Consider the following 107,153-nt stretch of genomic DNA (forward strand, 5'->3'; position numbering starts at 1 on the left):
AGATTTTCAATGGGATTCAGGTCAGGGCTTTGTGCTGGCCAGTCTATTACCCTCACATTACTTCTGGTCATCCACTCCTTGACTCTCTTGGCACGGTGGCAGGGTGCATTGTTATCCTGGTAGTACCAGGGTTAGTCGTTGCTGGTGAACAGGCTCCGAGCACTTGGAAGCATGACATCTTCCATGGTCTTGATGTATTTGTCTTCATTCATCATGCCTTCACAAATGGAGAGTCTTCCCACACCAAAAGCTGTCATGCAACCCCATACCATGACTCCAGTAGGGTGCTTGATGGTTGGTAGCATACAAGCCGGGCTGTACTCCTCTCCAGGTCGTCTCTTCACATAACAATTTCCAGAGTGGTTTTGGATGGTAAATGTTGACTCATCACTGAACAAGACCCTTTGCCATTGGGCTGTTGTCCAGAACCGTTTATCTTTAGCCCACTCTAGACGACGCTTTTGCTGTTTCTCAGAAACTAAGGGCTTGCGCCTTGCCTTGCAGCCTTTCAAACCATTTGCAAGCAGTCTTCTTCGCACTGTACTGGGGTGAATCTCAATATCTCTGTTGTCCTTGATCTCCTTACAAAGTTGAGTACTGTTCAGATGTCTGTCAGCGAGGGATCTTCGTACCAGGTACCGATCTTCATGGATAGTCATCTTCTTGGGTCGTCCAGCAGAGTAGGTGGGTTTAAGACTGCCATTGGAGGTCCAAGTCTTGATTGCTGTGTAGACTGTCTTCTGAGAACAACCAACTTCCGCAGCTATCTGTCTTTGGGTCTTTTGCTGTTTGTGAAGGTGCAGAATGATGGCTCTTCTCTCTGTAGATAACACTTTAGGCATGGTAAAGTTCAAAGTCAAACTGAGTTCAAAGTTAAACTGAGAATGAATAAGACTTCAAGTGTCCTGCTTTAAATATGCAACAGTCAGCAAATTGCATAACTGAAATGCCATCATGATGGGATTTCGGATATTTCACTTTCTTTGAAATTTGACAAGCAGTAAACTTTCTCAGCTGGGAAGGTTTGTGCTAACCTGTTATAACCAGATTACGTACAAGACCAGATAAAATTGCTAATCTGTTTAATAGGATTAATATAAATCACTCAGAAATGATTGTGTTAAATTAATCAATGCATTGTTTGAAAGCACATCTTTTGCTGATCAGATTGATATATAATATCTGGCATGGCATCATAATTGGCGAGAAAATAGAAAGCAAATGGAAGATCCATTCGATATAGAGTGAACAAAACAATGTGATTCCAAGTTTATGCACACCACTGTATGTACGTACGTATGTATGTACGTATGTAGGTATGTACGTACGTATGTATTTACGTATGTACGTACGTATGTATGTGCGTACGTATGTATGTACGTACGTATGTACGTACGTATATACGTACGTATGTACATATGTACGTACGTATGTACGTACGTATGTACGTACGTATGTACGTACGTATGTACGTACGTATGTACGTACGTATGTACGTACGTATGTACGTACGTATGTACGTACGTATGTACGTACGTATGTACGTATGTATGTATGTATGTATGTATGTATGTATGTATGTACGTATGTCCATATGTATGTATAACGTTTTATTTTTTTGATCAAACACTGTCTAACATTGGTCCAAGGAAATTTGCTACATTGGTTAACCCTCCAAGACGCGATCAAATCTTTGACACATACACTATGTTTCCATGGTGCGCAGTACTGCGAAGCAGCCCCTTCCGAAGTCGAGGGGATTGTACGTTTCCATGCTGCGCAGTGGTTTTCAGCAAATTAACAGAGAATAGAAATTGTATTATTCGAATCGCCTGATGGAGAAATTTAATCGATCATGGATACCGAACGTCAGAAATGGTCTTTTTATGCTTCTGTCATCATTACACTTTTATTTACAATACACATTCACAAGGTTTTACAAACCTTAACACACTTTTTTATAAAGTAATATATTTTTAATAAGTATTTTTAAGTAATATATTATTTAAACGTTAATTTAGGACTTGCCACCTATTTTTCGAAAAGTGTTGGCATCGATAACAAAGTCTAGGAAAGTAATCACCTCATCATCCTCGTGGGTGCAGACCATAATTAAATATAGGTGAAAGAAGATCGGAAGAATAGAAAAAAACAATATTAGCGGGATAACATTTGTACTAGTTCACGACCCTCGAAGAATCCGTCTCCACAACAAGAGAGCCACTGCGCAGCCACTGCGTAGCAGCTGTTTCCTTGCTGCGAATTTGCACTGGCTTCGCACTGATCAGTGCGCAGTGATTTCAGTGCGAAGCCGCCGTTTCCATGGTTCGGAGAGGGCGCCACTCCAAAGCACTGTGCATCATGGAAACATAGTGATACATAGCCTGAGGTGAACTTGGAAATTGCGTTCATGACATGGGAAGCACCTAATGAAAATCTAATATGGCCAATCCCTCGCTCAGGTCAAAATGTGTGCTAAGAAGGGCTTACTGTGTGAACAAGGGTCGAATACTCAACTGGTTGTTAGTAGTGACGGGAGAATAAAGCCAAATTGCAAACTGTCACTGTGTTTTATTGTGAAAATGATGTGGATTTGGAGTTGTGCCCACATTGAATTACTGTACTGTGAATCAATGGACATTCGGATGTTGCGGGTTGATGCGGGCTCTTTGTTAAAAAAGATATAAAATTCTAGCTCAGAGGTCATAACAGCGCACTCCTGTTTCGCTTAACAGCACACTTTCGAAATAGGAATGACCGGAATACAGAAAATTTTTAAAATGGAATAACTTGTGCAGCATTTTCTTAAGCATTATCCGCAAGTGTCGTGTCAATCTTTTACAAGCATGAAACATTTGATAAAAACTTACGAATAACAAAACTCGTTGGGTTTGCTGGTTTTTGCTGTCTCCATCTTGAGGAGAATGCAAACTTTTGGATTAACCGTGTCATTAAAACATAGTGATTCCTTTGTGGCAGCATCTTGCTTCATCTGGCATCAGTCTAGTGTATGCTGACAAAGTCAGCTGGGTTATATTAAGTTATTAACCGATGATCTCTGTGACACACTTATAAAACTCCTAGTTCCAGTCTTCAAGTCCCACAATACTCCATTGATTGGCTGCGACAACAATGCTCACACTACCACAAACCCATCAGGGAAATGTATACAGCATAGCGCTCTCATTATAAAATGCGGTCATGCAAAATACGAGTCATATAAAATGACAAAATACGAGTCCTAAAGCAACTGTCTGTCATAAAAGAAAATATGGATCGTTCAATTCACGCCAGCCAATCACTATCACTAAAGTGGTACACGTTGCACAGACTGTCATCGATGCTCGTGGAACTATCAGGAAAGTTTGACTGTTCCAAACTTTCTCAAAGTATCTGCATTGTCTCGATGATGACTTCGATATATGATGCCCATAGTCGCCAAATAATCGTCGATAGGACAACTCCGGTGTACGGCGACACAGTGCGAACCAGTCATAAGGCTCTTAAAGCCTGGTTTCCATAAGATAGCGCAACGATCGTGCGTGGCCCAGTGATCGTGCGCAATGCATTTCTTGGGCTGCGGCGCAGTGTTTCCATAGCGCGCGTAGGCGCCATGTTTGCATTGGACAGGGTGAGTAATTTTCTTACTTTTTTGTACGAGAGACCAATTTCTTCGAAAACCAGTCCTCCGTTGCAATCTTGCGCTGTCATAGGAAAGCCAGGCTTACTCTTTCGTACGGGAGACCGATTTTTTTTAAAAACAGCTCTCCGTTTAAATTGTGGGATAGGTTGAAAAAGTCGAGCGGTGTATTGTGGGATACATCCTCGCGCGCACCCGTCGCAAGGATCCATTCTTTTGGATCCTTGCGATCAACTACGCACGCCGCGTGATCGACGTGCGTTGACGTTTCCACATCACAGCTGGCCTACGTACGACCTCGTGCCCCTTGTTGCGCGCCTTGCGCTTTCATATGGAAACCAGGCTTTAGCCACCTGTGAAAATCACTCTACTGATGTTTGGAGTATGACCTTTCATTTCCAACGTAATATCAAGTCTATAATATTATTAACATAAATAAAATATACCAACTGTAAGGCATGCATATAAAATATATAAAAATAATGTTTTCTACGAATGCATTTGCAAAATGCGTAAACTTTACCAATGTCGCATTTTTCTTTTAAAAACTATTAAATTGTATCTAGCCGAGCTCATTATGTCTAATACAACTTCAAGATTTTGTCATTCACACTATTAATTGCAGTTGTGCAAATATAAAAATTGGTAGCCAGTGTTATTTGATAAAAACCGAACAAAAGGAATTGTTTAACAAATAATAATTGTTAGCTCATGATACCATCTATCTCCTAGAAATTGACCCCCCCAGTAAAATGGACCACACAGTAAGATGGACCGCACAGTAAGATGGACCACACAGTAAGATGGACCACAAAGTAAGATGGACCACACAGTAAGATGGACCACACAGTAAGATGGACCATGCAGTAAGATGGACCTCGCAGTAAGATGGACCGCACAGTAAGATGGACCATGCAGTAAGATGGACCATGCAGTAAGATGGACCATGCAGTAAGATGGACCATGCAGTAAGATGGACCACAAAGTAAGATGGGCCGCGCAGTAAGATGGACCATGCAGTAAAATGGACCCCGCAGTAAGATGGACCACGCAGTAAGATGGACCACACAGTAAGATGGACCACGCAGTAAGATGGACCACGCAGTAAAATGGACCACACAGTAAGGTGGACCACACGGTAAGATGGACCACACAGTAAGGTGGACCACGCAGTAAGATGGACCACGCAGTAAGATGGACCACACAGTAAGATGGACCACACAGTAAGATAGACCACGCAGTAAGATGGACCACACAGTAAGATGGACCACACAGTAAGATGGACCACACAGTAAGATGGACCACACAGTAAGGTGGACCACGCAGTAAGATGGACTCAAGTTGGTCTAGTTTAAAGGTTTAAAGTTGAAAGAGAAATAAAGAGATTCCAATCTACGGCGGCTTTTCGTTTTTGAGCTTTTAAGAGCTTGTAATCACATTTCCACATATTTTGTACCTACAACACAACAGAGTGAATCTTGATATCAAATAATAGAACATGGTGAATCTTTTCATATCAAATAACTGTAATGCGAATTTTGTTGCAAGTCAACCTTTAAAGACCCAACGTGGCGTGTTTAGGCTGAGTATGTCAGCTCTTTACTTCATGCATTCAGCTCCTGTTTGCGTAAGCTGCCTTCTATGACCTATTCTGTAGGCTGGCATGCAGACGGTAAGCCAAAACAAATCAATTAAAAATTCGAAGGTCAAATTACTTCAGCCAAAAGTTGACCGTTGCACAAGCCACCTTCACAAGCCATTCCAGCTGCCAGTTTCCCCGTCAAGCTAGTAATTAGGAACATCTTGAAAAAGAGACTTGTGAACGGCAGAGCTAATCTGACTGTAGATACTAGGCATTGTGGGTAATAATGTATGGCCACTATATTTATTGTCTCCTTCGACAACCATAATTTAGTCATTGAATTGCAGTCATGAACAAAAGCTGCATTTGGTCATCGCACTAAGTACCCCTAGACCATCGGCAAACTTCGCACTTCTTACTTCTCCTATGGAGCAGGTCACTATGGTGCTCTGATTCGGGCAAAATCCAGAATGTTTTCAAAAATTGATTTTATCATTAATCGGTTGGTCGCTAGCTCCAATCTGGTTTGTTTCTGAATGTGCCATGTAACCATAGCAACTACTACTCTGTTTTAAAATGAGAACTTGGATAAGCAAGCTAATGTTAACAGAGCTATACAATAACCGTTAAGGCTTAAAATTAGGAGTCGTCCAACCCTTATTCGTGTATTCATCTCATTTCTGTTTTATAGCCTAACATGACTCCTGGTAGAGTGTGATAATATTTATGTAACATGAAAGTATGACTAATTCCAATCCATTAACCATATAAGCCCTGGTCTGAAAAAGACATTTTTACTTGTCCACCCATTGTCAATGTTATTTGCATGTTCGATTGAAAAAAAACCTGATTGAGTAACATTTGGACAAAGGCTTCTGGGAATCAGAAGCGAAGTGCGCGTGTAGTTTCCGGCTAGCTGCAGTTTATAGTCAAATATTCATGATGTCTATAAACAAAGGCCAACACTTGATAACCTACAGTATCTCTGTTGAGAATAACAAGGAGTACGGGAACTTACAGGCACAAGATTTTACTTAATTTGCCTTTCTCACTTTTTTTGTATAAAAATGAATTTGGGCAAAATTTTAGTAGAATTTATCCGAAAGTATCGGTATTTTTCTATCATTTGTGATTGTTTTTGATGTTTGAGGTGCTCTGAATGTTTCAGGATGTTTAAAACACTCAGATCAAGCGAAAGTGTGATTAGGATGGCTATAGTTGTAAAGAGACTGACAGAATAGAAACACGTAACCTTGCAACTATGCTGCAATAACCGATATCAACTATATGAGCGAGAGATAACAACTAGTGATGTCAGTTTGCATTTATTTTTCTTCTGAGCATTTTAATCGTGATCAAGTTATGTCGGTTTTAATCTTGAAACATCCTGAAATAAAAAAAACTCGCAAATGATAGAAAAATTTCATTATTCTTTTTATAAAATCTACTAAAACTTTATGTAAGGTCATCTTTGAAAACGTCACATTTCTGGGTTAGTACTTAAAGTGTCTAAGCTGGTACTATGTTACTATGGGCTGCTGAAGTTGTTTCCTACCCACATCAAGGAACCACTCCCACTAGAGACTTTATACAGACAAAAGAATAGGGAGCAGGGGGGGGGGGGTGGAGGGGATAGGGTAAAGAAAAATAATATCACAATCTTAACATGTACTTACACTTACAGCATCATCACATGGAGAGCATGCAGTTAACAAAGCGTGCAGTTATTGAGGAAAGATTTTTGTATTACTCATGATAAATGCAAGAATGGATCAGCTGAGAGTACCTCATCTAATGTAGAAAAGATAAAATTGTGTTCCACATTGTTTTTGCTCATAATTGAGATCGAAATATCAAATTTTCAATCACTAAAAGAGATATAAAAGTAACAACACTCTTTTATTATGGTGTATTGACCCGATATATCTCTTTTGTCAAGCTTGGCTATGTACTTGACATGGCCCACTTAAAATTTACTAGTGGCTAACATCACATAAAGTTTTTCTACCGAGTGGTTGGACCTGAGGCCTATTTGTTGTAGCACCTCAGAGTCTTGCATGTCCCAGCGGTATAAAGCTCAGTCGTGAAACATTTGGGTATGCCGACTAAAGCTTTGGCTGGGGTTATGCTGCCAATTGATTTCTTTTTTTAATCTCTAGTCTTGCGAACTGAAAGGCCTGGAATACACAGGGTTTTCAACGAATGATTTTTCCAAATCTTTGCAATCTTCCTACTTTACATAATTATGCTAAAGGTATATTTTATGTCAATTAAAGGTTTCAAGATTTTTTAAGGTTTGTGTTCTCATTTTTCATAAGACAGTTACAGGTTTCAACTCGCTTCAACTTAAATGATATGAACAAATTGCATACAATCACTAACAATTATTTTGAAAATATTATTACAAGCTGCTTTAACAATCTTCCACGTAATATCCGTTCTCTTAGCAGAGAAAGGCATTTTAAACACTATTTGTTAAACTGTTTATTAGATTTTAGTGACTAACTATAGCCATTTTTTTCTTTTTGTTGTTTTATGATTTTTGTAGGTCATACTTTGAAAAAAAATTTCAATTTGAAATGAAATGATTATCAATGAAGAAATAAAGTAAATATAGGATTTTGTCTGATATACAGAGAAGATTGGCTCCCTTATACGCAATACCACTGGTATAGCTGATGCGGACTCACAGAGTATGTGAGCAACATCAGCTATATAGGCCTATCGCACACGTGACAGTCAGGAACAGTTAAAAGAAGCACTTGAAAATAATTGATTTTTCACTCATTTAATCACAATGACAGCTGTCACTTAGTAATCACCTTAATAGACCCTGCAGTTATTATCATAAACTTACTAACTTGCACATTTCCTTATTATTTAACTTTGAACAATTTAAAAAGGTGCTTATTTGTGATTAGTCTCTTGGCATATGATCATAAATGACAAATAAACAGTAGGAGAAGATAACTAACAAATCTTACTGGCTATTTTATGTAATGCATAGTAACACATGTTATATTATTTCATGTTATTTCACGCTAGTACACTCGCAATTCTGTGTGCGGTGAAAGATCAACATGAGTAATAGCTATTATTGTTATTACTCCTGCAACAAGGTGCTGGTTGGTGCAGGTGTTAAGGTGTTGGCATAGGATGCTGAAGGTTGTGAGTTTGAACCCTGTACGATGCAACATTTCTTTTCTAAAGATCCATGCGTGACTTCGGACAGAGGGATGTACAAACTAATTATAGTAATTATGGTACTGTATATTACAGTACAAATTAGTTATAATAAAGACCAATACCATGACAGTCCCGTGTGCCGTGAGAGATCATCAGGTGCCATAACCATGTGCACAATTATTCTTAGCTGCAGCAGGTGGTCGAGTGGTGCAGATAGTAATGTGCTTGGCTGGGAATCTGAATTACTAGCTCTGATTCTCGGGAGGCGTGATCCATTATCCTACTGCTCTTAGTGTAACGTCAAACAGACGAGAGACAAATCCGGGTCTTATTATAGTAAATAATATGATTGAAGGACTGAACTTCTGTTTGCTACCAAAGAAAGTGCAGCAAAGACCTGGAATCATTTCATCAGAACACAAACTTAATCAAGTCACCCTGAAATGCCAGAACTTTACGATAGATACGAACATGTCTGCTATTGGAATGGCACAGTTGCAAGTTTTAGTTTAGAACAGTGAATGTTTTCCCCCTGCCAGATTTTAGTAACATTGTTGGATTCAAAATACTGATTAGTTTAACTCCTTTGCACACCACTGATAGGTCTCAATTCTCAAGTACCGGATATCCACGATGTGATGAATGTATTTTGCACTTATCATAACATTTTTTTATAAAAATTATTATGGACTAGTACGGACAATGAAAAAATATATATAAATATATATAAATTAACAGTAGTTCTTGTCATGTACAATATTTCCAACGAATAGAATGGCCAGAGATACACTAGTTGGCACTCCCTCGAGCAACCCTCATAAAATTGTAAACATGAGGGTATTCAAACTAAACTCAATTATTTTCTGTACCTCTTTATGTATTGGTAGGTGTGTGCTGTCTACCAGCAATTTGATCTGTTATTATAATCATCAGCCTATTGAGTATCGTCAACATACGTCTACAAAACACATTTTTGTCACTTGGACTGACTGAAAGTCAGAATCGATGTGAAGCCTGAATTGGCTGATTCATCCTAAAGATTGCATCAGTAGGTTCAGACCCTACTTTGTGTGGGCTGCTGTCACTGTGATGCTTCTCATGCTGAGTTCTAAGACTTAATCGTGTCAAGCGGTGCATATCCGGCTGCCTCAGATTCAAAGCTCATGTTCGTTGCCTGGAACTAAGGCTATAATGAATTGGGCTGCCAACAAGTTTCCCCAAGTCTGAGCGTTGTCTGGTTGGATAGTGCACTGTTTAGGAGATGTGGGATTGCTATGAGCGACTGCTTGCAGGAAGCTTACATGTAATTCAGCTATGCAAACAGCTTCCGTGCTGCTGTGCTACCGTGCTACATTAAAAAGGTTATCTTCTCTTGTCATAACAGTTAGTTTTGATAGGACAACTCCTACTAAGCATGCAAGATTGTATTAAAGGTTGACCTTCACATTACAGTTATTTGGTATCAAAAGATTCACCATGTCTTACTCTGCTGTGTTGTAGATGCAAGATATGTGGAAATGTGATTACAAGCTCTTAAAAGCTCAAAAACGAACAGTTAATCGCGGCCATCACAAAACTGCCGTAGATCGGAATCAGTTTATTTCTTTGACGTAGTCATCCCATTTGGTTATTGTTTTGACACGTGATGTTCTCACAGAAATTGAAAGGCTAATAATAAAATATAAATCTTATCAGAAAGATCAGTATTTTTATCATTTGCAATTGTTTTTGATCTTTGAAGTGATCTAGTTGTCAGGACCTTTAAAAATTAAAATCAATAAAATTTGATTCCGATTAAAACACACAGGTCAAACGAAAGTGCACTATAATTGCGAAGATACTGACAAAATAGTGACACGTAACCTTTCTGCTTGAATGCAACAGCCGATATCTACTATCGCAGCAATAGTAACTAGTGACATAATTTCGCACGCATTGTTCTTCTAAGCGTTTTAATTGCCATAAATTTTATCAGTTTTAACATTGAAACGTCTTGGCAATCAAATAGCCTCAAACATTGAAACATTGATAAAAATGCCGATACTTTTTGATGAAATCCACAAAGATTTGTTGTAGGTTCATCTTTAAAGGTTGACTCGCAACAAAATTCACATTACAGCTATTTGATATGATAAGATTTACCATGTCTTACTCTGTTGTATTGTGGGTGCCAATTATGTGGAAATGTGATTACAAGCTCTTAAAAGCTCAAAAACGAACAGTTAATCGCAGCCACACGAGACCGTCGTAGTTTGGATTTTCTTTCCAAAACGGCTCAAATGGGCAGTAGTTGTGAGAGGTGGTTTCTGTGTACACTTTCTTGCAACCTTATTTGTCGAAATATTTTCACAAATATACTTCACGCATTCAATAAAACTATGTCTATTGTTTTTACGCGTCTGTTTTATCGTCATCGTAATGCTGTCACTTTTAGCAGTGATATCCTATAATTTACCGTAAAAATTCATTTAATTTTTTAGCCTTATCTTGAAAGAGTACATATCATTGTCTGATAATCATGATGAGTCTGTTGGTCACTTGTGATAATCGAAAAGTGCTGCAGAAATTATTTGCGAAGTATTGGGTCACATGATCAGATTACAACTTGCCGATTTGACCAGGCCGAAACAAAACTGTAAAGTAGGTAGCATCTATATTTGATACGGGGTCTTCAGTAAAACCCGAAGTGTTTGTCATAAACTATTACTACGATAAGTTTTATATCGAGCTTTGTATTGGCCTTTCAATTCACGTGAGAACATACGTGACAAGACGATAACCAAATTTCGTGGTTACGTCATCGAAATAAAGAGATTCCAATCTATGGCGGCTTTTCGCTTTTGAGCTTTTAAGAGCTTGTAATCACGTTTTTACATATTTGGCACTTACAACACAACAGAGTAAGACATGGTGAATCTTTTGATACCAAATAACTGTAATGTGAATTTTGTTGCAAATCAACCTTTAATAGGATTTAAGTCTTTTGCATGGCTAAAGGCAGCTGTGAGGGATGAAGAGAAATCTACAAAGTTCATGCTGAAGAAGCTCAGTTTATTGTGTGGCAAAGCACAAAATGTACAGCTCCATTTCTCTTGTTTGATGGTGCAGACAACCCTGTTTTGAGGAATGCTACATTAAACAGCCAATGGTGGCTCTATCTAAAATCGGATGTCAACCTCCCAAGTAGCAGTAATAAAACTACCCAAGAAAGTTTTATGATTTGTATACCTGTGTGCCTGTCTACACTGCCACTGTCTATGAGTTGATCAGCTTATAAGATTACTCTTCTAGGTGCAGATAAAATTGTATTATTTTACCTTTTTTATTGCTGCATTTTACAAAAAATTGGAGTTCTTGTCAAACCATTTCACATCTATTTACAAGTAGCCATTTTTTCAGTTGCTAGGAAAGATCATCTCCATTTTTTTGCCGCCTAACGTTTTGTTTTCTGTTTTTATTAAATAATTTTGTTTTCTTTTGGCTTTTATGTTTTGCTTTATTGTTTTAGTTTTCTATTGTTCATAATTTTATTACTATTATTATTAGCATCATCGTTACCGTTAAGGGTATCATTATTGTTATTATTATTATTATTAGTATAATTATTAATACTATTTTTACTGCTATTATGATTATTATTACTATTGTTATTACTATTATTATCATTGCAATTTTTTTATTTTAATACTTTGTGATAACTAAAAACACATTTAAAAAAAGAATATAGCCAGACTTTTAATCGCCTTTTTAAATATGATATCAACCATTTGTGACGAAATGCCATAACATTTTATTTTTATATATGACAAAAAGAACATACAAAACCGACAATCACACTTATATTAAAACCATTGCTCAGGCAGCTACACGCATGTCGAGCACCATAAAATACCAAATGGAGATGTCACCAAACATGGTATACAGAAGCACATCTTATGAGAGGAGGAAGGGAAATACATAAATCAAAACCTTTGCGTACCAGTGAACACCTGCTTGTGGCATCTTAGCACTAAAACCTGTTACATTAAAGTGCTTATAGAGAAACCTAAGTGGAGCTAACGCAGTATGTGCCAACCAGTGATTATTAATAGAAGCATAACAAGAGGAGACAACTCCATTTACAACAATGTTGCCCGAGAGAGTTACTGGTGCATAAAACCCTTTGACAGCGACTTGTTTCTTAAGCAAAACTTGTTGCAAAATCAAAGAATTCTTAACATTGACAAATACGTAACTTCCTTCAGTAATGTCCTTGGCATACGTTGGAGCTGAGGCTAGGAAGGAACTGTCATTCCGATTGGACGCGTAAACCAAATGGTGATTGGTTAAAGTCAATTTTTCGTGATTATAACTTAGTTCTGTGAACTCTTGAACAGAAGATGGTGCTCTGTCTAAAAACATGAACACTGTATCGGTAGTTATCTCTCCTGATTCGGGTGATGCCACCAAAACTTGATCATTTATAGCAAGGTCTTCTATGAGCTTTGTTGTACCATCAGCCATAGCGACCCGAGTTCCAGAGGCGAAGCATCCGCTGTCGAAGCCTGAGCCCATAGAGTTATACTCATCATCATCTATAACATATGCTGAATGTCAGAGCAAGTATTGTTTAAAACCAAATGAGTACTAAATAGTTGATAAAACGATGGTGTGTAAAGTACATGTTACCGGAGCACTTGTTTTGATTGTCACACGTTTTGACAAAGCTGATTTGCTTGGCTCACAAGAAGAGTCATCAAGCGCATTGCACAAGAATAGTTAAGCTAATCTACAGGGTGAATCTTGAAGATTTAAAAGTTGTAACAATTGCCAAAATAGTTTCTTTTCCAAATTTAGTTAAATCAAATAATAAAACTCTCTTGAATGTTACTATTAGTTAAGACTGCCAAGCTAAATTACAAAATCATCATAATAACTTTTTTGTTTAATGGATCAAATGGCTTTGAAGGGCATTGACCCATGGTAATAAAACGTATATCTATCCATCTATCGTCCAAATGTTTTATTTCAATTTTAAAATGATTTTAAACAAAGTGAAAAGGGAAGTTGAGAAAACGGCTAAATGCTTCCTTCAGTTTACAAACTAAATACCGTATGGTATATCATGAGTAAATCAAGGAACTGAAATTTGTCCTAATCGATTCAGTTAGATCTGGTATATAACAAAATTGTTGCAATAGGCAAAAGTTGTTAGGAAATGGAAAACAAGGTATTTTAAAAACATAGCAATTTGTCTTAATTAATACAAGCATAGAGTTTTGACTTATCATTTCTAATTAGTTTTATTGTGGTTCTTGGATGATGTGGCACAGCATCAGAAAGGTAACTATTGGTTTTGATACAACTGGTTGAAAACAATCAAAAATTGCATAAGTAAAAATAATATAAATGTTAACATAATAATAATCTTTACTATAATAAGAGCTGTATTTGACTGTTTGTCCAAAGCCATGGTTAGAATGTTAGAAAAAAGATTGCTTCACAGGAGAATCAAACCCAGGCTGTCAGATTCATAGGCAAGAGTGTTACTACTACACCTGTCGGTCACCTTACCACTTCATGAGATAATCATACTGATTACTCATGACGATCTCTCACAGTGCACGAGACTGCCAAACATACTAGAATTATTAAAATTTTAAATGCAAGTTATCCAATAATCTTGTCTATTAAAAGAGATCAAAAGCTAGGTACAGTTGTTTAAGGCAGGAAGGACAACTCCTACAGATAAACATCTTCATAATATTAGAAGGCCATTTTCATGAGTAGCAAATGCTACTCACAGTAAAACTTAATGACTAAACTAATTATTAAATTAATGATTATAAATTAAAGCATTAAATATATGCTACATATACCATATAATTGAACCTAATTTTTGGCTGATATAAAGGAGGACAACTCCAAGATATTTATTGTGTCAATATTTTATTAGAAATTTTTTAGCCCCAAGATGAAGCCTTTTTAAGCGGTAAGCAGCATAGTACGGCATCAGATGTAATGCACTACTTTCAAACAAATACTGCATTACATAGTTTGTTACTAAACTCTGATTAATTAATGCATTACTTTGCACTATAATGCCAAAGCTTTCAAAGTACACTGCTAGTACAGGGTAGCAGTACATGAATAAGCGTACCTGATCTCACAGAACAGTGAATGTGATGTTTGCTCTCATAAAACACAAAGTCGAAACCGGCATCATAGGCTAGTCTTGCTAGAAGTGGCAGCTTTTCTCTATCCTTATCGCTCGTCGTGATATCGACAGCGCGACCTTCGTAGTGCAGAGAATCGACAGCGTGCGCTCCCTCTTCATCCCATCCCTCGATGACTCTCAGCCTCACATCTTGCCACTGGTTCATGACCATTATAGCCAAGCTGTTCAGTTTGTCCTTGCACCTCTACAAGATCAGACACCTCTTGATAAATATTAAATAGCAGAGGTACGGTTTATGAAGGAAACACGAGTAGATGAAACTGGTCGATACAGTTATGGATTTCAGAATATAAATTGATCAGTTTCTGAGAATGGCTGTTTAATTGGTTTATTGTGTGGAAAATATAACATCTAGCCTGACCAACTCCTATCAGCAGATATTGGCAACCTACAGCTATGATGCGTAATGATGAGTGAACAACATTTTGTTTGTGCTAATCAGTGAGAGTTGTTGACACCTGCTGATGTGAGTTTTATAGGTGAAAGTCATATTTTGCACCCAGTATACTAGCCTAACAGCCAATCAATGCACATATTCTTAAAATAAATGATAGTATGTTTCATGATTTGGAAAACATTCCAGTTTGCAATTTCAAATGTATGCATATTTATATAAATAAATCTCTAAGTCTAGCTATAGCTATTAAAATCTACAAATAAAAGATCTGCTCCATTCCAGATTTGATGTTGTAACCTTCCATTCACCAGGCAATCATCTAACCAATTAAGATAAGCGAGATGCAATGAATTCATTAGGCTATATGAGTCAAATTGTTGGTTAACATACACATAGCACAGCATTCTGTACTCTGCGGACTGACAGCGTCACTAAAGCTTGCTCTCACGGCTCTTATTAGTAAGTTTAGCAAGACGCATACTAGCTTACTCAAATTAGTCATTGGCAATGTGCCAGGCTAATGGCTAGTGACAAGCAATTACATTACCAGCCACTGTTTATAAGCTATTTTTCAATACCCGTGCAACTCCGGACATTCGGCTAGTATATTCATATATATAAGCAGTATACATCTATTATATGTATATTGTATGTATATGTATATAATCAATGTATAAGTGGAAGAGTATAAAAATATATATGCGCTTCATATAAATGTATACAAATATATATATATATAATATATAATATATATGTATACATATAGATATATAAATAATGATCATTCCATTTATCACGCTGTTATAAATATTTTATTTTTTTCTGGCTGTCTGTCGCTCTCGACAATGACTTGCATCTTAGTGATGCATGTTTGGGTCAGGCAGTATGGTAGAGAAAAGGTGACCCTGTTCTCAGTATCTAACATTTCTGGAACTGTCAGATTAACCTGAAGGGATGCATTTTGCAACACATCCAGTCTGACAGAGCCAAATAGCCATTTCACTTGCCCAATGTGTGAAGGACAGAGATAGATCTTTAACGTGCCCACGATGTCTGTGTGGTACACGGAACCTCCAAGTTATGGTCTAGATTTGAAAGACCCAGCAATTTGGGGTTGAACTCTTGCTGAGAGCTTTTTGTCAGATCGGCATTAAGCGGGCTCAAACCACCAACCTTATGGTTGAAAGTCAAATATGCTACTACTAGGCCACCCTGACACTTTGGCCATCCTAATGTCAGGGGGTCAGGGTGTCAGGGTGGCCACCCTGTTGTTATGAATATAATATGATAATTATTAACAATAACACCTGACTTTGAAGTAAAAGGTAAGTTATTAATATTCATAAAAAATGTCTTAGTAATCAATCAGCTGTGTCTAGACATGTTGAGCTTACTGAGAATGATGACATAACCTTACTAATAAAGGTTGTCAGTTATGCTTAATTAATGGCAAAAAAACAATATAATAAATGCAGTGTTCTTATTTATAGAAATTCTAATATTTCAGCACTACTGGGCTAGGTTTAGAAACAACACAGTGTGAAGGGGCAGGCGAAATCTCTTGAATTAATTTTGTGCCATGAACTGCAAGTTTGTCTGATGTTCAGTTGGCATTTAGCCAACATATTACTTTTATCTGAAATACTTAAAGATGAACTCACATAATTTTTTTATAGATTTTATTAGAAAGTATTAATATTTTTATAACTTCAAAGAATTTTTGATCGAAGAATTATTGGCCAATAATCTAATTGTGAAGCGCTGTGAATTAAATTGACAAAGAAAAAGCAGTTCGTTTTATTGCTAGATATAATTGACCAATCAATGGTTTCTAATTGGGAAACTAAAAACCAGATGGGTAAAATTAGAGTTATGTAGCTGAGCTAACAAAACTGTGGTAGAGGCGTCACGAAATTCTACCCCTGCTATCAACCAATCAAAAGGCTGCAAACAATGTGGCTTCATGTTATTACACAGCGCTGATGTCAAAGTTTCTAAAAATGTTTAATTGATTCTACTTTTAGACTAAATTAACCAACTACTCATACACACTTAGATTGTTGTTACTTCGTATAATGAATCCTCTATTGAACATCCAACTGGTACTTATGACACGCAAGTACCTGCAAGTACATGTTGACAACATTCATTTAGCTCGGCGAACATCTTTTATTGCTTGTCCTTTGTCTCACCTTATCTACAGCTTAACAATGATAGAAACTTGACGTTGTAAATAAACACACACTCTGATTTCATTTCATTTCGGTCATGCTTGAAACTGTAAAAGCAAACAACCTTCTAGTGTTGTTACTTTCAAATTAATTTAATTTGTTTACATAACGATTGACGATATCATTAAAACAATCGAGAGGTTAATATTATAATCCGGTTAAGTCGTGATAGGTCACAACTTGAGGGAGATGCATTCACAGGTGTGAACAGATACTTTTCAAAATGTCACGTTTGATCATAAAGTAACTTTAGACTGTGTACTTAACAGTATGGAAAGCTTGTGTTTCTTTTTTTATTTGACTAAACCAAGTGCTAATTTAAACATTTACTGAATGACGCAAGGCTAGTGGTTACACTAATGCTAGAAACGTTAATAATACATAAAAATTTTTTAACTGAAATATAATTCAATTGTTCTTTTATTTAATAGTACTTCATAGCAATGTTTCTTTTAGAAATATTTGTGTACATGTTTTACAATTTCTATATTTTATTTTCAACAATCATGGTACCATCCGCGTGTAGATGTTTTTTATACGAAAAGGTACTGAATCTAGTTTGAAATTTGAGTGAATGTGCTGAGAGAAAAATGATAAAATCAAAAATATTGATCAAAAATCTTATAATAGATATTCATATATCATATCTTCTTCAACTTATGTATACCAAACGATAAATACGCTGAAAGTACTTTTTAACCCTTTCACTGCCGTCCATGCAAAAATTTAGCTATCGGCCTACTGCCAGCCATTTTACCAAAAACTGCCGCTATTGGTTCATGATATGTATAGGCCTACAATATTTTTTAAAATTCAAATTTTATCTAGAACATTTTTGTTACATGTTTTGTTTTGCCAACATTTTAACCAACAATGCTATGCAAAAAATTCAATGTATCTACACTTTGTGCGATGATAAAGGAATGTGAAGCTACGATCGCAATGAAGCTCAATGTTCCTTACTCTTAATAAAAACTATTACTTTCACTACTATCAGAGTCAGTGTTGCTACTTTAATTATCTGTATAATTATGAAAATCTGAATCTGAATTGGTTATAATGTCATCAACATAAGTAATTATCTGTTTTCTGACTCATGCGGTACTTAACAAAACTTACATAAAAAATGTTCGCTTTTAGGTTGAAAATTCTCAAACAAAATTTTTAAACCGCTTCGTTACGTTAGGCTAATTTTATAGGGAAATCTTCGAACAACACTGTCAATTTCATAAAAGTCCCAAAGACCGTGGCTTATGATGTCAACGGACAATAAAATTAGGTTACTACGCAATTGCTGGGAAAGTCACAAAAATGCGTCTACGTCTATGCGTCTACGTCTGGCGTCTACGTCGACCCTAGAAAACGCATGAATGCGTCTTTGGCAATGAAAAGGTTAAGATACGAGATTTGAAGTTTTTCAAAATACTCTAGTTTGTGAGCGAAATGGCAGAGACAAAACAAATGAAATATAAAATTTAAGAATAGTAAAGATATATAAGGTAAGTTATTTATATATATATATATATATTTAAACTTGACTTAATCTAAATACGAGTAAGTTATATATATATATATATATATATATATTTAAACTTGACTTAATCTAAATACGAGTAAGTTATATATATATATATATGTATATATATATTTAAACTTGACTTAGTCTAAATACGAGTAAGTTAAACTTTACATTTTTATCATTTACTTTACTTTCAAGCCTGCGTATTACTGAGGATTCAATGCTGTTCACAGTCCCTAAGATGACAATAAATACGTCTATTATTAATACCTCTTGATACTTATTTTCACTGTAGTAATATATAATCTTTCTACATGTAATTTGGTTTTTTAATTTTAAGTTTCACATAGTTTTCTACAAAGCAATTGTTTTAAATTTATATGCATCTGCTTACAACTTAAAATTATCAAAGTTTTATCTTCATGTATGGTATAATTAATTTGATAGTTGTAAACTATATGGTAGGCTTGAAAGAGAACACAAAGGGGCTATAAATATCGCAGATATAAAACTCATAGCAAACCAGAAGCTAGTATCAACATAATCCTTTTGGGAGGAGAAAATGTCAAAACATGTTCTATTACAGATAACTTCAGCCTTGTCATTCGCTGGTCAGCGGTTGCATCATACCCAGTGGATGGTAATAAATTTCCACATATGCTAGTGGTCTGGGAAACAAACTTGTTGTTTGTCATAGAGCAGGGCATAGCTGCTGACTTGCTGACTCGAAAGTGTTCTCTTACACATTACACCAAACATACCGCAACTGGTAATTATAGACAGAAATAGAGGACCCATTAAGTGATCATCAACTGCTTGCCATCATTGTAATTTTACGTTTTTATTATAACAAGATCATTTAGTTCTTGTGTTTTTGCCACTTACTTTAGTTTCCTAAATAAAATACATCATTACATAATGTCCATACATGTGATTTTTTATCCCAATTAACTTGCTAATCGATTCTTTTTAAATTTATGACAATTAAACTCTGAAATGCTTTCTTCTGCAATCTGAAAGTGTTGAAAATATGAAGATTTTCAGCTGCTAAGGATGGGGAAACCGGTAGGTGTAGTCTGTGACAGTGGGAAATAGAGATGAAATAGTTAAACCCACTGCCATAAACTGCCATAAAGGCACTTGTTGTCCATCTACATGTGCACTGGTGTGTTTGGCACCTGCTAGAGATGTCATTAATGCTAGGCTTGACAAAATGACATTTGTTCAGAGAGATTCTGGAAAGTTGCCAAAAATTTTAAACCTTATATTGTAAAAATATCTTTTGGTTCTGCTAAAAATAAAAAAATATTATTGGAAAACATTGAAAAATATGCTTAAAAAAAATGGAACATTTAGTGTAATAGTCATTGAAATAAACACCAGCCTGTGTTCCTGCTAACATATTCGGGCGATTCCATTGGTCGAACAACAAAAATTTAGCTTGTCTAGATGCTGTACACTGAGACTAATATTGCCGGAACAACAAACACTACCAGATATGCCGGAGATGCCGTGGTGACAAAATTGATTTTTCGAATGTGCTTAAATGTCACATTTACTATAGCAGACAGTTTACACGCCACGTTGGAACATTGAAATACAAGTAATAACACCATTAGGAGGCAAATTGTAAGATGAACATTTCATATGCTTAGTGTGCTGTCTAACTTGTTTACATCCTGACAGGAAAAACCCTTAGAGACCAGCCAGCTTGTATACATATAAACAGCAAGCAGATATTTGATTAAAACTAAAAATATCATATATCCAGAGCCCTTATTTTGACCGCTCATGCCGTTGTGCCAAGAGTAATGTTTCAAAACAAGACCTATTTTAGCCTCTAAAAAACTAAAATATGTCATATTTAAAACTAATTTTACAAATGTTTGTAAGCTAAATAAATTGACCACATAATTAAGTTTAATAGTTAACATCGACGTAATCTCGAAATATTTCCAAACGTAGATGTTTATATTTAAAACTACAGAAAAAATAGTAATTGTCTCCCTTGCTTAAGACTAGAATTTTTAATGTGGACCAAATTCTTAGGCAATCTTATGTTTTCGTTTTTCATGAATAGTAAATACAGTCATACCCTGACATAAGAGTTTAATGTGTTCTGGAACTGAGTCTGTATGAGATCCCTGATGACTACTTGATGCAATTACATGAAATATTATAAGACAGTATATAAAGGGATATAGTTGTAAAAGCATAAATTACATAATAATATAATAATTATGTACTGAATTAATAAAAGGCTAATCAGTAGAAATACGCATTTATTGTTACTTCAAGTGTGTAGAAGTGTAAGTAAGTGGAATGTGTAAGTCTGGGGTGAAGTGAGTGATAGAAATACACATCATAACTTAGTCTAATCTGAACCAACTGTAGTATAAACTAACTCCATATATGTAATTTTGCAATCACTTCAAAACTATTAAAAGAATATGCTTAGAAAGACATTCTAAACTTAGAAAGACATTCTTCCTGCGCTGCTGTATTACGGCAGCATCAGCAGAACTAATTACTCTGTTGTTTTGCTTCTAGAGATGCAGTAACTGTGCATAGAGAAGAAAGCCCTATTTGAAGAACATGTTTAAAAAGACATTTTAAAAATAAATATTGTAAAAGTTTCAAACTGAACTATTTACAGTAAAATAAGTACCTACTGTTTATTCTATGATAGATTAGTGTAAAAGTGCGACTATTTGTGGACAAACATATTTTTCTATTCAAATATTTTGGATAAATAAAATTTGTTGGTGATACTAAATATATTATATTATACTAAGTTGTGTATGATTGTAATCTATGAGTCTTTAGGTGTCCATGACACAAGAATAAGTAGTTATTATTTATGTGTGGTGAACCCAGTGAACTCTCAGTTTAGAGGTATTTATGTGTGCTGGAGGTGCTGTCAGTGGACAAATTAGCAGTGTCCAATTTTGATGCAAAATTTAAAATGTTATTCAGATTAAATAATGTTACGTAACGCTGCAACTTGAACACAATAGCTGATATCAATAATGAGAGAGAGACAGGCTGCCAGGCAACTAGTGACGTCATTTTAGCGTCTCTCTATTTTAACCAGCGACCATGTTTTGTCGATTTTAATATAAACATTTTTGCAGCTAATCACCTCAAACATCAACAGCAACCGCAAATGACGAAAAAATACTGATATTTTCTGATGAAATCTAATAAAATGTTGTGTAAGCTCATCTCTTTGTTCCTTACAGTATGTTCTACCTTGTTTTGATACCTGTTGGGCTGCGTCATACGCACTCATAAAACTAGCCCTTGCAAAAGAAACTTATATGAGAGAAGATTTATGATTTGTAGACAGATATCTAGACTGTCAACCACCAAACCAAACCACAAAGTACTCTTGCATAATAAGAACCCAGCGGTGTCTCACTGACTAGTACAGAACCTTGTGGCTTTCAATACCGCTATATATAAAAACAGTTGCATATCTATTATCTTTTTGTTTTATAAGTTTTAACTTGGAATATTTAAAGGCATGCTATCATATAGTCCTTGACCTTAACTTTGTGATTTTTGTTTTCGTGGATGCCGTACATCTTATCAACACCGTTTGAGCCAAATTCAGTTTCTGCAAAATTTTAAATTTGTTGTTGCGATGAAATGCAAGTATCTCTTTATTCTATCCTTTCATTATCGTTTATAATAAAACGAACCATTACATTGATCTCTAACTAGATGAACTCTAAACACTTACATTGGTCATCATCCTGTCTGCACCGGTTCCTTCCTCGTCTTTAAAAATGATGTCAAGGTTATTATTCTCCACAAGCTTTGAGAAGTCGGGGCTTTCTCTTGTTATTCTTCCGTTGGCGGGTCCAGACGCCGAAATAGACATTTCAGAGCGATTAGGAACGTACTGTTTGTAAATAAGAGGCTCACGGTTGCTCATCCTTCCTGGTCGACCTCGCAGAGATGTTCGCCCACCGGAGAGGCAAGCATACGCATAAAATACTTGCAGAAATAATGAAATAAAATAATTTAAAACCTTCGCCATCTTTCAATATCTCTTAGCGCATTCTTCAAAAGCAAGCAAAAAAGTTCGACTAGCAGAGTAAGAGATGAGTGTTCGAAACAACCTCCAGCAGATAAGACTCGAAATTTTGGTTAAACGCGAAAGCACTGGCTGATAAGAAGCGGGTCCAAGAGCTGGTGAATATGCGTGGCTAGACGAGGCCTTTCTGAATGCAAGGCCGTGCGTACCCATGTTTTATATGCTCAGCTGTGGAGTGCAGGGGTATTGGTTGCCCTCACATTGATTGATATGAACAATAGAAAATGGGATTGCCTCACCGCCTGCAGATGAGCCCAACAGCGAGTAAACAAGAACAAACCTCCAGGAAGAGTGCAAATACATTCTGTATCAGGCAATATTACAGCTGTAAAAATATATAGTTTGAAACCATTTTCGGTTAATCACTGCATTGATACTTTGAAAAGGTCAATGAATATTAAAAATCTTCTGGAGCATGAGAATTTAGGTTATAGTGACCGTTAATCCATACTTATCCATAGTTAATCCATACTTCATGTGTATTCTATGGAACATTGATATATAATACAGAGAAGAGGTTACCGGGCGTTTTGTTACGGACGATTATGTTTCGCCTCACTGACCATCTAGGCAACAATATGATTCGACGATTAGCCGCCTCACTAAACTGATCACCTTTCATCCTTTTGTTTTCTTAATTGTTTTCCAATATCCACCTGCATAACCTGTCATCGGAAAGGACTCTGTGAGGTATGTGAAGCATCTGCCTGACCACCCATACACTATCCAGCTGTAACTCAACCACTGACCGGCTCATAGAAGAATAGCCTTGCGTGTCCTAGACCAAGAGGGCTGCCCTGGTATGTCTATGCGAGGAATGTGCATTTTCCCAGAATCAACATTGTCACCGGCAGCAATTATTGATTATTAATTATCAAAAGTTATTTAGTTCAATTTCTTATGCTGACTTTCTTTCTACATTGTCACGAAATAATAGCCTAGGGTTCAAGTACTCTCGGACAGAACGGCGCGTCAAAAGGTCGTGCCGCCCTTTAGTCTTAGTTTAGGCCAAAAGCTACCACGCTGATGAAAGCGTGGGAATGAGTATGTCACAGCAAGGGGTATGTGGGCATAAAGGCAAACTGCTGCCAATTGGTGGTTTGAGGAGGGTAGGCAGACCTCCAGAGGGATGAATCAGATAATTATTCATCAAATTCATCACATTTAATGGCAGCACAACAGCAGTTGGCTTAAGCTTGGTTCCCATATACTGATATATTGTGGAATAATATAAAATAAATTAGTTTATATTACTATGAAATAACTTTTACTGCTACTCCATACGTTATGAAATTGTTTTCCGATTTCGTGAAGCCTCGGCGACAGCACCGCAGGCTATTGCCATGAAATGTGAGCCTACACGCCGGGTACCACCGAATATCGCCGGTAGTTGCCAGCAGTCAACGCAAGAGTTTAGCGCTGTTCAAATTTCGCAAAAAGCCGCAGGCAAAACCTTCCCGAAATGCACAGTACAGGTGAAGGTCACCATTATCGAAACGACGTAGCGAGCGAATATTTTATTTGATTATGCGATTATGTTTAGCGATGCAGCTTTATATTTGAACAGAAGCCGCAGAGCCTAGCGTCGCAAGCGTTTTGCTGCGCAAGTTACCGCCGGAGTCTCGCAATTGATATGAGAGCCAGGCTTTAGGGATGACGCTCAAGCAAAAATCTTACAAAAGATTATCAAAAATCTCTATAGATCGTCTGCATCGATTTTGCCAAAACCTTCTAATTCATATTGAGTTTGCCTCATCGCTTTAAAATAGATGAAAGCAGTGCAAAGATTGTCTTTATGGGCTACTTGCTCTCCATTTATATACCTGAAAAAAAGGCCTATTCCGTGCGTAGCTAATCATGCCATAGTCTTGCCAAGCTACCATAGTAAGTTAGAGATTAGCAAAGCTACAGCCTGATTGGCTAAAAATTGTGATGTCATAGAATTATACTACCATTTTTCAGACCTGTAAACAACAAATATCACAATGTATTATAAAACTTTTAAATCTAGAATTTCTTTCTTTTTCCGATGTTTTATATGACAGTTACGGAATCGAAATTTAATTTTTAAAATAATTATATATTGAACAGGCTCTGTTTATTGCAAGGCTAGTAGGCAAGTGCCTGAGCATACAATAGACTATTATATCTATGATTGAGTTGAATACGAGTGACAACACATTGCAGGAGGACCTAGTATCCCTGGTTTGACTTTATGTGTCCCTCTCTTAGACATTACATATGGTCTGAGAAATTAGCCTAATCTTTTTGTTCCCCTTATGCTATGAAGGGACGCGTTCAGCGAGCCTATAATATAAACAAGCTTTAAATTTGAAAAATGTCTATAAACACTAACTCACCTTGATAAAATTCTCTTTGCAACTAATCAATGCAATGAATTTTGCCTTAGTTGAAGCAATTGCCTGCAATTACAATGACTCGATGGAAGCAAACCGAATTTGCGTTATCGGCTAGCTGAAGCTCATATATTCGTTATACAAACACTTTATCACGGATATTCATACTGGATATGTCAGGTAGAACTGTACTGAAAAACTTTGCTAGAATATGCTGGAGTACATAAAGCTTTTACGTAGAATAAATGACGACTGCTTTTAAAAATGTTTTGCATGTTATTAGCAGCATTCAACTAGACATGTCTACATGTACTGTATATTCTAGCCAAATGCCTGGCATTGCAGCGGAAAAAAATAATTACTCTATGAATTTCAGTAACTTACCTCGTAAGCTAGTAGTCCAAATATTTACTAAAAATAGGGATGTTTTAATCCAGCTTAATAAATTGTTACGTAACGATAAACTGTGCTAGTTAATAAGTATGATTATTTTAACCAATGTAATTCATGCAATCACAATCCTTCATCGCTGCAGTGAGTTGAATGATTGTAGTGTAGTGGTTTAGACTGCTGGGCTTGCTTTAAACTTGGAGGTACTGAGATCAAATCCTCTTTGAAACGGATTTTTCATTTCTAGTTTTTAATCGCCATAACTGGATACAGGAATGACCAACAAATGACACACACTGAGATTTATATATATCTAAAATAGATATATATATATAATACATTAATATATAATTATGTATATAAATAAATACATATATATAGCCTATATGTTACATACATGAAATAAGTATTTCGTATTTCTGAATTTTAGTCACTTTTGTGAGCTGACTGTACTGACAGCAATGTTAAATAATGTATTAAACGTTTTACAAAAAAATAATTATCTCAAATTGAACATTGCTCAAAATTGAAAAACTTAAGAATTATTTTTAACCCTTTGGGTGCTACTTTTCCATTTCGGCGCAAATGCTTAAATGACCCGTGTACCAATTTCGCATTTCTGCAAATTTGCAAAGGCTCAGAATAAATGAAGCTTAACTACGGGTGAATGAACATAATATTTTTACAAAATATTTACAAATCTGATCTATTTGCAGTAAAAAATATTTATATTGCCCTTCAAGCAGTTTAGACAATTAGGATGAGTACTTAAATGATAGTGCTAAAAGAAATGGATAACGGCAAAATAGCACCAATGAGTTGCGATGCTGTAAATGCTTCTATAAAATTTATAAACATTCAACACTGTGTGACAGCCTTCTTAGCTCAAGTTTCAACATGTAGTTTAAACCTCTGTACATCTATGAAATATTAAAAGGAAATGCTACTTTGCTTGGTAATTTCTTTCTCAGCAATAGAAAAAATGATCTTCTGCAAAAGTCAATGATCTGAAAATGTTCGTTTCTGTAAAATAGACTTACCTTTCTGTAGAGTGTTTTATGTCTAACACTGTTTCATGTCTTTTAGATTACATTTGAAACCTTTTTTTGTTGGAGAACTCATTGTTTTTAGTTTTAGGAAGTTTCTGCTATCGATAATCATATTTTGAAGGAGACAAATTTATGTCTTAGCCGATCGTACGTTTTTCGTGCTCCATTTCCTGTTTGTATTACATTCATATTACGTTATATAACTCTGCTTTAATTTATTCTAGCTTGTCCCAACTGTTTTCACATCATCATAACACTTGTAGGAGCAAAATAAAAAAGCTAGTATTTATTAAATATAAAATAGAGCCCTGAAAGTTTTATTCTTATTCCAAAAACAAGAAGCATTTTTGTTTTTGTATTCAGCATCATCTGGTTGGCTATAAGGTCACCCAAGACAAGTACTATTGCTTATATTCTGTTGCTAAAAAGTTATAATAATGTATGGCTAATTTGGGCTAAATAGACCAAGTAATAAGACAGCAAAAACAAAAACAAATGCTAGGACTTTAAACAAAAAATGATGCGTCGTAGCACGTTGCACAACAAATAATGCTGCAGTCAGTGTTACAAAACAATTGGATATTTTAGAAGCTAGTTAAATATTTTATAGAGTTATCGACTTGGCGCTCCTGTTTATTGTTTATTTACTAGTTAAGCACTTGAGGTCATACCAACGACCTCCTCTGTTGAGCAGAGACAATACCAATTGTAAGTATAAAAACTGTCTTGTCATATGAGTGCAGACAAAGTGTTTATTTGTTATACTGATAGGTTGGTTGCATTCCAGCTGGTTAACATATAATTGTGCAATTCTAGGTCATAGACTAGTACTGCTGTTCTCTTAGATATATAGTTTTTACTACATAGAATAACTACATTGAAGTGTTCTATAAATAGTCTATAGTATAAGTATATTGAAATGTTCTATAAATAGTCTGTAGTATAACTATATTGAATTGTTCTATAAATAGTCTATAGAATAACTATATTGAATTGTTCTATAAATAGTCTATAGAATAACTATATTGAAATGTTCTATAAATAGTCTATAGTATAGCTATAGTAAAGTGTTCTATAAATAGTCTACATTATAGCTATAGTAAAGTGTTCTATAAATAGTCTACATTATAGCTATATTGAACTGTTCTATAAATAGTCTATAATATAGCTATATTAAAGTGTTCTATAAATAGTCTATAGTATAGTTATATTGAAGTGTTTTATAAATAGTCTATAATATAGCTATATTAAAGTGTTCTATAAATAGTCTATAGTATAGCTATAATGAAGTGTTCTATAAATAGTCTATAGTACAACTATATTGAAGTGTTTTATAAATAGTCTAGAGTATGACTATATTGAAGGCTGATATTTCATTGCGTCTTTTGTTGGCTTGGCTACGGTTACTTTCACAAGACAGTTAAAGTGCTTCGCTTATAACTTAGATTTTAGATTTTCTTCGGTAGATTTTCATTCTTTTGTAATAATTTTTTGTCATCTTAAAAAAGAAATCTTTTCTATTTTTCTATTTTCAAACCCATTTAAAAATATGCATCACAAACAATATGAGAATTTATAATAACACTTAGCCAGTGAACTTCACAGGTTAAGCCAACTTCTACATTGAGGGAACAACTCTTGACTGCTTCAACAGTAGATTTCAACTTACCTGAATCCGTTTAAATAAAACAACAGAGCTTAGCTTAAATTGATGTACATGTAGGTGTTTAAAAATAAACAAGATTTATAGTCTCGGAAGACACGGTCTGGTTTGGAGTTATCATCTTCTTTGTTGGGGCCTAATTTAACAAAGCTAACTGCTATACAGTGTCACATGCTTCAAGCATGTGATTCAACAGACGCCCATAATGATTAGGCTGGAACAACATGACTGATTAATAAATTAGGGTTGGCATAAATAAATTAATCTAGCCGAAGTTGTCTATTTATATGTGAAGACAACCTCCCATTCTATATAAAGATATTATTATACAATGCGGCTGCGGAAACAATGAACTACTTGTCCTTAGCAACTACCATAAAGGAAAATATGGACTAAACGAGCCACAACAGCCAATCAACACCGCCAAGATGGTGCACAGACTCTCATGGATGCTTGGCGAAATATTGGGAAAGTTTGACAGGTGAAATCTTTCCCGAGATATCTGCGTTGCCTCGATGATGTCATCAGTGCATGATGCACAAAGTTGACAAATAATTGCTGAGGGAACAACCAGGACATACGGCGATATGGTGGGAACCAGCCTTTAGGTTTTGTGCAGTTGTTTACTCACATACTTAACTCTGTCTAGTTGAGGAAATCAGCAGTCTGTTGAGGAACTCAGGACAATATGTTTTATGTTAAGATGAAGATAGGGAATAAACTGTTGAACTTTAATTTGGTAATTGTGATGAGCCTTTGAATCTACAGTCTTAAGGTAGGGCCACACTGTATCGTGTAATTTCAACTAATCTGGGAAATTCCATTCGTACGAAATTTCTGACCTGCCACACAGAGTTTCCCCACCACGGATTCGTACGAAACTAACTTTCAACTAGCCAATCAGAACGCGGTGATAAATTGAAGCCGATTCCGTTTCAATCATTTGCTTCAGACGTAGAAGAAAACGACCTTCAACATTCAACTAACCTTTTCAACCGACCAATCAAACAACGATTCGTAGGAATTTCTGACGTTTCGTCCAATTCAGGATTCGTTCATAGTGCGCAATCAACGATGGACGAATTCGTCCAAATGTCAATTCGTCCGAATCGTTTCGTCCAAATTTCGCCGATTTCGTGAGAATTTTGTTTTGTGTGGCCCTACCTTTACACTAAATTTAATAGATAGATTTCAGTTTTGTATAATCTGCTCTAGTTTGGTGTCCCATTCAGATGGATCTTGTGAAAGCTTATAAGCCAACTCGAGTTGATGTTTCTGTTTTTTTTCTCTGGCTAAACTCTTTTCAATGTTGTCACAACAGTGCTTAACTGAAACAGGGAGTATTTTGAAGTTAAATTTTAAACACCAACCTTTATTTCCCAAAACAAGCACTTCAAGCCACCCATCCATAATTATAGCTGCTGACAGACCGCACATATGTTCCTAAGCAAATCCCAGTTTTCTCATTTCCACGCGTTCAATCATAAAGAGCTGTGTATATCAGCGCATGTACACATCTATTATATTCTAGTAACTAGTGACTCTATGTTTGTATACTGTTGCTGGGACAATGAATAGTTAACAAAGCTTATTGTCTTTGCTGTGAGTTACTCTTTATTGAACATTTGATTAGTAGCTGGCATGTGCAGAGCTATTCAACTCACAGATACAACTGACAGCTACACGCACATTTATCTACTGACAGCTATATTGCAGGTCATCTCTTGAGGTACTGTGGGAGGATCGCAGATATGTCAACAAAAAAGGTTTGTCATTTACAAATTTTTATATATCATTAACAAATAGGAATAAAAATTAGGTTGCTGTTTATTTAATTTTAGAGTTTTGTTGTATCTTCCGCAAATTGGGTGTAAGAGGAGGAGATTATGTTTTGGTTTTACTAGTGCTGTAGTGGTAAAGATGAACACTTCGATGACAAATGCATATATGTGTTGTCATATATCATATCCGTTCGTTTAATATCACTCAAAAGCTATAAAAGTTGTGTCAGAGAAGAGAAAAAACGCAAACAGAGAAAGCCACATAGGAGTAAATGTGATGCTGGTGGGAAGACAAGCGCCAAGACTCATGACTAGTTCTATGAAGGGTTTTAAAAATGAACATACACAAAGTTTTAGTAGATTTTATCAGAAGATATCAACATTTTTTTATCATTTGCTGTTGTTGTTTTTTTTTGGAGATGATCTGACTGCCAAAATATTTTAGGATTAAAATCGACAAAACTTGATTGCGCATGAGATGGTCAGAAAAAAATATGTGCCAAAATGACTTCACTAGTTGCGCGGCTGCCTGTCTCTCGTAATTGATATCTGCTATTGCTTATAAGCTCCGTGTCTCTATTCTGTTTGTCTCATTGCAACTGTAATCGCACTTTCGCTTGTTCTGAGCCTTTTGATCACAATCCAGTTTTGCTGATTTTAATCTTAAGACATCCTGGCAGTCAGATCACCTCAAACATCAAAAAATCACAAATGATAAAAAATACCAATAATTTCCGACAAACGCGTCTAAAAAGGTGGAGAAAGTTAATATTTAAAGTCATTCAGGGAACTAGTAATCTCTGATAACTCTCTAAAAAGTGTACGACATGTGATGAGATCTCGGTATTTCATGTTGGCACATCATAGGATAACACAGAAATAATCTTAACTTTATAGAACTCTATGATCAATAAGTTTAGTAAATGGCAATCCACATCATGGCAGCTTCAACAGCGAAAGTAGTTCAGTAAGAATGCCAACCTTTTCTAAAACCTGATCCCTAAAGGATAGACAGCAACCAGCGATCAGTCCGAACAATTTTTTCGATTTCACATGTAAGATACAATGGTTTCCAAAGTATTAGAACAAATTTAAGAGAAGACATCGTTTACTCTATGTATTAGTCTATGGATCAGCATAGACAATTAACTGAATCTGCCAAAAAGCTTTTTGCTGAATTCAAGTGAGATAATATTAATCTTTTGAAAATTACTCTTAAGTGAGTTTGAAGATTGCAAAATTAAAATATATATTTTTTAATAGAAATAGAAAGACTTTGTTTTGTAGTTTTAGTGATAAGGAAAGACAACTCTAATGAATTTTTGGCATTTGTTTAATGGGTATTATTGTGTACCCTGGGAGTCTCTTGTGGTGTTAAGTATTGGCAGGTGTAGTAGCTATACATACAATTATTCTGAAATGCTGAGGGGAGGTTGGTTAGAGCAGTTGCTAGAGTGTTGGTTGCCCAAGATGAATGTCAAAAGTTTGAATCCTGTTTAAAGCTGTAAAAGGCGCTGTCCGGTCTTTCACGAAACACAAGCTAATTCCTTTTTTTCAGACTCAGAAATAATAAGGCATGAGACTAGAGTGCTTTAGTGCTTTATACTTTCATTTAACAGGCAGAGTTACACCCAAAGACTACTTTGTCATCTTAGAAAAATTGCCAGCCTTTTTTATGGTTTGCCTATGACAGCAATGTTACATAAGATAGCATGGTCAAACACGCCCGATGGCAATTACATAAGTTGTGGTAAGACATTCAAAACACAAAGAAAAGGATATAATAAGTTGCTAAATAAAGATATGCATATGTGACAGATACTGCATTCAAATATAGTTTAGGTTTTAAAATGTAGCCGATGATGTCTGTGTGCTACGGCCACCACAAAGCTATATTTTACCCCGAGGGTGGACATATATAGACACAGATCTTATTATAGTAAAGATGAAGTAAAGGATAATTTTTTTTCAAACAAATTTATACAAAATTTAAATATTTAGATACTTTTAAAGAACTAAAACAAGAATTGATCAATCAGCCTGTTTTAGAACAAAATAGGCATTGCCATGGTTGACATGCTCAACAAGTGGTTTTCTGCACATTGTGACACTTGGTGACAAGTGACATCTGGTTTTGACTCTACTCTATGAAAGTTGAAATGCCATGAATAGATAAGAACACAAAAACCTTTGTTATAAAAGTATAAAAACAGACATTGCTGTCACATTATGTTAAAGGTCAGAGAGGCAGTCCAGCTGAGGTCAGCATGCTGGAGCAGTATGGAGAACTGTGAGCTATAATCTGACAGCCCTACAAGACTGCAGTCCGGGAGCATAAAGCATGGCTCGACCAACAATGTCAAGGACAATCGCAGGTGACACCTTGAGATACGTTTATTTCCATGGAGGTATTGCAACTAGAAGGCTTGGCATAGCTCAACTCTATTCTAAACAGACTCTTTGTTACTCTAGCTTGAGTGACAAGATAAAAGAAGTGGATATGAACTTTATGGATAGCTCGAGGACTGCGTTTAGGAAGAAAAGCTTTGGAGAGCTATTGAGGGCCTTGACTGTTCTTAGCCTCTGCTCTTCTAATAGCCTGGTGACCCACAACCAGCAGGTATTTATGTTTATCACCTGCTGTCTGCTTCGGTAAAACAATTATACGGTAGCCTGTGATTCTACACGAAAGTTGCTGGCCTGTGAGGTTGTTACATAGGAGCGCTTCTACTGTACATATTCTACTGCGCTGGTTCAGAGAATAGACTGACGATGTGCAAATGCTGGATCAATGCCAGCTTTCCTATGAATCATTCTAGCCAACATTATAGTATAGAAAAGACCACCTTTGTGTTCTTTTCTATATTTGTGAATAGGTATGTACATATATATTGAAAATGTTTTTCAAATTTTTGAGCAAAGGCACCCGACTAGCGACACTGTAAAACAGATTTGTTGCGCCGAAAAATTTGACTTTCTAGGGAAGTTTTAGTCCATACATGAAAAAACCTGTTTCCTCACTCTGGTCTGCTCAAGTGGATGGTAACGTCTACTCAAACTCAGGCATCCTACCAGAGACCTCGGAGTTTGAGCACTCGCCTCAAGATCTTGACCATCCCCAATAATGTGCTTTTCTGCAACTCACCTGTGCTGGCTGTTGCCGGCCATTTGGCAAAGCCACATTTGATGTGCAGGTGTTATTGCATCCATTGCACCAATGATTACTGGGATAATAGTTGCTCTTACATGCCAGCACTTTTGTATTTTGTATATTTTATTTACAAAGTATATATTATAAAGTATATTTATTTATTTTATAAAGTATAAAATTTAAGTACATACAAAAAGATATTTTGAATTATTCAAATTCAATAGATTGATTTAGCCATTCAGTAGTTTGTCAGAGTTTCTAAATACAATTTGTTGTTTATCATTTTTATTTAAATTGCTTCTGTTTGATAATTTTAACTGGTGCTGAATAGAGTTAACAGAATGTATTGTATAAAAATTAAAAGAATATCTCATATCTATGCTTTTGAAATACGTTAAAACTTCTATTTGAACGCCATGATGCTCTATTTATCAACCCTTTCCCTATAGTAGTGCCTTATTAGAGGTGACGTTCACACAGAGACTGGCGTTGTATTTTTCAAACGGCTCGTCGGAGTTTTGGGAAGATAAATTTAATCATTTTACAGGTGAAGTAAATGTCGTCTATATTTTGCACGCTCCTTTGGGCGGAGTGACATTATCCCTTTTAGATGGGAGAAACCTGCTAACTTACCTCCAACTTGTCCTAGATCTCTAAATAAATGTGCATTGGGAAGCCGATAAATATCAAATGAAAGTTGGTTTTATTTGAGGTTTAACAGTACTTAATATTCTTTAAAATAATTTTCAACTCCACCTATGTGGAAGGTCATAAGAGACCTTTCTCTCAAAATGCCAAAGAATTATGATGTGAATATGAAATGTCTGTGTTATGCTCCCTTTAAAGACAGCGAGTTCAATCATATGTTATGATTAACTCTTCACACCAAGCAGGCATTGTAAAGGAGCTGGTCTATATACATCCCTAATACTACATGTATTATTGTACAATTCGTGTAGTACTCTTCATATGCATTCCTCAACCAGCTTACTCAACTCAACAAAACACTCACATCCGTGTTTCAACAACCCTAGTTGAAACTAAAAGTGCACTTGCTTCAAGGCAATTTATTGGAGTTGTCTTCACACTGACAAAGCGTATTTGGTATAAAACGAAAAACGGTAGTAAAAATGGCCTTGTCTCAGTTACTGACACAAAATTGGTGAAACGCTGCACATTATGTATGTCCATTTTTTATGGCTGTCATTGACGGAGTACAGGATGGAATTGACCAATCATATCTCGCAATGTTAATAGTGCCGAAAACAAAGCAAATGAAATGTATATCGATGTTGTATTTATCGGCTGGAAATGTTGAGACATTCTGTATAGTTGGAAATGGTTTGGTGTAGAGTCTTTTTAAAAATGTATTTCAAATCATAAACAGATTAGAAGACATTTAAACTCTATCACTCTGTGAAAAGACAACTCCAACAAGTTATCCTGGTGCGCCTTTGAAATGGAACTAGTAGCTTTATACAAGCACCCATGGCCTAGTAGTCTGAGTCACACGATCTGCACGCAACATGTTAGGGTTTAAGTATAAAAAAAGGCTGGTAGTGGTGATAGGAATGACATTCAATCTTAAATCACTCTCACCAGTTGTCGAGGTTCCCTTGTAACTGGACTCAGACATGTCCAGCCGAGATCACAGAGCAATTGTTTGTACAACAATTCTCTCATAAAACATGCACGGCCTCTGCTTGCAGTAAGCTAATCAGACATGTTATTCAATCTTCGATGGGCTACTCACACTAATTCATAAACAGTTCAATAGAATCAAATGGAGAAGTTTCCTTGCTGTTTAAACAACTAGTAATAGCAACTAAATCTTCAAGATATTAACAGATGAGCCTTGATTTCTTTTATAGTTAATGACAACCTTCCGAAAGATTCTCGGACGATCGCTTTACGAAAGGTTTATGCAACTGACGTTTTATGGCCAGTTTGTAATTGGGAAAGAAGAAAAGACTGTCAGACCAATCATAGAGCGATACCTGAAAGATGGAGTTGGACCAATACTCTATTACGCTTTGGAGGAAGATAAATCTGAAACGAATCGGTTAGTTTCCTAACGATGATGTTTCCTTGTTATCAATTTTCTATGCTTTTGTTATCAAAGTTTCACAGTGTTGCTATTTCTACTGACAGCACCTCCAGCACACATAAATACCTCTAAAGCGAGAGTTCACTGAGTTCATCATACATAAGGAATAACAGCTACTTATTCCTGTACCATGGACACCTGAAGACTCGTAGATTATAATCATACACAACTTAATATAATATACTATATTTAGTACCACCAATAATTTTTATTTAACCAAAATATTTGAATAGAAAAGTCTGTTTGAGCACAAATAGTCACACTTTTACACACTAATCTATTACAGAATAAACAGTAGGTACTTGTTTTACTGTAAATAGTTCAGTTTAAAGCTTTTACAATATTTATTTTTAAAATGTCTTTTTAAACATGTTCTTCAAATATCGCTTTCTTCTCTATGCACAGTTACTGCATCTCTAGAAGCAAAACAACAGAGTAATTAGTTCTGCTGACACTGTTGTAATACAGCAGCGCAGGAAGAGCTTGTAAGTCTTCATATCGATAGTAGTTCTAATGTTGGCACTGCTTCAGTTTTATCCTAAGTGTACCAGCAATTGGTTTGATATACCATTACAGATATCACAGTGAATGCATTCTTAGCTTATATAATTTTGGTTAGGGGCAAAATAAAACCAAAAAAATAGCCTAAGATTTTGTGGTTTTGGCTGACAGAAAGCTTCAAGACTAATGAAGATTAATACAGTGTTTGAGTAGATATTTATTGTGCAATGGAATGAGACAACTCCAAACCACGAATGACCTTTTAAAAATTTAACACAAGTCTATGTAAATACTATGCTCCAGTTCAATATAGCTAAACTACAGCAGCATGATGCTGATTTCATGATGCTGATGACAATTTAATTGATTCTGATCTAGTAATACCATCTTCTCTTTATGCCTAAAACTTGAGAATTTTTCTCTAAAAATAAGCTTGAATGTTGTCATTTGTATAAGTAACATAGATTCACAGGCTAAAAAGGTGCAGATTGTCAGGTAAAAGTAACCAATGGTCAATAGCCTTACATGTTCATCCTTAGGCATTGATTACTCATGAAGGACTGCTAACTCCATTGATCTGTTTAGGCCCTACATAAAATTATTTATATTTCTCTTGATATTTTATCATTTATTTTTGTTAAAGAAATTACATTGATATTCGTTGTAGCTTAAGCAATGACCCGTTTTATGCCCGAAATGTTGCTTCATTCAAAGAAGCGATTGATATAACAGCAAGGGCAGCAAAGACAAATGGATACATAGCGGTCAAACCCACAGCCCTTTGCTCTCCCTACCTTTGGGTAAAGTAAAGCACTTGTTAACATTCTTGCAGTCTATACAGAATACTTTATACTTTATCACACTTGCAAATATATATACGTATATATATATACGTATATATATACGTATATATATACGTATATATATACGTATATATACGTATATATATACGTATATATATATATATATATATATATATATATATATATATACGTATATACTTTATACTTTATCGCACTTGCAAATAAATATATGTATAATTAATATGTATCCTACTGCTTTAGCCTTCATCACATCTAAATCATCCTCTTGTTGCCAGTTGGAGTTATCTGTCTAGGCATGCATAGTTGATGCTATGCTTAAAACTCTGGTATATAGCGCTTCCAACTATTTTCTTTCTACTCATCTGTACCCTAATGTCATATACTTGCAGGTAAAACTGACAGAAGTTATACAACAGCGAACACAGCAGGTAGAGTCTGACTCCTACCACAGACATACAGAGTTTCTGTGTGGCTCCCAACCAGAGGGACTGACTAAGGTTGAAGTTCAGGAGCTCAACAAACTGGGTCAAAGGGCTGAAGACATCATAACGGTAGTGCTTTTTATGTTCATAGAGTGATCATACTGGCTGCAGTTTTCATAAAGACATTATAGCTATTCATATTGTTGGGCTAAATCTCTTGCTTCATATTTCATAGAGTGGTTGTTGCTACCTTTGATAAAATTGTTGTAGTCACTATGATTAATAAGTTAAATTTTTGTGGTAAAATCCATAGAGTGACCGTAACTGCCCAAATGATTGCACTGAATCATCTGTTGTATATCTAATAGAGTAAGAGCACAACTCTTCTCATGAAGGTGTCAAATTTTGCCTGGCAATGGCCAGGCAAAATTTGACACCTTGTTGAAAAAATTTGACACCTGCCTGGCCGCTAAACTATAATAAATTAAATTTTATTGAACTAAAAAGTATTTAAAGCACTCAGAAATAAATGCATTGTTAATTCTGTATAAAAAAATTTTTTTCACAAAAAAATATTTTCCTTTGTTAATGAAGTTTACGGAGCAAACATTTTCTCTAGGACTACTATTTTGTATCAAAAACTAGAGTGAAATAAAATACAGCTTTAGGTATTTTTTACCGTTTCTGTCAAAAGTATTCAGTGCACCCTTTGGCAAAAGTTATTTACTATTTGTATGCCTGTCAGTCCTGTGCACCATGAGAGATCGTCATGAGATATCAGTATGAGCATAATTATCCTATGTTGCAGTGAGGCGACAGAGAAGTGTAGTGGTTATTGTGCTGGTGTGTAAAATGAAGTGCCTGAGTTCAATTTTCATAAGAGGCTGTTTTTTCCTTCTCGCGGTTAGCGTGGCTTCGAATAGAAAAATGAATGAACACAGCTCTTATTGCAGCAAATATATCCAGACTGGAGTTGTTGGTACTTAGTAATAAGAGGACAACTCCTAGTTTCAGATGCAAATTATTTAGGGTGTGGCTAGTTTAACTTGTGCAATCCATAAGATACATTTCCACAGTCTATAGCTTTTGCTCAATCTTTTAAAAAGTTAAGTACTATCACTTTAGTTTAAAACAGGAGACTTCAAAATAATCTAATAACTAAAAGGCTAAACCTAACAAACTATCCTCTGCTTTATCATTAGAAACAACTATGGAAGAAATCTCAACATGCAAATCCGATTTGCAGTAGAGTATTTAGTCTTGCACAGTTTTCAAATGTGCTTCTGGGTATAATTTTAGCATCTAACAATGTATACATGTACATGTGGAAACGTTCTTCTAGTACATACTCTCAATTAAAAAAACAGTTTTACCCGAGTGTATGCAAGCCATCAAAAACATAACGTAACGTGAAGTTGACCTTTCTTGCTTCTCTAAGGTGCTTTAGAATCCTTTCTAGGATATAAATGCCAAAATATTGGAAAAATATTTATTGTTGGACTTACATGCATTTCATCCAATGCATATCCATAGACTTGGAGTTATCCACTCCATGCTATTATCAGTGATATATGGACAGCATAGCAATCATTTTGTCGCTGATCCTCAAATGAATCTAACAAACACTTTTATTACACACTAAATGCTTTAGTTGGTCATAGCCCGAGGTTGACAGGGAGTGAAACATTTAAATATGAAGATACTGGGCAACTTCTTTTGTTAATGCATGACCATGTGCGTTAAATACTACTAGTGGAATGCCCGGCTTGCACGGGTATAACAAAACAAAACAATTCAGCTTATAAAACAGTGACTGGTAATGTAGTCGCCTGCCGCTTGCCACTAGCCTGGCACAATGCCAATTGCTAAATTGAGTAAGCTAGTTAGTTATCCACGGTCGTTACTAATAAGAGCCGTGAGAACAAGCATGAAATTACGTTGTTCCGTAATGGAGATGGAGAGCGGTAGCGTATTTTCACCCACATAGCAACATATTTTGCCCAATGTATCCAATAATCTCGTGTAGCTGAATTGGTAAGATATTTTCCTGGCGAATGTGAGGCTCCGCGACCAAATCTTCTGCAATAATGATTCGTCATTCAAATATTTTAATAGCTATTGCTGGACAAACCGAAGCACACCTAAACTTTGATATTGATATAGATTGCTGGGCCTTAGTCAACTTTGATTTTATTAAGTATACCTTACCATAATATAACCGAAAAACTGCCGTAGCATGCGCTACCTTGGTTCAGCAACAATTGTGAAGGGATGTGCCCCATATCCGGAAGGAATTTGAAAGCACCCTATAATTAGCAGCCATGAATGAAACCTTTGTATATTTGAATCGCTGCCACTATCATTTCAATATCTACCTATACTTTTTAGCATGCAGCTCACTCTGGTGTGAGGGTGATGATAGACGCTGAACAGACCTACATGCAACCAGCAATACAGAGAGTGCTGGGAGTCGAGATGATGAACAAATTTAATAAGAAATCAGTGGTGGTGTTTGTCACCTACCAAACATATTTAAAGGTTGGTTCACAGGCTATTCAACCTCAACTCGGTCTCTTGAAATCCTGAAACAGAATTTTGGGATCTGGACTGTCGTTAGTGTAAACAATCTTACTCTAATCTTGTTATTTAAAACGAATAGGTACTGTATACCCGTGTATGCGCTAATCTCGTGTGAATCAATAGATATTTTTAACACAAAAAATTGCATTATTATAGGCATTACCCATGCAAAAGTCGATCTGTTATTCCAGAATATTTTGAAATATTCCAGAATATTTTGAAATATTTCAGAATATTCTGGAGTGTTTCAGAATATTCCAGAATATTTTGAAATATTCCAGAATATTTTGAAATATTTCAGAACATCCTGGAATATTCTGAAATACTCTGAAATAATTATATCAAACCTGAAACAAAGTTTTCTGCGTAAGAGCACAAAACATATCATTCAAAACTTGAAGTTCTTTACTTAATACAGCAAATAGAGTTCTTTGAGATGTTTAGATGAGGTCTGAGATGACCAGTCTATGGTGGCACACTAGAATGCGATTTAAGCGCTGCCTGTTCTCAATTGCGTGTTTGCTACTGCGTGGCTGGTACACAAACAAAAAAGCTAACAAAGATTGATGGTCTATCTGAATGTTCGTGCATTAGACTTTATTCAAAATTTACAGTCATAAAATTCGGCCTAAAATTTTCCCAAAAATATTATGTGTTGAATTCAAAACTGACCTATGGCAGTACAGCACAACAATCGCGGCTACCATGTTACACCTGATCGTACGGTTGTAAGCTTGTTTACTGTTAATATGTATAATTTTTGCAGGCATTTGATACTGATGATCACCATTTTTATGACTGTTTGTTAAGGCTTCATACTGATGTCTTTATATTGAATGTATTAGGACAAAGTTTTTTTTATATTCACATTCTAATCGATTCAGCAGCAACTTGTCCCCAAATATTGCTCCTGCATAAGTCGACCCAAAAATTTCACTCTAAAATCGTCTTCCAGCAATTCAACTTACACGGTAAATAGCAACTTTTGATGAACCTTGTTCAGGGAGCATTACAGAACATAGCAAGAGACCTTCAATACTGTCAGAGAGAAAACATCAAATTTGGAGGTCGAATTGTAAGAGGAGCTTATCTTAACCAGGAGAGAAATCTAGCTGAAGAGCATGGTAACTAGCTAAATATGTTCTATCATTTTATATGCATCTAGCCTCAGGACTTACCTGTAAAAGATGTATGATGGCATATGGAAGCCAATAACAGATCTGCTAACGCCACAAGCCGCTCATCAGCCAGCAGGCCGTATTACAGAATTGAAAAGTTGATAGGTATAACTAAAAAAAGAGGTTAACTTTCATATTGCATTGAGGCATGGGGCAATGCACCGCCCATCCATCTTACGAATTTAATAACATTTCAAAAGCGCATAAGGACCATTCACAAAAGACCCACCTCATCAAATCATCATCCATACTACCTATCAGTTCACTATATTCATACCGCATTATACTTTTAGCTCATCAAGAATTAAATTGTAATCACATCCCTCACACAATATATCAAACCCGACTCTCAAATTCCTGTCTAAATCTCCCACATTCTTCTCCCTGTGCAGGCCATTGCAGTGTGAATTACCAACAGGCCATTTTTTGGAACCAACTTTCTAATATTATAACAAGCATAGAGATGATGGTCAGTTTCAAGAAAAAACTCAAATTACATCTTTTAACAAGTGAATAAAACCTAATTACCCATAAACATTGACATAGATTACGAGTACAGGATGACGACAAGTCCAACACCACAACTACTGTAGCTATGCTATTGCGAATTGTGGGCTTCATCTCTCTTCCAGCTTTTTTCTTTTGTTTAACTACTTTTATTGATGAAAATAAATCACACAAAACAATTGACAAAATCATGTCAATGTTTTATTAAAAACATGAATTGTCTGGCTATTCTTGTCAAATTTATTAAAGGCCTTTCTCAGACATTGTAAGTGCATTTCGAGTTTTGTAGGATCAACATAAGATATCTATATCTACATACATGCCTATCAAACTCTGATCATCTGATCATCATGCTTGACACGTTAAACTGAAGAAATAAAATGTTCAGTAATAAAAGCCATTCATAAAACACTGCTATTCATGAAAAGCAAACTCCAAACATACAGCTTATGATACCGGCACCCTACCAACTGTGCCAATCTGACTACCAGCTGGTTCTGTAATATAATCATTACTATAATAAGAGTCGTGCTCTGAGACATTAAATAAATTCTCATGTGAGGGAAGAGGTATAATAGCAGATAGCCTGAGCTCCATGAGTTATTAATTGTTTATTTGATGTGCAAAAGCTGGCCCTTGTCCAAGCAATGCCGGGCTCAATCAGCAATCTTAGAACTAGAGTTTTTCATACAAGAAGTTGCTATCCACCAGGTTGGACACTCGAAAATGTATCTTTGGATGCATGAAGGACAATAAATTGCTCTTTATGAAGGACATTGCCCTCTATGAAGGACAATTGCCCTTTATAAAAGACATTTGCCTACTATGATGGACAATTCTTTCTATGAAGGACAATTGCCCTCTATGAAGGACATTGCCCTCTATAAAGGACAATTGCCCTCTATGAAGGACATTGCCCTCTATGAAGGACAATTGCCCTCTATGAAGGGCATTGCCCTCTATGAAGGACAATTGCCCTCTATGAAGGACAATTGCCCTCTATGAAGGACATTGCCCTCTATGAAGGACAATTGCCCTCTATGAAGGACATTGCCCTCTATGAAGAACAATTGCCCTCTATGAAGGACATTGCCCTCTATGAAGGACATTGCCCTCTATGAAGGACAGTACCCTCTATGAAGAACAATTGCCCTCTATGAAGGACATTGCCCTCTATGAAGGACAATTGCCCTCTATGAAGGACAATTGCCCTCTATGAAGGACAATTGTCCTCTATGAAGGACAATTGCCCTCTATGAAGGACATTGCCCTCTATGAAGAACAATTGCCCTCTATGAAGGACATTGCCCTCTATGAAGGACATTGCCCTCTATGAAGGACATTGCCCTCTATGAAGAACAATTGCCCTCTATGAAGGACATTGCCCTCTATGAAGGACATTGCCCTCTATGAAGGACAGTACCCTCTATGAAGAACAATTGCCCTCTATGAAGGACATTGCCCTCTATGAAGGACAATTGCCCTCTATGAAGGACAATTGCCCTCTATGAAGGACAATTGTCCTCTATGAAGGACAATTGCCCTCTATGAAGGACATTGCCCTCTATGAAGGACATTGCCCTCTATGAAGAACAATTGCCCTCTAGGGAGGACATTGCCCTCTAGGAACATGTTCATAATATGTAGGAATTTGGGGTTCCGTTATTTTTTTCATTCAATCAATGTTGTAACTAAATGTATGTACTAATTTTTGCTTCTAGTTATTATTCTATTAATTGATTAAATAAAGCTCGTAGGCTACGCACACACGCACACACGCCCACACGCACGCACGCACGCACGCACGCATGCACACACACACACATAGATTATTGTCATAAAATCAGTAATTTACATAGAAGATAACACACATTGAGCGACACGACTTACATAGTATATAAATAGCTGTCTTATTATAATATAGTTGATGTTGTACAGATTTGACTAAACTATGTAAAGTCTACAAGTTTTGATTCAATTTTGTTGTATTTTGCTGTTTTTAGGGATTATTAAAAACCTTTTACGCCAGCTTTTTTTAAACTTAAAGTTAAATTCAGAGACCTGATATTTAAAAAGACAGTTATATCTACTGTTGGAATAAAAATGTATAAAATATGCTAAAGAATGCATTGAGAACCAAACTACTAGCTACTACAAAGGCAGAAGTGACTTTAAAAAAATAAAATTGTTAGATAAGTTAATGTTTTCCCAGTTTGGGTTGTAATTTAAAATTGTATCAACAATTTGAATAAATTTATAATACAATAGCTGAGAAAAAGGTGTTTTTATATAGCAGAATTAAAACACTTTTTCTCAATTTGAAAAATAATGGCAATGGATGATCTTGTTGACAGGTGATGTGTGTGCGTGCGTGCGTGTGTGTTAATGACAGCAACTGACACTATTGACAGGTGACATGAGTGTTACTGACACCATATGACACTGTTGACAGGTGATGGGAGTGTTACTGATGCCAGATGGCACCGTTGACAGGTGATATGCATTTTACTGACCTACAACGACACTGTTGACAGGTGACATGAGTGTTACTGACACCAGATGACACTGTTGACAGGTGATATGAGTGTTAATTAATGACACTAGATCTCACCATTTAAGTGCATTAGTATTTAAACATTCTTAGTTTCAATGCTTTAAAATCTTTTCACGACATTAACGGGAAAGTTGATGTCGAGATCACAAGTACATGATTTCACTGGTGTCTATTATTATTATCTGACCTCACCTTGTCCTTAAATGCAGGTTATGAAGACCCAACCAACCCAAGTTTCTCAGCCACCTCACAAATGTACCACAATGTAGTACAGCTATTACTGCAAAGAATTGAAGATAGTCCGGGAGATACGGAAGTTATGTTTGCTACGCATAATGAGGATACATTGAGATTTATCCTCTCTTTGTATGTATATGTGTTTGTCGCTCTGACGTTAACATAATTCTCTTCTCTGGCATAAAACCAATTGTCGCTTGCATGAGTAATGATTACTGCTACTTGTACTATGCTAAGTGTTTTTAAAATATTACATCCTCTGTTCTAGAGCTATAAAGTTCACAAATCATTACATACAAACATTTTACTACTCTTCATTTGAAAATGCATAAAGGTACATAACGCCTATAACCACTTGGTTAGCTACTGCATTTTGTTAAACTATGGGTACTATAGACCTGATGCTTTGAAGCCTGTCACAGTAGTATTTCACATCTAGTCTTCGAAGTTGCATACAATTTTTTAGGTTGGAACTAAAGAGTTATTCAACAAACAACATTAGCTTTGGGCAACTCTATGGAATGTGTGAACATATCACCTTCCACTTGGGTAAGTATTGACAGAGTTTGATTCCAATGCTAGGCAGCAAAATGGTTTGCTTTGGAAGTATGTGTTTAGTACTTCGTAGCAGATTGGAGCTACCTTTAGTATTTCATAGCAGAGTAGAGTTACCTTTAGTACTTCATAGCAGAGTGAAGCTACCTTTTAATATTTCATAGCAGAGTGGAGTTACCTTTATTACTTCATAGCAGAGTAGAGTTACCTTTAGTACTTCATAGCAGAGTAGAGTTACCTTTAGTACTTCATAGCAGAGTGGAGCTACATTTTAATATTTCATAGCAGAGTGGAGCTACATTTTAATATTTCATAGCAGACTGGATTTACCTTTAGTACTTCATAGCAGACTGGATTTACCTTTAGTACTTCATAGCAGAGTAGAGTTACCTTTAGTACTTCATAGCAGACTGGATTTACCTCTAGTACTTCATAGCAGAGTAGAGCTACCTTTATTACTTCATAGCAGAGTAGAGTTACCTTTAGTACTTCATAGCAGAGTAGAGTTACCTTTAGTACTTCATAGCAGAGTGGAGTTACCTTTAGTACTTCATAGCAGAGTGGAGTTACCTTTAGTACTCCATAGCAGGGTAACCTTTAGTACTTACTGTATAGCAGCGAGTAGAGTTACCTTTAGTACTTATAGCAGGGTAACCTTTAGTACTTATAGCAGCGAGCAGAGTAACCTTTAGTACTTATAGCAGCGAGTAGAGTTACCTTTAAAAAATAACACAATAATACAATAAGCTACATCTGAATCATTTCTAAAACTTAAAAATAATTAAGTTTTGAACTTTTAGTAACAGACACAGCATTATAGGTTTTTGTCTGATATTGTACAATATGAGATTAAATTATGTTAATTAAATCATTGTATTATTATATTATATTGCATTGCACTATATGATATTATAGCATGTTATATTATACTGTTTTATATCATACTGTACATTAATATACTCTATTACTATCATGTTATTATATAACCACATTATGTTTCATTATGTTATATTATGCTGTAGTACTATAAAATGTGCTACATTGTATAATGTTATGTTATATTTCAATTTCTAGTATTATGTTATATTATTTATATATTTTAATCTAAGTGTTTTTTCTTGTATCTCTAGCTATATTAATTTAATTTTGGAAATCAAAAACTCTTTTCGCGCTGGTATTGTACTAGGAGTTACCGGTTACGCAGAAGACCGTGCTATCCACTTCACCACATGGCCTACTAGCGATACTATGGCACAATTGTTGACATATTTATTACTCTTGCTAATCGTTAATAATGCACACTTGCAGCGCTTGTAAAATATTATTAGTTACCACTAGAAGTTAGTATGCTTGAAGATCATGATTGCGTTAGAGATCATGACGCACAGCGATTATAAGCACAAGTATTCCAGGCTGTGACAGGGGGCTGAGTGACTTAATGGTAATGCGCTTGGCTTGACATTCATGGATCTACCAAATGTACAGATTTGATTTCTGTGAGATGCAATCTATTTTTAACGCTGGCTGCAGACGAACAGACACTGCTCTTATTATAGTAAATATTTAGACTAGCTTAAGTTACCCAAATTTATTGGGTAAAAAACTTAGTCAATGGCAACTACATTACTTGCCACTTTTTATAAGCTATTTTAAATTTTGAATGAATGCGCAGCATAAAAAGTAAGAAATGTTTTTCGACAATCTGTTTTAGCTATGCCTCGAGGTTTTGGATTTTTAAATTATGCATTAGCTGGACACACACAGAAATAAACAAATACTTTCATTTAAAAGTTAGAACAGTAAATGTTGATTAGAAACCAACTTTTACTGCAAAACTTTTTCATTTTATTACTTATGCAACGCCGGGCATTCTTCTAGTATAGTTTTGTATTGTATTAGATTAGTTTAAGTTATGTTATACTAAATCACATGATATTATACTATGCAGGACAAGTTGGGATACCAGTATATAAAAGTATGCCTTATGGAGAAATAGATCTTGTGACATCGTATCTAGGAAGGAGGGTCATAGAGAACAAGGGAGTCTTTGAAAAGGTTAAGAAAGAAAAAAAGCTACTGTCCAAAGAACTGGCAAGGAGAGTTTGGAAGAAAAACTGAAATGTTGGACAATCGTTCATGAAAAGGCTTTTGACTCAGCTATTCTAGTGTGATTCATAAAGAGTGTGTCTCTTTACAGCTGACCTTGACCTGACAGTACACTTATCACCTTTAACACAACTTATAAATATATATGTGACAAATATATAAATCATAAATATATATCCTTTGCAATCAAAAGGCTATGCATATAAATAACCAGAGTGATACTGTAATTTTCTGAAGAACATTACCAATTTTACTAAAAGCTTGTTGTAAGGGTCTACAAAAACCAGTTGATATAAAATACAACAATCATGGCCATAGCATGAGGAAGGTAGAAGGGGGAGTGCGGGCAGAGAAGGGGAAGCTAACCCTGACATCTAATAAATGTTCAAACTTTTCAATGCTTCACTAGGTTTTTAAAATGTCAGTTTATTTCAGTTTTTACTAGTGTAGGTGTTACGTGTATATTTTATTGAAGCAATGTCTTTGATTTATTGCAAATTTATATGAAGACCCATATAATGTATGTTTTTAATAAAGTCTACTGATTATTGAATTAATTAAATCTAAGAACAGTCCTACAGTGCTATAATCCTACAGTCATACAGTCATACAGTTCTACAGTTGTACAGTCATACAGTCATACAGTTCTACAGTCATACAGTTCTAGAGTGTGCATCATTTGTAGATATGGAAATGCAATTAATGCAATGTCAAGCAGCATTTAAAATGCATTGGAAGTCAGTGCTAACAATCTTCAGTATGGTCCTTGATAGCAAAGGTCCAAGGGAATTATACAAACAACGGTTTTCATAGGAATAGTTATAGCAGACTGTCAGTTCTTTGGTTGAGTGAAGTAACTGAGTGAAGCAAAAGACAACCTCAAATGCCAAAAAAAACAAATAAAAGCACGATAAAAATATAGCAAATTGTCTTATTAAACCAAGTTTATTTTCATACTTACCTATTACTTACATATTACTTACCTATTACTTACATATTACTTACCTTTGTAATAATCAGGAATTCAAAGTAACGAACTTTGTTTATTTTTATTTTTGACTGTTGGTGTACAAGGCTGTGGATAATGATGAAGTGTAGTTTAACAGCCTGTTTCTTTATATAGAGTCATGCAGCACTTGCTCTGTCATGATTGCATATTGCTTCAAAACTTTTACCATCAAGTACAATCGCATTGTAAATGGCATCTCAAATGACATGAAAAATGACATCACTAATGAGATTACAGATGACATCACAAATGACACCGTACTTTTTTTACAAGCCAGAACACAGAATTTCCCAATTGTTGTTGTGAATTTTTTTCTGAGAATAATCACTAGTAATCAATTTATTGATTACAGTATCTCACACTGTTGCTATGACAACATTTTACATTGTTGCAACAGTAAGATTTTTTAACAGCTCTTTGATGTTCCCATGACTATATGTTCTATACGCAGCAGATACCATGCCTCACACATTGTTTTTAAATTATGCAAAAAAAAACGGTCAACTTTATGGCCAATTGAACAATTCTCATTTTTGCAGACTTACCAGCCCTTGTGTTCTAGTAAAACATTATTAGTAAAAAGAAGGCAACTCCAATCAACACCAATATATTAATTTCAATTCTGTCGAAAGAAAAATGACACATTTCCTATGATGAACTGCTTTGAAATCAACGAGTAAACAAAATATACCATAACTTAACAAAAGTAGATCTTAGCTTAGAAAATCAATAAACTAAAGAGAAATCAACAAATACAAATAAAACCCTATGAGCAGACAACTCCTTTCTACAATCATTTTTGTGCGCAGACATCTCATGTTATTTTCGTTTGACCTTCGTTCTGCTGGCTGAGGTCATTGAATAGCTGCTCGCCTTGCCTATTCGAACTCCCTTTAGAGATTTACTGGACTTGAGAGCTGGTTTGAGGTGTGGCTCGGGAGTAGGTACCTGAGAAGGACGCGTTATGAGAACATGGCTGGATGTCCTGCCTTTGTATTTGTGCTCCATCACCTTGAGCATTTCCTTGAGATGGTCTCTCATTTTAATAATCTCTTGTTCTCTCATGTCAAGGAGTCGTACTCCTTCTTCACCCATCTTCCGTACTTCCTCCCTCAACCATTTTATTTCCTGACAAAGAAAAACTTGCTGCTATTATGAGAGTTGCAAAATTTTACATGTAGCAGTCCCAATTATTTTATATTTAAAAATGTTGAAATATCCCATGCTGTAAAATTGTGTAAAATCAAATATGAGTGATACAGGTAAAGATTGCATTTTGGACTATACTTTGATTTTGGTTAATTCAGGGAAAGAATAACATACTGAAAAGTACATTTTTACGAACCTACAAAGACAATATCGACAAAAAAATGAATTTTTTAACAATACCAAAGTTTTGACCTCAAGTTAAGTGGTTGAATTACAAAGTGCCAAAATTTAATGAAAAAACAAAAAGCTGTCTGTAGAATAACATAAAACTGTCTTTTAGACACAAAAGAACAAAAACCAGCCTAAATGTAAACCGCTGTTACACATTTAGCTGTTATATAAAATAAACTTTTTATCACTGTCCCTTCCTCTTTCAGCTAGTTGACAATTCTAGTAGCTCAGCAAATTATCTAGAGTTTTGACAAAAAGAATAATATAACGTTATAACATCTATTAAATATATATTATAATACATTATATCCCAACACACAGCATATTATAACATTTCGTCCGCTAATAGAAGCTCAAAAAAGTCACCTGTGATTTTTTATGAAGTTTTGATCGAAATGTTTGCTCGGCATCATCCAAGCACCTGTCATACTCTTCAAGCTTCTGAAACAGCTCAGAGATTTTAGCCTCCTTTTCCTGGAGTATTTTATGGAGATGAGAGCTCATATCTCCTCGTTCCTTTGCAATCCGCTCTACCTGCGTGTCAAACACCTTGGGCTGAGGTCATCCTTACTCAGAATATCGAGTGTTTGACAAAACAGTAGTCTTTAATGATGTGTAAGACACACCAAGTTTTCTAACTTTCAAAAATGCAACAACTAGTTTGCAACAATCACATTCTGAAGATGGCTTCAATTAAAAACTAAACTAAACAAGATGGTAAAATGCACATAGAATTATACCTACAGGATATTACAACTTCAACTCGCTGGAAGTATTTTTTAAAGCAAAAGAAACTATAATCCGGCATTGATTTTACAGTGTATAAGTATAGTACTTACTTTTAGAGTATAACTTACAAACAGTTTTAAAGATAAACTTACACAAAATTTTAGCATATTTTATCAGAAAGTATCGGTATTTGTCTATCATTTGTGATTGTTTTTCTAATGTTTGAGTTGATCTGACTATCAAGATGTTTTAAGATTAAAATGGACAAAAATTTATTATTATTAAAAGCTCAAAATAAAAATACTTGTTAAAATTACATCCCTAGTTGCACAGCTGCCTATCTCTATCATTACTGATTTTGGGTATTGGATTCAACTTGCAGAGTTACGCTTCACTATTGGGTCACTCTCTTTGACGATGTGCGACTATAGACCTCATAATCGCACATTTACTTGAATATTAGCGTTTTACAAAAATACTATTCAAACTATTATATCTCTGGACTGGGCAGGTCTACAAAGACCAAAATTACATCAAATTGAAGCTTAATGCTTCTACATTGATGTTAGTTTCATTTGCATCACTTTAATTGTGTGAGTTCATTTTTAATCTCAGCTATAGAACATAAATACATATTGCTATTAATTTACTTTAAGCCACAATAACATATTTTATCATTGTTATCAAAACAATTAAATATTTAAACAAACCTCACTAAAATACCACTAATATATTTACTCTTACTAAAATCTTGTGAATATTCTAAATACGTGACTCGAGAAGATTAGTGAATTAAATTTTTGTCTAAATTATTCAACTGAGTAATGTAAAAATTATCAGTTATCCTGATAAATAAGGATTATCAGTTATCTTGATAAATAAGAATTATCAGTTATCCTGATAAATAAAAAATATTAATTATCTTGATCAGTGAAAATAATAAATTATTCTGATAGGTAATATTATTAATCGCTTTAATAAGCAAAATTATCAGTTATCTTGATAAGTAAAAATAATAAATTATCCTGATGAGTAAATTTTTCCAATTATTCTAATATGAAAACTTTGCCTACCCACTTTTGCTTTTTGTGTACCTTTCGCTTATACCTACATTTGCTCTCTTAAAAACGGTTTAATCAATAAACTGAATGACTAAAGAAGTAGGAACCTTGGTGTAGAGATCTCTGATCTGAACATCCTTGGCCTTGATAGTCTCAGCATGCTCCTGCTTCAGCCCTTCCACTCGATCCTCCATTTCTTGGCTGATGCGGTCGACCATCTCTTGAAAGTCAGCCTTATCAGCGAGGCATGTTTCGTACTCGTTGTAGAGCTTATCCATGTCTGACTGCCACTGATCCTGTATATGAATGAATGGGGGTCAATCTGTTTTTATCAGAGCAAACATACCATATATTGAATATGAAAGTGGTGATACCTAAACACCCACAATATGTTGATAAATTCTATGACATTAACTTATATATTCCATATTTATTGTTGTATTCAAAATAAGACATAAAACTTTTAAATATGTATGTAGCAATGCTAATCAGTTTTTCATCAAAGCCTAAGCAGTTGAAACAATCTGAGAGTGAACCTGTGCAGGTAAATGGTCTAACAATAAAGCTAGGCAAGTATATAGTCTCAATGTAAAGCTAGTCAGGTAAAATAGTCTCACAATTGAGCTAAGCAGGTAAAATAGTCTCACAATAGAGCTAGGCAGGTAAAAATAGTTTGACAAAAACATGAGTTAAAGTACATCTCACAATGATACTTTTAGCTAAAATAAAGAGAATGGGTAACACAATGATTTGCATCTTAGCCTTGATCTTGTCAACAGTGAAATATTAAATAGCTTTAATAGAATTGGGAGGATAACTCTGCATATCTATGATTTCTATGATACAATCCTTTCGTAGAGGTCATCACATCAACATTAATTTGCTGCACAAATGTGTTGTTATTCCACTTTGAGTTTAGGCTGCTCCCTTCTTAAATAGCTGTATATAAGCACTGAGTAATTACAACAGCTCACACTGTAAGCCTATATAATAAAAGCACTCAGCATTCTCCAATTTACTACGTATACCAATCACAGGTCAGCAACCATGGCTGCTTCTTCCAATTAAGAAACATGACAGATAAATCAAAAACATTTTAATATCAATCACTCTTTTTCAAACTAGCTATCTTAGTTGATGCGATGCAATTTTAGCTTGTTGATTTCAAGCTAATTATTTTATTCAGTAGACTTCTACCACTTCTTAAAAAACGACTTTGTTGCTTGCGGGGTTGTCTCTTCTCTACGCCATATACTATAATGAGCAGACAACTTTATCAACAAATAAAAATATCTACCTTGAGCATGAGGAGTTCAGCTTTATCTTGTTCTAAAAGGAACACTTGTTTATTCATCTCAGCAATCGAACTGCCTCCATCTCTCGCTTCATTTAATAGTTTATCTATTTCCTGTTTAAGGTTCTGTATCTCATTGTCCTTGATCGCTATAAGATGTGCTCTGTCTGTCATAAACTGCTCCATCTAGTTGAAATTGAAAATGCTTGAATGGAATATTCTAGAATGATAACTTCAAGTGCTGATGAAAAGGTTTATGCATAGTAGATTACTTTAGAGTAAACAGTATACGCTTAAGTTTCCACATGATGTAAGGGCATGTCAAAAAGAACATTTGCTTTTGATTGACCTGCTATGACCTGTCATATTGACAACTATAAGGGCATATAATGAACTAAATGAATATGTTGGCAAAGCCCCTCTTACCTCTTGACAATATTTACATAAAATAGCCGGCTTAGAGATTTGGGTAGAGCTATACTTTCAATATGTATACAAAAGGTTACCTATTCTTGATTTTTGCAGGTATCAGTTAATATGGATGACAATGTACATATCCCACTAAAACAAAACACACTTTAATTTGGGAGTTTAAAAGCAGACTCACTTTTGACACTAATTTGTATCCATACTTCATTAGAGTGAGTACACAGCTCTTTATAAGTACTCTCAAACAGTGACTGCTTTTTTGCTTTGTATCTGTTTTGCATGAACAATATTATAATTTTTGGCAAGCAACAAAATGGTCTCCTACATCATTTTAATCTCATAACATCAAGATTATAATTATGCTCTTTTACCATCTGTATTATAAAATACACAATAGCAGGAAAGTAGACAATATTAGAGTGAGAATTTAGCATTTATGATAATTCCAATCCGAACCCTAAATTGCTAAATGCTCATTTTTCTTATTAGCTACAGATGCTAATAATTACATACAGCTAGTTTTTTTTATTGCCAGTTGCCAATTTCTGACTATCAATTGTTATATAGAAATGCTAGCTATAACTTGCTAGATGCTAATAATTAATTGCTACTTGTTAGTGAATTTGATGGTTGCCAACCTTCTGTTTGTAGTCACTTTGTAAAGAGGCAACCTCTTGGTTCTTGTTAGCATGAAGTCTGGCCGCATCGACTTCCATTTTCTCCGTGTCTACCATTAGCTTACGTATTTCGGCTTGCTTTTCCTGCATAGTTGCCTGGCTCTCTGCCAATATAGCGTTTTTTTCCTCTTTCAATAGTGACAGCTCTTTACGAAGCCTTTGAATTTCTGCCTCCTTGTCTTTGTTGACAGTATGTAAGTGAGCACTCATATCACCTGTCAAAAGTATTATCTGGTGTCATTACAATCCATACCATCTGTCAAAAGTGTGATCTGGTGTCAATAACACTCATGTCACCTGCCAACAGTGTCATCCTTTATTATGAGCACTGCCGCCACCTACCAACTGTTTCATCCAGGGTCATTGGCGCTAATATTCTTTTTTATTAAGGTCTCTAAAAACTATTGTGTTGGCAACCAAAATTGTTTTGGTTCTTCAGTAGTTAAAAAGGTTATAGCTTAGGAATAAGCTAATTGCCGTTTCAAAATCACAGTCATTTGAAATAGACAGTCGGAAAAGTGATAATGTGTTTAATTTCTGTTTGAGAATGTCATTTGAACTTTTATACAAAGAATAACAGGGCTAAATGATTATGAGGGCTGTAGATTAATTTGGTCTACCTAATAAATACTGTAAATTATTTGCAATTGACCTAATGCAACTCAATTACAAATAAATTACATATCAATTAATTTATATACAAAACCAAGTCAGAATAAAAAGGAAAGGTTTTCCAATTCATCTGCATTGCAAAGATTATTATAATATTAATATGTAATAATATATAACAGTAATTCAAACTGAGCATTATGAAATGTGTCAGAATTAAAAAAGCTCAACTACAAACTCAAAAATAAGGTTCAGCTATTACATCATGATTTTTGTTCAAATAAAAACTTGTGCCTTTCTTCTCTTCCGATTTAAATAAAATTTTTCTATTCGTTATATTATGTGGCTACTTTGTTGCTATCAGCTAACTCCTGAAATTGACCAATCAACATTTGTGACATCTATCAAGTTTCTCACAAGCTTTTTGCTAACTTTTGGCCATATTGGCTCAATTTTAGCTTGATAAGTAATTAGCAAGTGTTGATCGAAATCCTTTCAGGATACTGCTCTTCAATATGTAGCTTGAGATCTATACATATCTCTATTAAAATACTCCAATTTGTCATCATGTGTGCGTGAGCTTGCTAGTCTAGGTTAACGCTTTGCACTTCCTATAAGGTTATCACTTGCCTATTTCAGAGTATAGACGCTTCATTTCATCCTCCTTCAGTTTAAGAGTTGTCTCATTCTGCTCCAGTATATCCATATGTTTCCTCTGGAATACCTTAAGTTGGGACTGAAGTCTGAACAGCTCTGAGTCATTAACTGAGGATGCCTTGTCAACCTGATTAGACAACTCCTCAACTTGCTTGGCAAGAGTGTTTATCTCATTGTTCTTTGCTGGTTAAACAGGAGTGACAACTCTAATAGATTTGGGAAACACGGTATTTGTTATATTGGAAAAAGGAAGCTGTGATAGTGTAGCCATTACATAATTTTTTTAAACTGTGAGTTGCAAGGTAAACGTTTTGCCTTTCCTAATGCTGTGTTGTGAGTCTGCAACATAAATGTTGCAGAACACAATTAACACAAAATTACATTTTTGTGAATTGTGGGAAAGTATTTTGTTTATTTAAAAAAAATCCAAAACATTTTTAAACCATGACCAAAAATACAAAGCTAAAACTGAGAACTTTTTAGAAATTCAGAGAAACCTTGGGCATGTATGATGAAGTAGTTTAAATCAATTGAAATCCTTATTTTTATTTATTTTATCATTTATTATTCCTTATTTAACATTTCGTTAGATATTCAACGAAATCTGACTGAAGAGAAAACCGTTTGCTGTGAAATTTTTTTGTGAAAACCAAACATGTTTGAACGGTTTTGCTAGCGATATTAGTATTATGTCTTTAATAACGTAATATAAAAACAATAAAACAAATATAAAAATTCAGTTTTCATGTTTGCACATTCAGCACTTGTGAAAAAAATTTATGTAAATGTTAAATGAATGCAAAGAGAGACACACTTGGTTGCAATGCTTAAGCGATTTCAAAGGAAACCTTTCAAAATTAATGTTGTGACACATATTAGCAGGTTATCGGAATGTAGAAAGTTTTGTACCAGCTGTTATCTACGCATTATGTTTGAGGTAAAGAGCTAAGGGGTCCAAAAATAAACTGGGTTTATTAACCTTTCAACATGAGAGCTTGTCGTTCCTCCATGTCAGCTATCTGTCTGTTATTATCTTCATGTTTGATCTTCCAGTGTGTGACAGCACCATCTCTTTCCTCCAACCTGGCCGCCATATTGTTTAGTTCATCTCTCAGTCTCTGAGTCTCCAGCTCTCGCTGCTGCTGTATTGCCAACCTGTTAGTCTAAAACAACGAGGCACATCAATTGACTACTTGTATCTCTGCTGCTTTTAACAGAAATATGTTATTGCGAATAGTTCTTGATGGCTTCATTTAATAAAATTGTAAATTTTTAGAAACAAATTTGATTGAAAGTATTTCAATTGTAAAACCTCAAGTTATGAAGTGCTATTTTAAGTCCAGTACAACGCAATTTCCTCAACATTAGATTCAGACGGGCGGATCGAGACGGCTCTTATTATAGTAAAGAATAGTACCTGGCGGTCTGGTGCGCTGTGAATGTCATGCAGGAACAAGATTAATACCTGATGATGTGGTCTCTGATGTAGTTCATAGCTGCCAGATAAAAATGCTCAGGTAGCTAGATTGATAAAACCCTACAGCAGCTGCTAAATAGATAACTTTTATTTAATGATACTAAATAATAATTCTTTTGATATCAGGAAGAATTTATAAGCCACTTTGATAATTTATGTTGTTACGAACATAGAAAAGACAATTACTTATTTTTTGTGTTACAACCTGCAAACACAAATTTTAACACACATTAACAGACATTGTTGTGTTACGTGCCACAACGTACCTGGTTGACATCAAGTTCAGATTTAACGATAGCCAGTTCTTCCTGTTTATTGGCCAGTTCAACTTCATGGTTTTTGGCTGTATTCACCTTATCCTTCTCTAGGATATCTATCTCTCTCAGGGCCTCCTTCAGCTGCTGGTTGCAACGATCAAACTCTGCTCGGAGGTCATTTCGTGACTTTCTGCAAAAATTTGTAAATTGGAAATGCCTAACAGAAAATTTTTTTAACAAAATTGTATTGAGAACTTCCTGCGTGCACTAAATAGTAAAAACCTACTGTGCACATACAATAGTGAAAACTTACTGTGTACATGCAACAGTGAGAACTTCCTGTATCTACACACTAGTGAGACCGTCTCTGTACTTACATAATAAAGATAATTTAATTTTGTACTCAAGCAATCACATTAATTTTTACTATCAGTTAAGATGCGAATATTCTGTCACAGGTTCAGACAAAACTTTATGAAAGTCTCCGCAAGTAAAAGTTTTAAGAAAAGCAATTCTGTTTAGTCGGAGTTCCGTAAGCGTGACATTATAGCTTGATAAATTAGAGTAAATCCCAATTACCTGAGAGCTTCTAAGTCAGCCCTGAGATTGGGGATCTGCTCAGATTTCATAAATTCATATTCTCTGATTGCTTTCTCCAGCTCAAAGTTTCTTTTTTCAAGGTTGTCGAGCTCGTTACAAAGTTTCCTCATTTCAACTTCCTGTGGAACAGTTGAAAATCAATTGGGTGTTCACTGTACACAATTGGGTGTCCACTGTACACAATTGGGTGTCCACTGTACACAATTGGGTGTCCACTGTACACAAGTTCACCGTACAACTCTAGCATTAATTTATTGAACAGCAACTCTTTACTTACGGCTAACAGTGTAAGTACCGCATTACAGTAGGTGTTATCTGCTCCTACCTAAGAATTTGTATTGGCTAATGATAAACAGTGATTGGTTATAAGTTTTAAAGGTAATCTGACAACACCTCAGATTAGAAAAGGTTACCTTAATTAGACCTTTACCCATTAGAAGCCAAATTCTCCAAATGGCTACTCGAGACTGATATCAGATACCTGCTAGCAGCTGACAGTTTTAAGAACTCTGTATTGGTGCAAATGATTGGTCTATGCTGATTGGTTTACATATACAGATTGGTCTAATTAATGTGCCAAATTTCTTTATTCTAGCTATTGTTATTTTTTTGTTATCATCCGAGTCAGAAAAACTTCAAAGCATGGATGGCATCGACAGTTCGAGATATTAGTGATCTCTGCACTTGTTGGAATTTTGAAGAAAATTTCCAAATTACAAAAAAAGCATAAAATGAATAGTATTTTAGTATTAAATTTTTTTACATGAAAGTTGCCTGAATTTACATGTAGTTGAATAAAATACCCACTATTTCACCTTGTCTACTAAATATAAGTTTCTAATTTACATTTTGGTATTTCTATCCTCATCTTTAAACCAATGTTAGATCAACCACCATTAGACCAAATGGTATATTGGACGAATCGGTTATAGACTAAATGTTTTTGAACTATAGTTGTCTATTAGACTGATTAGACTTGAACCAATCAAACCCCTCTACATGACCAGCCTTTAACACTGAATTGTAAACAAAATAATTGTATACCACACCCGAAGCTGATCGTTTACACCAATAAGTAAATACAGTCATACCTTGACAAGCGATTGTTTCAACATATGAAAAATTTGAGATGCGAGAAAGAATGTGAGCTAATTTCTGCCCTGAGATACAAATCAAATTTGAGATATGAGCATATGAGCATAGGAGATGGTTCCTGATACGATTGCTAGATAGCTGAGTATATTAGAGAGCGCTTACAAAAACAGCAGCACTTGATCATTTTTATCAGATCAAAAGAGATTTAAAAAGGCCAACTAAAATTGAATCCTTCGTGAAGGTGAGGTGAAGACGAAGTTAGGCAAGGCAGAAGAAAAAGCTAAAAATGAAGACAAAATTAGAATTAGTTTAGTAACATGAAATTAAACTTATTTTCAAGTTTGTCTATATTAAGTCAAATTCATTAAGTTGCATTTAAAGGTTATGTTACAGTGTCACAAAAGTGTTGCGTATCGATTGTGTAGCCTTCAAGTCTTTTCCATTAGCCACTATTATCTCTCTCAAAGGCAAAACCCCATACAGTAAAGCACATAATAATAGTAATATTTGTTATTCTTGTATATTCGAAAGCTAAACAGCAACTGACTTACTACATAAGTGAGGCAAAAGAGTAAAGAATTATTACATAAGAATTACATAACAGATGAGTAAAGGCCGGGCCACACGTATCGTGTAATTTCAACTAATCTGGGAAATTCCATTCGTACGAAATTTCTGACCTGCCACACGGAGTTTCCCCACCATGGATTCGTACGAAACTAACTTCCATCTAGCCAATCATAACGCGGTGATAAATTGAAGCCGATTCCGTTTCAATCATTTGCTTAGTACAAACACGCGGGTCAGATCTAAAAAGATAACGATTTGTGAGTTTCTAGTCGCAATTCCTAATTCCTAAAATCGGTTGCGGAATGTACACGCAAATTAATTTCGACGCCTACAATATAACTGCGCGTTAATAAGGTCGTTTCTACGCAACTATAAAAACTGCTGCTAGTTGCACTGAGTAGTTGTAGTGGGCTGTTGTTGTAAATGGTTTCAAGTATACTTTTGAATAGAGCTTGTACATTGATAATATTATTACGAACTATTACGTATGTACTACATTGCAAAACGGTTATTTTGTATGACTACAGCAGGTTTTGGCTTGCCCACAAAACCGTTTTACTTTTTTTTCTAATTACAATACAAATTTGAACCTGACTTCAGCAATTATTAGCCTTGCTACAAAACAGTTATATTTATATTAAATACATATTGGAACCTGACTTTTCAGCAAATATTAGTCTAGCTACAAAACAGTTATATTTCTATTAAATAAATCCATTACGTCCATGGTACTACTGATTACATATAATCGCCAACACAGTACACAGTTTTCAAACCGAGTTAGGAACTGCGGGCTAGAAACTCGCAAATCGTTATCTTTTTTTAGATCTGACCAAACATGCGCAAAAGAAAACGGCCTTCAACATTCAACTAACCTTTTCAACCGACCAATCAAACAACGATTCGTAGGAATTTCTGACGTTTCGTCCAATTCAGGATTCGTTCATCGTGCGCAACCAACGATGGACGAATTCGTCCAAATGTCAATTCGTACGAATCGTTTCGTCCAAATTTCGCCGATTTCGTGAGAATTTTGTCTCGTGTGGCCCTACCTTAAGCCAATATGAACAAAGAGTCTGACAACGGCTATATACAAATACAAGATAATGACTGGTCAATGTCAACAACTAGTAAATATTCAACAATATTGTCAGATCATAGCCACTAGATAAATATTTTTGCTTTGTAAGCGCGACTTGTGAATTAGAACAACTAACAACATTTTTCCCATTTTAATATCCTGTTTTTAGATGTTTGTTCTAAGGGCGTAAATAGGTTAAATAGCATTAGTTATTTCATATAAAGGAAAAATGATTTAACATGCAAGGGAATTGTCGTATGAGCATAGGACCCTGAATGCGTTGAGCTTGTATCTCAAGGTATTACAGTAAAACAACCTATAACCTGACAAGTAGGCCTATATATGACAATGTCTATGTTTAGGAGGAGCTAAATACATTGAATGGCTGCTGATACCTGTGACTGGCCCTTGCTAGTACACTCAGTGATAAGCTGAGAAAGCTGCTTGGCATAGTTTGTCCTCACGGAGAGCATTTCATTTTCTTTGGCCAATATGAGATTGGAGTGCCTCTTTGTGAGCGCCTCCATTGTCTGGTGGAGTTGTCCCATCTCTTCTTCACCTTGCCTCAGTTTCTCAGTATATGTAGTAATGAGTTCTTGTTGGGCCGAACCTTTCATCAACCACTCAATCTATCAGTAACCAGAAACAGGATGAAGTATTATTTAATATGAATAACGGTATATACGAGAGACATTCAATAAATAAGGTGTATATGTACTATATGTGCATCTACTATATAAACGGCAGTCGTTGTGTGTGTGTCTGTACTTTGGTTTTTCCAGTTATACATATTGAAATATTGGAATGAAGAATCTGTATAGCAGAAGATTTGATTTTCAAACCTTCCATTTGCAAGGCAAATACCTTACCAATTAAGCTACATGAGATTGATGGCTTCATGGGGCGATATATATCAATGTGGGTGAAAATACACTACTGCTCTCCGTTACAGCACAACATAATTTTATGCTTTCTCTCATGGCTCTTATTAGTAAGCTCAATCGAGTTAGCGATTGGCAATGCGCCAGGCTAATGGCAAGTAGCAGACAACTAAATTGCCTGTCATTGTTTATAAGCTGATTTTAATACCTGTGCAAAGCTGGGCATTTTGCTAGTTTATTTATAAAAATAGTTCTATTATAAATGGAAGCCTAATCGATTTTTGAAAGTTTATATAATTTCTACTAATGGCTGACATAATTTTCTTTGTGGATTGTACAGTCTACAATCCACAAAGAAAATTCTCTTTACAGGAGAATGATGAATGTTTACGCAGAAGATCGCTTTAACCAGAAAAATGTCTAACAGTGTGCAAAATTGTTTAAAGAAGGCAGGACAAGAGTTGATGATGAAGAGAGATCATGTAGACCTAGTGATGTGAGAGCCTCTAACATAATTGAAGCAGTTATTAAGCTTGTTCAATTTGAGAGAAGGTAACAGTGAAAGTTGTTGTGAAGTATTTTAGTTTGTCAATTGGTGCAGCTCATAAAATAGTCATGAGGCACGCTTGTACATAAATTATTTAAACTCAATCTTGTCTTTACTTACAAAATGTCTGTACTTACTTTTGTCTGTACGTACACAATGTCTTCTATTTTCCATTATTGTGTCTCATTTTATGTTTATTTATCACAATTATCTCTGGAGATTGATTTAAAAACTGCTAAAAACTGCTAAAAACTTATGGTCTTTCCTTTTGTGGCATTTCATAACAAACTTTAGCGTTTTATTTGAAAGCTGTCAAACTTTTTTACGTTCTCCAAACTGTTACAATCCTCACCATTTTCTATTTTCGTTAGTGAACTTATCTTTTATGTACTCATTGCTAGATTTTTACCTTTAACGCTTTTTATATGTTTTGTAGGTCTCTCAATGATTTTCTTTACCTCTTCCCTCAACTCAGAGATTCATAAAACAAGAGTAATACATACTATTTTTAATCTCAAGTAACTTACCTCATCTCGCATCTCAAATATCCTTGCGTCTCTCTCCTTGATAAGTTCAATTAATTTGACATTGTCTGTTTCGAGTTTGTCAATCTTTTCTTTCATTCTGGTCGAATCTTCAGTCATTATCACTGAAATTATACACCGAATGATGTATGACCAGGACCAGCAGATCAACAACAGCTAAAAACAAGTACTACCTTAAAGAGTATACAACTTCATAAAAGCTGTTTATATAAAACATGAAAGTAAAAAATTATTTATAAAGAATTTTAATGGACTTTAAATTTTCTGAAGCTTCCTATACAAATGACAGTTACTTTCATAAAGCAACCAATAAAAGAGCCTGATTTGGCAAAAAATTAATTTTAGTATCCATTTTTTATTATGTCATTCGGCATAAATTTAGTTTGAAATTTTTTTTTCAATTATAATATACAAATATCATAAAAAGTGCAACAGCTAGACAATCAAATCAAATAAATGGTTCAACATATAGCGTTTAAAATATATTTCTCTGTTAAGAGAATAAATATTAAGAAGAACATTGTTCAAAAAGCTAGTGATAACTTTGCAAAATAATTGTTATAGGTTGTAAGCTATTGGCTCATATCATGTAAGTTAAAATGAATTGAGGACTTGTAATTGTCATGTAAAATGGAGACACAACCCATGAAAAATCTTGAAACCGTCAATTGAGTTAAAATACGCATTTACATGTAGCATAACATTGCATTGTATATTTGTGTGACCCTAATTTAAAGACACTATTAACTTATCATTATAACCAATTAGACTGAGCTAAAGGTACAAAATCTTCTAAGTAAAGATTCAAGTTATTTGTGTTCGGGATAGCTGCAGAAAGACATTTTACATGCACAGTTGTGTGATGTAAAATTTGTAAACACATTGTGAATCTTCTATCAAAATAAAAAATTTGAAACTGTAGCCCACATCCAAGAGTTGTGATCATCGAGATTGAGTTGTTTGTGTGAACTGTTTATATGCTGGTTTCTAAAAACAACTTTATTTTGAGTTTTTTAGCTTTAACAGTTATTATTGCAATTTTGTAGTACGGTTACTGTTAGAATTATTCAATACAAAGTTTCCAAAACTGCCTCACAGTAACAGATTTTCTCAATTTAATAAAATTTTGAAACTACTTTAAATCACAGTGCATAGCTTTATGCTATTTTTAACTTGTGTTTATCAAGAAAAAGTATGATACACTAATAATTTATTACAAATGTCTAGAAGAAATATAAATGTTTCTAGACAAAACGTCTAGTTGTGGCACAGCTAAATAATCAGTACAAATGATGAAGAATAACAAACTAATAAAGACAACTTACTAAGCATCTCAGCTTTATCGTCTACATGTCCAGATTTAGTTCTGGGAGTTGAAGTGCTGGACCTAGGAGTGAAGCCTTGGTCTCGGCACTGCTGACCAAACCTTTCTAGGTCAGCAATCTTTTCATGCAACTGAAGAATTGTTTCATCTCTCATTCTTACTATGTATGCTGTAGATCCGCTGGGGGGTTGCCCACTGTGTAATAATTTCGACCGTACAGCAAAAAAATGTGAAATTGCTTGTTTACAACAGAAACAACTTGGATTAGCTTCTACCTGGTTTTTTTCATCACCTAACAATTTTCTTTTAATTTCCTTTTAATACAACAGTTCTCACACATAGTTACAAAGAAGAGCACTCTGCTCACATGTCTATACATAGATGAGATGAACTTTATTTTCTTTGTTGTTTAAAGTTGTAAAGCATGCGTAAGCTTTTGCAGTCATCACTTTAATTTGCTAATGAGAGTGTCTATCATGACAGACAACTTTTCAGAGAGTCAGAAACCTATGAGAACAGCCTACTAGTTTAGAGTTCATCTATGTTGAGAGTGATGTTAACAAGACAACTACCAGTCTACTAACAAATAAATAAACTAGTGTGCCTGATGAGATATAATGTTTTGCATACCGGTTATATTGCTCAATGTTAACAGAATGTTTGAAAGTTATAACAACACTGCTAAGAGTTCAAATAATAATTGTGCTACATATAATGATTTTAGGATATCATATATAGAGACAATACCATTGCTAAAAGTAAGAATAAAGTTAGTAATGTTAGTAGCACACTGACTTCCTGCGTACAACCTCTGCTACACTTACTTCTGCTACACTTACTTCTGCTACACTTACTTCTGTTACACTTACATCTGTTACACTTACTTCTGCTACACTTACTTCTGCTACACTTACTTCTGTTACAGTTACTTCTGCTACACTTACTTCTATTACACTTACTTCTGCTACACTTACTTCTGCTACACTTACTTCTGTTACACTTACTTCTGCTACACTTACTTCTGTTACACTTACTTCTGCTACACTTACTTCTGTTACACTTACGTCTGCTACACTTACTTTTGCTACACTTACTTCTGTTACACTTACTTCTGCTACACTTACTTCTGTTGCACTTACTTCTGCTACACTTACTTCTGTTACACTTACGTCTGCTACACTTACTTTTGCTACACTTACTTCTGTTACACTTACTTCTGATATAGTTCTATATCCTTGCGGGCGATCTTGAGCTCATGCTTGAGTTTGTTATAATCCAAATCTTTGAGTTCGTCTTTTTCTCGCGCCGCTTCGACGATACTTTTCTTTTTCCTAAGTTCTTCACCCTCTGCTTCTAGTTGAGCTATTTTTGCTTTCAACCGAGGAATGTCATTGAGACTCTGTTCCGCTGACTCTGCCCTGTGTTTTAGCTACGATCAAGTGATAAGATTGGTTTATTAGCTATGCAATTGGCAATTGGATTGACAGTAGCTTGTTTAGTAACCTTTGTAACTAGCTTAAAATTCTAAAATTTTGGTGGAGAAGATTACTACTAGCGACAGTTGTCTGTCGTGTCACAAGTGTTGCATAGATTTGGTTACTGTCCTACCTTCTTTATGTCAGATTCATATGACTCTAATATTTATAAAACTGGTTCTTTAGCAACTTTAAAGATTTCAATTTTCTAACAAGATTTGAAAGTTTTCTCTGGCAGTTCATATAATTAATGCTATCTCAGTACATTATAACTTGCAATAAAAACTAGCTAACCACCAAGTAGCTGAAAAGCATTCTCAATGGTTATATATTTTTTGGGTAAGAAAGTTTTTCATTTCAACCAGACGTTCTTTGGTCACTGAATGAAAGTTTTAAAAGGTGCTCAAATCAAATGAAGTATGCAAACAATGGCTACACAAGTCTCAACTGCTTTAACAAAATGAATAGCATTTCAAATAATTCCTGTCCTATTGTCACCTAAGTTGATTTATTGAATTATACATCAACAATTCGTGAAGAAATAAATTATGGTTGTCAAATCAAACACAAGCCTTGGTGGCATCTGGCTGAACAAAATTGACCTTGAATCATCTCAAGCTGTTATGTTGTAGGAATGAGTTACTTTAACAGGTTCTCCCAGCGTAAGGCCATGACATTCGAAAACTGTAAACCTCACTGAAATTTTTGATAGCAAAAAAACACTTGTTTGATTTAATTAGAAGTCACTGGAACTTCAATTGCCAACTTTCAGTAGGTTCCCTCATTCATTCCATACCTATGACTGTCTTTCTGTTCTTCTCTATCAATGTAACAATGATCAGATTATTGGATTTGATAGAATGTTAGATATCTATTATAGACCGTCTAATTTAATGTAACCTCTAATATTATATAAGATAATATATAGATAATAATATATATAGTATATAATAATATATATATAATATATATATTACTATATAATATATGTATTATATAATAAATTTATAACCACAAATATTGTAAACTAGCCATAAGTAGTAGGATTGTTGGGTATCTCTAAAAAGAAAATGTTAAGAAAGCTGTTAGGGCCTTTGAATATAAATTCTTTTCCAATTTGTGCTCTGTTTGTGATATAAACCCTGACTGACTAATCATATTTACCAAGTCAAACTCGAGCTGCAATTCATTGGTTTGACGTTTCAGGGCTGTGTTTTCTTCTAGGCATTGCTCATATTCACCGAGAGCTGATTGACTCTTCACTTTAGTCACTTCCTCATACAGCCTCTCGATCTCTGCATTTTTCTCCTTTAAAGATAAAAAGATGCAGTTGGCTATTGAACATTGTACAAGTCATTATATAACATTGTACAATTCATTATATAACATTGTACAAGTCATTATATAACATTGTACAATTCATTATATAACATTGTACAAGTCAATATATAACATTGTACAAGTCATTATATAACATTGTACAAGTCATTATATAACATTGTTAGTACAAGTCATTATATAACATTGTACAAGTCATTATATAACATTGTACAAGTCATTATATAACATTGTTAGTACAAGTCATTATATAACATTGTACAAGTCAATATATAACATTGTACAAGTCATTATATAACATTGTACAAGTCAATATATAACATTGTACAAGTCATTATATAACATTGTACAATTCATTATATAACATTGTACAAGTCATTATATAACATTGTACAATTCATTATATAACATTGTACAAGTCAATATATAACATTGTACAAGTCATTATATAACATTGTACAAGTCATTATATAACATTGTTAGTACAAGTCATTATATAACATTGTACAAGTCATTATATAACATTGTACAAGTCAATATATAACATTGTACAAGTCAATATATAACATTGTACAAGTCAATATATAACATTGTACAAGTCAATATATAACATTGTACAAGTCATTATATAACATTGTACAAGTCATTATATAACATTGTACAAGTCATTATATAACATTGTACAAGTCATTATATAACATTGTACAAGTCATTATATAACATTGTTAGTACAAGTCATTATATAACATTGTACAAGTCAATATATAACATTGTACAAGTCATTATATAACATTGTACAAGTCAATATATAACATTGTACAAGTCATTATATAACATTGTTAGTACAAGTCATTATATAACATTGTACAAGTCAATATATAACATTGTACAAGTCATTATATAACATTGTACAAGTCATTATATAACATTGTACAAGTCATTATATAACATTGTTAGTACAAGTCAATATATAACATTGTTAGTACAAGTCAATATATAACATTGTACAAGTCAATATATAACATTGTACAAGTCATTATATAACATTGTACAAGTCAATATATAACATTGTACAAGTCATTATATAACATTGTACAAGTCATTATATAACATTGTTAGTACAAGTCATTATATAACATTGTTAGTACAAGTCATTATATAACATTGTTAGTACAAGTCATTATATAACATTGTACAAGTCAATATATAACATTGTACAAGTCATTATATAACATTGTACAAGTCATTATATAACATTGTACAAGTCATTAAAGGTAGGAAATAAAATAGAGAAATAGAGCTTACATAAAAGCTTTTCTTTTGCTGTTCGGACAGGATTTCCTTTTCTTTGTTACATTCATCGAGGAGACGATTGAAATTATCCATTTCTATTTTCTTTTTCTTATTATAGTCGAGCAGTTTCTGAGTCAACTCGGCTATTTGACGTTCCATATCCTGCTCCCTCATTAAAAGTCGCTGATAGTCCTGCCATTATAACACAGTTGTTAGTGGTGACAAGCACTAGCCAATCAAATAAGTCATGCTACTTGTTGTTTTAAACGAAATACAAAGACCTTTTAGTATGGTGGAAAACTGAACCTTCTTTTTAGCTAAAAAGTCGACCTTACCATAAAGCTAAAATATAGAACTTCCCAGAAAGTTTAATTACTGTACATTTTAAAAAGATAAAATACAGACTTCTTCGGGAAGTTTAATTACTGTATTTTATGGAGAGATTAACTTTTTAAAAAGCCCAAGTGCAAAGCTTTTCAAAAACCTTTAGACAGCACTAACGTCAGCAGCAGAGTTTCAGAGACAGTAAAGATTCTGTTTTATGAACTATAACAAGTAAAGAAGCCAATTTGTCAACACAAATGTCTGACACTAATCAAGGAGTGTCAGCTCAAACAACTAGTTGGTAGACATCATTTGGTAACCATTTTCAGTCCTTAATTTTGAACATGTATTAAATATAAAACATTTACTCTACCTCATGGTGAAACTGAGTATTGGTTGGAAGAAGATTACTGGAATGGCGAGGAACATTTAGCTCTGGTTTTGAGCCCTTGCTCGCTGTCCGGTTAGGTAGAGATATCGCTTTCTGCAGCGGAAGCGTTTCTGAGCTAAAAGCCGACTGCGAAGCTTGCTGCTCCGCGGATCTGAAACTTTCTCTGATGTGCTCTAGTTCTTGTCTTTTTTGTGACAGCTCTTGCACCATCCTGTCATTTTCTAATTTGAGAGAGTTGAGAGAATCGTGCGCCTCAGCTGTGGCCGAAAGGCAGCTGTTTAACTCATCTCTACAGTTTTGCAGTTTGGAATGAAGGTCATCTTTCTCCAAGTTCAACAGATTGCAATTCTCACACGTGGCGGCTGCCTGTGTGCCTGCAGACGCGATTCTATGCAGATTACTGTCTATACTAGTTGATCTCTCATCAACTGCAAACTTGGCTTGCGTCGTTGCAGATACATGACGTCGGTTTAAAGAAAGTCGTATGCTTTCGATTTCATCTCTCGCTTCCTGTAACTTAGATTTGAGTCGCTGGTTTTCTAACATTTCTTCCTCGAAATCCTTTTTGTTGCCTTTCATCAGACCCTCCAGCTCCGTTTGCTTCTTTGTAAATTCCTTTTCTAGTTTGTCCTTTGACTGCTTACGCTCGGCCTCTTGGTCTACCATTCTTTGTTTCAGATCTTCACAGGCTGTCACCAATTCTTCCAACTCCTCTTGTTTCTCGTTTAACTCCTTCTTTAGTTGAACATTCTGCTGCTTGCAAATTTTCTCACGATCTAACAACTGTTGTTGTGTGGTCTGAAACTCTGCAAGCATCTCTGCGTTCTTGTTCTCTAGTTTTTTATTCTTCTCTCTGAGAGCAGTGATCTCAGTTCTCTCTGCTGCAGATGACAGATCTATATCCTCTATCATTCTCTCCTTCTCTTCTTGTAATAATGCACAATTTTGTTCCAACTTTGCCAACAGCGCCTTTGTCTTACTCAAATCCTTCTGCGCTATATTTAGGTCAGAGAGTAAACTATCTTTTTCTTCATTTGACATTCTTACCGAAATATCGCACTCTTTTTTAAAGCTTTCCAAATCCTGCAACGAGTCTCGGAGTTGTCCGCTCAATTGCTGGTTCTCTGCCAATAAGTGCTCTTTTTCGAGATTGCCTTGCGCTTTTATTGACTGCTTCCGAGCGTGTAGCATTTGCTTGAGCTCATCAATTTCGTTGGTTGCTACCTCCAGCTTGGAAACAAGTCGGCGATTTTCTTGTTCCATAAATGAATTCTGAGGTTGTGCTTCACTAGTTGCCCTAAATAAATAAATCAGTAAACAATTTTTATAATGATAAATAGGTATTTGGCTGTTTTGTTATTTTTAACATTTTCAACTCTGATTTGCCGACTTATTTATATATATAACCATATTAGTTGAATGCCCGGGTGATAAAAAAGTCTTTGGACAAAAAATTTATTCTCGTTCAACATTCACCATTACAACAACTTCGTCATTCTAAATTTTAAACTTCATATCATAAGAAAAATCTTTTTCTGCAGTTCAAATAAATTAAGAAAAAAAGAGAGCAACTGTAAAAGTTTTAAAACTTTTTAAACAGCCATAATTTTTAAGTTTCATAACTTGAAAGAAGTGTTTCGGTGAAATAAATTAAGAGGAAAAATAAAAATGTAAAGGTGTTTAAATGTAAATGTGAAAATATTTGAAAGTAATGGCTAAATATAGTTGGTTTTGTTACAACCACAATAAAAAATTGTTTGATAAACAGGTATATGATTTTAGTTCGTTTCAGTGCTGGCATCATAAGGTGAAAACAACGTAGGCTATAGACATATATAGAGTGGTATAGAAACTCATAGTAATTATTTAATGCAATCACGTGCTGGAAAAATCATCAAAAATATCATAATTAAAAAAAGTAACAAAACAATATGTTAATCTTAGTAACTATAGTTACCTACAATAACATTAGTGTCTTTTGTGGTTATGCTCTTCAAGATAATGTAACACTACAATGTACTACAAGGAGAGTTATTACCTTCAAGACAAAAACCTAAGATGCTTATATGCCTATAATTGTCTAAATGACCTTCACAGCACATTAAAAGATGTTCAACGTTTTTCCGTATGTTATAATGAAAGCGAAACCGAAAACAGGTACATGTAGGCGATAAAATTTTAGCCAATAAAAATTTTGAAGTTTGGTTGCGTAATAATCCATAATAAAACCTTGCTTTAAGCATGTTTTTAGTAAGCAAAATCTATTTTAGTTAAATTCTACATTTATTTTATACGGTGTATTAAAGGTAGAAACTCCCTACAGTACATACTGCATGTAGTAAATTAAATTGGTTTGTTATATTTTATTGCAGATCATAACCACTAAATTCACTGAAGCTATTGTATATTGACCTTTTTATACACACACTTTTATGCAGTAATTGTTACTATTCATTCAACAAATTTATGCTTTTTATTTTGCTTTCTCAGTTTGTATTATTTGTATCATTCCCAAATAATTTCTAATTGTAATCGTAGCAAAACAGACTTTGTTTAGCCAACCTTTATTTGCTAATTATTTTACATTTAAACACTTTAATTACAGTTGTTATATTTTTCTCTTAATTTATTTCAACTGTCCAAACTCTTTTTCATGTTATGAATTTGAAAGGTTTCAGTTGTTCTGTTCTGCTCCTTGTTTAGTTACTACACACTAGCAATGTTAGTAGATTTCCTATTCATCTCTATACAATTATACAGCCAGGACATGGGCAATGAAGAGGTTCAAAAAAGACCAAGTGACCTTGCAGATTTGTAGAGGACCTCCAGCTGATCAGATATTTTTCTCAACTCTGCATCCTTCAGCTCACAGCCCGGACATTTGGTCACCTGAACATTGCTGTAAATGCATAGCATATACTTCTACTTTCAGATAGACCAAACACACCAGAAATAGAACAAACAACAATATTTGATACAAACAACAACTCATTTGATTATGTGTAGGTCAGACTAATGTAAAGTAGATAATTGGTCTCTAAAATATACTTACCAACAGGTTTCACTGGTATACAGCAATGTCTAATTAATTTATAGTAAACAACAGGTTGCACATGTGTACAGTTCACAATAGATGTACTGTATAAAATGAACCTTCCTAGTGAGCAGTATATACCTGGTTTCACTGGGGTTCATTACATTGGTTCATTACCCCCATTACATTAATCTCACTAAGGTTCACTACATGAGGTTGTATTAGTGTAAAACATACCACAAGTTCAAGTCAAGTTCATGCAGCTATCTTGTAATGATATACTTCTAAGCTTACGAGTCTACAATTCTCTTAGTGTAAAAAATTCAACAGCTATCGCTAGGGTGTACTGTCTATACCGTAATTAAAGTGGTGCTCTTTTGTCTGACCGAAAACACTGGAGGGTGCCATAAAATTATTGCACTGTATGGGGTTTGAACCTGCAACAGTCAACTCACAGATCAGACAGTCTAACACCTTCACCAATAAACCACTGCCAGTCTTTGCTAATAACTGTGCAGATAGTTATAAAACCTGGTGATCTCTTATGGTACATCCAACTGCCAGGGGAGTAGTGGTTACATGTATATGAAAGAGATCCTATTAGAGTCTGGTGTATAACAGGATTGATTATGGTTAAGTACATGACACCCAAGTGACAAACAATAGCTGAGGCTAATCGATTGTCTAAGATGTTCTACTGGCTGTCTATGATATACATCACTTGAAACGCAGCCCTTCCAAATCTCTACTTACAACTAATAACATGGATGACGTGGAGACATGGAAACAGCTGTGTCACTCACATCCTGCCATCATTCAGTGTGGCTGTTTAGAAGTGAAACGCTTGTGCAATGTGCTGTCTTTGTGCCCCGAAAACGATCTTAGCGGCCTACGTTTGTGCGTGCACATAAACCTTGACATAAGGCGTCACACAACCATCGCTCTACTATAGCACCATATAGAAACATGGTTTGCTTGTCGGCCCGGCACTTCAGCACTGATGCACCCAGGTGTTGCTACACTACCTCTGTATGGGAACTTATTAATTTACCTCTACATACATGTGTACATATTTTGACATACGACTCCAAATTTCAGCCAATCTCTATTTGAAAATATGCAGTAATTTTCAACAAAACACCTTGAAAATCTCCAGAAATATGACAAATTTGCATGTAGAGTTAAGTATACATATATGAATAATAAAAACTAAAAATACAACAGCAAACTAACAAAAAATGGGTAAATTCAGTTAAACTATGGCGCAGGATGGTATGCGTTTCTTTCACTTATCGACCACAAGGGGAGGTAACAATAAACACCTTCATTGAATTTTTCTTTATTGTACTTTCTAACTCTTAGTTTTTAAATAGTTATACTAAATGTACTTGTTTCAATGCCTTACTTAACCAGATAAAATAACATTCATTTTCTTGTGAGCCCTAAATCCAATTAATCCAAATACAATGTATTTCTATAAGGATATTTGCGTCAACATACAACGTTTTGACATACAAATTATATATTGGATTGGATATCTTGATGAGTCAAAATTTGATAGCATATATACATTTCCCTTATGCGCACGTAACACAACAAACTGACATGCTATCCTTGACTAACACTGCATGTATAAACAATCTTGTTAACACGTAACACACTTAATTGTGTGCTATTTACAACATACGTGACATGACTCAGTATAACTTGAATTACTTAATCAACACACACTTTTGTGTACATGTAACCCACCTGGTTGACATGCCATCTATAATATACTTGAGGTCGTCAGCAGATACCCTTCTTGTGCAGTTCTTGCAAGTCTCTCGTTGTGTAGACAACTCTTTGTTTAACTCAGCTTGCTTTTCCTGAAATGACTTGATATCCTGTGGAAGCAGTATAAAATACGTAGCTTAACATAAGACTGTTTTGTTTTATTATAAGAATAGGGTTGGAACATACATGTGCACATATTTAAGTTTTGACTACTGATTCTCATTTGTGATTTATTTTATAGCAGAAACCATATGAAAATTATAAATTCTTTATTCAACAGGGCCATAACACTCTAATTGATAGCTACTTGTTAAAGTAATAAGATAGAATTTGGCTGCACGCCAATTATATTCTAGCAATTCCTATTTACTCATGGAAGCAGTACAGGACTGGCTTTTGGCTGCGTGCCAATTATATTCAAAATTTTATTGTTATCTCCATTTGGAGTTAACTCCTGGGCAGTCTGCTGAGGTGCTGCTCATTGCTTTGAATTCCATTATGATTAGACTATATACGAACAAAAATTTTTTTAACACTGATTGCTAAGACGCATATGTCTTCTGTAGAAAATAACTTCACTGCAAAAAGGAAGATAATTAAATCAAGTCATTTTCTACACAGATCAAAATTGAACTAAAAGCGAGTCTATGTTTAATTCAAAGTTTCCTAAACCAAAAATCAAATTTTTTCAGCACGATAGATCCAATTACATGTATGAATCAATGAATACTTTCACAGACATCGACCAGATGTCAATAGACAGCAAATCACAATACTATATTGCTGTGAAAATGAGTCAATGTGAGTTTCACCATGGCGCAAAGGTCTGTAAAAATGGACTTCGCTTGGTCCATATGTTAAACCCTATACATTTCAAAACACAGCTAAAGTCTAATAGAAAATCAAACCTCTTGTAGCTTTAGGACCTGCTGATTCAGTTTTTGCTTTTCAGCTGTCAAGTCTTGGTTTCTGCTTTTTAGCCAAATATTTTCCTTTTCCGCGCTAGTTTTAGCTCCTTCAATTAGTATGTTCGCTTGTTCCGCCCGATACTTCTCTTGCTCAGCTTTACATTTCTCAAGCTCGTTGCGAGAACTCTCCTCAAAAGCCTTATCTCTCTCTTCCTCCGCCCTTTTCCTCTCTTGCTCCGCCTTTTTCCTCTCCTGTTCAGCTTTAAGCTTTTGCTGCTCCAACTTTGAGAGTTGTTCTGTTAGTTCTAAGTTCTTTTTCTCTAGTCTCTTCAACTGGGCCTCTCTCTGATTAATCTCATTGTTGGACTCTTCCGACTGAATAGATCGGAAAAACACAAAGACACTAGACTAGCTGACATAAAATTCGGTTTTAAATGACTATTTTGAACGAGTTTCTACAGTTTAATGAATTTTTATTGCCTTTCCTACAAAAAAGTAATTTTAGAAAATGTGTAAATATAATTTTTAGAAAATATTTTAACAGGTCTTTTTAAAGAATGATCTCAACAACTTATTACTCAGCAGTTTTACTGTTCTATGTATATAAAAATTCCAAAAAATAATTTTGTCAAGAAGTGGTAAAGTTTTAACATCCGTGCGAAAAAGTTTGTGGGAGCCAGAAAACGAAATATTATAACCTAATCAAAACTTGCTGTAAAACCTCTATTCGAATGTCGATTCAAATTTGGATTTGTAATGATCATGTATTACTGAAAGTGTAAATGCAGTGTATTTTCTTGTTCTTGTAAATGAAACTATTTCTACTTTTTTGTCAAATGGTACAATGTTTTTTTGTCAAACAGTAAAATATACCTATTATGTAAAATTTAAAAATGTGAAACCTAATTTTTTGCCAAATAAAAAAAGATATTTTAATATCTGAAAGCAAATTAATGTGAACAGGTTTTGCCAGATTATCTACATTTGTAAGAGAAGATAAAGTAAATTTGAAATTCCTGAATTGAAAGTATCAACACCAAACTAAACACTATCAGATATACATGTATTACTCTTACAAATCAAACCGAGATGTCTCATATCAACAATTGGCTGGTTGTTAGCGAGTATGTCAATAATTATTTATAGATACGTGGTAAAATATATGCCAGGAATGTCTGTCTGTATGTCCTTCGGTATGTCCGATTATAGCTATTAAAATGGTAGAATTAAAATATCACATCCTGCTGGATTTGAACTCACAAAAATTGCAACTGCAAGTTTGTAATCCTATTGTCTAACCACGAGTCTACAAAGGCTCTTATGGTTCACAGCTCTTACTATATACTGTATACACCTTTCTTCCGATTTCACACACTAAATGACGTATTGACACATTATGCCTATGAGTTAATAACATATATAGGCACAAATCGCCAAATTTTAATTTCGAGAGAAGTTTTTATTGATATTTACGGCGGGCAAACAAATTTACCCTAATTCTATTATAAAATGAAAACTTGAATTGGTTCCAGCAAAATTGAGGACTGACAGTAAACTTTCGAATAGAATACGTTTGGTTAAAAAAGACCATCATTTATGTTAATGTCGTAGTGACAAGGTTCAACTTTTTCAATAAACTTTTCAATCAACTCTTGTCGCCAGGCCCAAGTGTATCTATAGCAGTTTTTTCATACAGTTGATGACGCTTTCTGACTATACTAGTTTGAAAATCCATCGGGCCATTAATGAATCCAGCTTTGTGTTAACCTGTTTCCTTAGAATGCTCACCCTATATTATCTATTAACTAGCCCTAACCATCAGATGTAGACACAAGTCAACTGCTGCACTGTAGCTGTTGAAATCAATAGACATGACTAGTAGATTCTCACCCTTCGCTGGTTTTTCTTCATATAAATAAGAATATCTTTCTCAAGCTGTTCGCACTGAGCCTTCAGGGCCTGTCTGTCGTGGTCACAGAGCTGGAACATTGACTCAAACCCCTCCAACCTTGTTTCATAATCCAACTTTTCAGCCTCTACCTGATATAAACCGTCACACTGCTCGTGGAAAGATTGTGACAAAAACACTGGGTACTTTGAGTGCGATTAGATATTTACTATATGCCCCTATTCATGAATAGAAACTGTAAAACATGTGTTGTAATAGTCTCTGGATTTGATGTTGTTACAATGGAGCACCGTAACTAGGGCCACAGGGGCCAACTTTCTGGTCACCAAGGTCACTGGGAAAGCCTTCCGACCACAGAAGAAAAGTTGGTCACCGTTGAGAGCGCTCGGACAACTGAGTAGAACGTACAGAACACCAAGCATAAAATAAATAGAAAAGTGGGCGGAGCCTAATAAAAGAAGAAATTTATAAAAGAAGCAAGGCGCTATAATTTTATCAGAGTCATACTGTGCACACATTCTCCGCATGTATGTTCTCGGCTTATTGCCTGTCTTTCATGTATAATTGTAAATATTATGCAAATATATATATTGGTGCTTAACACTTGGTATGCTTATTGCTTGACTGTCTTGTAGAGAATAAAGGGAATCTGCAGTTTCCTTTACAAAATTACCTTCATGCATCATGGGATATGTTGACATTTTACAATCTGTCATTTTACACCTCAGTAGCATGCTACAGTACCAGACGGCTCAAACCATTGCTTACTACAGTAGTAGCCTGTTACAGTTGCAGTTAGTTACAGTAGTTACCCAATACAGTAGTAACTGGCTACAGTAGTTACCTATGACAATAGTGGCTTGCTATTATACCCTAGAACACTTATTGTATGTATTCGCGTCATCTAATGTTCGCGTTTTCGCAGAATCATCCTCTCGCAAAAAATTCATGAGTAAAACTATACTATCATAACAAACGAGCGAAAACGCGAAATTAAATAGCTTTGCTTATTGATATCCACAATAAAATCGTCATATATAGAGGGACCTAGACGTCATTGATAGTCCAAGAAACAAATGGCAGCAAGCGATCAAATTGAATTATCGATCTCGCCCTCACATTTTTACCTGCGGTTTACAATTACAAACTAGTCCCGCATTGAAACTTTTCTTGCTAGCGAACTGGACCTGAGGAATCTAATCTGTTTGTCCCACTGAATTTATTTTCACACCACTATATTTTCGCACTCAACAGAGCCGCGAAATTAAGTTGCAGCAAAATTTTACTCTGTGTGCTACTCATGAAACTAAATAATAGCAAAATAAAAGTGTCCTAGGGTAGTAGCTACCCATTACAGTAGTAGCCTGTTACAGTTGCAGTCGGTTACAGTAGTCACCCATTACAGTAGTAACTGGTTACAATAGTTACCTATGACAATAGTGGCTTGCTACTATAGTAGTCACCCATTACAGTGGTAGCCTGTTAGAGTAGTTCTTGAATACAGTTGTAGTTTGTTACAGTAGTTCCACAGGGCAGTAGCAATCTGTTACTGTAAATGCCCATTACAGTAGTAGTCTGTTCCAGGAGCTCTCGAATACAATTATAACTTATTGTAGCATTAACCATGACAGTATGGTCAGTTACAGTCATTATTCATTACAGTTGTAGCCTGTTGCAGTAGCCACTTTAATGAAACAAGATATGCTCTGAAACAACTACATTATTTTTTAACTATGAAGTTTTCAAACCACCACAAAAGAATTATCATACTGACCTCTTCAGTAAATAGCGCCAGTTGCCTTGATAATGTCTTTTTTTCCTCAATTACAACTTTGGTCTCATGCTGTGCTGCCTTCAAATGTGACCTACTAGTGGCTAGAGAACTCTCTGTTATTCTTCTTTTCTCATTGCTCTGCGCCTGTCAAAGTATTTATGTTATGCTCTACCACTTTCCACAATATACTTTCTACTTCATTCAACTTGACATTCAAAATAGAACAAATAAAATAAAGTTCAAATAAATAAACACAAATAATACATATTTTATAATATTACAGTAATTCAGGCAAAAATAAAATCACCTTGCATAAGAAAATAATTACACTTCAACCTAAATTTGTCAGAGAAGGAAAAATGGATTAAGTTTACGTGTAGATTAAATCAAGTGATAGACAAATGAAATAACAACAAGGAGTTAACTATAAATAGAAAACGAATGAATAAGAATGATGGAATTTCAGCTGATTATAAATTTATGTTTACCAGAAGATTCTGTAATCTCTCAACTTCCGATTGGCCTGTTCGATCTTCAATTGTTTTGACCGACTTGGTCGCCTCTATTTCCTGTGTACATAATAAGACAACTCTTAGAAACCAAATGGTAAAACAGATGTTCAATAACAACAGAAACCAAATAGATTGTCCGTTGTCGTAGTTAATCTTACTGTGATATTTCTCAAGCCACTCTGTAGAATTAAGAAGAATGGGAATAAAATCTTATTTTAGTTACAAGTTATACAAGTAATTAGAGAAACTTTTTATGTACCCTCAAAGTTTACTGTAGCCTCAAAGTGCTCTTATTTGTTATAAGTTAGGAATAGTTAAAAGCAATATTAAACAAAATGTTTTACGCTACAAAAAACTCTTGGCTTCCAGTTGGTATTTAAATGTTTTATATTGTCATTCCCAATTTGTTTTTATAATAATGGTATAATACTAATTGTATAAATTACCTTCTTTAATTTATTTTGTATAGCTAAAAATATAACATACAATTTTAGCAGCTGCTTAAGATCTGTACCTTTTTAAATTTATTTGAGAAAACACAATATTTTTCAATTTTTATATATATTGCTGTTGTTTATGAGTTCACACAGGTTTCTGAAACCTTCTTCAATAATAACGTCTAGCTACAGATTTTGGTAAGGCTGGAATTCAAAGAACACTTTTGAGTGTAGATTTGGCTTGTTATAAAATGAAACTACATAATTGAGCAAGCACCTGCTGACAGTCTGCCAAAGACTTGCGTGTCGATGTCAGTTGTTTTTCGTACAACAACAATTGTTTCTTATGCCTATCCAGCTGCTCTTTGGCTGAATGAGCCTCTGAAGACTTCTCCTTGAGCTTATTGCACGCAGTCCTAAGCTTTGCTGTCAGCAACTCTGAATCACTGCTGACTTGACTTGACAAGTGTCTGAGTTCCGTATCTATCAGTAAAAAGCACACCTGCATAGCATGTCACACCTGCATAAAGTGTCAACTGAGTTTATAAGGTGTCTCAGTGTAGTGAGCACAGCCCCTCAACTGCAAAATGCTAATTGATAGGTACATACTAATGTACGGTGCCAATGCTAATTTGATAGTCTTTAGCTAAATAAACGCTTGAGTGTTTTGCGCTAACAAGACCTTAAGCATTAAACTGCAGGAATCTATGAATCAATCGTGAAAACTGATAAACATTATTTAAATACCATATAAACGTATTTACATATAATAATGTAACAAATTCAAATAGGCTAGCTACAGACTACAGTGACAGTAGTAGTTATAGACATGAAAACAACAGTTTATTTACAAGCAATACAAGAAACAAGATGGCAGCTCATCTGAGCTTAATTGCCTATGTGGTCATCATAATCGAGACAAGTTTTTCAGAAATTTTTTTAAAGCGTTGCAGTCAAAGGGTTATTTTTTATAGCATCTAACATAGAGCAAGCAAGCCTCTTGTTGGAACAAACATTCAATTAATAACTTTTAAACTGTAGTAATCTAATTTCTTTTTAAACAAAATGATAAAACTTAGTTATAAAATGAGTTTGACATTTTTTACATTTTATATCCACTTTATGCCCACCAGTTTATTGGCACAACAGTGAATTTTTAGCTTGGTTTTAAAAACAAATTTACAGTTTCGACAAAGTACAAGATATCTTTGGAGGTTAATGATCTCTTCATAAAGTTGCAATTTGACTATACACAGCAGTGATATACATCTCAACATGTACAACATTCTATTCATGATATATCTATATTCCCTTCATTCATCTAAACAGTATATGTACAAAATAATAAATATTCTCTATTTCGAAACTTTAATGGGTTATCGTTTGTTTTACTCGGTTACTCTTAATCGGTTACTTTTCCTGACTGATGTAAGTTTGGATGAATTTTTCTTATTCTTTCTTATATCTTACTTATTGGTGAGTTCAAGTTGCAGAAGTATTAGTGGGAAAAAACAGCGCTGCCGAGTCGGCATCTATTGAGATAATTTTTTTTATGCAATTCATGAAAACTCTTACTTTTTAGAATTATTCTCTGTTTAGCAAAATGAAATGCTTAACAAAGTTAACAATACTAAGTTTTATTTAATATTTATTTGATGTATCTACAAAACTAATTTTGAAATTCAATTTCATTAAACATTTTCCTTTTATTACCTAAAAATGTTGTTGTTTTTTTGTCTTTTGAACGGCTTGCAAACTTTAGCTTTTGCTAAGCCTAAGATGTCATGTTAGTCATAGACTTGTAAAAGACAACAAAAGCCTTACGTGTTCATAAACCTTCATAATGTGTTTCCAAGTCTTTCATTTGGTCAAACAACAGACTTTAAAAGTTTTTAGTTTCGCCATTGATCTGTTTGTGATATTTGATAATTTACCGATTTTAGCTATTTGGCACTTGTATACTTCGTAAGAACAGTTATCCATAATACAATGACTTTATTAATACATGAAAGTGTGAATTAGTTTTTTACATTTTTATTTGACAAAAGCCGATTATATAGTGACATCAAAAGCCATCGAAATAAGCAAAGCGCCCACAAAAGATGTTAAATTGAAAGAAGTTTTAAAATTTAGCTCGTGGCAACTTCTGCTTGCATCGATATCTCGTCTTACAGAGGCAGCCAATGTTATTATTGCTAACAGAACTTTTGGTGAAACGTTGCTTCTCCACCGCAACACAGTTTTTCATAAAGTTCCATATCTGCAATGTAAAATGTTCGACCAATAGCGAGGTTTCAAGAATTTAGTTGCCAAATAATTTAAATCGACTGCAACCATATTTACTTCTTTAAAGCTATTAATATTTTACGTTGTGTATTTATTTCCTGTTCCTACAATTTATCGTCACTTTCAGCACTTTCTGATTTGCTAGGCATAACCTAGAGAGTTATTTGTAACAGAATGTCAATAAAATGTCGATATGTCACATGCATTCATCAACTTTGGAAACACTGAGATGTCAATCTAAATGTTTGTTTGTTGGTCTGTCATACATTCAGTCAAAGCGATAAAATACACACAAAAAACGCATAGTGCTGGAGTTGAACCCAGACACACCGATTTTTTTCAGCTAGGTATGCTAACCTTATGTCGTGCAGCTATTTTGGCACAACACCAACTTTACCAATCTTTAATGACAATTAGTTAAAATACTGCTTAAAATACATGCTTCACACTTTAGCTAGTTAATTTGAACTAGTAGCAAAAAGTATGCGTCGACTTCCCAAAAAGGCTATAGATATATTTATATATATAGCATAAACTTAATTAAATTTAAAGCATACATATAAATAGAAATAAACAAACGCTTTAATTCAAAAGTTAGAATGGTAACTGTTGTACATGCTGATTAAGGATAAAGTTTCTGTGAAAAAACCTTTTTATTACTCGTGCAACGCCCGGCATTCATCTAGTTTAGTCATACAACTGACGCCTGTGTTGCATCGCCCCTGTCTTACAGTTTTTTCTTTTTGCCTCACGATGTTGACCTTGAAGTTTTTCCAACCCTCGTTATGGAATTTTCCTCGCTATATGACATCAACAAAAACATCTCTCAAATTCAAATTTGATGGTGGTTGATGTACTGTATACATCACAATCACGAAGGTCCCAATATGCTATTCGCCGAAATTCCCACAACGCATGAAAGAGATACGGTGCTCTCTCTCAGTTCAGGATTCTTCATGTCTCATAAAGGCTTGATCTTGCGTGAGTGAAACAATATCAAATTTATTGTGCATTTTAGTATCTAATATAATATTTACTATAAACTTTAACTCATTATATATAACTATATAACTTTAATTTGTTAATCAAGGTTGATTTTGGGTCCTAAGGTTGATAATAATGTTAGAGGGGAAGTTAGAACATGTACATAATAATGTTATATTTCATTGCCGATCATAGCCACTAAATAGGTAACTATAGTTACTAAAGTTAAAATACTATTTGGTTTTAATTTTTAATACGCGCAGTATAAAACTGTGATGATCTTTACCAGGATGTATTTGCATCAGATAATTGCTATGAATTCCTATACCCCTCTATATGACATTTTCGCTTACGGTCCGAACATCAGAACAAATTAATGTCGCATAGCGATCGTCCACTGTATGTGTTCCCAAACTTGGAAGTATATTCAAAATGACATTTTCTGTTGTGCGTGATCGACACGGTGTTTACTTTAGTGATGACCTGGGGATAAATTCATTAAAACTACTAAATAGGTGCTATTAATACTATCACTGCACATTTTTACCTACTAATCTATTATTAAACAATGTTGTTCTCAGATTACATAAGATAGACAGGTACGAGTGACAAGATTGTGGAACACAGGATAAGCATTCATCTATATATATGCGTATCCATAAATGTAGAGTTATCTTCTATACGCCCTTTTCAGTGATATTCGATTCACATGGCAATCACTTTTCCATGTTCTGCATAAAATCAAATAGAAAAACCTTAGCATATGCTAAACGCCCTTTTAATAAAACAAAATTTGTTTCCATAGCTTAAAAACATTAGAATAGATGTAAAAGTTTTGAGTAATGCTTTTTTCTAAGCATGTTTTAGCACATATGTGCTCATCTGCTGTCTGCACTTGCCTAACTTGTTTATTGTGCACTATCATAACAATCAAGGTAAAAAATAGTATATTTATAGCAATATGCGATTAGAATTCCCACAACCTAATACCCGATCACGTACCTCCTACTTAGTGGGATTCCGAAAACACTTTTCGCATGGTTACTTTTTACTGTTAAATGAAAAGAAATAATTTTATCATGAACAGGTTTCATCTAGTTAACTCCATCATATTCTTTTTACCATGATGTCTATACAATTGTCTAAAAACTTTAATCACATACTGTACCTTTAAAAATTCAAGACACAATGGTTTTTAAACGTTATCTCCCTTTAAAATTTTTCAATCACAATTTCCCGTAACCAAAGGTTTTCTAAAAAATAATCGCAATATAACATACCTTTTCTTTTCAGTTCTCTTTTTAATAGTTCGTTCTGCTCTGCCATTCTTCTGTAGTGTTCCTGAGTAACTGGTGAAATTATTTCACCACTTTGGCGATTAGTTGCACTGAGTTCCTTCCTGTCTGACGGTGGCTGCTTAGAAAATCAGTAAATATTGTAATAAAAATTCAAAACTTTTTGAAAGCTGAATGAACACAGTCTACTCCTGATTAAAATGAGCTTATTTAAAGTTGCTGGCTTTTTTAAAAACTGTTTAAATTTTTTAATGAGTCAACTTATAATGGCTTGTCTTTTTGGTTTTTCAAATTTTTATAGTGATGGAAATAGATTGGCAAATATAATTGATAAACTGCTCAGGGTGGTAACCTTGGGAACTAAAGAGTATGCAATGTCAAGGCCATTCCAATCACAAACACTTCAAAGTGTCTCTTGCAAGAAAGAACCTATCTCAGCATGTTTATACTTGGCCTGTATGATTGAGTTGATTCACATGTTAGTACAATTTGGCTAGTACTAGTAATCTCCAACGCAAAAAAAGCTGGCGGTCTCATTCTCAATCTCTGTTCATGCTTTAAAATTATTGTTTATAACAGTCTCTAGATTAAACAAGAGGTAGTCGTGTAGACAAGCTACCTGAAGAGAAGGATGGGTGGGGCCTCTCAAGCCCTTACCACCATGAGATGTACTTTGTGGTGACTGAGCTTTAGCGCTGGTTGTCCGTACTAATTCAGATGAAGCGTTTGGTTCCTGGTCACAATGGTTTCTGGTTGCTCTTGTAAGAGCCTGGTAGCGCAACTCGTGTTCTGTCTCATCTGACATTCGAGTGCCTTGTGCCGATAAACATTGAACACGATAGTCAGAGGATTCGAGCCATGTAATCTTCCTTTCCTCATTATACGGCCTAGTCAAATATCACAATTAAACAATTCCTCATTGTTTCGGTCACTTATGGCATGGTGATTTTTAGTGAGTAAAAATAAACTTTCCCACAGGCTGCCCTAAATTTTAAAAGTTCTACCAGCTTTATTTTTAAGAAATAGCAGCAAACTGAAAAGTCGAAAATTGGTTTGCTAAAAATATAACTCACTGTGGCTGAGTTTAAAGAATGTGACTGATATTATTTGAAAGAAAAGTAGTATATTGGTGCAAATTCTAGTCATAGTTGCGCGTGTCTCGTACATGTAGATGTATATGTAATGCTGCTATTACTATTCATTGCTTTTATTCATTACTGTGTGTCTACGCTTTGTGATGTTTGTGGAGGTATAGCTTGGTTTGCTATACAACTATGACCACTGCATAGTTTATTTAAATATGCTCTATATATGACTCATACATTTCTCTTGATTGTGGAATGCGCATCTCCATTTAAGAATTTTCTAGAAGTTTTGCTTTTGTTCATATGCAGGTAGTGCTCTGCAGAAAATATTAAACCTACTTCAAAAGTTATTCAATCAAGTACTTAATATTTAGCTGAAACACCATCTATTTATATAAATCTCAGAGTCTGTCATTCCTCTGTCCAGTTAGAGCAATAAAGCTTTTGGAAAGAAACATCTACATTGCACTAGATTTGAACCCGGAACCTCCAGGTCTACAGACCAACAAGCTAATCCACTATCATATGTTCTTGTCATACTTGGGCATAATAGGGGACATACTTATGCATCACTAGCGAAAATACTATAGCATGTTCATGGTTCAAGATTGCACTATAGATCATTATGCATAACGTAATGTCACGAGCTAGCTTCAGATGTAGAACACAGCTCTTATTATAGTAAGTCACTAACTTTACTAGCTTTAGTTACTCAAATTCATTGGGTAATTATTTTATTACCCGTGCAACGGCAGGCGTTAAGCTACCATTTAAAATTTTTTAGTTATATTCTGATGACAGATGTTGTTCATCTTATCATGTGGTGAAGACTATTGATATTTACCAACTACCATTATGTTTGCTAAACGGGTTAGTACTCCCACAGGCTAAGTACAGATGCTGACGGTTTTTACAGCTAGCTATAAACAATAGCTAAGAAGTTATGTTTTCAAGTTAGTGTTTGATGTTCATTTCTAATTGTTGTCAGACACGACTAAACCTTTCATACTGCTAGACGGATCGTTTCTGCCAACTTTTCCAAAGTCACAAAGTTTACTTGCTTGATCATCAAATTGGGGATGTAAAATGCAAAGTAACTTGGGACTAGCAAGAAAATTCTGGGCTTAGTGCAAAGGCCGTAAATTAAGGTCATAAGAAGTATTTACCGAACACAAGCGACTCTCACATAGATAGGCGCAGCATTAGTTGTTGTAGCTGTCAAGGCCACAAGTCATATTTTATACTGTTGTCATACAAACCATTCAGGGGTGACCTAAATTGGGGGCTTTCCAGAGTGTAACGTGTGATATGAAAAAGTTTTTAACGTGTTCTATAATTGAGCTACCAACTGGCTTACCGTGAGTGGGTTACCGGACTCGCTTGGCAAGAAGTGATGTGACAGCAATCTCGGGTTTCTAAGCCAGGTTTGTTACAATTAACATATAGCAGAATATCACCTCAATTTCCAGGGCTATTCTATTCAGGTACAAATGTAATACATTTCAAGTTATTGGCAATGCCACATACTTGAATTCAGTAAAAGTCAGACTAATAGCAAATGGCAGGCAACTTTGTTACCTCTCATTGTTTGTAAGCTGATTTTAATAACCGGGCAACATCAGGCATTCCGCTAGTAAATTCTGCTAAATTCAGATTTAAAACTAAAACTTCCAGTCAGTTTCAAGGTTGAGTTGAAAAATTTGCTTCAAGCCATGAAAAAATAAAGACTCCCTCATGTAACTATGATATAAATATTTTTTCGTTAGAGTACATCATCAACAGGTGGCAAAATTTTGACGGTCAACCTAGGCACAAAATGTTAAAAATCTATCATTTTCTATACAATTTTTATAAAAGTTTATGTTCAGCACAAAATTAAGTAGCTGGCAGCAAAACTAATTATTAGAACAATTATTGTTTAAAATCTTTATCAGCTTAAAAGCTGAGTATGTTTCTGTGAAGAAGTAGAACAAGTTGAAACATGTAATTAAGTAACCTACTCATGTAACTAAATGCAATTGTATTTGTTACTTTATAATACTTAAGTAAAACCCAAATATTTCTCTTTTCTATCAGACACACTATAAACAGCAGGAATTGTACTCACTTTGAGGAGACTCACACCCACAACAAGTGTTGGAGGATGTAGGTATGGCAACTAAATTCAATATTTAATTTTATACAGAAACCAGTCTAACGCCTACCAGCCTACAACTGGCAGCGTTTATGTTGTGAATAGTTTTATTCCTAGTTGTGAGGACAACTCCTGCCGTCAAAGTTGATTTTCTAATGTAAGACTTTAATAACAGTGTATAGATCACTTGAGATGTTGTTTTGATGTTTGGAAAATCTTTGAGCAGTTCATGTAAAAATGCTATTAGTTAAATTCATGCTGATCGTTCATCTACTTACAAAATTGCAGGCATGTTTCATTACGTTTTCTTGCTCATACTGGTAACCAAATGTGTGACTTGTAGCATTTTGGTTTATGCAATTTACATGTTCTTTAATTGAAAAGAAACATAAAAAATGGTGCTGACATATTATTTAAATACTATAATGCTAGCATAAAAACCTGGCACAAGACAGATCCTTGTGAACATCTCTCCTAACCTCCAATACTTACTTTGTACGATAGTTGGCTTTTCCGCGAGAGTTATTGGAGTTGGGGAATTGGAGGTCTGTCCTATCATCTGAGCTTTCACCAAATGAGTCTGTTTCATAAACAGCATTGTTAAATTGGTTTACTAGTGACTGGATGGCAGGAGTGTCACTCATACCAGCTGAAACTTCTTCGTGGCTTTCTTCTGCAATAGTTGATATGGCACTTCTAACTCCTGACATGTCACTCTCGGTGGCATCTCTATAACCAGACATGTCGTCGTGACTGAAAGTCTCATTTTCAAAAGGTTTTTCTTGAGTGACATCTAATTCTTTTGTTATGACATCTTGGCTCAGGTGTACATCTTTTGAAGAGACACTTTGTGTGAGGTTTACGTCTTTTGACATGACACTTTGTGTGAGGTCTGTGTCTCTTGAAATGACACTTTGTGTGAGATCTACATCTTTTGATATGACACTTTGTGTGAGATCGATGTCTCTTGATGTGACACTTTGTGTCCGATGCGTATCTCTTGATATAACGCGGTGAGTGTGGTCTACTTCGGATATGACATCTTGGGTAATTTCCATATCTCCTGATAAGGCCTCTTGGGTAGAATCGATAACTCCTGACATAACTTCTTGAGCCACACTGACATCACTAAGCATTCTAACATGAACCTTGCCAGCCGCAGTAGGAACTCCATCATAAGTGACATCAACAGTTTTCACTGACACCGCATCACTTTTGTCTACTTCACTAGCCAATGTCTCTCCTGAGATTGCTTGCATATGAGATGATGTCTCTGCAACTATTAATATGCGACTATTAGTATGACGTTTGTAAGGCATACCTATTATAATAGTCATAACTACTTGAAGTATTCATCTGTTTGACTCCTTATTTTGAGGTCATCAACACTAGGTTCATTATGCTATTAACTGTTTGTAACACTTTTGCGTCTCCTAAAAACTATGGCCGATTCTAATCCTCAAATATTGGCAAACCAAGCAACTGTTTTGAGAAAGTCATTTGCAAATAACAAAAGCGAAAAAAGGATATACATGTACATGTATATGTGCTTGTAGCCTAGAGCTAAATGAATGCATACCACATAATAAAAATATCTAGCGATATTAAAATATACTAAAAAAGTGGTAAAGAACTTTCATCTAAGGAACCCTCTACCCATTAGGTCATGACTAATGACCCATGAAGTCCATATGATTAGTCCATCTTTATTAAAATTTTCTCAAAGCTATATTATGTAAAAGATAACTCGGAGTTTATCGGCATGTGTTGGCTTCAATGAGTACCAATCAATAATTACCTCCGAGGACCATAGAGGTATGTCATAGAGGTATGTCATAGAGGATACCATAAAGGGATCTTAAGCATGCATGTTAAGGAAATCTGTGTGAAACCCAGAAGCACCCAGTAATGCATATGTCTTGCATAAATCTCAAAATATGCTCATATTTCAGGCTATTTAAACAAACAACTACCATTTCGTTTTCAAAAATTCATAGCTGTTTCTATGATACACAAATAAAATATATCAATATTCCATTTTTACATATATTTTATATTATATTATGTATATTAGCGTTCTCATAGATTACATAGGAATGCGTTCAACTAAACTACAGTAAATTACATTTACAGGTAGCCTACATCATTATGATACTATATGTTTCATTACATTATACTATATTGGTTTATATTATATTCAATTCTGCCATATTGTTTTATATTAATTTTTATTATTATTGTTATATTTTATATTGCTTCATTTAATGTTAAATTTTACTATATTGGGTTATGTGTATTACAAGTATATTATTTTTTACTATATTATATTATATTTTATTGCATTCTACTGCATTCTATTTTCTATATATATCGCATTGTTTCGTACTGTGTTGAATCATGTCACGACATATTTTATTATATTATATAAAGTTGTATTACACATATATTATCATATACTGTATTATAATAGTACATATATTAAATTGTATTTCAATATTTTATAATATTATTTTATATATACTTATATACATATACTGTTTTATATACATGTATGACAGTCTTTAACTGTCTAGTTTGTAATATAACAATGTGTTGCTATGTAATGATAAACGCATTGATATAGATAAAAAGCATGCATAAGCTTTTATGCACATATATGTAAGGAGAGACTTTGCATAATACACATCATCTACATGTAACTACAGACCTCCAGACTTACCTCTGTAATATACATCATCTACATGTAACTACAGACCTCCAGACTTACCTCTGACAGTGTGAAATGAAGTACCAGTTACCGATGAGCAAGATCTTCTGCTTCCAATTGACTGCAACAACATAGAAATGATGAGCCTTTCAGGGTCAGCAACAAAATCATATATTTACGTAATATGACTGATATCTAAAAAGGGGTATAGAAATCTAAAAAGGCTATCTTTAGAGTACAAACTAGAGTTTGTTTCATCTTCATGAGACTGCTCGTCTTGGTCTCTCATTCTTGGAGTGAAATGCTCAAACCGATGCAGTCTTTATATGAAAAGGCCACTCTGATAAGATCTTTAGCATTAAATTGACAAAACTTGATCAAAGTTAAAATGCTCAAAAGGAAAATATGCAAAACCGCTTCACTGGTTGCAGTGTTACGCGTATTTCTTTTGTAGGCCTCTTTACTACTATAGGTGTCATAATCACACTTTCAGTTGGTATAAGCGTTTTAACCGCAATCAATTTTTGTCAATTTTAAAGGTTGACTTGCAACAAAATTTACATTACAGTTATTTGGTATCAAAAGGTTCACTATGTCTTACTCTGCGGTGGGGTAGGTGCAAAATATGTGGAAATGTGATTACAAGCTTTTAAAAGCTCAAAAACGAATAGTTAATCGCAGCCATCTTGAAAACGCCGTAGGTTGGAATCTCTCTCCAAAATGATTCAACCTCATTCGTCAAAATATTTTCACAAATATACTTCACGCATTCAATAAAACCATGTCTATTGTCTATTTTATCGTCATCGTAATGCTGTCACTTTGAGCAGTGATATCTCAAAACCAAACCTAAAACTTAGTTTAATTTTTCAACCTTAGCTCGAAGTGGTGCATATCATCCTCTGATAAACATGAGGAACTTGTTGGTTACCTGCGATGGTCAACAAATGCTGTAGAACTTGTTCATGCGATTTGGCAGATTACGACTAAATGATTGGGCCAGGCTGAAATGAAACTGCACAGTAGCGATTATTTATATTTGATAAGGGCTTTCTGGTTGAACCCGAAGTGTTTGCCATAAACCAGTGCTACGAGACAATTTATATTGAGCCTTTTATTGGCCTTTTAATTCACGTGATAACATCAAGGGTCAAAACAATAGCTATGTCGAGTTGAGTACGTTATCGAAATAAAGAGATTTCAACCTACAGCCTTTTCGGGATGACTGAGATTTACTGTTCGTTTTTGGGCTTTTAAGAGTTTGTAACCACGCTTCCACATATTTTGCACCTACCCCACAGCAGAGTAAGACATGGTGAACCTCTTGATACAAAATAACTGTAATGTGAATTTTGTTGCAAGTCAACCTTTAATCTAAAAGCATCCTGGCAGTCAGATCACTTCGAACATCGAAAAAAAATTGCAAAAGATAAAAAATACTGACACCTTCTGATAAAATCTACTCAGATTTTGCGCAAGTTCATGTTTAAGTAGTTTTAAATTTAGCAATTTCTAATGGCTATAGAATGCAATATTAGTAAAACAAATTTTTAAATCTTTTTGTTGATTTTTTTAAAAAATTTAAAAGTTTTTAAATTTTTAAAATTTTAATATTTAGCAAGTCCGGTTTTAAAATTTAATAAGCCTGTTTCATATAGAAAATACAACTTTAAATTCTTTTAAAAACTTTGAAAAAAATTTTTACATTCACATATGAAAGCAGTTTAAATCTAGCAACAAACAAACTGCTTTGGACAAGATTTGAGCTCAGAACCTCCAAGCCTGCAGATAGGCGACCCAGCCCATTAAACTATTCATCTGAGATTAGCGATCAATAATTCTAAAGATATTCATTACATCAGTTAAAATATGCACAACGACTTTGTCTCACACTTAACGATTACCAGTTGGCCTCAAGGCTTTTATTATAGTAAAGTCTAACTGAATGCTCGGCATTGCACTGGTAATAAAATCAGCTTATAAACAGTTGCAGCTAATGTAATGTAACGGTAATGCAGTAGAACAGGTAATGTAGGCGATGTAATGTTTATAAACTGTTTTTATTACCCATGCAAAGCCAAAAATTCACCTAGTGTAATTGTATGGAAAATACTTGACTAAACTAGGAGATGATTGTAGTAAAACAGAAACATGGATTTACCTAAACAGTCAAAAACATGTAACATCACCTGCTGATATGTCTTAACTTATTGGCTTACCTTATCACCATCTCTCCAGCTCCCGACACCACCACAGGACAGGCTCTTTGACAGTTTCACTTCATCCTCCATAGGTCCCCACTTCTAAAGGGAACACAATTAGGTGGGTAAATAAGTAATTATTTTTTGCTAAGCCATGAAAGCCATGAAGCCTCCTTGTACATTCTGTATTCTAATAATAAATATATGTTGTTCACCTGTTCTCTGTTACCTTAAAACTGTAAATATATTGCTATCAAAATTAGTTAACTAGAAAAGACTTAAGATTATTTAGTAAATGAACTGATTTTTGTGTTACTGAAGGTAGGAGATTGCAGCTCTCTGCACTATATAACATTTACGACCCTTCATTAATTGCCTGACATGTCTGTCCAGCAATCTGCCTAGCAATCCCTCAAAATATCAAGTCTGATGGCTGCTTATCTTACAGCAATCAGAGGCCGTGTGTTTTTCGGAAACAATGTTGTACCAAAAACCGCTCTGTGACATGGCTGAACATGTCTGAGTCCAGTGGCCAGAAAACCTCAACGACTGAAGACATACCCAGTTGCAGAGAGCAATTTAAGGTCATATGTCATTCTGTTACCATCAGCAGCCGTTGTTGAAAATTGAACACCAACCCGTTGTTTGCAAGTTCAAGCATTTTAAACCCTTAGATCACGGCTTCTCTCATAGCTATCTTCATAACTTCATTGACCACAGCTAAGCTATAACATTTTCAAGCTTAAAATTTCTAATTGGTTGATTACTTGTGACACGTTTCAAGAGTCAACCAATTACATACAAACCAATGTGTCTCTCAAAATTTAGTTTGCTGCATTCAATTTTTCCTGTACATTGCTCACCTCTCATAATTTATTATGACGTAAACAAAAGATTTATGTTTAGCAGAACTTTTCTGTCAAGCCACAGTTTAGACCAAGTGAAGCATGCTATTATGGGAGCAACTGCCCTACGCGAGAGGACAAATCAGAGCTACTTACAGCATGATCTGAGGCTTTAGTCTCAAGGTCGAGCTGAGCTGGAATGACGGTTTCAAGTTGCAGATCATCAGAGGCACTTGACTCAGGTGACTTGACTATTCTATCGCTTAACTTTTGCTCCAGCTGAGACTACAACAGCCATTATAAACAGTTTAAACTTGGAAATCAAAGTATAAAAAACATAGCGGAGAAAACAAAGACTGGGAAATTGAACTTGGCATCTGCTAATGAACTTGCAAGGAACCAGGCTAAAAAGCAGTGATAAAAGATTTTAAAAACAGTAGTCGTCACCCCTTGTCTAATTCTTATAGTCGGAGACATCTTTAAGCCACCGCAGTAATATTCTTATATGTGCTTTTATTAGCTATAAAACTGCTAGTCAAGATATAACAGCATAGCCTGAGTTCTAATAATCGCCAAACGGTCTCCCTACTATCACACAGTAGCCACAGCCTAGAACACGGTTTCCCGATTGTTGGTGTTCAAACGAGCTGTTGTTCATGGCGGTACAAAAATCAATTGTAAAGATAAAAAATTATTATTTGTTGTCACAATTACTTGCCTTTATGAATTCAGATTTTTATTTTTGTTGTATGTCAAAAATAAATATCGTATCTCCATTAATCTTAAAAATGACCTGCGCATTTCACCCACCCACAAGAACATACATTTCACTCAGATAATAGCAAAGAAGAGACACGAAAACAGTCAAAGATTATAAAGTGTGTTGTTTTTCAATGTTGCTGCTGTGTAAAAACATTAGACTTTTCTTAGAATGAAATTTCAACAACATACTGTTTTTATATGTTTTGAATATGTCTGCTTTTCATTGTTTTAAGACTTTTTGGTTCATACAAAACAAGATGGTGAGATTGCCCTCACGAAAGAGGGAATTCGGCTATGAAAATAAATAGGCAATAAGCAAACTAGTTTAAATAAAGGCTATCACAGTAAGCGCCTCCGTACAATCGATATCAAACCTAAAAATGAGAGAAACTTGTCGAAATGAGCTTTGTGGAATAGTTGACCGATAACAATAATAGCCTTAGTTCCAAGTATGCAACCAGCCTGCACTGGTACTTGATAGTTAAAGAATACCTTAAGTATAGTAGTTAGTTACTCATGACTTGTCATTCGAGCTGCACATTGGATATGAAGATATGAACATGCACAAAGTTTTAACAGATTTTATGAGATAGTGTCGATGTTTTTTATCCCTTACCATTGTTTTTGATGCTTAAGGTGATCTGACTGCCAGAGTGTTTCTTGCGTGAAATTGATAAAATTGATCGCAGATTAAAATGCTCAGAAACAAATATACGCAAAATGAGATCATTAGTTGATATCGGCTATTGCGTGAAAGGTGAAGCGCTAAGCGTTTCTATTCTGTCGGCCTCTTTGCAATTATAGACGTCATAATCGCAGCATTTTTATCGTTCATAATCGCAGCATTTTTATCGTGATCATGTTTTATCAATGTTAATCTGGAAACATCCTGACAATCAGATCACCTCAAGTACAAAAACCAATCAGAAATAATAGAAAAATATCAATATTTTCTGATAAGATCTACAAAGATTTTGTGTAAGTCAATCTTTAACAATTATGCTAGAACTCTACTCCGGCATCAATAAACTGCTGACTACCAGGCTCTGTGACAACTTGTGCTTACCGAGAATGAGTTGGCACTACTTGCTATGCGCAAGCGTTCTCCCTGGTGATCAGAGACACGACGAGATGCTGGAGCTGACTTGGATTTAGGTTGAAGAGCGTTGTGGTAGCTACTTTTTGGAGTTGTTGGCTGGGAGTGGGCCTTTTCATCATGGCCCCTGACATAGTTGTTCATTTTTTCTTTCCCACTGCCACATAACAACTAATTATTTAAGCAGTATATACCAACATGAGCTCTCATTGGTTGTAGAATTAATTGGGTCTTAGATGGAATTATCTCCCTTTGGAGCATCAACAGTGTCTTTTATATTATAAGTACAATAGCGTAAATAAACTACTGAGAAATTTTAAGGAAAAATCACTCAAACTATAAATATTTTAGACACTTTGCTGAGCTAAAAAATAACGAGAATCAAGTTTGAATTCTGTTTTGTATACAAAAAACACATGGTTAGAATATTTTTAGATGCTCCTTCTTGGTGGCTGAGTAATTGAGACCACCCAGGTGGTAGCCACCTCGGTGGTCTCGATTACTCAGCCTGCTGGTGGTCAGCCACTCTGCCGGTAGTCAGTCACCCTGCTGGTGGTCAGCCACTCTGCTGGTGGTCAGCCACTCTGCTGGTGGTTAGTCACCCTGCTGATGGTTAGTCACCTTGCTGGTGGTTAGTCACCCTGCTGGTGGTTAGCCACCCTGCTGGGGGCTGACCACCCAGCAATCATCCTAACAGTTTAGAAAAAAATTATTTAATTAAAAAAGTAAAATTGAAGACACCATTTCATGTTTACCTAAATTTAATGAAATGCTTACATATCATTGATCGTCTCTCACAATCTTCTCTTCAACTACCACACGCATAGCTATTAACCCTAAATGCTTAACAGAATGATTCAGGGCAGGCAGTCCCTAATCCTTGAGAGAACCTGCAAACAACTGTTTATCTCAAACGAAGATGCTTTTTAAAAAGTTTGCAGCTTGCTAAAAAACTACAATTATATTAGAGTGACATACACAGGTTTCATCAAAGAATGCTCCAGAGGTGTCTTGGTTCTGGCATCATTCGGTGAGATGGACTCAGTGAGGCTGGTGTCTGACAGCACTCGATGCAAGGGAGGACACAGACCAATGCTGAAAACCAGACTGTATATCATACCTTTGACATTTGCTTGTTCACATTCAATTGAATACAACTTTACAAATAAGGACGAAAACTTACTGAAATGCACAGATACTAAAGGAGGAAGGGTGAAGTTAGTTACACTCTAGAAGTTATTTTTCCTTTAGGTTATATTATTTTGATCTGTTTTTGGTTTATCTCATCAGAAGAAACACAGCAAACTATTGCTTATATTATATCTAAATTTACTGCTTAATTAAGCAATAATAATATTGATATATTATTATTTCTGAACTACGTATATGTGCAAAAATGCGCACATTTTGATATTATAATACTGATATTATAATAATAATAATATATTATACTGATACATGTATAAACAAACTTTGATGGCACGTTAACTTATTATTACACATGCATTATACATATACATAAAAGTTTGATATTATAATGGTGTAATATTATCTATGCATTTAGCGCACTGCATCTGGAATTACGCAAATATAATGGTACAGTATTATACATGCATTATTTAAATATACACACTATGGAAATACTATAAGATACATAAATATACATAAATATACATAAATATATACAAAGATATTAGGATAACGTATTGATGCTATACTTTAACAAGGTAATGATATGTATTTTTTTCTATAATCTTTTTATAAATTGCAATATAAACATACAGACTTATGATAGAAATTTAAAAGAAGATTGAAAAAATTATTTGAAGAGCGAAAGATATTTTTTCAACAGCTATAAGAAACAGTTCAGCCTGATAGGTTGCTGTTGTTATATATTTGCACTAGCAACAGTATTAACTGAGTGATCTGTTGCATAGGAGAAATGAAAGTAGGTCATTCTGGCATATTTTTAAGTAAAAAGCCAGTCAAAAATTGTATTAAAAATACTGGCTGTTTTAACCAAGTTGCTAAGTAAATAAACCTTTCAACTTACAAGCATATTAAACTATCTATAGCAGTAATATGACAGTGATCTATAGCGGTTATATGATAGTGCCTTGTGCTATTTAGGACAAGGTAAGAAAACAATGTACAGTTGTACTAATTGGTTGTGATTCTAGCGACTTTGATATAGTTCGTTTTGCTATTTGGTTTAACAGTGATAAAAACAATTATCTCTTTTGTCAAAGCAGGAAAGTGCACATAGCTGGTTTTCACTGAAGCTTTATGTCAGGTGCGAAAAGATACAAAGATATTTGAAAAATGGCCCCAGCGCAGGTGAAAAACCAATTGGAAATCAGAATCCATTGGCTGACAGAATAATCTCTAATAGCCTATCTCACCCCTGACTTCGTTGCACACAGATCAAATGCTCTAGACTACAACAGCTTCACACTTTGCTAATAATGTGCTTTACAAGTGTATCTGGACATCCTAACATCTACTATATAAACGGCAATTGTTGTTTGTCTATCTGTCCGCCTTATAGAGTACCGTACTTTTCGGACTATTAGCCGCTACTAGACATCTAAGGCGCATTAACGAGAATCTCTGGTTAGTGCGCCTCTATACATAACCTATTCATCGTTGGCCGTTTTTACACAAAAATGACGTAATAATTACAACTCATGTACTTTCTTTTAGCTTCATGACACGCGATGCTTTTTTGTCCTCGACGTATTAGGGCTGATTCGTTTTCGGCAAAACGATATCGACAATAGACTCTCTCGGTATTAGAATTAGGCGATTAAATTTTATTAACTCTATGAAACACGATGTCGTGTTTTTGAACCTCTATTTCTGGCTTTTCTTAAGGTTTAATTGCTAAATCGCTGTTAATGTCACTACTTTTCATGCAGACGATTGTATTATCACGAGTAGGAATAACATCTAGATTCTCTCACCTTCGATAAGACAAAGACACTACAATATTTTATTTTTACATAACACATTTTGCCTTACCAGCATCGTCGCATTCAGGGTTTTGATGGATAGCTGTTGGTGGAACAGTAACATTTTTTATACATACACTTCTATGCAAGAACTGTTATTATTAATTCTACATATTCACGAATTTTATTTTGTTTTTTCAGTTTGTATTAATTGTATCATTACCGAATCATCTCATATTGTAATCGTAGCAAAACAGACTCAATTTAGCTATTACTTGCTAATTATTTCACTGTTACATCTAAACCCTTTATAGTCGTTTTATTTTTAAAATTTGTTTGACCTGCACGAAACATTTTTCTCATGATATGAAGTTTAAAAGTTGTTTGACAAAGTATGTTTGAAAACCTTTCGAGTTGTTTAATGTAGAATGGCAAATGTTGTTATATGTTAAATACAAATCAATTTTCTGTTCAGTTTTTTTTATTACCCGAGTAACGCTGGGTTGTACAACTAGATGTATTAGCTTACACATCTTTCCTGTTAAACCTAACCAGTTAGTTTTTCGTAATTATTTTCACATTTTACAACAAACATTTGTAAGATTACTGCAAGATTTATCGTGTAAGATTGCAAGTATCAGTTATTCTCCACTCTCTTATATTTACATACATTTACATACTTTGAGAAATATATATATATATATAGATATATATATTTAAATTCTCTTATTACATTTATAAACTTCTTATGACTTTGAAGTTTATAATATAAGTTTTTTAAAGTTTGTTTCATCGTTGTTATTATTTCAACTTGCATTCTTTTAAACATAAATTGATTATCGTGTTTGAAGTTTAAACATTATTCATTTTCCTATCACTGTTATTATTACTTGATTAGTTTCCAATCTTTATTATTAATATTATTCTTTTATTCAACCATTTTTGGCAGACATTGTTCTAATAAAATTTCAACTACAAAATACTATGATATTCTGTCATATTTTTTAGTATCGTCGTATTCAATGAATTGATGGATAGTTTCTGGTGGGACAGTAACCTTTTTATACCCGCACATTTTTATGCAAGAATTGCTACTATTAATTCAACATATTCATGAATTTTATTTTGTTTTTTTCAGTTTATATTAATTGTATCATTACCATATCATCTTTTATTGTAATTGTTGCCAAACCGACTTAATTTAGCTATTACTTGCTAATTATTTGAAATTTATATCTAATCTCTTTTACAATTGTTTTATTTTTTATAATTTATTAGACTGGCAGAAAACCTTATCCTCATGATATGAAGTTTGAAAGTTACAGTTGTTTGACAAAGTTTGATAAACTTTACAGCTGTTTTTATTTTCTCTCAAATTATTTATTTATTCAATTATTATTTATCACAAAAAACTTTTCTCATGATAGGTTATCTATCATGCTTTCTCATGTTACCTATGTAGTTTGAATGCTAGAATGGCAAATGTTGTTATATATGTTAAATACAAATAGATTTTCTGTGCAAAGACTTTTTTTACTACTCTGGTAGCACAGCTAGGCTTGAGGCCATGGCGTCACTCGGGGATGCGCGGGAGACTTTTTTCGCCTCGAGGGCAGCGAGAGTCTCCAGGCACGGCTTTCCGGATGAATGAGTTGGCGAGTGCGAGGCGATTGAGTGCTAGGCGATTGATTGCGAGTGCAAGGCAATTGGTTGCGAGACAATTGGTTGCGAGTGCAAGGTGATTGATTGCAAGACGAGTGCGAGGCGATTGAGTGCGATGCAATTGATTACGAGGCGAGTGGGAGGTGATTGCAAGGCGAGTGCGAGGCAATTGATTGCAAGGCGATTGATTGCGAGGCGGGTGTGGGCCAATTGATTGCAAGGCGATTGATTGCGAAGCGATTGATTGCGAAGCGATTGATTGCGAGGTGAGTGCAAGAGCGCGATTGTCAACTGCTCGGCGGGTAAAGACTGGTCAGCCGAGGCGGGGGCTCAGCGGCAGAAGTCAACTCAGCGGCGATTATCAACTACAAATATAGACGGGTATGAACGGATGCATGAATCTAGAATACTTACTAGATTTTACACACATCTAGCTGGAAGACACATTGCAGATTTCCATTGTTCTCCCCAACATTGACATGTGTATGTGCATGCATACTCTGATCAGGACAACTTCAGTTGACTGCATATTTGGAGTTGTTTTACAGTATGAAAGACAACTCTCAATAAACCTTAAGCTGCATGTGAATCTATTCCTGTAGGCGGGTAATGCAGCTAGTATAATATAAGTGGCTCATATAGCTTCAAATGATGACCCTGACTTAAGTTCGATGAATTTTAAAGACAAGAAGATATAAGCAGAAACTGTATGGTTCACTTAGGCATACTGGCTGAATTATAGACGAGTTTTTTAGAATATGTTCTCAGCTTACCAATGCTGAAGAGAACCGTTGTCGTTTGGTGACATTATTGGCGCGCTGACCTCCTCAGAAGATGTTTCAATTGCTGCCTCAGAAGCTTCTCTAAAATATTAGCAATAAATAGTGTTTTGTTTACTTTCAATATATTTATACAAAGAACTCATTTGTCAACTTTTTGATTTTTGAAAGGATTTAGGGGCTGCTAATATTCAATAAAGATATTATACAGTGTATTTATTTAGCTATATAGCAAACATGGGATAACTAAAAGATGGATAAGTACTGTAGGTATAAATACATACATGTACCTACAGATTAAACTTTCAGAGAAGATCACAATCAGAGATAGCCATTTACTGCAACATTTATGCAAAGGCTAAGGTTGTGCAGATATATAAAGACTTTATTTAGGATAAAAAAGTAAAACTACAGCTGAATTCATGTAAAGTGTATGTAGATAGTTACAGGTTTACTAAAGTTATGTTCTGGTAGAGTACATGTAGAGTGTATATAGATATTTGCTATCACACTAGAATTAAAGTTGAATAAAAACAGAAGGGTTTACAACGTGGTCGCAGGTTAAGTAATGAACACCTGAAAATTGAATTGATGTAAGACTATATGCCTATCAAGCAGTATAAGCTATACACACGCTTAGACGTATAAGCAACTCGTAAAACTCATAGCGATATCTTTGCATTTCAATTTAATTTGAAACACAGACTTGTATCGGTGTACATGTATGTATTTATGTCTATATGCATGTATATATTTATGTCTATGTGCATCCGTTGACTCATCCATCAACATGGTGCATCTTAAAAGATACTTTTAAAAAAGCTACTTATAAATTTATCAAAGATGGATGCAAACTGAGTTGAGGTAAACTAAAGTACTAGAGATGAAATGGTCTCTTCTGAGCTGCTAAAACTTGAATGGCGAGGTTCTACCACATAAATTGCTAGATCTGAAAGTTATGACCAATGCAGTTAAATCAGAAAAAACAAACAAAGAGTAGGAATAGACTTTGCTAGAAGTAAACTTTATGTTTAGGTAAAGGCATTTTTGTGTTGACTTACCCTGAAGCACACAAGATGTCGGAGTGTGTGCGAGAGGTGTCAGTCATTGAGCTAGCTAACAGAGAGAGGTCAATAGGTAGTTTGAGCGGTTCCTCCGTTATATGGCAACCTGATGAAGAACTCACTAAGCCCTCGGATTCGATGGCTTGTCGTCGGGCCTCTCGCTCAGCCCAGCCACCCCAGGAATCATCTGGAGTTGCACAGGACCTGCGGATTTATAACTATGGAATCATGCTAGGCAATATATACTAAAGGTTGTGCTGCATGAATACAGATAATATTCAGTGACTAGAGGTAGTCTTCAAACACTGCAGGTGGTCCTCAAACACTGCAGGTGGTCCTCAAACACTGCAGGTGGTCCTCAAACACTGCAGGTTGTCCTCAAACACTGCAGTTGGTCCTCAAACACTGCAGGTGGTCCTCAAACACTGCATGTGGTCCTCAAACACTGCAGGTGGTCCTCAAACACTGCCAACAGTATTCAATGACTGCGGGTAGGGTTCAGTGACAGGAGGTGATATTCAGTGACTATATGTGTTATTAAAACACTGCAGGTGGTGCTCAGTCAGTATGGTCTGCATTATTAAGGTATTACCATATATGTAGTGTACCCAAATTAATGTATTTTCATTGAACAATGCAAACCCTTCATTGAAAAAAGGATGATTGGAATTGCTCAACGGAAATGATATCACGTTGACAAATGATATTAGAATCTACTTAAAATAAAATTCACCAAATATGAACTTGTAGCACCAAATGTATCAAGTTGCTGTAATGCTTTTCCCAACTCATTCTGACTATAATAAAAAACATAAAAATGACTCGCAGGGTATTGAGGTAACAATAGTCTCTGCTGCTGACAGCTAACAGAATAACCCTGACACACAGTGTAGTGTTTCAACAGGTGCTAGTCAAGGAATTTAGGAAATTGATTTAACAATTTTTCTTCTGGTGGCTGATGACGTGATGCTGGTTGAATTTATAATATTGAGCATATTGACAATTATAAGCATGTACTTATATTTCTAAATTAACTTAAAATCAATAAAACGTTTTGGTGCAAATTAATAGCTTGTATAAAAACAGTGATGCCAAAAGAAGTCCAGTTGCTGTCACATTTTGAAGTTAAGAGATCACACTTGACATTCACTGACACTTTTTTAAAAACAAAGAGATAATATCTCCTTTTGGGAAAAAATAGATATACGATTTAGAAAAACTATATTTTGGTTCTTCTGAGCCATATTAAGTTTTTCTAAGCCAAAAAGTTCAAAATCTTGATGATAAATGCTTTTCTAGTTTCATACTAGCTTTTCATTTGGCTATGAATGCTGAAGAATTTAAATTTTGACTTGATAAAAAAGCCTGGATGATCTCTGCGGTGAGCAAACACTTTCTAGCTAAAGGTCCTCGAAGGAAACAAGAGTGGATAAATCTGAAAAAAGACACTAGTACAAAGATTGCCAACCGGGAACTCGGTGACCAACTGAAGTGTTCACCAGATAAATTGCTAGATCTGAAAGTTATGACCAATGCGGTTAAATCAGAAAAAACAAACAAAGAGTAGGAATAGACTTTGCTAGAAGTGAACTTTATGTTTAGGTAAAGGCATTTTTGTGTTGACTTACCCTGAAGCACACAAAGGGTGCTTCAGGGTAAGTCTTTGCAATTTGCAGGCAGAGGGCGCAACTTAAGGTTGATTTCCCTTCCTGCAATCATCAGTGGCTGCTCTGAAATTGAAACCTAACCTGTTGTCTGCAGGTGAATCTGCCATGCTTAGGATGCTCCCCTTTACTATATCTTAACTTATATAGTCTAATGAAGTACTATTGTGTTAGCCTGCATAAAAACCTTAAAAAAGCATTTTTTTGGACAAAAAAAACTTTAAAATAGGCTAGACCTGTTTATTTGATGTGTGTCCCCATTATGTTCTGGAAGAGAATTTAGATTGTTTTGGCAGCTAGAATAAAAATTCATTGACTGTGGAAAGTGCCAGCAATAGTAGTAAAAGGTCAAGGTGCTTGCTTTCAAAAGGTCAAAGACATTTTTAAATAACCATATTTTTAGATCTTGTTTTAAGAAGTTTTAAACATTGGCGCTTTAATATGCTAAATCATGCATAAATGGTATAATGAATGACAATCCCTGTGTTGTAACTTACAAAGTCTATGTGGTGACCACCGATGATCACCCTTCCAGCACTATATTTTACAACTGACAGTGATCAAGACTCGGAAGGGATGCGTTATAAAATATGTGACAGTCTTTCTACACAACTCTTAGTAGCTGCAGTTTAAAGCAAAAGATGGTAAACAAGTAGAGAACTATGTAGCAACACTCACCGCAAAGTCTGTCTGGAGCTTGGGAGGGATGTGGAAAGGTGTGTAGTGCTATGTCGTGCTTCTAATGTATTTTCTTTGCTGGGCTGTGACAGCAAGTTACTCCATTCCTTGCTATGTCGCTGTTCTGGGGTGCACACTTTGCTATATCGTTGTTCTGGTGTACCCATTCTGCTATATCGTTGTTCTGGTGTACCCATTCTGCTATATCGCTGTTCTGGTGTACACACACCGCTGTATCGCTGTTCTGGTGCACCCACTTCGCTATATCGCTGTTGCGGTGTACACACGCTGCTATGTCGCTGTTCCGATGTACCCATTTTGCTATATCGCTGTTCCGGTGTACACACGCCGCTATGTCGCTGTTCCGATGTACCCACTTCGCTATATCGCTGTTCCGGTGTACACACATTGCTATGTCGCTGTTCCGATGTACCCACTTCGCTATATCGCTGTTGCGGTGTACACACGCTGCTATATCGCTGTTCTGGTGTACCCACTTTGCTATATCGCTGTTCCGGTGTACACACATTGCTATTTCGCTGTTCTGATGTACCCACTTCGCTATATCGCTGTTCTGGTGTACACACGTTGCTATGTCGCGGTTCCGATGTACCCACTTCGCTATATCGCTTTTCTGTTGCACCCACTTTGCTGTGCCGTTGATCCGAGATATACTCGTTGCTGTGGCAGGATTCCGAGTCACATTCAAGAGTGCACTGAGGCTTTGGTGCACCCCGAGCATTAGCTTGAGTACCACACTTTGGTTGAGGAGACTGCTGCTCACCAGACTGAGAGTTTCTTTTTGGGGTGATTTGGGTGGTCTAGAAAAGAGAATATTCTAGAAAAGAATCACCATGTGACTAATCAGTTACCTAGACAACCTTGAAGTTTGATTTTGAAGATATTTAACTTAAATGTGTATATTGCAACTCTAAAGCTGCAAGTATTTAAAAAACCTAACCAATTGTATCAACATGAATTTTGTCGCACTCTTGATTCAAGGGAGATAACAACTAATTGTATAATACAGCTATCTATTGATACCCTGGCAGTAAAGTGCGCCGTGAAAGATCATCAAGTGCAATAAGTGTCTGCACAAGTTTTCCCTTTGATGGCTAGGTAGTTGATTAGTGCGGGTGGTTGCTTGCTGGGTGGTATTGCTGAACGTGATGGGATCAAACCCCATAGGATGTAATCTTTTTTTCCAACCTTTAGCTGAGGCTTTTGAGAGATGAACAGAAAGACAGACATGGCTTTTATTATATTAAAAACTTCAATATGAATCGAGTACAATTGCCTTCATCTATTCAATGATATGAATCATCATATCCTGTCGGTCTCCTCGGTGACGGCAAGGCCTTAAAAAGGTGTGTGGATTTTTTACTCAAGCCTGATAATCGCGGTGTAAAAATGGTGTTCATAATCCACTCAAGTACCAAAATTGTAAGAAAATTACAGTATTTTTTTCTTTGCTTAGAGTACACGAAGGTACAGGAGGATACAGATTAACTTACTCGAGTAAAGCCCATTGATAGTGTATAAGTACATAAGCGTTGGTACATGATTAAATGCCTTAGCCTGAGATCTATGTAAATAGTTTAATGTTTGAAGGCTACGACAATCAAGCATTTTAGTTATAACAAACAATCAAATAGCATAATGAAATATTTATTTGGATTCATTCATTTCTCATCAATAGAATAATTGCTGCTAAATGTAGTACGTAGAAAACAACTCAAAAATTGAAAAATATATATGCGTAGGACTAAATAATGTAAATGCTTATACCTTATTTAAAGGCAAATATTTTAAAGGTGTGTTCACGAGTTTTTAGCTACACAGTATCTTTATCTTCCCGGTAAAAGGACAGCTCGCAGTGCTCATCAAATAATAGTGCTGCCAAATCAACAGCCTAAAATAACTCTCGAGTTGGTAAAGATTTGATGAAACTGGAAGGATTTGCAGCATTATTTGACATTAGAAGAGCTATATAACAATTGCAATATTACCATAGCGAGCAGACAACTACTGTTTTTTTACTACTACCTTGAAAACAGCAACCATGTATTTGGTTTGGTTGAGTAAATGTCTAATCTGTCAGCTCACTAGTGTACATTCATTTCAAATCGACATGTCTGGTGAAACTCTATACTGACATCTATGTCGGGAAAGCAATACATATGTCGGGAAAGCAATACAGGAAAGCAATATACCGGTATATACAGGTACCTGTACGCGTACCTGTACGCGTACACGACACGTACATAAATCTTTAAGTTTTTCATTCGTCTGTAAAATCTAGATCTGAAAATCCGTATCACAACAGATTTCATCTTGACACTTCCTGTTTACAAGACGAGAAGCTAAACCATTAGGCTACAGTAGACGCAATGAATTCATTGAGAGATATGAGTAACTATATTGGTTTAAATACGCATAGAGACTCTGCGTTACACGCAACGTCACTTAATCTTCTTCTAATGGCTTTAAGTAGTAAGTTTAACAATACAGATACTAGCTTACTCAAATTAGCCATTAGCAACTACTTAAATGGCTTGCCATTGTTTATAAGCTGTTTTTTATTACCTGTACAACCCAGGACATTTAACTAGTTTTTGCTATGGTAAAGGTCATGGATGTTGATTGGTTGATGTTGATTAAAAACAACCATCCAAGGCTGTTTCAAGATGCAGTGAACCCAACCATATGACATTAGTTTGTGCTGGTGTTGGCATGGTAAGGCGAAAATGTCGTATAGAGTGGTATATAATCCTATAGTAATTATTTAATGCAAACATCTCCTGCTAAAAACACAAAAGTTTTATATATGTGCTGTGCATATTAAAGTTAGTAAAGGAATGAGATATCAACCTTAGTAGCTATAATTACCTACAGTAACTTTAGTGTATTTAGCAGTTCTGATCTGCTAATGACTATGATTCTTACTTATTCCTTTTACTTCGTTATCAATCTTATGACCCAAGGCTAACAATTTAAAGCGATACTCGTAGTTATATAGTTATAGACGTATAATGAATTAAAGCTTATAGTAGATGTTAAACGCTAAAATGAATAAAATATTAATACTTTTTTTCACTTTTCACTAATTTTTGTTTCACCCAAAAAATATCAAGCATTTACAAAACACGGAAAATGTTGAAATGAGAGCGAAAGTGGGCATCATATCTCTTTCAGGCATCGTGGGAAGGATTTTGGCAAATAGTATATTGGCATATTTGTTATTCCGATGTATTCAGCACAATGATCACCAAATTTAAATTTCAAAAGATATTGTTGTAGATGTTGAAAGGCGAAAAAAAGTTGCAATGACGGGATGAAAAAATATTAAGTTTCACAATAATAAGTGCAAAAACTGTAAAACAGGACGTCGTAACTCGGGGTTGAACTGTAACTGTCTCATATAGATATTACAACTGCTGATCTCTCAGGACTCACTATACTGCTAGGGTACAAGTGTTAATAACAGGCTACAAATCTTTTTTCACCTAATTTATTTTTAGCAAAGATTTTACAGATTGTGAGTGAAAGAGAAACAGCGCTTAGAAATGCTCTCTAAGATGGCATGTAATTAGTCTTCAGTCAACAGAAGGAAGGTTATGACTCATTCACCCTCTGTAATTGACTCATAACTTTCTATCATTTAATTAAATTAAAGCGATTATGTGGTCATAGCAATGCAAGCAAGAGGCAGACCTGCCTGAACCAGATATGACATCCTGAACTACAAGTTTTTAGTATTACTAAGTTTTATTACTGACAAAACTGGATAAGCTCTCAGTACTTCATGGTGATGTCCACATCACTGATTACATGAAGCTAAAGGCTAACTCTGATACTGAAGCTTGTTACTGCTGCCTGTTACTGCTGTCGAGTGAATGAAATATTTTCATTAATTCCTAGATACATAATCATCAAGGAAATAGTCATCGATGCAACTTGGAGCAATAGAAACGAGTTTCTATATTGCTGGCTAAACTTGTTATTGGGGGTGATTTTTGTTCGGCTGCAGCCTTCACCCTACCAAGGGCTTGCATTTATGACTTTTCTTGGGATTGCAGATTTGGTAAACATGACACCGTAATACCTACCAAATAACAGGGTGGAGTTTTTGTCTCACGGTCTAGTTTGCTTTGACCGGCATTGACCTGTGATATTGAAGTTTATAGCAATCTCTCTATCTTTGTTTGTATATACTTATATAATTATGTACAAAATATACTTAGAATACCTGTATGCTTACTGTTCAAAAAGTTTATTTAAAGGAAAAATATGCAAGTGGATTTACTTTTGTTTATACAGTTTCATATTTTCAAACTTGAGGAATTTCTTATATTGTCAATTTTTTTATAACTTGTACTTTTGTACATTTGTCTGTAGAGAAATTGAGTTTACAAAAAGAGTTTAACTAGCATTAATTTCTAAAAAAAACTTTAAAATCTATTCTATTTTATACAATTTTGGCAAAATCCATTGCATTTATAAAACAAGTACATTGAAGAACATCTATGAAAAGGACCATTGAAAAACTTACCCATCCATAGGTTTGCGGTGGTGTAGATTTGCCCTTCGACGAATCACCAAATAGCATCTCAATACCACTAGACACTATCTTCCCGACATCTAGAAATCCTCGGCTTTCCGTCTGCTCGCTCGCGCAATCAGTTTGACGTCGAAGAACTCGTTCGAGTTTTTTTACGGCGTCTCGATATG

At 35.0% G+C, this 107,153-nt stretch overlaps 5 protein-coding genes across 6 annotated transcripts; 1 reads left to right on the forward strand and 4 right to left on the reverse strand.

Annotated features, from left to right (window-relative positions):
• Window positions 1-12,231: 12,231 nt before the first annotated feature.
• On the reverse strand, window positions 12,232-22,981 carry LOC137390024 (tiggy-winkle hedgehog protein-like). Its single transcript, XM_068076250.1, has 3 exons — window positions 22,518-22,981; window positions 14,548-14,809; window positions 12,232-12,982 (listed from the first exon to the last, which is right to left on the reverse strand). Exons 1-3 carry the CDS (start codon window positions 22,815-22,817, stop codon window positions 12,342-12,344), a joined length of 1,203 nt encoding a protein of 400 aa, XP_067932351.1. The 5' UTR covers window positions 22,818-22,981; the 3' UTR covers window positions 12,232-12,341.
• A 9,383-nt stretch (window positions 22,982-32,364) lies between these two features.
• LOC137391295 (proline dehydrogenase 1, mitochondrial-like) lies at window positions 32,365-47,200 on the forward strand. 2 transcript variants are annotated; one of them, XM_068077722.1, is made up of 10 exons: window positions 32,365-32,489; window positions 32,587-32,734; window positions 35,137-35,327; window positions 36,541-36,673; window positions 37,087-37,248; window positions 39,508-39,657; window positions 40,703-40,823; window positions 44,148-44,304; window positions 44,642-44,724; window positions 46,679-47,200. In XM_068077722.1, the coding sequence occupies exons 2-10, from the start codon at window positions 32,615-32,617 to the stop codon at window positions 46,846-46,848; spliced, it is 1,287 nt and encodes a 428-aa protein (XP_067933823.1). In that variant the 5' UTR covers window positions 32,365-32,489; window positions 32,587-32,614; the 3' UTR covers window positions 46,849-47,200. The 2 variants fall into 2 exon arrangements, with proteins under 2 accessions (XP_067933823.1, XP_067933822.1); XM_068077721.1 differs by having other exon boundaries at window positions 32,372-32,734.
• Window positions 47,201-48,436: 1,236 nt separating this feature from the next.
• On the reverse strand, window positions 48,437-67,323 carry LOC137390424 (interaptin-like). The gene is made up of 15 exons (XM_068076757.1): window positions 67,177-67,323; window positions 65,698-65,841; window positions 64,273-64,487; window positions 63,060-63,253; window positions 61,717-61,838; window positions 60,157-60,390; window positions 56,995-57,134; window positions 56,425-56,605; window positions 55,661-55,844; window positions 54,655-54,864; window positions 53,377-53,630; window positions 52,313-52,495; window positions 51,123-51,311; window positions 49,592-49,759; window positions 48,437-48,973 (listed from the first exon to the last, which is right to left on the reverse strand). The coding sequence occupies exons 1-15, from the start codon at window positions 67,321-67,323 to the stop codon at window positions 48,665-48,667; spliced, it is 2,874 nt and encodes a 957-aa protein (XP_067932858.1). The 3' UTR covers window positions 48,437-48,664.
• A 529-nt stretch (window positions 67,324-67,852) lies between these two features.
• Window positions 67,853-69,142, reverse strand: LOC137390425 (centrosomal protein of 128 kDa-like). The gene has a single exon (XM_068076758.1). The coding sequence runs from the start codon at window positions 69,140-69,142 to the stop codon at window positions 67,853-67,855; it is 1,290 nt and encodes a 429-aa protein (XP_067932859.1).
• Window positions 69,143-73,697: 4,555 nt separating this feature from the next.
• LOC137390426 (golgin subfamily A member 6-like protein 2) lies at window positions 73,698-78,737 on the reverse strand. Its single transcript, XM_068076759.1, has 6 exons — window positions 78,507-78,737; window positions 77,769-77,849; window positions 77,281-77,424; window positions 75,488-75,637; window positions 73,740-73,972; window positions 73,698-73,704 (listed from the first exon to the last, which is right to left on the reverse strand). Exons 1-6 carry the CDS (start codon window positions 78,735-78,737, stop codon window positions 73,698-73,700), a joined length of 846 nt encoding a protein of 281 aa, XP_067932860.1.
• Between the last annotated feature and the right edge of the window lie 28,416 nt (window positions 78,738-107,153).

Source organism: Watersipora subatra, chromosome 3 (genome assembly GCF_963576615.1).
Source record: "Watersipora subatra chromosome 3, tzWatSuba1.1, whole genome shotgun sequence".
In the NCBI taxonomy this organism is placed as follows: domain Eukaryota; kingdom Metazoa; phylum Bryozoa; class Gymnolaemata; order Cheilostomatida; family Watersiporidae; genus Watersipora; species Watersipora subatra.

What these genes read in the sequence shown, in the direction of transcription:
- LOC137390024 (XM_068076250.1), bottom strand. Translation starts at nt 22,817, where the DNA reads ATGGCGAAGGTTTTAAATTATTTTATTTCATTATTTCTGCAAGTATTT. An exon ending in CAGACAGGATGATGACCAAT is followed by an intron (nt 14,810 to 22,517) that starts GTAAGTGTTTAG and finishes CTGATCTTGTAG; the next exon opens with AGGTGCAAGGACAAACTGAA. An exon ending in TCACTGTTCTGTGAGATCAG is followed by an intron (nt 12,983 to 14,547) that starts GTACGCTTATTC and finishes CATATGTTATAG; the next exon opens with ATGATGATGAGTATAACTCT.
- LOC137391295 (XM_068077721.1), top strand. Translation starts at nt 32,456, where the DNA reads ATGGCTCGACCAACAATGTCAAGGACAATCGCAGGTGACACCTTGAGA. An exon ending in TTTGCTCTCCCTACCTTTGG is followed by an intron (nt 36,674 to 37,086) that starts GTAAAGTAAAGC and finishes ATATACTTGCAG; the next exon opens with GTAAAACTGACAGAAGTTAT. An exon ending in AAATCTAGCTGAAGAGCATG is followed by an intron (nt 40,824 to 44,147) that starts GTAACTAGCTAA and finishes CCTTAAATGCAG; the next exon opens with GTTATGAAGACCCAACCAAC.
- LOC137390424 (XM_068076757.1), bottom strand. Translation starts at nt 67,323, where the DNA reads ATGGAACGTCAAATAGCCGAGTTGACTCAGAAACTGCTCGACTATAAT. An exon ending in CGATAAAGCTGAGATGCTTA is followed by an intron (nt 61,839 to 63,059) that starts GTAAGTTGTCTT and finishes GTATAATTTCAG; the next exon opens with TGATAATGACTGAAGATTCG. An exon ending in TCAGAGATCTCTACACCAAG is followed by an intron (nt 49,760 to 51,122) that starts GTTCCTACTTCT and finishes TTTGACACGCAG; the next exon opens with GTAGAGCGGATTGCAAAGGA.
- LOC137390425 (XM_068076758.1), bottom strand. Translation starts at nt 69,142, where the DNA reads ATGGAACAAGAAAATCGCCGACTTGTTTCCAAGCTGGAGGTAGCAACC.
- LOC137390426 (XM_068076759.1), bottom strand. Translation starts at nt 78,737, where the DNA reads ATGCAGGTGTGCTTTTTACTGATAGATACGGAACTCAGACACTTGTCA. An exon ending in AGAGATTACAGAATCTTCTG is followed by an intron (nt 77,425 to 77,768) that starts GTAAACATAAAT and finishes ATACTTTGACAG; the next exon opens with GCGCAGAGCAATGAGAAAAG. An exon ending in TGAAGAAAAACCAGCGAAGG is followed by an intron (nt 73,973 to 75,487) that starts GTGAGAATCTAC and finishes CGATCTATTCAG; the next exon opens with TCGGAAGAGTCCAACAATGA.